At 44.1% G+C, this 144,179-nt stretch overlaps 1 protein-coding gene across 1 annotated transcript; it reads left to right on the forward strand.

Annotated features, from left to right (window-relative positions):
* Nucleotides 1–10,755: 10,755 nt before the first annotated feature.
* On the forward strand, nt 10,756–88,050 carry LOC126481721 (putative uncharacterized protein DDB_G0271606). Its single transcript, XM_050105673.1, has 3 exons — nt 10,756–11,106; nt 11,326–11,487; nt 86,419–88,050. Exons 1-3 carry the CDS (start codon nt 10,756–10,758, stop codon nt 88,048–88,050), a joined length of 2,145 nt encoding a protein of 714 aa, XP_049961630.1.
* The last annotated feature ends 56,129 nt before the right edge of the window (nt 88,051–144,179 follow it).

Raw genomic sequence — 144,179 nt, forward strand, 5'->3', positions numbered from 1 at the left:
GAAAACTGTGCACTTGTCCTTTTGTGGATGGAGCAAGAATATCTCTGATTGCTTCCAACTTTTCAGTATCCAGATGAATGCCCCCAGAAGAAATAATGCGACCCAAAAACTTCATCTTTCTCCTACCAAATTCAGATTTTTTAAAAGTTAACTGTAATTCCAGATTCAGCAAAAATACGTAATAAACTGTTGAGGATACGATTATGTTGTTCCAAAGAGACTTTTGCTATTAAAATATCGTCCACGTACGAGGTGATGAGTCGTTTTAAAAACTCAGGTAATATGGAAATTAGCCCATGAATGAATGCTGCCAAAGAAACGTTCAAACCAAAAGGAAGTTTTCGAAATTGATAACAAACGCCGAAACAAAGAAAAGCCGTATATTTTCTACATTCTGGATGAAGTTCAATTTGCCAAAAGCTCAAACTGAGATCAATAGAAGACAACACTTTTACGCCACTGAAATTTTGAAGAAGGTCTTCCAACGTTTGCGGCCTATCTGTTTCAGGAATGATTATGGTGTTTAGTTGTCTGGAATCTAATACAAGCCTGATCGATTCGTTTTTCTTCTCAACAGCATGTAATGGATTATTGTATGAGCTAACCACTGGTTCAATAATGCCCTTATCAAGCATAGATTGTATTTCCGTTCTAACACGGTCCCTATAATGTGCTGGAATTATGTATGGTCTGACGCAAAATTTTGTATGGTCATGAACACGAAATTTGTACTGAAATCCTTTAATTGTTCCTGTTTTGTGAGAAAAAACTGTGGAATGTGATTGTAAGATGGCAAAAAGATCCTGTCTATCAGTGCCATTACAGTTCTCAATTGTTCGAATTTTTTCCTGAATTAAAACATAAGTATCTAATATGTCATCAATATCATCCCTGTCAGTACTTGCAAAGTGATCATTAGTGTCAAATTCCGTCGCATGTTCCAAACTGTGATCCGACAAAAGGTAAAGCCGATTGATTTCCTCGTCATGGTTTGAAAGCCATTCTTCAAATTTCAAAGCTATTGACTTACCTTCTTTCTCTAAACTTATTGCAGCATCGTGAAAGTTCAAAATTACTTTACACTCATTCAAAAAATCTACACCAAATATAATTTCCGTCGACAACTATCGAACAGTAAGAAAATTCATAATAAATCTGTGACTTTGACAAAACAATCACAGTTAGTTCGTTGGTGTACTCTATACATTTTCCAAAACTTGCACCTTGAAATTTAATTTTACATAAAGGAATTTTGGGCAACCATTCGATTTGTTGCATTTACTGAAAGCTGTTTCACTAATTACCCAAATAGGACTGCAGGCGTCGAGTACTGGCGTAAATTTTATGTCATTTGTTGTGATGTGAATTGTTCTGTTTCATATCACGTTCCTGGAATAAAATGTCCCTTATGTCTTCCATTTTCAAATAATTGATAGTCATGGTAGCTGCGTCGTCAGCCTCGTAAATACGTTTTGTAGCTGCCTGTGGTGCGAGTCATTGACTATTATCTGTCTGTTGTTGTGCGTCGTTACTGGGATTTGGAGGTCTAATTTATACAATTTCAACTTGTCGAGAGGGCCTGTTCTATTTGAATCACGCCAGTTCTGATTAAATTCAAGCCTGTTGTCATGACTATGGCGTCTGTCGCCTTGTCGGAAATTTCTGTAGTTTCTTTCTTGTCGATTAGGCGATGGAGAATTTCTCCCGGAATCGTAATTACGAGGTGGACTGTTGCGTCTGAAATAATTTTGTCTCCCTTGATAAATATTATTATGGTACCCATATGGTCTATTTCTGCAGTTGTCTCTGTCACAGACATTACCATGTAAATGTGATCCGTTCCTGTAATTATTGTTATTCTGCCAATGGTTGTCATACGGGTGGTGTCTATTTTGGTCACGATTTGCGTTATAACGGTAGACTTGTGTACGGTTACTGTCTTTGTCGTCACGAAAATGTGATGGATGTGACCTATAATTGTTGTTGTTTTCCTGTTTTCGCATCATGCGATTGTCCGTGTCGATTGCCAGTTCTTGCAAAAGTCCCTGAAAAGCTTCAGTATCATCTTTACAACGTCCAGCCAAAATAATATGTCTTAAGTGTTCAGGCAATTTAATTAAGCAAATTCGAATAAGTTGCGAGGGGCTGTACGGATTTGACAAATACTGATTCTTGTGAAACTGTTCGAAATACTTCATCGTTATAATATTGTGTTTTACTCGATCTTGTGTAGCCTGAAACCAATATGCAGAAAGGAAGGCATGATAAAAACTCCTTCACTGTGACAGTTGCGAATAACCGATCGCATTCTTGCAGCTCGTTCATTTTCTAAACAGCCACACATAAATTCTAATCAGTGCTCTAATGACCAGTTAGGAGGAAAACAACGAGAAAATTGATCAAGCCAAGCTTGTGGATGTGTGCCATTACTAGAATTCTTGAATGTTTTAAATTTACGCGTTGTGATGAAGAGCTTATAATCAAAGTCATCGTGTCGGCGAGACGCAAATCGGCTCCTGTTACGTCGTGTCCGCGGTTCCATCTCATGACTCCTTTCAAGATCTCTGAAATACCATGTATTATTACCGTGTCTTCCGTATTTCTAAATCCCTCTTCCCGTGTCGGAGCGCGAGTATTCTCCGGAATATGTAATTCTTGTATTACCCGTGCCAACTGATCTTGTACTTCCCGTATTTCTCGTTTGTGTTGCATAATAATTTGTTTCTGATTCTGTTTACATTTCCTAATTTCCTCGCACTCCACTGTGTTAGTATAGGCTACTGGTCTAGTATCGTTCAAACCATCGTGTACCTTCGTAGATAAATTTGTTAACTGATTCGAAAGTTCGGCTACTTTTTCCGATAACGTGCTGATCTCCTCCGTGTGTATTTCTGAGCCAAGTTTTAGAGTGGCCATTTGTCTTGATCGTATCTACCGTGTCCGATTTTTTAGAAGTTGCGTAACCGTATCGGTAGATGCAACAGTCACTTTAAGCCGGTAAGGTGTCGTGATTTTCGTGTACAATGGTCTGCAGTTCTTTTATTGCTGCTCGTGAAACTGTTTGTACTGACACTTTGAGTACCATGGAAATGATCTTAATTTCTAGGAAAGAGTGATAATATGTGACAAATCTTGGTTTCTCACTTATGACCGAGAAACTAAGCCCCAATCCACGCACTGAAATGGCGCAACTTCACCGAGAGCGAAAAATCTCGAATGAGCAAATAAAAATTCAAAAGGATGGTTATTGCCTTTGCCGATATTCATCGAATGTGTATCTTTACTGGATTCCTGAAGCTCATATTACACTCATGCTCATAAATTAAGGATAATTGCAGAATGTGGTGCCACACAACGTGGCAGTACACAAAACTGTCGCTAATAGCATAGGCACATAGGGAACACACGCGACATTGATCTGGAAGTCCGCGGTATTGGTGATGAGTTGAGAAAACCGTCCCGAAACGCATGTGCTACAAAACGCCACCGTTTCCTGCGCATGTACCCCGATTTCAATATGGTATATGATCATCATGCACACGTACACAGGCCGCACAACTGGCTGGATCAGGTGGTCGAGCAGCTGCTGGGGTATAGCCTTCCATTCTTGCACCAGTGCCTGTCGGAGCTCCTGAAGTGTCGTAGGGGTTTGAAGAAGTGCAGCGATACGTCGACCGAGAGCATCCCAGGACGTGCTCGATGGGCTTTAGGTTTGGAGAACAGGCAGGCCACTCCAGTCGCCTGATATCTTCTATTTCAAGGTACTCCTCCACGATGGCAGCTCGGTGGGGCCGTGCGTTATCATCCATCAGGAGGGAGGTGGGATCCACTGCACCCCTGAAAAGGCGGACATACTGGTGCAAAATGACGTCGCGATACACCCGACCTGTTACAATTCCTCTGTCAAAGACATGCAGGGGTGTGCGTCCACCAATCGTAATCCCACCCCACACCATCGAACCACTACCTCCATACAGGTCCCTTTCAAGGACATTAAGGGGTTGGTATCTGGTTCCTGGTTCACGTCAGATGAAAACCCAGCGAGAATCGCTGTTCATTCTATACCTGGGACCACTGTTCCAATGACCATGTAATGTGTTCTTGACACCAGGCTTTACGGGCTCTCCTGTGACCAGGTGTGAGTAGAATGCACCCTGCAGGTCTCCGGGCGAATAAATCATGTCTGTTCAGTCGTCTGTAGACTGTGAGTCTACTGTTCCAGTGGCTGCGGTAAGGTCCCGAGCAAGGCTACCTGCAGTATTTCGTGGCTGTCTGCAGGCACTGATGGTGAGATATCGGTCTTCTTATGGTGTTGTATACTGTGGACGCCCCGTACTATAGCGTCTGGACACGTTTCCTGTCTGCTGGAATCGTTGCCACAATCTTGAGATCACACTTCGTGGCACACGAATGGCCCGTGCTACGACCTGGTGTGTTTCACCAGCCTCCAGTCGCCCTAGTAGTCTACCCTCATAACATCAATATGTGTTCTTTCAGCCATTTTCAACAAACAGTCACCATTAGCACGGCTGAAAACGTCTGCACACTTACTCGCTACACCGTACTCTGACATGCACCAACACACCTGTGCGTATGTGGACTGCTGCCAGCGCCACCGTGCGACGACCGCAGGTCAGATGCACCGTATGGTCATACCCCGCGGTGATTTAAGCCCGCAAACCGCCCACCAGAGCGTTGTTTCTCCATGTATCAGCATTATCCTTAATTTATGAGCATGAGTGTATTAATCAATATTACAACCTTGTGGGTCTTGCTCAGCTCTGAGAGAAAATCAGAAAAACTGACCCGAATTTTGAAAGGAAAAGTCATATTTCTGCATCAAGACAACGAACGAGGTGGCTCACGCTGCATTGTCTGTTTAGAGGTTTCTAGCGAAGTACAACATATCACTGTTAGACCACCCATCTTTTTCGCCTGACCTAGCACCATGTGACTTTTACTTATGCCCCAAGGTCAAATCCGCATTAAAAGCAACAGAATTTCAGTCCGTCGAAGCATTGAAAGAAAATGCGGCACGTATCATAAAGGAGCTCACAGAGGAAGACTTGAAGCGATGTTTTCATCCATGGAAAGTTCGCATGGAGCGTTGGAGGGATAGAGGAGGAGCGTATATAGAAGGTGACAATAGTTAAATAATTATGTACGTTTTTGAAGTAAAATGCTTCGCAGCAACAGTCCTGTTATTTTATACCCAAAACTCGTATGTTGGAAGGATAACAAGAATTAAGTTATATAAGGCAATTCTAGTTAACAATTCCATCGTTATTTTTGACTTTTCACATTTGATGTCGCAGTGAATCGTTATAGAATTTCATTTTTTGGTTTCACTTTCTGCAGTGCTGTTGTAGCAGTAGGTGTGTATTGTCCATTCTTTGAGAATTTCGCTGCGTACTTGAAATTGTCTGTTCCGAGTTCGATTGTTATGTGTTATTTTCATTAGGTGTGGACTGCTAATTCATCAACGGTTTAACAGTGTGGTATCACTTTCTGAACTAATGCAGAAATACAAGATGTAAGAAACCTATCCAGGTCAATTCTAGTTGTCGATTCGAAGATTTTTTTATTTATCGCGTTATTGTAGTAGTGCAGGGAGCGATACTATACAGTTAAATCCTTGATGAATTACCAAACCACACCTAATGAAAATCACATGATAAAAATAATATGCAATCCACAGTTAGTGAGATATCACATATGGAAATTCTAAAAGTCTGCACAGTACAAGATTACGGCAAAAACGCGAAAAATAACGAACCTTGGTTCATTATTTTCAGCACTTTTACACTAGGTGTCTGCAGTGGTTTCATATAGAATGTATTTTTGCTGCTGCTCTGTCCACTAATACGAAAAACATCAAATCTTGGAGTTGATAACTAGAATTAAGCTATATAGATCACTTCTAGTTACTAATTCAAAACTTCATTATTTTCGAGTAAATTGGTTATTTGTTGCAGAAGTACAGAGGGAAAAAGCTGTGGAAATGTTGAAACAAACCTCTGCGGACATATGTTGGAAAAACAAACAATTTGCATACCTTGGAATCAACAAATAAAATTCGACAATGCAGTCAAGTCTACCAATCCATTAAAAAGATCATTATTGTCCAAAGTAGTACAGCCATTATCTTCAAAAATGATAATATTTAAAAACATTACTGCACGTATCAAGTACGAAATGCAACAATGAAAATCTTGGAATCGGTAACTAGAATTCACATGACTCCACTACCAGCTGCAACAACCTGGAAAATGACAATCCCTAGATATCTGTACTTCATAAATAAAATAAAATCAACATGCTAATTAGATATCATTGAAAAACACCATAGCACAAGTAGTGCAAAAAAATGGAAATGGAAAAAAGGAATTCTCATAAAAAAAACTTACTGCTTATGAACTTCCAGAGTAGTGAATGATCAGGCGTACAAGACAAATAAAGAAAGACGGAAAATACTATGAGAATGTCCACGATTCAGACTATAACACGATATGCAAAAACCAAAATGATTGATGAACAAATTAAAAAAAACACTAAATACCATGCACGAAACACTTTCCGCACAAATCAATTCTACCTCCCCCCACTCAAATCGTTACATAGAAACAAAAGATGAACACAAACCAAACACAGAAACCCTCACACACAAGACACCACAACCAACACCCCTGTTACTCACATACCAAAAAAATTATGATATGACAAAAAACCTCCTCCCAAAGACACCAAAAAGTACAAACCGACATACAACAGCAACTGAATTTAAAAAAAACCTTGAAACAAAATACAAAAAGAACACAACGAAAAACCATGAATCCCACCCACACCTAATTAACAAACCACGGCTTCTACATTTCAGTGACCATTCTCATAAAGACTTGAAATGTACAGTAACCTTTAGGATTACTTTTCCTCCAATAGTATTCACCCAAATGGCCTCGAAAAGCTCAAAACCTCCTCTTTCCCCTCCAAACAACATATTTTAAAGCTCCCCAATAGCGCAGTCTGAACGTCCTAACGCAAACCGTTCAGACGTTATGACGATTTTATTTCGTGCAGTTCGGTAAGTGTCACCCAGTTTGTAGGTGTTGATGTAGAGGTCACCGAGATCTCCTGATGCTACAGTTTCTCTACGGACAACACGATACTCCCAGCCTCCTTTTATACCTGTGGGTCCGCCTCTTGTGAGAGCTGGTGGTGAATTCCGCTTTTCATAGTGGTGTCCGGGTACCTTTGATCGGACAGTGTGTGTCTATCAAGACTCATACGACGTTCCAGTATAGGGAGTCTCCTTCCTATTTACAGATTACTACGTTAGCGCCCGCTGCTTCACTCGCGTGAACTGTTTGGCCTCTAGAACTTTTGTTTTTATTAAATCGAAGTGTTATATTGTTCACAAACTGCAACACCATCTAAGCTTTCCACGCTAACTAAGACCATACAAGCAAGGTCTTTTCCGAATGCACATCTGACCAAAAGCGATTCTGGTAGCTGGAGGCCAAAGTTTTTGTTAATCACACCTTTTGCGTTCTTGTGCAAATATTTCTATAACAACTTTCATTCACCAAAAAATATCTCTTTATGGCTAACCGAGAAGTGTAACACCAATTTTCATAAATTTAGCTTTAAATTTCTTTAGTGTGACGAACTATTTTCTTAAAAATTTTCGTCCTCTATTGCACTCGCTTAGCGCCTGAATTTCGAGAAACACTGAAACATGTATTCTTTTTTTTTTAATTTCTTGCCGAGGCGTCAAATACCAGTTTTCACAGATGTAGCCTTAAAAATCTTTTAGCAGTTCTTCAGTAATTATTTATTTTTAAAGACTTTCACGCACTATTTTACCCCCTTAATGACTGAACTTCCAAAAATGCTAAAACACGTCCTTTTATTTCCTGACAAACCAAATACCAGTTTTCGTATTCTAGCTTCAGAACTCGCTTAATAGCTACATGCTTTCAAAAAGCTTTTCATCCCCTATTTCACCCACTTGGGACTGGAATTTCGGACAATCACTTCTTAAACGATACCTACAGTATAAGATCCACAGCTCATCCAAACGGAGTTGACTATCCAAAAACAATGAAACATGTATTTTTTCTTCTCTAACCGAGAAGTCAAACCCCACTTTTCAAAGAATTAGCTATAAAAATCCTTTCGCAATGAAATATTTTCGTAAAACAGTTCACTTTTATTTCATCCACTTAGGAGTTGAATTTCCAAAAACAGTGACATGTGTATGCTTTACTTCCAATAGACAAGTCAAATACAAATTTTCATAGATCCACAGTTGCACCACCATAGCGGCTGATTTTCCAAAAACAGTGAAACATGTATTTTTTCTAGCTGAAAAGCCAAATTTAATTGTTCGTAGATTTAGCTTAAAAATGCTTCATAATAAAATATTTTCGTAAAATATCTCACCCCGTATTTCATCCCCTTAGGGGTTCACTTTCCAAAAACACTGAAACACGTATTTCTTTATAATGTAACCGAAAAGTCAAAAGCAATGAAGAGCCAAAGAAACAGGTACACCTGCCTAATTAGGTGTAGGGATCTCGCGAGTACACAGAAGTGTCGCAACACGACGCGGCATGGACTCGACTAATGTCCGAAGTAGTGCTGGAGGGAACTGACTCGATGAATCCTGCAGCGCTGTCCATAAATCCGTAATAGTACGAGGGGGTGGAGATCTCTTGTGAACAGCACGTTGCAAGGCATCCCAGATATGGTTAATCATGTTCATATCTGGGGAGTTTGGTGGCCAGCGGAAGTGTTTGAACCGAGAAGAGTGGTCCTGGAGACACTCTGTGGCAATTCTGGATGTGTGGGGTGTCGCATTGTCCTGCTGGAATTGACCAAGTCCGTCGGAATGCACAATGGACGTGAATGGATGCAGGTGACCGGTCAGGATCCTTACGTACGTGTCACCTGTCAGAGTAGTATCTAGTCGTAGCAGGTGTCCCATATCACTCCAACTGCACGCGCCCCACACCATTACAGAACCTCTACCAGCTTGAACAGTCCTCTGCTGACATGCAGGTTCCATAGATTCATACGGTTTTCTCCATACCCCTACTCGTCCATCTGCTCGATACAATTTGAAACGAGACTCATCCGATCAGGCAACATGTTTCCAGTCATCAACAGTCCAATGTCGGGGCCGGCCGCTGTGGACGAGCGGATCTAGGCGCTTCAGTAGGGAACCGCGCTACTGCTACGTGTAATGGTACTTTTACTACCGCGCCTCCGCCAATACAAAGATATAATTCACGATCGCACACGCAGAAGAGCGCTGCGCCAGAGACAGATTTTTATGATTTTGTTCTTTTTTTTTACTTTTGCGTAGGTGTTTGTTTTTTAACAACTAATTGATCACTCTCTCTCTCTTGTCTTCATACGAAAGACGTGTATTTTTCGGCGCTGTGTTGAATGTGCTTTTGGGTGGAAATTAAAATTATATTACAAAGCGAGGTTGTTTCAATAGAGATTCGAGATGGTTATCACCAAATTTATAAATTGATCATGACAGTGACAACTTGAAGAAGTTTTCAACAGACGGAGAAAAGTGAAAGACGGGTCGTCCTACAAGAGAAATTAGGAGGACAGCCATGAAGACTATATTGTAATTAGTACTGCGTTTCTAACAAGATTATAAGGTAAATTTCAATTAGTTTCTGATGCTATTTCCGTACAGTCGCTTTTTGTAGTGTTGCCGACCCGGTCTGCCATGCACGATCAAATTACAGCACTATCTCAATCAATAATACGAAGTCCGCCTTATCCGTAACTGAAACCACCAAAATTCAAAACCCAATCAGATTTTCTATTTTATATTTTTCGCGGCAGAGCCCCGAAGAATAGGAAACACAACAACTGGCGACCGTGACAGGACTTGCAATCTCCAGATTTGATACAAGTGCAATTATTATAAATTTTGGACATTTTATCTAATTTTAACCACTTAATAGCATCAGAAAATGAATTTGGACTAAGTCTCATTCATTTCAATTGTAATGTTACGTGCATGAAACTTACAACAATATTGTTTTTCCTCTTATTAATTCGTGTTAATTTTCATTTTCATGCTGAGGAAATGAATCTGGTAAAAAAAAAGGAAAAGGATAACGTTCCATAAAATAATTTGCACGGACGCGAAAGAAAAATTTTGGATTGGAAACTGTATATCTGACGCTATATTTGCAACATAAGACTGAAGAACAAAAAGAAATTGGTGAGTACAGAAATTTACATTTTTTCCACTTTCAAGCAGTCATCTGTACTTGCTTTATTCCGATCCATTTATTTCGAAATTATTTTTCCAAATTGTAGTTAAAATTGATTTACTATTACTGCAAATGATAAGTGAAGAGCATATTCACAGTCATTTATTTGTGAGAGGGGAAATTTCAGTACCAGATTAATAATTCAATTTCAAATTAAAAATCATACAGAAATATCCATTTCCGTAAGAGAAATTTCAGATTTCAGCATATCATATTTAAAAAAAATTTTTTGCCATTGGAAAATTTTATTTGCAATTAATTACGAAAACCGCAAGATGGACGCTAGACGCGTAGAAACTGTTTCCGTGGACGAGCTTAGTGAAAGTGACACATTGCAAAACATGTCCGACTGTCAAATGAATATTGAACTTAATTGTGAGGATGTTCAAGACATAACTTTACCGGATCGATTAAGACAACAACCCATAAATTTAAACAGATATACAGGCAAATGGAGAGTGAGTACTACGCGACAAAACGCGACATTGACAATCAGACACGAAACATCAACCAGACACGAAAAAATGACGAAACTAAGACACAGGACTCTGACATGCTCAACCAGATTCTTAAGTTACTTGGTGACCAAAACAGAAAATTTGACACTTTAGACAAAAGATTTGACGCTTTAGACGAGAAAAACGAAAATTTAAAACGTGACATTGGGAAATTTGACACTAAATTCGATGAACTGACACGGGACATAAAACAATCGAGACAAATTGCCTACTTGACAGAAACCACCAATAGTCTTGGAAGGAAATTTACTGACTTATCAGACAAGGTTACGAGACAAGAAAAGGTATTTGTGGAATTCACTGACGAGACAAAAACTGACTTACAACGATGTAATGAGAAATTGTTAACAGTAGTTTTTAAACAACAGAAAACCAGTACCCAAGTTGGCGAATTACGACAGTCACACAATTCCGTAAAAACAAACCAAGAACACTTAGACCTGACGATTACAGACCTTTCAGACAGATTAAATGATGTAACATTGGAGCAGAAATCCTTACAGGAAAAGTTAGAAAAACTTGAAGACAGAGCAGATGTAGCATCTTTAAAGAATGACACAACTCTAGCAGAAAAACTTGTACATGAATGCAAATTATGTGATGATTATTTAGATGAGAAGTTTGAGACAATGACACAGATCATTTTAGATAAGACAAAGGAACAAGTAAAGGGAGAAACAGGTAATATTCAGAAAGAGTTACGTAAACTTAAAGAAAATGTAATACCAAGTTTGTCAGTGATACCAAAACCCATAACAGGCAACCAAAACACAAATGAGAATCCGAATAATGCTAGACCCAGCACACAGCCGAAAATAGGATTACCAATGCTACCACAAGATCAAAATTACTATCAGACATCACCACATACTATGCCCAGTTTGACACAAAATGCAGGACCCATAATACCATCGGGAGTAGCTGATGAAACATTAGTACGACATTGATACTTTCAGACATTTTCATGTGATGAGAAAGACAAAGTGCATCCGATTGTTTTCATCCGCTCTTTTGATAGTATTTTCCCGAGACATTGGTTAGAAGCCGATAAAATTCGATATGTGGGGAGTAGCAATGAAAAGACGATGTTTAACATTTGAACAGTTTGAACAAGCATTTCTTGAGGAATTCTGGTCGATCACAGAACAGCAAAGCTTAAAACGAGAAGTATACAGTCCAGAAATTTACAACCCGAAGAAAGAGACTTTACGTCAATACTTTGAACACTACCTAGACAAAACATTATATTGGACAAAACCAGCATATTTACCAGACGTAATTAGAACACTTAAAAGCCACTTACCATTTCCTTACCGTGATAAATTAATAGGAGTGTCCGAGGACAACATAAAGAATTTTTTCAGTTATGTTGATGAGATAGATGTTGTTTACAGAGATGAGATCAGGAATTTCAATCAATTGTATCCGACCCATCCAAGCAATTCGCGTACGCACAACAACAGAAATGACAGAGGCTATTGGAATCCGCCTCCGACACCACAACAAAACACTCAAAGAAATAATTCGCACTACACTGGGACAAATCCATTCAATATTAGGAGAAACAACTCGCAGCATTGGCAAGGAAACAGTAATTATTACTATAATGGTTATCAGAACAATAATTACAATCAGAACAAAAAACAGTTATACTCAAAATAACAACAACAGAAGAAGGAACCGAAATCATAGAGATCAAAAAAGAGAGGATAACAGGTACCATCCAGGATATTGTCAGAGAAACAACATACAACAACATCCAAACATGTATTGCAGGAATAACAGTAATGACGATACCAGTTACAGTCATGGGCGAAATAATGTATGGGGAAATCACAATGGACCACCGCCACGACATATGCAATACAGCAACACTCAGTTCGTACCTAACGGAACTCCCAACGCGACGCGAGGTAATGTCAACAACCAAACAGCTGATACTTGGGTGACGCGCGACAGAAGTGTAAATATTATTCAGTTGGGCAATGACCCCAACCCGCAGCAACAGCCGAATTTGCTGGAAAACGAACGACGACCGAGCTAAGCGCTCGAGTTACGGTCGATAGGGAGCAGAGCGCAACGGAACCGATGATTTGTTTTCTCCGATATGATGACAGTAAGAAAATAGAAAAAGAATTATATCAGGATGTAGATTTTAATAGTACCAGTAAAACAAAGAAGATTATTCAGGCTATAACACGAGTTATGATTGGTAGTTATGAAGTGGAAGTAGTGTTAGATACAGGAGCAGCAGCAAGTGTCATTTCAATGTCCTTATATAATGAACTCAAACAAATAATGAACATACAAATGTTGCCAGTACAGAATTGTCACATTATAAGTGCCACCGGTAACAAATCAAAGAAGGTGCAATTTCAAGCTCTAATTAACTTCACATTTTCAAATATACCACTCAATTACAGTTTTCTGGTAGTAGACAAATTAGTTATGCATTGCATATTAGGAATTGACTTTTTGAATGAATATCAAGCCATCATAGATTTAGGAAAAGGGAAACATCATTTAACCGTAAACCAACAGCAACTGACAATAGAGCTTACACAGGGTAAAAACTTAAACAGTAAACAAGGTAAGTTTGAATAGTTACATTTTGTGTATCCACCAGCAACAAACATATGTGATTTAACTTTTAATGAAGCTGTATCTCAGGGAATTAAACCTAAAGATTTATATGAGAAATGCACAGAATCTGAATATCTGACGAAGGAACAACAACTTGAATTACTTGAAGTTTTGCAGCAATTTGCTGAGGTATTTGTGGAGAAACCTGGAATTATTAGAGGCTATACTTATGAGATGGACGTTAAACCACACAAAACATACTGTAGAACATATTATAATATTCCTTGGTCAAAGAAACCCGCAGTTTTGAAAGAGATTGAAAGAATGCAAGCTTGGGGTATCATTGAATGGTCACATTCACCATACTGCAGTCCGATCCTAGCTGTTAATAAAGAGGATGGTAGTGTAAGGTTACTGCTGGACGCACGAGAAATTAACGAAGTTATAATCCCCATTAGCACACGACCTATAAATTTGGAAGAACAACTTTTAAAATTTCATAATGTACAGTATTTAACCAATATCGACCTCCGCTCATCGTTTTAGCAGGTGAACCTCCATAAAAGCAGCCGTAAATACACTGCATTTCTATGTGAGGGACGTAGCTATCAATTTTGTGTTCTACCCTTTGGTTTACGAGTGAGTGTTGGAGTATTTATTGAAACCTTAGATGCTGTTCTTGGACCACAATTGTTATCGCAAATGTTTATGTTGATGACATTGTCATTGCCACCACTACTTGGGAAGAACATGTTAATCTTTTGAAGCAACTTCTGACTAAATTTTCTGACGCAGGTGTCACTATCAATTTATCAAAAACACAATTAGGGAGGAGAGAAATCAAATCAACTGAAGGCATTTATCCAGATTCAAGAAAAATTGATGCAATTAAGAATTTCCATCCCCACAGAATTGTAAACAACTCAAAGCCTTTCATGGCCCATCTTCATTCTTCAGGAAATTTGTACCCTACCACCTTCTTAACAGTCCACATCTTCTATCTTTACTCAAAATAAATAATATTTGGAAATGGACAGAGTTCTGTCAGACAGATCGAGATGCGATTAAGAATGCTTTAGTAAATGCACCGTTGTTATGCCATCCTGACATGACGTCAGACTTTTGCCTAGTAACAGATGCAAGTTCCTATGGGCTCGGAGCATTTTTATTCCAAATTCATGTAGAAAATGAACAAACAGTCATCAAACCTATCAGCTTTGCTAGCCACACGCTCACTGAATCCGAAAAGTCATATTCAGTGACCTAGCGTGAAACACTTGCCATAGTATGGGCATTTCGCAAGTTTCGCTACTTTCTATGGGGAAAACGTACTAAGCTTTATACTGATCATCAAGCCCTTTCTCTCCTGCTATCATACAAGTTATTACATTCACGTCTTGATCGCTGGTGTGCATCACTACAAGAATATGATTTTGATATTATATACATAAAAGGAGAATCCAACATTACAGCCGATGCTCTATCTCGTTTGCCACAAGGCTTACAAGAATTTTCAGATGTGACAGAACAAACAACAGATTTCAAAATTTTACTCATCTATGACGGTACATTTGCACCTTACTACAAAAACATGTGCAGGAAGTTAGCCATATTGCAGGACAATGATCCCAGGTGGATCCAGATAAAGAATAAATTACGTGCAGGAACAGACCCACATCTTGAAAAATATTACACATTACACAAAGAAGTATTATTTCACCGACGAAACCCTGAATCACAGCATTGGTGTGTTTGCTTACCTGAAGCTCATGTTGATGATTTTATTTTATTTACACACAGAACTTGGGGACACTATGGTGTAATCAAATGTACAGATAAGATTATACAATACTGCTATTTTCCAAATTTAAGGCGAAGAGTATTGAGTAATATTAGGAAATGCATCATATGTCAGAAAGCCAAATATTCTAATCGCACAAGCATGAATGAATTGCACCCAATCATACCTAAGAGGCCATTACAGCTAATTTCTTTAGATATTGCAGGACCCTATCCACAAGCACCTGGAGGAATGAAATACATCCTTGCTGTGTTAGATGTTTTCACAAAGTATTTAAAATTATATGTTTTATGTTCAGTTTCTACCACTGCTATTACCAGACGTCTATTAACAGATTATTTTGTAAGAATAGGAAAACCTGAAGTTAGGATCACGGATAATGCAGCATATTTTACCGGTTTAAAATGGAAGACTTTTATTGAAGAACAGAATGTTAAACATATTTTAATTTCAAGATTTCACGTGGCAGGAAACCCGGTAGAAAGAACATTTCGAGAATTTGGGCAGTTTATGAGAACACACACAGACCAGAGAAGCGCAGAAAATGGGTAGAATACCTAGCACCATTTGAACAAATAGTGAACAATTTAACTCACATTTCTACTGGATACACACCAACCGAATTAATTATGGATAAAACAGAAGGAAATGAATGGGCAGACCCTCTACCTAAATTTACAGCAACAAGAAATCATGATAGTTTAGAAGAAAAGGGAAGACAAGCTTACACAGCATTATGTGACAAAGCTAAGGAAAGAAAGCTGAAATATGACAGAGGTGTCAGGAAAGCGCAAACATTTCAAGTTGATGAGTTAGTTTTACTAAGAACACATCCTAAACCCACAAAACTGAAACATTTAAACAGGAAATGGCAGGTCTTATACTCTGGACCATACCGAATTGCAAATATTCCACACCCTGGCTGTTATTCATTAGAATATCCATTAACACATAAACCCAGAGGTCTACATCCACACAGACATTTGAAAAAGTACATACAGTAAAATGTTAGCTAATGAGAAGAAGATAATTAATATGAAATACAGTTCTGATGAGCCTACACTGAAGTTATACAGATACTTACAATCTAATGAATGCCGGTAAGTCTAGAAAGCAATGTGAACCATCCAATAGCTAATTAGATATTTGGTTATAAGAGGAGTTGCTATTGAGGCATATACACCTTAGAGGAGGCAGAGAACTGGACAGAATTATTTTCTTTAGGAGGCATGTGATAATAGTAATGTTGATATGAGTGATGTGAGTGACTGAATGAGATGAGTGAATGTAATTTTAGTTTAATAAGAGGATAAATAGTAATATGGAGAAAGGTAAATGGAATATAAGATGAGAAAAGGGTATTATTATTATTATTGTTGTTGAAGTAAAAAAGTAAATGATGATGAATAAGAGGAAAATATTTATATATAATATGCTGAGGAATAAGTATGTTATTTCGTGAACAATGAATAATGGATAGGTGAGAATTTTATGAGTAATTGAGAATAAGTTGAGAGGAGAGAAACTAGATTTGAACGCTATATCACATGTACTCATGGAATACAGACTGAAAGTAGTGGAAAGAATATTATTTATTGAAAGATTGGTATGCCTGAGATAATAACTTATGTGCTGTCTTACATATTCTTATAACTAAAGGTGAAAGTATAGATTTATGTGGAAAGAATTATTTACAGCAGCCACTGTTGGAAATATACCAAAAGATTTAAATCTATAACACTTTAACACTAATCTAATGGGAACTTGTAACGAAATTTTTGGAGTTATGTAGGCTTGACACTTCAGATTGGAAGAATTATTTAAGAGAACATATTTAGCAGTCATCTAATGGCATAATTAAAGCTCATCTACTGTACTGAACTAATGCACCATTAAATAGAAAGGAGAATAAGGAGAAAACAAAACGTCAGTCCTCTGTTGCGGCTCATACTCTCATCCCTTCCTTAGAAAAATTAATACATGTTAATGAAATATTTGACATTATATAATTTGTGATTATCTGACAGTATGGAGAGACATACACACATATTTATTTATTAATAGAATTTTACAGGTACCACAAGGTAAATACAGAATGGATATACAGCATGGAACGCAGCAGCAATTATCTAAGAAGATTTATTTATTTATTAAGTAAAACATTTATTTATATTGCTTGATACTCATGAAAGGAAGGAGATGAACTACCCAAACTTTATAGGAACATGATTGACTTGAGCTAGATATATATATACACTTACCACACTGATGTACATACTTGTAGGATCCTAAGATATTTAGAGGGGCACCGCTCTTAGAAACGGTAATAGAGGGGTACCACTCTTAGAAACAGCAATAGTGGGGACACCACACTCAGAAACGGTATTAGGTATAGGAATTTTACATTATATTACGTTAACATGTATTTTGTTTATCATATTTTATTTTGTGTAGTCCTCTGTAGGAGATGACTTTACTAGTATTTATGAAGTAGTTAGCAACCATCCCATGAACCTATCCTCCTACAGAGGGCTGTCTTGAAGCTTGAAATATGTGTAAATTTTATTCCAGGAGGCAAAATGAATTTTAAGTTGAATATTCTAGCGAGTTGCCACAATTATCTTAAAATGTGTAACGAAATGGAAAGGAACAAGAAAAGGAAAGAAAGGAAAAAGAATGAGCTAACAAATAAAATAAATAATATGTATATTTCAATCTGAATGTAATGTAATTCACATGTCAGCACAATGATATCGAATGTAACGTAAAAATTTACTATATTTTTCATTTAATTCTGTATATGTACTATATGACAACACTGTAACTATCTCATGTAATGATTAATTATAAATATTTGTATATTTATGTACTTTTTACATCAAGAAATGTATTTTAAGGAGATGTTAATGAACTGCAAAGGACTTGTGCATGTAGCACATGATTCATATAAATGGAACTGAAAATGCCAAGAAGAAACCAACGTGTTGGAACACTGGTCAAGAAATAATTACGTAGTGTCAATAAGCCTTGAAGTGTATGGTGTTGTGGAAGCCGGCAGGTCTTCAGGTTGGTGTAAAAGACAAGCTCATCACCTGTCGTAGGCAGTGAGGTGTTTCCTGTGCCCTCATTGACCATTTATACCCCGGTGGACGCCACCAAAATTCGACTGCTGGAGATCACAATTTCATGTTGACACATTGAACAAACTTTGGATTTTCTTCAAGTCACACGCAAGAGATTCAGGCAGTACACACACACTCAGAAGCCGATACTACGTTTAAAGACATTGGAGCAATATAATAGAAACATTTATTGTTCGAATTAATTCCATTGTAAACACGAATCATGTGAACTGAATTCAAACGCTGTGCTAAGCAACGATAATACGCCGCAATTCAAAGACATTAATGTTACGACTCCTAAATAAGATACACACCAAAAATACTGCATACAAAGACTGATATGCAAAGACATTGTGCTCAGAAATATTGTTTGTAATATGTAAAGTTCTTATTTTCTCATATATATGTATGTATGTAAATTTTCTATACTGCCACGCTCGCTTGCGGAGTGTGTCAGTAGAGGAGGCATTGTAATGGTACTTTGACTACCGCGCCTCCGCCAATACAAAGATATAATTCACAATCGCACACGCAGAGGAGCGCTGCGCCAGCGACAGATTTTTATGATTTTGTTCTTTTTTTTTACTTTTGCGTAGGTGTTTGTTTTTTAACAACTAATTGATCACTCTCTCTCTCTTGTCTTCATACGAAAGACGTGTATTTTTCGGCGCTGTGTTGAATGTGCTTTTGGGTGGAAATTAAAATTATATTACAAAGCGAGGTTGTTTCAATAGAGATTCGAGATGGTTATCACCAAATTTATAAATTGATCATGACAGTGACAACTTGAAGAAGTTTTCAACAGACGGAGAAAAGTGAAAGACGGGTCGTCCTACAAGAGAAATTAGGAGTAGCAGCCATGAAGACTATATTGTAATTAGTACTGCGTTTCTAACAAGATTATAAGGTAAATTTCAATTAGTTTCTGATGCTATTTCCGTACAGTCGCTTTTTGTAGTGTTGCCGACCCGGTCTGCCATGCACGGTCAAATTACAGCACTATCTCAATCAATAATACGAAGTCCGCCTTATCCGTAACTGAAACCACCAAAATTCAAAACCCAATCAGATTTTCTATTTTATATTTTTCGCGGCAGAACCCCGAAGAATAGGAAACACTACATACGCTCGCAGGTTCGAATTCTGCCTCGGGCAGCGATGTGTGTGATGTCCTTAGGCTAGTTAGGTTTAATTAGTTCTAAGTTCTAGGGGACTGATGACCTCAGAAGTTAAGTCGCATAGTGCTCAGAGCCATTTGAACCATTTGAACCATAGTGCTTTGAGCCATTTGAACCATTCCAATGTCAGTGTTGACGGACCCAGGGGAGGCGTAAAGCTTTGTGTCGTGCAGTCATCAACGGTATAGGAGTCTGCCTTCTGCTCTAAAATGATGATGTTTCGTTGAACGGTTCGCACGCTGAAACTTGTTGATGGCCCAGCGCTGAAACCTGCAGCAGTTTGCGGAAGAGTTGCACTTCTGTCACGTTGAACGATTATCTTCAGTCGTCGTTGGTCCCGTTCTTGCGACATCTTTTTCCGGCCGCAGCGATGTCGGAGATTTGATGTTTCGCCGGATTCCTGACATTCACGGTAGACTCGTGAAATGGCGTACGAAAAAATCTCGACTTCGTCGCTACGTTGGAGATGCTGTGTCCCATCGCTCGTGCGCCGACTATAACACCTCGTTCAAACTTACTTAAATCTTGATAACCTGCCAGCGTAGCAGCCGTAACCGATCTAACAACTGTGCCAGACACTTGTCTTATAGGCCTATACGCGTTGCCGACCGGAGCGCTGTAATTTGCCTGTTTATATAACTCTGTATTTGAGTACACATGCCTATACGAGTTTCTTTGGCTCTTCGATGTACCAACGTTCATGGATGCAGCTTTAAAAACACTTTAGTAGTTCTGATAGTAATTATATATATTCAAAAAAATCTTTGATCCACTGTTTCACCCCCATAGGGCTAAATTTCCAAAAATGCTGGAACACATGTTTATTTCTGACCGAGAAACCAAGTACTAGTTTTGCGTAGGTATAGTTTCAAAATTGCCTTGATAGCGACATTTTTTTAAAAAAAGCCTTCATACCCCATTTCACCCTCTTAGGGTTGGAATTTCGAAAGATCTCTTTTTAAACGATGCCTACAGTGTATGATCCTCACCTTCTCCAATTTTCAAGTTTCTATCCTTAGACACGTGAGGCAATACTGACCTTACGACTTATCTTAGAAGAAAGATTAAGAAAAGGCAAACCTACATTTCTAGCATTTGTAGACTTAGAGAAAGCTTTTGACAATGTTTACTGGAATACTCTCTTTCAAATTCTAAAGGTGGCAGGGGTAAAATACAGGGAGCGAAAGGCTATTTACAATTTGTACAGAAACCAGATGGCAGTTATAAGAGTTGAGGGACATGAAAGGGAAGCAGTGGTTGGGAAGGGAGTAAGACAGGGTTGTAGCCTCTCCCCGATGTTATTCAATCTGTATATTGAGCAAGCAGTGAAGGAAACAAAAGAAAAATTCGGAGTAGGTATTAAAATCCATGGAGAAGAAATAAAAACTTTGAGGTTCACCGATGACATCGTAATTCCGTCAGAGAAGCAAAGGACTTGGAAGAGCAGTTGAATGGAATGGACAGTGTCTTGAAAGGAGGATATAAGATGAACATCAACAAAAGCAAAACAAGGATAATGGGATGTAGTCTAATTAAGTCGGGTGATGCTGAGGGAATTAGATTAGGAAATGAGGCACTTAAAGTAGTAAAGGAGTTTTGCTATTTGGGGAGCAAAATAACTGATGATGGTCGAAGTAGAGAGGATATAAAATGTAGGCTGGCAATGGCAAGGAAAGCGTTTCTGAAGAAGAGAAATTTGTTAACATCCAGTATTGATTTAAGTGTCAGGAAGTCATTTCTGAAAGTATTTGTATGGAGTGTAGCCATGTATGGAAGTGAAACATGGACGATAAATAGTTTGGACAAGAAGAGAATAGAAGCTTTCGAAATGTGGTGCTACAGAAGAATGCTGAAGATTAGATGGGTAGATCACATAACTAATGAGGAAGTATTGAATAGGATTGGGGAGAAGAGAAGTTTGTGGCACAACTTGACCAGAAGAAGGGATCGGTTGGTAGGACATGTTCTGAGGCATCAAGGGATCACCAATTTAGTATTGGAGGGCAGCGTGGAGGGTAAAAATCGTAGAGGGAGACCAAGAGATGAATACACTAAGCAGATTCAGAAGGATGTAGGTTGCAGTAGGTACTGGGAGATGAAAAAGCTTGCACAGGATAGAGTAGCATGGAGAGCTGCATCAAACCAGTCTCAGGACTGAAGACCACAACAACAACATCCTTAGCGGTTTGGGCTGGGGGATGGTGAGTCAGAGCGCGTTACCTTTCGTATATAGAGATGTGAATTACGCCAGAAGTTTTCTTTTTGTGATATCAACAACAACATGTTGTGCACGGTTTGGCTCGTCCCGGTTGGCTGAGTCGAGGCTACGTGACGCCTGTGAGTTCTGTTGGGCGGTTTACGCGTGCGGAAACGATGTCTCTGCGACACTGAAGGGCACCGTAGACAGTGTTCATCTAGGAAAGCCGGATCATTGTGTAACTTGCGATATGCTGTGACTCACACGCCTAGCACCGATTATCATCCCATGTTCAAAGGCGGTTGACTGACGCCATGATGCCACGCTGGCATGACACCTGCCTGTAAACAAACTTCCAGGACCTGTAGAGGACGTCCAGAAACATACAGTTTCCACGCCACAGCCGTTTACTAGGTAGGTATGGAGTAGGGTAGTCACGGTGGAGTGTTGTTACGTGGGACCGACTGATGTCATTTGATGTCTGTCCCAGCTCTCTGATCTGGTTCGAGGGTCATTCACGGGTCCGTTAGTGTTAGAGCAAAATGGTTGAGAACAAGTTTGCAGAATACCCCGACATGATTCTTCCGAATGGCGAAGCTCACGGTAATGGAGGGGCGGCTCGTCGCCTTTGTCAAGATCGTTCTCCACGACGTTCGAATCCACTGCAAACCCTTTTCGCCACAATTATGCAACAGCTTCGAGAAAGGGTAACTTCACCGTCAGCAGGAGCGACTGTGATGCTCCAAGGAGACGCCGCACATCCGAATTGGAAGACGCCGTGCTGCATCGTCTTGAAGCGAACCCGCCAACAAGCTCACTCAACAATTTCTTTGGCTATTAATGAGTGGAACTGTAAAACAAGTGAGGTAGTGCGTGATGCCTAATCAATCACTTGTAAAAATGCTCGCGTTACCATGTTTTCAAATATGGGTTCCAATTCAAAATGTTACCTACTCACTCCCCTCCACAAGTCCTACGAGTTTGTCTAGTACACTCACCGCGTACTCCTCAGCTAGTTACAACATTTGGACGTCATACACGAGACGTTTTCAAATGGGACAAACATTTCCCTGATTTTTGCCCGTTCACTTTAGTTTCTGACGTATTTGACCAAAGTCATGTGAATAATTTTGTTTGGTTCAGTACATTCTCCACCATTACCGTTATTAAAGTTTCTGTTAGTCTGAGGAGTCACTTGAACTTAAAAACTTGGATACGTGAGTTATACAAGCGACGCATGCCGACAGTGTAGTGCTTTTCCGTGTTGGTTTTACAAGTGCTTGACAATGACAAGCAGTCAGAATTAGCTAATCGCACGATTAAATAAAAAGAACGTTACAGCCCACTGCGGACCACGTTTACGTTTGTTATTCAGTTGAACTTGTTTGATCAACGCTTTACGGGATGAGTTTTCCCTGCACTCCTCAGTCACCATCCTTTATTTCCGAGCTCCAATATGACAATGGGGCAGCACCTATCTCTAAGTCAGGGTTCCAAATGCCTGACCTGCGCCCAAGTGTAACTTGTCTGCAAGTTTCGCTATAGCATACACTCCACTGCAAAGTTATAGATTCATCTTTACATTTGTTATTATTGCTGGTAATTCGTTTCTCCTTTCCCTCAACTGCCGTATTTTGTTGAGTACCCATAAATTTATGGAACTAATTCTGCTCAGAACGACTGACAAGAGGTTGTAAGTCTTAGAGCAGGATGGTTCTAGGTAACGTCAATTAAGTTAAAACGGCATTATCAATGATTAAAAAATAATGTTATAGTGCACAGTCAGTGACTGCATAGTAAAAAAATCAGTGCATCTAATTTAATCATGATAAAAAAGACGGGAACGCACTAACTTATACACCGAACAGCCAAAACATTACGACCAACGCCCACCGCGACACTGGGTATTGCCTGGTGGCATTGCAGGCAGCTGACGCAGTACGGAAAATACGAGGTCAAGAAATGGAAACCACAGTAAAAAGCCGAAATGTTTTATTTTCAACAGTTAGGTACACCTTCCATCTACTTCACTACATAGTCGCCGCTCCAGCTTCGAGTTTTGTCGTAGTGTTGTATCAACTTTTCAATATCCTCGTCTTACAAAGCAGCGGCCTGTGCTTTCGGCCAGTTATCTGCACTGGTCTGCAGCTCGTTGTCGGTGGAAAAATTTCGTCTTCATAGGCAGCGGTTCTTGTGAGCAGAGATGAGACTCAGGGGGAGCCAATTACGGACTGTATTGTGGGTGACCAAACACTTCTCGTCGGAAACGCTGCAGGAGCGTCTTCATTGCCCCTGCAGAGTGCGGCCGAGAACTGGCATGAAGAAGGAACTGCTCGACAGTTGTGTTACGTGGGCTGCATGACACAGGCGAAATCTCTAACTAGGCCCTCAAACTTGGCGGGAGACGCTATTCCCTGCGCATCTTTACGTGCTCACTGTTCACTCAAAACTGAAAACAGCGACGCGACACGACCGACGGGCATACTAGAGACACTGCCCAACACATCTGTGCAAAGCTCTACCGGATTTTCCCAGTGGTTTCCATTTGGCGACCGATCGGAACTTGCTTTCTGCACAACCCTCGTATGTTAGCGGAACAGAGAGGGATGGGGGCTCATGTTAGCGAAGATACGGGTTGCAAATGGGGAAATCCAATGAGATAATTGACTTTGACAAAGAGCAGATTGTTATTATGCAGAGCCCGTGTACGAGTATCTCGAAATCGGCAAAGCTGATCGAATGTTCACGTGTTACAATCGTGAGCATACAGAATGTGATAGGACAGAAAAACTACCACTAGGCCCTAAGTGGTTAGACGTGTGGTGTCACCGTAAGGCACCACACTTGCTAGGTTCTAGGCTTCAAATCGGCCGCAGTCCGTCAGTACACATCGGGCCCACGAGTCGCCACTGTCGAAGCTAGCAGACCGAGCGCCGCCACTCGGCTGGTCTTACGAGACAAGCTGGCGCACTGGCCAGTTCTACAGCCGACTTGAATAGGAAAGGTTCACTCGTTATAGCTTCAGAGATCTCCTGTGCAGAGACGCTAGTTAGCAAAGCATTCAGCGAAGCCACTAGCTACGACCTAGCCAGGCCTTACATACAGTTTATGCATTGACAATTGATCTATATGTGTGAAGCAATCAGAACTGTAAAGAAGTATTCGCAGTTCAGCCTATAACTGCACTTGTAAATATGATTGTACAAAGTCAAGATCGACGTTCACCGCTGATGCTGAATTAAAGCTAAGTATTTAATTGTATTCCTGTCTACTAACTTTCTAATCATCTAAGATGTTCCAGATACATACCGTCAAGTATAGTTAATTGATCCTCATGTCAGCCTACTTGATCAAAGCATGCAATTAATGGCCACACCTCGTGATCAGACTAAGAGTCAAATTGCGTGACTCAGCCGGGTCAACCTTTTTCCATGACGCCCATAATTCCGCCTCATACACAACAAGACGTCCACGACTCTTCACAGAAAGTGGGGTTTGAAGGCTTGTTTGGTCTGTAAAGTAGGGTGGGTGGCGATCTGTGGTATTTCTGCCGAAAGAGCACAGTCCTGGGGCAGTCACAAGTGTTTCGGAGCACACTGGTAATGGAACATTGTTGAATATTGAATACCGCAGCAGGAGACCCCTATGTGTTCCCATGTTGACCCAACGACGTCGACAATTAAGACTGCGGTGGGCACGAGACCATCGTGATTCGACCGTGGATCATTGGAGACACGTCGGCCCTTCGCGTGAATCATGTTTCTTGCTACGGCTGGTCGATGATCTTCTCCACAAACGCCGCCGTCGAGGCGAACGGCGGCTCCAAAAATGCACCGCGGCACGGGAGCCGGCTGGTGGAAGCAGTGTTGTGCTGTTGTTGTTGTTGTTGCGGTCTTCAGTCCTGAGACTGGTTTGATGCAGCTCTCCATGCTACCCTATCCTGTGCAAGTTTCTTCATCTCCCAGTATCTACTGCAACCTACATCCTTCTGAATCTGCTTAGTGTATTCATCTCTTGGTCTCCATCTACGATTTTTACCCTCCACGGTGCCCTCCAATGCTAAATTTGTGATCCCTTGATGCCTCAGAACATGTCCTACCAACCGGTCCATTCTTCTCGTCAATTTGTGCCACAAACTTCTCTTCTCCCCAATTCTATTCAATACCTCCTCATTAGTTATGTGATCTACCCATCTAATCTGCAGCATTTTTCTGTAGCGCCACATTTCGAAAGCTTCTGTTCTCTTCCTGTCCAAGCTATTTATCGTCCATGTTTCACTTCCATACATGGCTACGCTCCATACAAATACTTTCAGAAACGACTTCCTGACACTTAAATCAATACTGGATGTTAACAAATTTCTCTTCTTCAGAAACGCTTTCCTTGCCATTGCCAGTCTACATTTGATATCTTCTTTACTTCGACCATCATCAGTTATTTTCCTCCCCACATAGCAAAACTCCTTTACTACGTTAAGTGTCTCATTTCCTAATCTAATTCCCTCAGCATCACCCGACTTGTGCTACGGGAGACATTCTCCTGCGCTTGCATGGGGCCTGTGGTAGTAGCCGAAGATACACTGACAGCTGCAAACCAGCTGCATCCCTTTATGCTTGATGTCTTCCGTAACGGCGATGTTATCTTTCGGCGGTATAATTGTCCGTGTCTCAAAGCTAGAAACCTGATAGATAGTGAACTCAAGTTGATGTCTCGGCGACCAAATTCGCCTGATATAAACTGATCTGGACCGCTACTGCGTAAAAAAATCAGTGGCTCCTTATTTACGGGAACTACAAGCCTTGCGCCTAGGCATCTGATGCCACATACCTCCACAACCCTTCCCACAAACTGTCGGATGCATGATACGCAGGATCGGTGATATATTACTTGTCAAGCAGGTGGTCATAACGTTTTGGTTCTTGAGTGTGAATTCTGGCGTGCTCATATTTCGTACCAGCATCTAGTCAATACGGTAGCCGGCCGCTATCTCCGCCGCCTGGGGAAACGTATCTGTTGTGATAACAGGCGAAGCGTAATACAGAGCCGCGCCTTGTGTCCTCGCTTACTCGTGTGCAGTCGCGTCAGTTCGGTTTCCTGTAAACAAAATCACTGGACTAGCAGAACTGTGTCCCGTGTTTGAATGTCACAGATAGTCCAGTGGACGGCGATGTCTTCCGGCACAGCCGGCTCAATAGTTAAAGGCGCTGTATACAAGGAGGGAAGAGACGAGATTCATACAGCCACCCGGAAATCCAGGCTTCATTTCAGTGATTGAGACCTGCCTGCCTTTTCAGTTCGCTAAGAGGTCAAGAGATCACCAGGTGGGGTCACTTTTCTCGTCCGTCTACATCACACCTGCCGCTGTCGATTTGCTGAACGACCTAGACTGCTGCTTTCTATTATCATTATTGGTGTGACTCTTCAAGCTTTCCCTGGATTGTGTCATCAAGGAAGCAATGCATATCCGTACACCGCTAATCTCATCAACAGGGATGCGGGTTTCAACTGAGCACAGCCTGGAGCCCTGCATTGGCTGTTATTAAATCACGACGCGAAAAATCAAGGTTCTTCGATAACAGACCCGTCATAACATTGGTCTAGTACGGTCTTTGGTGAGTAACGTTTCGCCGCACTGTTAGTTATACGCAGCGTACAGCGCGCGCGCAGCAAAGACACTCTGCGATTTTCGGCTGATGGCGTTTGAGTACGGCACCATCTACAGGGTTTTTCAAAAATGACCGGTATATTTGAAACGGTAATAAAAACTAAACGAGCAGCGATAGAAATACACCGTTTGTTGCAATATGCTTGGGACAACAGTACATTTTCAGGCAGACAAACTTTCGAAATTACAGTAGTTACAATTGTCAACAACAGATGGCGCTGCGGTCTGGGAAACTCTATAGTACGATATTTTCCACATATCCACCATGCGTAGCAATAATATGGCGTAGTCTCTGAATGAAATTACCCGAAACCTTTGACAACGTGTCTGGCGGAATGGCTTCACATGCAGATGAGATGTACTGCTTCAGCTGTTCAATTGTTTCTGGATTCTGGCGGTACACCTGGTCTTTCAAGTGTCCCCACAGAAAGAAGTCACAGGGGTTCATGTCTGGCGAATAGGGAGGCCAATCCACGCCGCCTCCTGTATGTTTCGGATAGCCCAAAGCAATCACACGATCATCGAAATATTCATTCAGGAAATTAAAGACGTCGGCCGTGCGATGTGGCCTGGCACCATCTTGCATAAACCACGAGGTGTTCGCAGTGTCGTCTAAGGCAGTTTGTACCGCCACAAATTCACGAAGAATGTCCAGATAGCGTGATGCAGTAATCGTTTCGGATCTGAAAAATGGGCCAATGATTCCTTTGGAAGAAATGGCGGCCCAGACCAGTACTTTTTGAGGATGCAGGGACGATGGGACTGCAACATGGGGCTTTTCGGTTCCCCATATGCGCCAGTTCTGTTTATTGACGAAGCCGTCCAGGTAAAAATAAGCTTCGTCAGTAAACCAAATGCTGCCCACATGCATATCGCCGTCATCAATCCTGTGCACTATATCGTTAGCGAATGTCTCTCGTGCAGCAATGGTAGCGGCGCTGAGGGGTTGCCGCGTTTGAATTTTGTATGGATAGAGGTGTAAACTCTGGCGCATGAGACGATACGTGGACGTTGGCGTCATTTGGACCGCAGCTGCAACATGGCGAACGGAAACCCGAGGCCGCTGTTGGATCACCTGCTGCACTAGCTGCGGGTTGCCCTCTGTGGTTGCCGTACGCGGTCGCCCTACCTTTCCAGCACGTTCATCCGTCACGTTCCCAGTCCGTTGAAATTTTTCAAACAGATCCTTTATTGTATCGCTTTTTGGTCCTTTGGTTACATTAAACCTCCGTTGAAAACTTCGTCTTGTTGCAACAACACTGTTCTAGGCGGTGGAATTCCAACACCAGAAAAATCCTGTTCTAAGGAATAAACCATGTTGTCCACAGCACACTTGCACGTTGTGAACAGCACACGCTTACAGCAGAAAGATGACGTACAGAATGGCGCACCCACAGACTGCGTTGTCTTCTATATCTTTCACATCACTTGCAGCGCCATCTGTTGATGAAAATTGTAACCACTGTAATTTCGAAAGTTTGTCCGCCTGAAAATGTACTGTTGTCCCAAGCATATTGCAACAAACGGTGTATTTCTATCGCTGCTCGTTTAGTTTTTATTGCCGTTTCAAATATACCGGTCATTTTTGAAACACCCTGTATCTGCAAATCATTGCGATTTACGCGCCTGCGCATTCTTCACAGACGTGTTCTAGAAACGGGTCGTCGACGTGCGGATACCGTAAGTCGTACCTAGCCACCAGCAAGGTTGAACCACCTGAAGATGTCGGACAGTTGCTGCGAGGAAATATTGTGCAATTTGCACAACGTGATCCGGCGGCAGATCCGTGAAGACTATTCACATCATTATTCGTGTTTGGACCCTGAGAGACCACACAATGCGCACCATAGGATATTTTCGGACGTTTGTTTTAGCTGTCCCTCGTGCCCGTAGCACTTCTGTTTTCTCTTTGTCTCTCCGATCTTTGCCTCCCATCAGACCTGCGCCTAAAGTCGCAAAGTTTCTACCTAAAACTTTTTGTTTTGTATACCAGGTAATGTCATTCTCGCTTCCTTCACGCCTCTTTTTACTATACATACATGGTGATTCGGTGATGATGTCACAAACTTTCAGGGATGATGGAGAACGGTAAACGTATCAATTTGAGGAAAGGGGCTCTAGTTTGGAACCGACCGGGCCGAAAGTTGTATGCGAAAATCGTTCTGATACCTCTGACAGTGGAGTACATTTACCGGTACTGTTGATGCTACGACTGTAGGGTCCTATGATCTACGAGGACTTCTTCGTCTTCGATACTGTGAAACAAATCTCGTCTACCGAAAGCTACTTCGTTTACATATTTTTGGAGTAGGTAGTATGGATCAACAAAAGGAAAAAAGTCCAGTTATCATGGACTCTAAAACGCCTACCTCAAGAGCTGTGGATACTTGCTCATTAAAAGAGATGTATTTTACAATATCTAAGATGAACAAGTGCTCATAGTTCATAAGGTATGCATGTTAGAGCCCATGTTTACTAATTTGGTCCACACTACAACCTTTGAAAGTTTCCCACCCTACAATCTTAGCGACAACAGTACCGGGACACGATTCCTCTGTCAGAGGTACCGGAATGGATTTCCCTTATATTTTTCGAGTAACTCCTTTCTGGACCAGGGTGCCTTTCATCAAATTGATACATTTACTTCATTTACCCTTCTCCATTAACCCTGAAATTTGTATCATCATCGCGGAATCACTCATTTTGACTGGAGAGTCAGAAACGGCCTGAAAAGCTTGTAAGAGTGTTGCAGGAGAGGTTGTGCTGAGAAATAACTGTTAAGAAAAAAGTCCATACGTTGCACCGTTTTCGAGTTAATTAGCACTGAAGTTAGCCATGAGGCCGTTGCGAGCGCAAATTCAAACGGCCTGCCAATCATAATTAGCTGTTCAGGTAGCGTAGATGAAAGCTCTCGAGACTCTCAGCCTTTTGCTCGGGCTCGATCCTTGTTACCGTCTACTGTCCAGTTTTTGTATCGCTCTCTTGTTCGGTTTTAGGAAATCAAACAAAGAACACGTTTGGCGACACCGTCTCTGGCGGGCCGTTGAATTTGCGCACGCAACGACCTGGTTGTCTAACTTCAACATTGATTAACTCGGAAACGGTGCAACGTATCGAATTTTTTTCGTGACAGCTATTCCTCAGAATAATCTAATCCGCAATAAAAGTACAAGCTTTTCAGACTGTTTCTGACCACCCTGTACACAGGGTGTTTGTTTTAACTTGGACTAACTAAATAGCTCGAAAAATACGCACGTGCGTATGACAGCTTATATTTTCAAAGGGCACATCTATCTGTGCTGGAACTGGCTATCTCCTAACTGCCCTACACCTCATACGTGGGGGTCAACTTTTTGTTTTCAAAAGGGAGCCGATTCCATTTTTTATTGCTGATTCGCTTTCTACGCCAAAAAATACGCAACTTTACCCAAATCATTTTTTCCGTTCGTGGTAGATGGCGCTGTAATCGACAAAATTCAATTTTTCCAATTAATAACCGACTCCTTTGATTCTACATTACATTTTCGATAAAAATGTAAACTTTCTTGTTCTGAACAGTTGATATTACTGTTATAAATTTATGTCTGTAGATTTTGATTACGCAGTAACACTTTTACTTTAAGACATTTAAATGTCGGACAAATAACCTACTTTTGACGTAACGTAGTTTCTATTTCACTCGGGATTGATTTTGGTGAGTCCCTAAACCATTTGGATCCTTGATTTCTGTGAGTCCCCTCGAATCGCACCATTGGGCTGACTCATTTCGGTGTGTTCTTCCGTCCGACTGATGTAACTTTCGCGCCGATCGTAACATTGTTTCGGATAAACGTTTTGTCTTTTTTTCGTAGAACCAGAATCTGCGATAAAGAAGGGTTGAAGGTAAAAGTTGATCCCCTGTACGGGGGGGAGAGAGCTTTTTAGGACGGGAAGATGTCCCCTTTGAAAATACTAGATTTTCACGTGGAACATTTTTTCATACGATGCGTATTTTTGGAGGTGTATAGTTGTTCTAAGTTAAAACACACACACACACACACACACACACACACGCACACACACACACACACGCACACTTACATATGGGCGAAAGTAACTTTCACATAATGCCTCACTTTTATTCAGAGACAATAGTTACATCGGAATCACCGCGATTCACGATGGTCCCCTGGACATTACGAACAATGGGTCATGGTTTGTAATAGAGTGGGTGATGAGCTTCTATAAAGCGGTCGGCACACGGACCGTGCTGTCGAACGTCAACGATGAGCGTGCCGAGTTCAATGTGCTGCTGAACGCTCAGAAACGATGCGACTTTTGCATACGGTACGTGGGCCCCAACGTGGTATACGCCATCGCAAAGCACTCCAGCGGCAGTTGCGGGATGTTTCTAGCTCGTAAATCACACTGTTTACTAAACGGGCACGCGTAAAATTCCCACGTTAGCTCTATTAAAACGCACATTTCCTCCATTGTCCATATGCTAGTCACATTGTTCTATACGTAATGTACACAAATGAAAACTTCAATGTCCAAGATAAAAAGGAAAGTACCGGTGTCCAATCAACAAAGAAATAGGCTTATAAAAGTTCCATTACAAACAGTGCAATGCAAATTTACACTAGTTCTCCGCATTAGATAAACATTATTTCATCATTCCCACGTTTTCGTAAAACTCCAAGTTGATTCTTACTTGATCACTGTTTCTACCAGCTGCAGAATCTTTACAACATGTCAATTACGAAACTTAAATAAAAAGGAGCAAACTAGCTTTATACAAGTAGCGCAAGCTGTCCTGCAGATTAAGCCAATCGAACAAACTCACTCCTCAAACAAAGGTGAACTTATATTTACATAACATCAGATATTATAGCATATACTTATATTAAACTAATAATGAAGCATCAGGACCTATTAAATACGCTAATGTTAGGGAAGAAATATTTAGATAAGACGAGCCGCGAACCCCTGCCATATCACACACCATCTTGCGGACCAGTAACGCTACGCCGACGTCACGTCACTTGTAGTCTGTATTATCGCAACTCACTACACAACCCAGGTATCAAGTCACTGGCAGCCAATCCTAGCGTATTCTCACTTGCTAAAAGTTTTAATTGTAGCTATGTTACTAATTGAAATTTAATTATAACAAATTGTGCCAAGAACAATGCGTTTTTGGTGGATCCTTAGTGTGTCGTTGCCTTAAAAAGGCATACTGTCATAATACGCAAGTTACAATAATTCTTTTGCCACGAATATGATGTTTCTCATCATTTTATTGCAACGAATCGCACAGTTAACAACGAGTTTTCGAGTTATTCTCAGTTTGCTGGTGCTCAGAAACGGCATGTATACGTATAGGCTTGAACTGAATGGCCAATATGGCGCCTCACAACTCTGTGCTCAGGGGAGACGGCGTGCATGTGACGTAGGTGGCTTTGTGCCATCTCATTGGCCAACGCTCAGACGCACGCTCAGAATATGTGACATGTTAGATAATGCTCTGCATGTTCAGAAAGACTCCCGAACGTGCTATTCCACGCTACGACGTCAGAAACTCGACACGCCCAACGTTCAACGTTCCGACGCACCGTCCTTGTGCCGACGGCTTCACGTGCTCCCTTGCTGCCCACAAGGTGTTCATCCCTCCACCAGCGGCGGTAGCCGACTATTGGATCAATGGTGCATGTGGACGTCCTGCAGTAGGCTCTGCCAATGGCATCCCGCACGCGCTCGATGGGATTTAAGATGCGGAAATGGGCAGGTCAGGCCTTTCGCCGAATTTTCCTCTCGTTCCTAGAGCCCCACCACCTGCGCTATTCGCTGCGGTTGCGCATCCTCATCCGTAAAAATTTGGTCTGGGGAGAGAGCACCAGTAAAGAGAAGACCATGGAGAAGGATTACAGTCACACAGTAACGATGACCGGTAGGTGCACCGTGTTCAAAGATTTGCAGGTCGGTATGCCTATCCGACAATATGCCTCCTCACGTAATAGCACCTGTACCACCAAAACTATAACGCTGGACAATGTCGGACATATCCTCATATGGTGAGAGGTAGTAAGACGTAATGCACCCAGAAATATTGTCGAACATGATTGATCTGATGGTCCAGGTGTTATGGTGTGGGGAGGCAAAGTGTTGCATCGGCATACTTAGTGCGATGTGCTCTCAGTGCTGGTAAGGTACGTCTCTATGAACGATTGTGCCAATGTACTGTCCTGAAACCACTTCACAATAAATTAGACCAAGCCCACAAACTCTGTTTAATTATAACTCACAAATACCTTGATGAGAATGAGTGAGGACAAGCTACTCTCTCACCCATTTTTCGAAAAGGTTTTGTTACAACGTTAAGCAACTTGAGCGAGACTCTAGAAAGTTAACGGGCAGAGCAGGCGTTGATGGAGCCTGGTAGGGCGCTAAAAGCATGAGGTATTTTTATGATTCTTAGTTTGTAGAAACGGCGTGTTCGAAGTTGAAAGCAAGTGGGAGCGAGCCCACCCCTCAGTAAATCTTGCCGGACAGTCCCATAGCTGCGCAGGCAGACAGAGCACTCCCTAGTGGAGACAGGTCTCCAGCAGGACAATGCCGCTATACTTACATTGGCGCCAGCCGAAGGCTAGGCTGGGGGCGACGACTTCAGGGATGCGTCTACACAGTGGAGTCATAAACTGGGGCCGGCTGGAGTGGGCGAGCGGTTCTAGGCGCTACAGTCTGGAACCACGCGACCGCTACGGTCGCTGGTTCGAATCCTGCCTCGAGCATGGATGTGTGTGATGTCCTTAGGTTAGTTAGGTTTAAGTAGTTCTAAGTAGTTCTCAAAAATGAGATCGAAAGGAAGTGCAAAATGGCTAAGCAGGGATGGCTAGAGGACAAATGTAAGGATGTAGAGGCTTATCTCACTAGGGGTAAGATAGATACTGCCTACAGGAAAATTAAAGAGACCTTTGGAGATAAGAGAACGACTTGTATGAATATCAAGAGCTCAGATGGAAACCCAGTTCTAAGCAAAGAAGGGAAAGCAGATAGGTGGAAGGAGTATATAGAGGGTTTATACAAGGGCGATGTACTTGAGGACAATATTATGGAAATGGAAGAGGATGTAGATGAAGACGAAATGGGAGATACGATACTGCGTGAAGAGTTTGACAGAGCCTGAAAGACCTGAGTCGAAACAAGGCCCCCGGAGTAGACAACATTCCATTGGAACTACTGACGGCCTTAGGAGAGCCAGTCCTGACAAAACTCTACCATCTGGTGAGCAAGATGTATGAAACAGGCGAAATACCCTCAGACTTCAAGAAGAATATAATAATTCCAATCCCAAAGAAAGCAGGTGTTGACAGATGTGAAAATTACCGAACTATCAGTTTAATAAGTCACAGCTGCAAAATACTAACACGAATTCTTTACAGACGAATGGAAAAACTAGCAGAAGCCAACCTCGGGGAAGATCAGTTTGGATTCCGTAGAAACACTGGAACACTTGAGGCAATACTGACCCTACGACTTATATTAGAAGAAAGATTAAGGAAAGGCAAACCTACGTTTCTAGCATTTGTAGACTTAGAGAAAGCTTTTGACAATGTTGACTGGAATACTCTCTTTCAAATTCTAAAGGTGGCAGGGGTAAAATACAGGGAGCGAAAGGCTATTTACAATTTGTACAGAAACCACATGGCAGTTATAAGAGTCAAGGGGTATGAAAGGGAAGCAGTGGTTGGGAAGGGAGTAAGACAGGGTTGTAGCCTCTCCCCGATGTTGTTCAATCCGTATATTGAGCAAGCAGTAAAGGAAACAAAAGAAAAACTCGGGGTAGGTATTAAAATTCATGGAGAAGAAGTAAAAACTTTGAGGTTCGCCGATGATATTGTAATTCTGTCAGAGACAGCAAAGGGCTTGGAAGAGCAGTTGAATGGAATGGACAGTGTCTTGAAAGGAGGATATGAGATGAACATCAACAAAAGCAAAACGAAGATAATGGAATGTAGTCGAATTAAGTCGGTTGATGCTGGAGGAATTAGATTAGGAAATGAGACACTTAAAGTAGTAAAGGAGTTTTGCTATTTGGGGAGCAAAATAACTGATGATGGTCGAAGTAGGGAGAATATAAAATGTAGACTGGCAATGGCAAGGAAAGCTTTTCTGAAGAAGAAAAATTTGCTAACATCGAGTATAGATTTAAGTGTCAGGAAGTCATTTCTGAAAGCATTTGTATGGAGTGTAGCCATGTATGGAAGTGAAACATGGACGATAAATAGTTTGGACAAGAAGAGAATAGAAGCTTTCGAAATCTACATCTACATCTACATTGATACTCCGCAAGCCACCCAACGGTGTGTGGCGGAGGGCACTTTACGTGCCACTGTCATTACCTCCCTTTCCTGTTCCAGTCGCGTATGGTTCGCGGGAAGAACGACTGTCTGAAAGCCTCCGTGCGCGCTCTAATCTCTCTAATTTTACATTCGTGATCTCCTCGGGAAGTATAAGTAGGGGGAAGCAATATATTCGATACCTCATCCAGAAACGCACCCTCTCGAAACCTGGCGAGCAAGCTACACCGCGATGCAGAGCGCCTCTCTTGCAGAGTCTGCCACTTGAGTTTATTAAACATCTCCGTAACGCTATCACGGTTACCAAATAACCCAGTGACGAAACGCGCCGCTCTTCTTTGGATCTTCTCTATCTCCTCCGTCAACCCGACCTGGTACGGATCCCACACTGATGAGCAATACTCAAGTATAGGTCGAACGAGTGTTTTGTAAGCCACCTCCTTTGTTGATGGACTACATTTTCTAAGCACTCTCCCAATGAATCTCAACCTGGTACCCGCCTTACCAACAATTAGTTTTATATGATCATTCCACTTCAAATCGTTCCGTACGCATACTCCCAGATATTTTACAGAAGTAACTGCTACCAGTGTTTGTTCCGCTATCATATAATCATACAATAAAGGATCCTTCTTTCTATGTATTCGCAATACATTACATTTGTGCTACAGAAGAATGCTGAAGATTAGATGGGTAGATCACATAACTAATGAGGAAGTATTGAATAGGAGAAGAGAAGTTTGTGGCACAACTTGACCAGAAGACGGGATCGGTTGCTAGGACATGTTCTGAGGCATCAAGGGATCACCAATTTAGCATTGGAGGGCAGCGTGGAGGGTAAAAATCGTAGAGGGAGACCAAGAGATGAATACACTAAGCAGATTCAGAAGGATGTAGATTGCAGTAGGTACTGGGAGATGATGAAGCTTGCACAGGATAGAGTAGCATGGAGAGCTGCATCAAACCAGTCTCAGGACTGAAGACCACAACAACAACAACAAGTTCTAGGGGACTGATGACCTCAGAGGTTAAGTCCCATAGTGCTCAGAGACATTTTTCATAAACCGGGCATTGTGTGCAGTGCCACGCGTGATAAAAATTCACAAGTTTTCATGTTCACTGATGCTGCAAATAGGCCTGTGACCCACTTTCATCGGCCACCTCGGCCATATACGAAACTCTGGCGTCTGAGAAACGCTTAGGGATAGAATCTTCATGACACCTAGTAGCTAGGACTAACATGCTCCAAGGCACAGGCGATTTAGGAAAAGATCTTTGAGACTGTATCTGTTCGCTTGTTGCCCTAGGAAGCGACACGACTTTGGAGTGAAGGCGGTGTCGTTCATGCACTTTGCGTGAAAACGGAATTTTTTTATCTGTAGAGGTGCGAGGCACTTGGGTTCTGGACTTCGGTTTGGAAGCAACTTCTGGTCGAAGCTCTGGCATGTGTGGTTGGTACTTGGGACCTGTCCTGAGACTGACTTCACTTGCGAGTAGTTAGACTGGGGAGCCTGTGGTGAAGTTCTTACTGTACCGACAGTGTGACAAATGTCTCAGAGTACTCGTTTGCCGAGGGCACACTCATTCGTTTTTGGTTTAGCAGTCTTGATGTTTGGTATCCTTGTTCACTCTGTTATATAAGGGAGCCAAATTGGTCCTTGGTATGACCAGCGAAGGGGTGTGTCCCACACTAAAATCTACCGTGATTTCAGGGCTCTGGTAGAGATTAAATTGCGATCCGTCTGCCTGATCGCTAGACCGTGAGATTTTGCATTTCTTTGATGGCCGCGATCGCTTCACAGATGCCGCCTTCCGCCTCGCCCCCACCTCACACATCTCTCCATCTGCAAGTTACATCGCTGCATAAAGCACATAGGGCAACGTACTGCTGCTCCGGCCTTGTCAGGGCGTACAATCCCCATCGCCACTTGCTCTCAGCTGCACCAACATAAACGTCTCTAGATTTGAACAGTCAAAGTCTGCTCAGCGTTAGATTAATTCAGATTCCGTTATCCACTTTTTTTTAAGGCCGGAGTACTCGACTCACTTTTGCCACCAGGATCCTTATCCATTGTGGTCTTAAACCACCTGTAAGTTGCTTACGATATTCTATCACAATACGTTTTGCAGAAATTATGTCAGTCTTTGGTTTTGGAAAATAAATGTTGTCAGTAAAGTAGATTTTGCATACATTCTCAACCATTTTTATATAGCCCCTAAACAGGTTAACTTTCATTGTGGCGTCCCATGCCAGGTTACCTTTCATTGTGTACAACCCTGTCAGGATAACTTTCAAGAACTTTGAACACAAGTACACAAAACTCCACTGATACAGTCTCTAACTGGAAGACCGAACTGTGCCGGTTACAATAAGTCCTTCACTACCATGGGGGAGTCGAGGATGGCGTCCCAATTAATCCACTACCACTGAAGGATTGATGGTCGTGACTCCGTGTAGTCACTCTGGGATGTGTCCCCGTGGCGTGACTGGCTCTGCAGCCCTCACTTGTGGGTTACAATAGTGCGCAGATGACTACAGTGGAGTCACGTGATCGGCTGCCACTACCAGAGACAGGGAGCCCCGTTGCTGGTTGGCTTGTCTCGGCAGTGTTGTCACAGCAGTCACAGACTGGCGCCTGTGGGTGGTGTGGCAAAGTAGTTGCTCCACCAAAGGCGATCTCTGTTAGCAGCCATCAGACTGGCGCTGCTTGCTGCGTCGCCTGCGTGGGGCCAGCAATGTGGAACATGACGATGTGGGAAAGGATGTATCTTGCAGGGAAAGACGGAGTATCCACCAGCACTGAACTCTAATCTCTGAACGTGCAACGTTGTTGTGACTTTGTACTCGTTCCCCATGAGCGTCTTTGCAGAGGTGTTTTCGGTCTAGACTTCATTTTTGTGAATGACAATCCACCAGTGCAGGTGAAGGAGGTCTTGGTACTAGAGGATATTCGGCGAATGAACTGGCTTTCAGTGGCGTAGCGTGGTTGTAAAGGTTGGGGAGACTCTATATTTATTATAGGTAGACAAAATAGTACAATAAACAATAATTTAAACAAACGAAACAAAATGCATCAAATAAAACAACAACAACAACAACTACTACTACCACCACTACCGCCGCCACTAATAATAATAATAATAACTAACTTGTTCAAGAAACGATGACAAATTTGTAGAGCTCCAGCAGCAAGAGAAGAAGCACTTATATTTCCCTATATTTTCTTGTATACAAGTGCAATGCACCTGTCTTTTCTTTCCACGAATGAGTCTATAACTCAGTCTACAAAGATCTGATCACTGGATAGCTCTCCAATAGTGTGTTTTCTAATGCTAACGTACTCAAACACGACAGCCGGTTGTTGGACACTGAATTCCTTAAATAATTCTTCACTCGTTTAAGAGTACTCATGCTTCGTTCACTTCCTGCTTCAGCTGCAGGTAGGGTCAAAACCAAACGCAGGAACTTCATTGTTTCTTCATAAACAGAGTCTACATCATTATTGACAATGTACTTTAAGAGGATTCTTGGAGATGAGTGTTTTTTCACATCAGCGTATATGTTAACAGTGCATTTTCAAGTTGTTCTTGTTTGAAAAAAGGGTACTGTTCTAATAACTGAAGCAGTTTCAACTTTGGAAATTCTTTTTGATAGTTTGGGAAACACTCAAAAGTTCACAAACTGAATTTTGGGAAACTCTTGAAATCTTCTTTCCATCTGAACAATTTGCAAATCCAGTATCTCGTAAGTTAGTGCCCTGAGGGATGTCTTTTGACTGTCACAGAATGAGAAGTTGCCATTGTCCACAGCTCGTGGTCGTGCGGTAGTGTTCTCGCTTCCCGCACCCGGGTTACTGGGTTTGATTCGCGGTGGGTTATTGTGCAGCATTAGATGTAGTAAACCATTGCACGAAGTTTTGAAGAGGTTGCAGAGGTAAAAGTCCATAGTGTATACTTTCCTTATGGTCGATTTTAGTTGCCACTAGAAATTTCAAAAAATTACATTCAAACGAATAAAATTCATGAAGTAAGACACTTCGATATTGTTTTTAAATAAAGAAAATATTAAAAACCGATCAAGGTTTGAACTCAGAACCTTTCGCTTAGCAGCCAAACACTTTAACCATTACCCTAACGCAACTCATCATTTAATGACTTCACGGAGGACTTTAAAATATCACACAAAATACCGACAAACACTGTTGGTATGACTGAGTTACTCACGTTTCGTCGAAGTGCAATAGGAAATAAACAATTACCGCTGTTCTTTATTGTGAAAAAGGGGTTAGTGAGAATGATACAAACACTTTTCCTTGCTATCGCCTGAATTGGAGGCTTATTGCTTGTTTGGTTTAATTAATTAATAGAATATGAAGTAATTGGTATAAAGAATGCTCTTTCCAAACTTTCTTTAAAAGAAACATTGCTTTTGTTCAGTTACTTTATTTATGACTGAACGTTTCTAAAACTGAAGACACTCGTCCGTGCTCTGCACTGCAGTCGAGCTCTGGCAACGTCGTTCTCTGTTCATTGGCTGACTGTGTTTTGTGACGTCAGATGCGCAGAACGAACCTAAACTCGGTCGCCGTCGTAAATGACGCGCACTTTAGCAGGTGCAGCGCACCGGTCTTCGTGGAAGAGGGGAAGTGGAGGGGGCGCAGGCGCACACAGCCAGGAGACTGAGAGCAGTCGAGTCTCAAGCAGGCAGACACACCAATACTCGGGGTGCGGCGCGGGCTGCAAGACTGATGTCTTCGCACATTTAGAGCTCTTAGCAGAAAGTTATTTATATTTTTGTTATGAATTACTATTGAATCTTTTTTAAGCACGAATACAGGGGAGACTAAGTCTCAAAGTCTCCCCTCACGCTACGCCACTGCTGGCTTGCACAGTGCCCTAGCTTAAGTCCCACCCAGCATGTGTGGGTTGCGTTGGGAACACGTTCTGCAGCATGCCCACACGCACAAACGACCATCCAGCAATTGTCAGAGGAGCATCACAAATCAAGATGACTTCAGTGTAATTATTGCCTTTAAGGAAAAGTGTGATTTCTGTTTGCGTGATCATCTGTTTCTTTTATTTTCCTTCTGTACCCTATTGTAGCAATTCTGCCTATGTATGATTCAAGTTTTTTTCGAGCTACGTTAATTTGCAGTGCACATCGCGGGAAAGTTACTTTTTCCCTTAAGTTTTGCACACTAGTGTATATACATCCATTTTCGTTCCTAGATTTCATCCTTCATTAACCCTCTGGGTTGGACAACTAAGTGAAGGGTAGTCGAGGATGCGCATGTGGAGGAGTGCTGCCGATATTGGGTCGGAATGATCTGAGGCAACCAGGAGAAACCACTGTGAGAGCGATCAGATACAGATGCGAACACAGTGCCTCGAGCATTGCTCCTGCTTGTCCAACAAACGTGAGGCAGGTGCTGCTTCTCCTGTGATTTTCCGGGTGTAAGACGGCGACAAGTATACGTAGATGCAGCTTATTCTACTGAAGTATACCTGTTTAACGTCTTTTGGCGACTGTAAAGGAAAAATGCCCAGATTTATGACTTCTGCTCCACTGTCGAGATATCAGCTGTTTCACTGTGTTGGAAATATACAGACAAGAACAACAGTGTTCCACACAAGAACAAGAACAAGTAAATGAAGAGAATTTGGCGTCTCCAACAGTTGGAGAAGTAAGATCTGCCATGAAATGACTAAAGAACAACAAGGCACCTGGAACAGCCAAAATTTCAACAAAACTACACTCTCCAGTCACATTAATTTGGTCACCGACTATGTTCGGCGTCAATGTGCAACAACCACTCACATATGGCAGATGGCAGCACTAGCAGTGGAGGGTGTATAAAGCGTGTTGGAGGACGCATAACGCAGTGCAGTTGTGGTGGTAATGCAGAAATGGAACGATTTATCTGTCGTCTAAAACCGGGCATAGTCGTCAGCTTTAGGGCAAAGGATGGGAGCATTACCGAAACGACTAAGCTTGTAAACTGTTCGTGTGCTGCTGTGGCTTAAGTAGAGTTTCCGCAGGGTGAGGTGAGCGATACGCAGTGACCAATTTTCGTCCAAAGCGCTGGGCGAGATCATTCTTTTGTTCGGAAGGGAAAGCCGACAATATATGCCACCTTTCGGCCAGTCGGCGACGACAGAATCGAGGCTCACGGCCTGCAATCTTTTTCAAACGATTTTACAGAAACAATTCGGTAAAACAAATTTCATTTTTTCTTTACTTGTAGCTTTATATGTCAAGTTCATGATGATGTGCCCATCATTTCGTTAACCGTAATAGTTATTATGATATTTACGTGAAAGTAAGACACTGCGCGAAATTCTAAAAAGTTTTCAATGAAAAATGGGGGTGCTATGATTTTGCGTTTGGTGGGTATTAAATAATACGCTGCTGCCTGTTAAATTTAGCTACCATATTGAATTTTTCTTTAGACTTGAGGGATCTGTCTATCTGTCACCGATCTCGAGAAAATTGATTTAACATAGCACACTGATTTGCGATCGGACCGCGCCAGTGATAAAGCCAGAGTGCATTATCCACAACACTCCTCGCATTTCATAAACAGTTTGAGACATCGGAATGAGATTTTGGCAAATGATAGCGCGAAGAGGAGAGTATTTGGCCATATTATTACTATACAAAACTTCATTATGTACCTATTATTCCACTAACTACAGACTTTTTCGATGAAAGAATGTAATTTTTAAGGACCATCGATAGCTGGTGAAGTAAGAAATGCAATTGGTTTTGGATCAACGTAAGTGAATACATTACACGTTTATTTTGCACCGAGAATGTGCTTTTTCATAAGATACTGTCCTTACTTTTCCTCAGTTCCTCACTTAATAAACTTAATAAATCACTGTTTCAGAATTCACCTGGATTTGCGTCTGCACAGGCTTGTGAGGCGAGACTGTGTAAATTCCGCTGCGTTTTGGCGAAAGAAGCGAATTTTAACATGGCAACAAGAGAAATCTATAAGTTTTACTGGAAATTCACCACTCATGACGCTGCTCTGGAAGTTACAAATTATCAACAAGCCAGGCGAAAGTACCGGGTGATCAAAAAGTAAGTATAAATTTGAAAACTGAATAAATCACGGAATAATGTAGATAAAGAGGTACAAATTGACACACATGCTTGGAATGACATGGGGTTGTATTAGAACCAAAAAAATACAAAAGCTCAAAAAATGTTCGACAGATGGCGCTTCATCTGATCAGAATAGCAATAATTAGCATAACAAAATAAGACAAAGCAAAGATGACGTTCTTTACAGGAAATGCTCAATATATCCATCATCATTGCTCAACCATAGCTGTAGTCGAGAAATAATGTTGTGAACAACACTGAAAGCAAGTCCGGAGTTATGTTGAGGCATCGGCGTCGGATATTGTCTTTCAGCATCCCTAGAGATGTCGGTCGATCACGACACACTTGCGACTTCAGGTAACCGCAAAGCCAATAATCGCACGGACTGAGGTCTGGGGACCTGGGAGGCCAAGCATGACGAAAGTGGCGGCTGAGTACACGATCATCACGCGCGCAAGAGATCTTTCACGCGTCTAGCAATATGGGGTGATTTTTTTTGTTCTAATAAAACCCCATGTCATTCCAAGCATGTGTGTCAATTTTTACCTCTCTATCTACATTATTCCGTGGTTTATTAAGTTTTCAAATTTATGTTGACTTTTTGATCACCCAGTAAATCGCTGAATTTTCGGTGAAAGTCTTTTTAGACACTAGCCAAAGCAGAGGTGACCGATCTTTTTGAATCGTCACCATGCAAGTGTGGATGTGCAAGGGCTCCATTTGATATTTACAAACAATTTGAATGTAGGCTTCCACTTGAAATATGGCTTCCCGGCTAAGACACAAGTTGAAAATATGGTCACTATTTTTTATTTACTTAAATTTGCCATATTTCGTGACAGTACCTTTTCCGTTAGACGTTTGCAAGGCGATATTAGTCTTGGCTTCAGTTGTCTAAGTATGATTCCACAATGCATCTATGTCAGCTGCAGAAATGACGTGGTTCAACGTGTTTCTCTCATTTTGGTGTTTCAAATACAGTTTCTTCAAATGTAGTTTCTTCTTTTTAGTTAATACAAAAATAATAGTAACATAATTCAAAATTATTTATGACTGCGACCTTCACATTGTTCTTCCGTCAACACACACCAAGAGTTAGCTGCCGACTGACTATAGTCAAAGACGACTCCAACGTCAAAGATATTTTACACACTTCACAAGTTTCCACTGTTGAGCAGCTGACCGCCCAGATGAGTCAAGGAGCTACCAACAGTGCCTTCTCAACGACCGTTCAGCGAACGCTGCTGCATGTGGGCTTCCACAACAGGTGCCTATTCCGTGCACCCATGCTGACTTCTATTCATCGGCGACAAAAGCTGGAATTTGCATGCCAGTACTGCAACTGGACGTCTATTGAGTTTTATGCTCCATTGGACAGATGACCATTGGTGTGTAAGTGGGGAAACATCTGACTGCAACCAGGAAACAGTGTTATGGTCTGGGTGATGTTTTTGTGTCATTCCCTTGGTGATCTCGTCATTCGTGAAGGCTTAATGGATCTATCCTTGAGATCCAGTCCACCTCTATATACAGTTTGTTTTTCCTCGACGCGATGGTATCCTCTCAGTGTACGTGCATGGTTCGAAGAGCACCAGGATGAGTTTACTATCTCCCCCCCCCCCCCCCCCCCCCCCGGCCGCCAAACTCCCCAGATTAAAACCCAATCGAGGATCAAAATGGTTCAAATAGCTCTGAGCACTATGGGACTTATCATCTGAGGTCATCAGTCCCCTAGAATTAGTACTTAAACTAACTAACCTAAGGACATCACACAAATCCATGCCCGAGGATTCGAACCTACGACCGTAGCGGTCGCTCGGTTCCTGGCTGAAGCGCCTAGAACCGCTCGTCCACAGCGGCCGGCTCTGTGGGATCCTCAAGCGAGAAATCTAGTGCAGTTGGCTACGGCACTGTAGTCAGCGTGGCTGCACATCCCTCTCAGTGCCTTCCAGAAGCTCACTGACTCTCCTCCTGCATTTCCCGCAGTGGTCCGCACTGCAACAGGTGGTTAGTCGGGCTTTTGACAGGTGGCGACACTAATGTGGCGGAACAGTGTACTAAAATAGGTGGGGTGGTGGAGGGCACAGAAACTGGAATAGTACCACTTAAAATATTGATATTAACCTGGGAAGAACAGGAAATGCCATAACAGCTGAAGAAAGGAATTATATGCACGCTCAATAAGAAAGCAGGTCAAATGGTTCAAATGGCTCTGAGCACTATGGGACTTAACATCTGTGGTCATCAGTCCCCTAGAACTTAGAACTACTTAAACCTAACTGACCTAAGAACATCACACACATCCATGCCCGAGGCATGATTCGAACCTGCGACCGTAGCGGTCACGCGGTTCCAGACTGAAACGCCTAGAACCGCACGGCCACACCGGGCGGCAAAGCAGGTCAAACTGAGTGTGCAAATTATCGACGACAAACGCTCCTAAACTCAGGCTTTAAGGGGAGGTTTTACTATCTTTTGGTTCAAAAAATCGTTTTTTTTAATTGCATTTTTGGTTCCATAAAAGTGTTTAGAATTCACCCCTGAAACGGTTTTTCCGAATACGGAACGGAAATGTTTGTTATTCGCGGTTGAACAAAATACATACACCTGCCTGAAATCGGCCTTTTTCACGCACCAGTTTTTTTTCTTTCGGAGGACGAGTTATTGTACCGATGCTAGGGAGGAAACACACAAAATTCAAATGAAAGTTTGAAAGCATGTGTTTGGAAGTTAGCCTCCAAGCATTTGCATTCTGGTGCGAAGACTGTTGAGATTGCGGCTTTCCTGGCAGTGAGCAGCTTCGACGAAGGGTATTCTGCAATTCTGAAGACCATGACAACGATGGATGTCACCCTGGGACTCTATTCGACGCAGTTCGCCAAGCATTCGGATTCAAGCGGGCCGCGCGGGATTAGCCGAGCGGTCTCAGGCGCTGCAGTCATGGACTGTGCGGCTGGTCCCGGCGGAGGTTCGAGTCCTCCCTCTGGCATGGGTGTGTGTGTTTGTCCTCAGGATAATTTAGGTTAAGTAGTGTGTCAGCTTCGGGACTGATGACCTTAGCAGGTAAGTCCCATAAGATTTCACACACATTTGAACATTTTTGATTCAAGCGGGCGAAAACCGCTTGTCACCGGCCGTACGAGCGGCTCTGGAGCAGCGCAGGATGGCCCAGATCGAGCAGAACGGTCTGTATGAGGAAGAGGAAGGACTAGTTTATGGACCCGCAATAGCAGATTGAACGTACGTTGCATAATATCACATTTATATGTAGTCAAAACTTCAAACGCGTTTTTCACGAAATGACGTTTTTTTATTTATTTTTTAAAATCGTGCGGTATGGTAACTTCAAATCTACTGAACCGATTGGCATGATTCTTTGTTTCCGACGAAGCTAACTAAATTATCTAGGGGTTGTACCACTTTTATTCCGATCCAGCAACTATAAATATTTTTACTTGGCAGACGAAGTCGAAAGATCGATGAAAAAACCCTATTTTTTTCAAAGTAGTACCACTCAGTCTACAGGCCACAAGTGGCCCAAGGGGACCATCCGATCGCCGTGTCATCTCGAGAGGAGGATGCGGATAGGAGGGGCGTGGGGTCAGCACACCGTTCTCCGTGCCGTTATGATGGTATTCTTGACCGAAGCCGCTACTATTCGGTCGAGTAGCTCCTCAATTGGCATCACGAGGCTGAATGCACCCTGAAAAATGGCAACAGCACATGGCGTCCTGGATGGTCACCCATCCAATTGCCGCCCACGCCCGACAGCGCTTAACTTCGGTGACCTCACGGGAACCGGTGTATCCACTGCTGCAAGGCCGATGCTCTATTTTTTCAAATGGCCGCCATTTTGTTTCCTATGATCCAAATAACTTAAGCGAGGTACAACTCCTAAAGGATCTTATATACTTCGCTAACGTCAACTCAGTTTTGATTTCAGACGAGCCGGCTGACCTGTGACATACCGCACGTGGAGGTCTACATCGAAATTTTGTTTCGTTCCGACGGCACTTCTGCCTTTCCTCTTCGACATTTCCGAACGAAAAAAATTTCAGTTTGTAGAGGAAAAAATCAATAAACATTTTGACCAAATTTGACATTGATATCTATAACACATCCCGAGAAAAAAATTCTCAAAGAACATGCTTTTTTCGGGCCAAAGATAGTAAACCTCCCCTTAACGTTTTTCCTGCCCTCCTGTTTGACCTCTTCCTCGCAGTCCAGAGACAAACAGCTCCATTCGAATGTGCGGTAGATCTATTAGCACCATGAAGCAAATCTTACAAGGGCTCTGCGCCTACTCGACGTCACCGATTTCCACCAAATGTATGACACATGCAGGGCTTGGTCAGAAAATGAAGTAACGAAAGTGGGAGCTCCAGATGACCAAGCGTTTAGAAAAAATGGGACTTTTGGTGTGGGTGGGGTGATGCATGAGCAGTTTACGTTAACGTACGGGGGCGTGATGAACAGTAATTTCTCCGAATATTTTGTATTAAAATAATTAAAGTTTTTTTAAGTAAAACTAACGTTATTAACACTATACTCTTTTATTCTTTATGTCATCATACGAGGGGGGTCTAAAAGCTTCTAGCTTAACAAATAAAAACTAACAGAACTTTCATAATAACAATTTATTTTTCAATATAATACCTGTGTACGCTACTATACTTGTGGGCACGCTCAGATAACTTCTGCAAACGATTCAAACAAAAAGTCTTCGAGTTCGAGTCCCACCAAGCGTTCACAGCATCAATCACAGCATCATTATTGTCAAATCGTCGTCCTTTCTGATTTCTTTTAGGTTTGGAAAAAGAAAAAAAGTCTGACGGAGCTCGATCTGGAAAGTATGGCGGATGACGTAACGATTCGAACCCGCAGTCACGCAGAGTTTCCGGTGTTGCGAGGGCTTTGTGCGCCCGTGCGTTGTCCTGATGCAGAAGAACTCGGCGCGCCAATACTCCGCTCCCCTTTTCCTTTATCTCTTCTCTCAAACGGCGCAGGAGGGTGCAACAGGATGATGCATTGATAGTTACGCCCCTTTACAAGTCTCTTCTTAAGTTGCCAATCCTAACATTGATTTGCAGCAGCTCTCCATTCAGTGCGATTGTCGGCCAGCCTCTTCAATTCCGTGAAACTTCCGCATCCTAGGTCCTGCATTATCTGGCTTATGTACTTTCTTCTAGGTCTGCCTCTTGCCCTTTTGCCGTCCACAAGGCCTTCCGTTATAGTGTGGAGAAGACTTTCATGTCTCAGAATGTGTCCCATCCATATATCTCTCCTCTTCTTGACCGTCTTCCAAAGAACTGGAACTTCCTCCGCTCTCTGCAGGACTTCTTCATTTGTCATCCTGGCCGTCCACGGAATTTTTAACATCCTTCGCAGACACCACATTTCGAATCCTTCAATCCTTCTTCTTTCGCCCTCTCCAAGTGTCCAGGTTTCGCTGCCGTAGAGAAGCACACTCCCAACAAAGGTCTTTATTAACCGCTTCCTTAACGACAGACTTATCATATTTGATGTGAGGAGTCCTTTCCTTTTATAGAATGCAATCTTTGCCTGATTTATTCTACTTATTACATCTTTCCTACTACGACCATCTGATGTTATTCTGCTTCCCAAGTAGACAAAGTCTTGTATTTCTTTCAGCTTCTCTCCATTCAGCCTTATATTCGTAATTGCTTGATTATTTTGTTTGCTTGCAACTAAGATTTTTGTTTTTGACTTATTAATTTTCATGTTGTACCGTGTAGCAAGAGTGTTTTCCATTTCCTCCAACACTACTTGTAATTCTTCCTCATTTTCCGCTAGGACAGCAATGTCATCCGCAAAACGCAGCATATCAACTATTTTTCCCTGGATCCGGATTCCATTAGCTTGTCCTAACTTTTCTCTGACCTCGTCCATTGCTTTCTGTATGTACATATTAAAGAGGACAGGGGAGAGTGCACATCCCTGCCTCACACCCTGTTAAATTTTTGCTTGTTGTTGATGTTCCCCACATCTCACTATTGCCACCTCTTCTTTGTATATGTTCCATATCGTTCTCCTGTCCTTGTACTTAGCTCCAGTTTCCCTCAATATCTGGAATAGTTTTTTCCATTCAACCTTATCAAAGGCTTTTTCGAGGTCAATAAATGCTATGTAGGTGTCCTTTCCTTTTTCCATTCTTTTTTCTATTATGAGCCTTAGGGCCATAATGGCTTCTCGCGTACCTCTCCCTCTTCTAAAGTAATCCACCATAATTACTCCTTCTGCAACCCAAGAGACCGATGCCATCACCTTACCGGCTGATTTTTGCATCCGGAATTTTTTGGGGATGTTTCCATCGTTGTGACTTGTCTTGTCTCCGAATCAAAGTTGTGCGCCAACGTTTCGTCCATTGTCACATACCTTGCAAGAAAGCCGTCTTCATCCGTTTCAAATTGGCGGACGATTTCTTCACAACATTGCACACGCTCCCGCCTCTGATACGCGTTCAAGCCTTTCGGGACCCACCGAGATGAAACTTTCCGCATTCGCAAAGCGTCCACAACGACGTCGTGAGCACGCCCGTGGGAGATTCCAAATGCGGTTTCAATGTGCTGCGCCGTCCGCTGTGGTCGAGCGGTTCTAGGCGCTTCAGTCTAGAGTCGCGTGACCGCTACGGTCGCAGGTTCGAATCCTGCCTCGGGCATGGATGTGTGTGATGTCCTTAGGTTAGTTAGGTTTAAGTAGTTTTAAGTTCTAGGGGACTGATGACCTCAGATGTTAAGTCCCATAGTGCTCAGAGCCATTTGAACCGTTTTTTTCAATGTGCTGCAATGTTGTTCGACGATCCTGCAGTCACCGTGTCATCAGTGGCACGGTGACAGACCTTCCGCTCCTTGGCGCATCTTCCACACTCGTCCTTCCACATTTGAAGTCGGAACACCCACTTATCCACTGTTGCATAAGACGGAGTACTATCCTTAAGTGTATTCCGCATGTCCTCCGCAATTTCCTCGGGCGTCATTCCCTTCAAATGAAGATATTCGATAAAGGCACGGTTCTTGATTCTCTCGACATTTGCCATTTTCTTACACTACGATACACAACGCATCCTAGCGGCAAAACTAACGAAGCTGGAGCCGCGAAATTGGACTTGCATACCCTCAAAGGGTCAGGATAAGAGTGGGTGGTGTTTCTTGTGCGAGACATTACTGTAACCATCTCGGGCTAGAAACTTTTCGACTGCCCCTCGTATTTCCAGCCATCTGCCGCTGCCTGGCTCCAAATTGCAGCGTTTAGCACGGCAGTTTGTAACGTAAACTCTGTCGGTGCGTGAGAAACAGAGTGCTGCAATCTAGTTTCGAATTGGAATAGCTCTCCGCACACTGTCCTTCACCATGATAATGGCAGACCACACACGAGCGCTTCGAAATCCGCAACAATCCGATGCCTTGGGTTTACTGTCATCGGTCATCCTCCGTACAGCGCTCACTTGGCCCCATTCGATTTTCATCCGTTCGTAAAAGTTAAAGAACACCTTCGAGGTCTTCACTTTCATAGTGATGAAGTGGTGCAGAGGCTGGTGGCGTTGTGACTCAGTCAACAAAATCCTGTTGTTGTTGAGGTCTTCAGTTCGAAGACTGCTTTGATGCAGCTCTCCGTGCTACTGTATCCTATGCAAGACTCCATCTCCCAGTACCTACTGCAACCTACGTCCTTCTTATTCTGTTTACTGTATTTATCTCTTGATCTCCCTCTACGACCCCCTCTCCCCCACTTACCTTCAGTACTAATCTGGCTATCCCTTGATGTCTCAGAATATGTCCTATCAACCTACGAGGGTAACCCCAAAAGTAAGGTCTCCTATTTTTTATAAGTACATAGACCTGTTTATTTCTACAATGGTTTATGTTGTGTCTAGACAAGACAGCCTAGACACAATGAGAGGAAGCCGAAAGGCACGCGCTAAGCCAAAGCAGGGTGCGTGAGGTCTGAAACAGGATACGTAATGAATGCTATAAAGAAAAGTACGTAGCTTCTGGAATACTTAACTTTAATCCATCCTTTTGGTACATCTGGAGATTGTGGCGATACAAGTGAGACTCTTTAGATACATGCAATGTTACTAATGGCGCCTTGCTAGGTCGTAGCCATTGACTTAGCTGAAGGCTATTCTAACTATTGGCTCGGCTAATGAGCAATGCTTCATCCATGTAGTCGCTAGCAAAGTCGTCCGTACAACTGGGGCGAGAGCTATTCCGTATCTCGAGACCTGCCTTGTGGTGGCGCTCGGTCTGCGATCACACAGTGGCGACACGCGGGTCCGACATGTACTAATGGACCGCGGCCGATTTAAAGCTACCACCTAGCAAGTGTGGTGTCTGGCGGTGACACCACATTCCTCCCCCGCAAATCGGCGAACGGTCGTGTTATAAGGCTTCCGCCCGCCGTGGGGAGGACCCCATGTTGACGTATGCGATGGGGTGGGGAGCCTGACAACAGGCGAGGCTGTGCCACCCGCACCCGGCCATTCGGTCCGAGGGGATCTAGGAAACGCCTGAAAACCTAGTCCAGGGCGCACGTCAACATGCGGTGGATGCGCCCGTAAAGAGACAGGAGGGGCCGAAGGGTCGACCTCCATCGCGTCGGGGTACCCGACGCGCGAAGACGCCATGTGGTCCGGAGCGGGCAAGAGTTCCATGGCGGAGGACAGCTGGTCACGGGAAGCGATCGGCGGCGCGTGACCCAGGGAGGCGCCTGGCGGTTGCAGCGAAGCGTCCACTGCGGGCGGCGCCGGCTGGAGGACAGGCGGCGGCGGTGGAGGCGGCGGCGGCGGCTGCGCGTCGCCATGGGGCAAAATGGAAGGCATCGTCGGTAACACCTGGGGATGAGGCGAGCCAGCAGATGGGTTCCCAGGGCGCTGACCGGACGGCACCGTCGCTGAAAGCAGACGGGGAGCGGCAGAACCCGTGCGACGACAGAGGCGCAGCTGATTGAGATGCCGACGCACCTCACCAGAGGCCCCCAAAACCAAATACGTCGCGCGGCCGAGGCAGCGAAGAATGCGCCCTGCAAGCCAACGCCGTGAACCTCGATAGTTACGATAGAATACAACGTCGCCTGGAGCAAAAGCAGAAGTCTGCCGCTACACAGGAACCTGATGCAGCGGATGCAGCAAAGACATCAAGGTTCGATGAGGACGACCGTGGAGCAACTCAGCCGGCGAGCGACCATCTCGGGGCTGAGAGCGATACGATGACAAAAAGAGCAACAACGCGTCCTCCCGAGAATGCGACTCTTTCAACTTCAACACTTGTGACTTGAAAGTCCGGACCAATCGTTCAGCGGCACCGTTTGACTGAGGCGAAAACGGCGCGGATGTCAGATGTTGAATACCATTGGCCTGGCAGAATGACTGAAATTCTGCGGACATGAATTGTGGGCCATTGTCGGAAACAATAGTCTGCGGAAGACCTTCAATGCAAAAGATAGCAGACAACGCTTGGATGGTGGCAGTTGACATCGTGGAAGACATCCGGACAACAAAAGGAAAATTACTGAAGGCATCTACCAGAACCAACCATCGAGCATTCCAGAATGGACCAGCAAAATCGATGTGCAAACGTTGCCAAGGGGAAGTGGCTTTTGGCCATGCAAAGACTTTCCGCGGCGGTGCGGATTGTTGTTCAGCACACGCCATGCAAGAAGAACACATATTCGTAATTGCAGCATCGATTCCGAACCAAGTACAGTGCTGACGAGCAAGTTGTTTCGTTCGCACTATACCCCAATGTCCTTGGTGAAGAAGCCGTAAAACAGAGGACTGTAACGAACGTGGGACCACGACTCTGGACTGATCATTATCAGAACGCAACAACAAAACACCACGTCGAACAAAAAGTCTCTCCATGTGAGCAAAAAATCGGCGAACCAACGGATCCTCGATCCGAGACTTTGACAAAGGCCATTGCGTAGCAACAAAACGCAAAACGGTAGCAAGGACAGGGTCAGCAGCTGTGGCTGTAGCTACACGACGAAAATCAATCGGAAACGAGTCGACCACTTCATCGGTTTCCGAATCAATGAACATGCAAGCAAGTTCGGAAGAATCGAATGCTCTATCCTCAGCAACAGGCAAACGGGACAACGCATCGGCGTTTCCGTGCTTAGCAGTGGACCGATACAAGATATCGTAGCGGTACTACGAGAGGAAAATAGACCTGCGAATGAATTTCTGCGCTGTACACGGAGGTACAGGCTTGTTCGGATGAAAAAGCGACGTCAAAGGTTTGTGGTCTGTGATGATGGTAAAGTGACGACCATACAAGAAATCATGGAACTTAGTAACACCAAACACGAGAGCCAAAGCTTCTTTCTCGATCTGTGAATAATTTCTTTGCGCAGACGAGAGCAATTTGGATGCAAAGGCAATAGGGCGATCATGCGATCCATCTTTGTGCGCAAGCACAGCACCGATCCCGAAATCCGATGCATCTACCATCAACAAAAGGGGTTTCTGGGGATCGAATGGCGTAAGGCAAGTATTAGAAAGCAACGCCGATTTCAACTGGCGAAAGGCGCGTTCGCATTCCGTCGTCCAGACGAACGGAACACCTGTACGGCGTAAGCAATGAAGCGGAGCTGAAAGGGAAGAGGCATTGCGCACATTCACTCACACCTTGTGGTTCTAAATCGTTTAAAGTTCTTGCGACCGCATCACGCAATGCGTGGGGAACATTGTGCGCTCGGAAAAATTTCGGTTGCGCGTTTACTTTCAGTTCCAAATGTGCTTCATAGTTCTGAGCGCAACCTAAGCCCGGTGAAAAAATGTCTGCAAATTCTTCACACAGACGAGGAACAATGTCTGAAGGCACAGCCTGATTCACTGATAGGACCTGACTTACAATAGACAAGTTAAACAATTGAAATAAATCTAAACCAAACAAGTTCACTGCAGTAGAAGAACGAAGAATGTAAAATGACACAAGTTTTGTTTGTCCCTTGTATGTTGCAAGAAGAGTGCACTGTCCTAACACAGGGATATTCTGACCTGAATAACTATGTAACTTAACATTCGCGGCACGCAACGGAGGTTTGCCCAGTTGTTTGTACGTGTCATGATTGAGCAATGAAACTGCAGCTCCGGTATCGAGCTGGAATGGTATGACCTTGCCATTAAAGTCCAAATCTACAAAAAGTTTATTGTCCTGTCGACGACAAGAGCGACTGTCTCGTGCAATTTGAACTGATACAGGTACAGCATCACTTGCTAATTGACGTGATTTCCGGCGACGTCGACGCACACTTTTTGTGGGACGAACACAGTCACTGTTAGAGAAAGTGGCACTGGACGAAGTGGAATTAACTACATGAATGTCCATCGGCGAAGGTTCACGAGCCTGAGTATTCTTGGTTCGATTCCGGCGCGAAGCAAAGGGCCTGGAATGGTTGTGATTGTCTGATCTGAGCTTTTTCTGGCAAACACTTTGAACATGTCCTTTTTTATTACAGAAAAAGCAAATAGCTTGGCGTGACGGGCAATTTTCACGCGAATGTCTAGTAGCACACCGCGGGCATGATTTCACTGCATTTGTATGCTGGCGCGGCACACCTGGTTTAGAGCGTGGCGGCAGTTGCGTAGACGTGTGCGAGGCCAGTCGATCGTTCTGTGCAGCGCGCCCGGCGGGCCGGTTAACTTGACACACGGCTGGCGAAGTTGCAAATGATTCCTGAGCAAAGTCAAGCGTGTCTCGTCTATCCAATATGTCTATCACTTGTTGAAGGGAGGGATTAACGAGTTTCAAAATCTGTTCCCGTATGCGAACATCAGAAACGTTCTGTGCTATTGCATCACGTACCATAGTATCTGAATAAGGGAGTTCACATTCACACTCCAAAGCACAACCCCTTGTAAGGCCTTGCAGTGTTGCAACCCACTCCCTATTAGTTTGACTGGCCGTACGTTTTGTACTAAAGAAAGTATACCTTTTTGCACCTACATTAACTGTTTCCTTGAAATAGGCATCTAAAGCAGACAAAATTTCTTCGTAGGACAGAGTTGCTACGTTGCGTCGGGGAAATAATTTCACTATCACACGGTACATTTGCACCCCTACACACGACAATAAATGAGGCTGCCGCTCGTTACCTTGAATTCTGTAGGCGGCGAGATGAAATCCAAACTGGCGTGACCACTCCGTCCATGTTTCCGTAGCTGGTTCAAACGGCCTAAAAGGCGGTGCAACTGCGAGTTGCGGCTGCGGTAGCGGTGGAGCGGCGGCTGCCGCATCGTTTTGCAGTGCACGTTGACCCTGGGCGAGCTGTCCAAGGGCATCCAATAACGCCTGCGTCTGCTGATTCTGCAAGCGATAAAATTCGGACAGTACATCTGGCGAAGCCATGACACAAGTAAATGTAAGCAATTAGAAAGAACAAGACCCTTTCCGTTGACTCGTCGCCAAAAATTGTTGTGTCTAGACAAGACAGCCTAGACACAATGAGAGGAAGCCGAAAGGCACGCGCTAAGCCAAAGCAGGGTGCGTGAGGTCTGAAACAGGATACGTAATGAATGCTATAAAGAAAAGTACGTAGCTTCTGGAATACTTAACTTTAATCCATCCTTTTGGTACATCTAGAGATTGTGGCGATACAAGTGAGACTCTTTAGATACATGCAATATTACTAATGGCGCCTTGCTAGGTCGTAGCCATTGACTTAGCTGAAGGCTATTCTAACTATTGGCTCGGCTAATGAGCAATGCTTCATCCATGTAGTCGCTAGCAAAGTCGTCCGTACAACTGGGGCGAGTGCTATTCCGTATCTCGAGACCTGCCTTGTGGTGGCACTCGGTCTGCGATCACACAGTGGCGACACGCGGGTCCGACATGTACTAATGGACCGCGGCCGATTTAAAGCTACCACCTAGCAAGTGTGGTGTCTGGCGGTGACACCACAGTTTACATCAGTTTACAGCTTGAACATTTAGCTATTTTTTGACATAATCACCATATCTGTCGATGCATTTTTGTAGACGCTGTGGCAGTTTTCGTATGCCCATGTCATACCAGCTCGCCGCCATGCTGTTCAGAAAGTTATGAACCTCTTCTTTCACCTCGTCGTCGCAGCTGAATCGCTGGGTCCACAATTAACGAAGACAAGTACTGTGAGACGCTGAAAAAACTCAAACGGGCAATTCAGAACAGGAGAAGAGGAATGCTGAGCAAGGGCGTACACAACGCTCGCCCATACATCACTCGGCAAACCGTTGCTTTCCTGCAACAGTTTCAGTGGACTATAATCACCCACCCACCCTATACTCCTGACTTGGCGCCCAGTGACTATCACCTGTTCCCTAGGTTAAAACAACATTTGGCCAGAAAGCGATTCAGCTCCGACGACGAGGTGAAAGAAGAGGTTCATAACTTTCTGAACAGCATGGCGGCGAGCTGGTATGACATGGGCATACAAAAACTGCCACAGCGTCTACAAAAATGCATCGACAGAAACGATGATTATGTCGAAATATAGCTAAATGTTCAAGCAGTAAACTGATGTAAACCATTGTAGAAATAAACAGGTCTATGTACTTAAAAAAAATAGGAGAACTTACTTTTGGGATTACCCTCGTATCTACATCTACATCAGCATAGATACCCTGCAATCCGTCGTACGGTGCATGGCCGAGGGTACCCTGTACCACTACTAGTCATTGGCCCTCCTGTTCCACTTGCTTATAGAGCGAGGTAGAAACGATTGTTTATGTGCCTCCGTATAAGCCTCATTTCTCACATCTTATCTTCGCGATACTTACACACAGTGTATTTTCTCGGCAATACAGTCATTCGGCAGTCAGTTTTAAACGCCAGTTTTCTAAATTTTCTCTACAGTGTTCCGAAAGTAACGCCACCATCCCTCTAGGGATTCCCATTTGAATTGCCGAAGCATTTCTGTAACACATACGTGTGGTTCGAACCTACCGGTAACAAATATAGCATTCGATGTCCTCCTTCAATCCGACCTGGTACTGCTCCAAAACACTCGAGCAGTGCTGAAGCATAGGTCGTACCAGCGTCCTATACAGGGTGAGTCACCTAACATTACCGCTGGATATATTTCGTAAACCACATCAAATACTGACGAATCGATTCCACAGACCGAACGTGAGGAGAGGGGCTAGTGTAATTGGTTAATACAAACCATAAAAAAAATGCACGGAAGTATGTTTTTTAACACAAACCTACGTTTTTTTTAAATGGAACCCCGTTACTTTTGTTAGCACATCTGAACATATAAACAAATACGTAATCAGTGCCGTTTGTTGCATTGTAAAATGTTAATTACATCCGGAGATATTGAACTAAAGTTGACGCTTGAGTACCACTCCTCCGCTGTTCGATCGTGAGTATCGGAGAGCACCGAATTACGTAGGGATCCAAAGGGAACGGTGATGGACCTTAGGTACAGAAGAGACTGGAACAGCTCATTACGTCCACATGCTAACACCTTTTTATTGGTCTTTTTCACTGACGCACATGTACATTACCACGAGGGGTGAGGTACACGTACACACGTGGTTTCCGTTTTCAATTACGGAGTGGAATAGAGTGTGTCCCGACATGTCAGGCCAATAGATGTTCAATGTGGTGGCCATCATTTGCTGCACACAATTGCAATCTCTGGCGTAATGAATGTCGTACACGCCGCAGTACATCTGGTGTAATGTCGCTGTAGGCTGCCACAATACGTTGTTTCATATCCTCTGGGGTTGTAGGCCCATCACGGTACACATTCTCCTTTAACGTACCCCACAGAAAGAAGTCCAGAGGTGTAAGATCAGGAGAACGGGCTGGCCAATTTATGCATCCTCCACGTCCTATGAAACGCCCGTCGAACATCCTGTCAAGGGTCACCCTAGTGTTAATTGCGGAATGTGCAGGTGCACCATCATGCTGATACCACATACGTCGACGCGTTTCCAGTGGGACATTTTCGAGCAACGTTGGCAGATCATTCTGTAGAAACGCGATGTATGTTGCAGCTGTTTGGGCCCCTGCAATGAAGTGAGGACCAATGAGGTGGTCGCCAATGATTACGCACCATACATTTACAGTACACGGTCGCTGTCGCTTTACCTGTCTGAGTCAGCGAGGATTGTCCACGGACCAGTAATGCATGTTCCGTAGATTCACTGCCCCGTGGTTTGTGAAACCCGTTTCATCGGTAAACAGGTAGAACTGCCACGCATTCTCTATTAATGCCCATTGACAGAATTGCAGTCGATGATTAAAGTCGTCACCATGTAATTGCTGGTGTAGCGACACATGAAACGGGTGAAAGCGGTGACGATGCAGTATGCGCATGACACTACTTTGACTCAGTCCACCGGCTCTCGCAATATCCCGTGTACTAATGTGTGGGTTCATGGCAACAGTAGCTAACACACCAACTGCACCCGCTTCTCCTGTGACGGGCATGTTACGGACCCGTTTGCGTGCTACGACCATACCTGTTGCATACAGTTGGCGGTAGATGTTTTGCAATGTGCGGCACGTTGGATGCTCTCTGTCCGGGTACCGTTCTGCATACACCCTGCAGGCTTCAGCTGCATTTCGTCGACACTCGCCGTAGATGAGTATCATCTCCGCCTTTTCAGAGTTCGAATACACCATGGTCACAGTTCCCACAACACTACACTATCACAGACGTCTGGTAACACGGTGTACTACAGTTGGTCTGCGTGCGGAGACGAATGCAGAATAACAATAGCAGCAAGCGCAACATGCGGACACTGCGACAGCTAGACCAAACCACAACAGTGCACTACAGCCACAGTCGTAAACACGGTCGTCATCGTAAACATGTCCCTGCAGATGCTGCTCGCCGACCGTGGCCCGTGTTTGTTGCAACACGCAACTGAACGTCGGAGGTTTCAAGCGTCAACTTTAGGTTACAATATCTCCGGATGTAATTTTACAATGCAACAAACGGCACTGATTACGTATTTGTTTATATGTTCAGATGTGCTAACAAAACTAACGGGGTTCCATTTTAAAAAAACGTAGGTTTGTGTTAAAAAACATACTTCCGTGCATTTTTGTATGGTTTGTATTAAACAATTACACTAGCCCCTCTCCTCACGTTCGGTCTGTGGAATCGATTCGTCAGTATTTGATGTGGTTTAGGAAATATATCCAGCGGTAACGTTAGGTGACTCACCCTGTATACGAACTCCTTTACAGATGAACCACACTTTCCTAAAATTCTCCCTAAGCTGACCATTTGCCTTCCCTACCACAGTTCTCACATGCTCGTTACAACGTTACGTTCAGATATTGAAATGACGTGACTGTGTCAAGCAGTAGAATACCAATGCTATATCCGAATATTATAGATTTGTTTTTCCTACTTATCCGCATTAACTCACACTTTGCCACATTTAGAGCTAACTGGAAATTTTGTCTAAGCCGTCTTGTATCTTCCTACAGTTATTCAGCTTCGACACTTTACCGTAGACTACATCATCATCAGCAAACAACCGGAGATTGCTGCCCACCCTGTCCGCCAAATCATTTATGTATATACAGAACAACAGCGCTCCTACCACACTTCCCTGGGACACTCCTGACGATACCCTTGTCTCTGATGAACATTCGCCGTCGAGGACAACGTACTGGGTTCTATTATTTAAGAAGTCTTCGAGCTACTCACATATTTGTGAAATTATTCAATATGCTCATATCTTCGTTGACAGCCTGCACTGGGGCACCGTGTCAAATGCTTTAAGGAAATTTACAAATATGAATTCTGCCTGTTTTTCTTCATACATGGTTCTCAGTATACCACGTCAGAAAAGGGCAAGCTGTGTTTCGCAAAAGCGATGCGTTCTAAAACCCTCATTCGTGGACATGAGCTTCTTAGTCTCAAGAAAGTTTATCATATTGAAACTGAGAATAAAAACCGAAATGGAATTCCATCCGGACCTGACGACTTATTTGCTTTCTGATATTTCGGTTCTTTCTCTACGCCAGGGATGCTTATTGCTACATCGTCCATTTGGGAGTCTGCCAGATGGTCAAATGACGGTATGTTTGTACGATTCTCCTGCGTGAAAGATTTCGTGAACGTGAAATTTAAAAATGTCACAAATGGCTCTGAGCACAATGGGATTTAACTTCTGAGATCATCAGTCCCCTAGAACTTAGAACTACTTAAGGCTAACTAACCTAAGGACATCACACACATCGATCCCCGAGACAGGATTCGAACCTGCGACCGTCCTGGTGGCGCGGTTCCAGACTGAAGCGCCTAGAACCGCACGGCCACCCCGGCCGGCACGCTGGCTGTGCCAGCAGCCAGTGTGCTACGAGCTGATCGCAAGCTTTCACTCCCAGCATCCTCTGCAGAAAACATGCCTTAAAGTGTGCAATCTGTGCTCCGGCCGTCGAAATTTAAAACTTTGGCTTTCGTTTTGCTATCTTCAGTTACCTGTCACACCAGACTGATCAACAAGGGTCTGAATGAAACCTTAGACCGTCTTAGCGGTTTTACATAGGACCAGAATTTATCGGGTTCTCTGCCAGATCTTTCGCTAAGGTGTGACGGTAGTTGTTGTTGTTTCACCAATTCTCTTAAGTACCTCCTCATTAGTTACGTCGTCCACCCATCTAATGTTCAACATTCTTCTTTAGCACCGCATTTCGAAAGCATCTATTCTCTTTTTGTCTAAACTGTTTATCGCCCATGTTTCACATCCATACATGGTTACACTGCATACAAGTACCCTCAGAAAAGATTTCCTAATATTTAAGTCTATATTAGATGATAACGCATTTCACTTCTTCAGAAATGGTTTTCTTCCCTTTTCCAGTCTGTGTTTTCTATCCCCTCTATTTCGTCCATCATCAGTTATTTTGCTCCCCAAATACCAAAACTCATCTACTATTTTGAGTGTCTCGTTTCCTATGCTAATTCCCTTAGTATCACCTGATTTTAATTCGACTATATTCTACTATTCTTGTCTTGCTTTTGTTGATGCTCACGCACTGTGCGAATTACATTGTCCTCGTCAAACCTCTATGTTTTTATTTCTTCTCCATGAACTTTAATACCCCCTCCCAAATTTTCTTTTGTTAGTTTCACTACTTGCTCAATTTACAGATTGAATAACATCGAGGATCGACTGCAACCCCATCTCACTCCCTTCTGAACCACTGCTTCCCTTTCATGCCCCTCGACTGTTATACACTCCTGGAAATTGAAATAAGAACACCGTGAATTCATTGTCCCAGGAAGGGGAAACTTTATTGACACATTCCTGGGGTCAGATACATCACATGATCACACTGACAGAACCACAGGCACATAGACACAGGCAACAGAGCATGCACAATGTCGGCACTAGTACAGTGTATATCCACCTTTCGCAGCAATGCAGGCTGCTATTCTCCCATGGAGACGATCGTAGAGATGCTGGATGTAGTCCTGTGGAACGGCTTGCGAAGCCATTTCCACCTGTCGCCTCAGTTGGACCAGCGGTCGTGCTGGACGTGCAGACCGCGTGAGACGACGCTTCATCCAGTCCCAAACATGCTCAATGGGGGACAGATCCGGAGATCTTGCTGGCCAGGGTAATTGACTTACACCTTCTAGAGCACGTTGGGTGGCACGGGATACATGCGGACGTGCATTGTCCTGTTGGAACAGCAAGTTCCCTTGCCGGTCTAGGAATGGTAGAACGATGGGTTCGATGACGGTTTGGATGTATCGTGCACTATTCAGTGTCCCCTCGACGATCACCAGTGGTGTACGGCCAGTGTAGGAGATCGCTCCACACACCATGATGGCGGGTGTTGGCCCTGTGTGCCTTGGTCGTATGCAGTCCTGATTGTGGCGCTCACCTGCACGGCGCCAAACACGCATACGACCATCATTGGCACCAAGGCAGAAGCGACTCTCATCGCTGAAGACGACACGTCTCCATTCGTCCCTCCATTCACGCCTGTCGCGACACCACTGGAGGCAGGCTGCACGATGTTGGGGCGTGAGCGGAAGACGGCCTAACGGTGTGCGGGACCGTAGCCCAGCTTCATGGAGACGGTTGCGAATGGTCCTCGCCGATACCCCAGGAGCAACAGTGTCCCTAATTTGCTGGGAAGTGGCGGTGCGGTCCCCTATGGCACTGCATAGGATCCTACGGTCTTGGCGTGCATCCGTGCGTCGCTGCGGTCCGGTCCCAGGTCGACGGGCACGTGCACCTTCCGCCGACCACTGGCGACAACATCGATGTACTGTGGAGACCTCACGCCCCACGTGTTGAGCAATTCGGCGGTACGTCCACCCGGCCTCCCGCATGCCCACTATACGCCCTCGCTCAAAGTCCGTCAACTGCACATACGGTTCACGTCCACGCTGTCGCGGCATGCTACCAGTGTTAAAGACTACGATGGAGCTCCGTATGCCACGGCAAACTGGCTGACACTGACGGCGGCGGTGCACAAATGCTGCGCAGCTAGCGCCATTCGACGGCCAACACCGCGGTTCCTGGTGTGTCCGCTGTACCGTGCGTGTGCTCATTGCTTGTACAGCCCTCTCGCAGTGTCCGGAGCAAGTATGGTGGGTCTGACACACCGGTGTCAATGTGTTCTTTTTTCCATTTCCAGGAGTGTATTTGCCGCCTGGTTTCTGTACAAGTTGTAAATATCCTTTCGCTTCCTGTATTTTACCCCTGCTACCTTCAGAATTTCAAAGAGAGTATTCCGGTCAACATTGCCAAAAGCTTTCCCTAAGTCTACAAATACTATAAACTGAGTTTTGCATTTCCTTAATTTTTCCTATGAGATAGGTCGTAGCGTCAGGGGCGATTCGCGTGGTCTTACGTTTCTCCGAAATCGTAACTGATTTTTCCCGAGGTCGGATTCTACCAGTTATTCCAATTCTCCTGTAAACAATTCGTGTTAGTATTTTGGGCCACGATTTATTAAACTGATAGTTCGATAAAATTTTACACCTCTCAGAAACTGCTTTCTTTGCAATTGAGCTTCCTCTCCGCTTGAAGTCTGAGTGTATTTCGCCATTGTCATACATCTTGCACACCAGATGGAAGAATATTGTCATGGCTGGCTTTCCCAGAGCTATCAGTAGTTCTGGCGGAATATCGTGTATTCCTGGGCGTTGTTTCGACTTAGGTCTTTCATGACTCTGTCAAACTCCTCTCGCTGTATCGTATCTCCCATCTTATCTTCGTCTGCCTCCTTGTCCATTTTTACAACGACGGTGCCAATAAACTGATCTCTCGCTGGGAGAAATTTGTTCGTCAGCCGGGTAACTATATTGAGAAGTAAATACGTAGACATGAAGAATGAGGATGTAGGTTAATAAAGTTTGTTTCATTTAGAAAGCTTTACGAGTTTCCACGTACAAAATTCGGAGGTATCTCCTTTGCTCACGTCCTCGTAGTTTCCAGGTAGCAGTCGGGGCAGTGAAAAGAGTACAGAACTGTAATGGAAGGTCGTGGGATCGAGTCCCTATATAGAAACTTTTTTTCAATTTTTGCGTTGCTCACACTGCAAAAAAAAAAAAAAAAAATGCTCAGTATATTGTATTTATAAATATTATCATTAAAAGTATGGAAAGGCAAAGATAGATTTAGAATTATAAATAAATTTCGAGGAATGTATTGTAAGACGCACATGGGAACTCTGTATATAAAATTCTATACTTTTATTATTTTACAGCTGATGATTTACATGCACTGAGGTAATATTCATCATCAAAACAGGGGAAGCAGGGAGGTAGTAATTGTGTTGACATCTACACAAGCTATAAACGCCGCATTTTTACAAATACGTGGTTGTTTTAAAGTTTCTGTACAAAAACGAACTAGTGTTACTGTCATTAAAGCTTTTCGCTTATCGCACAGAAACCACGCGTAATGCATCATTTCGCCAAACATTGGCGAGGACTATTTGTGGTATACAATGGAATATATTTTGATGCAGTTTTTTCGGGATGTCATTTCTTTTTTTCTCTCGACGACGTAAGAGCAATTTTGAAGCATTTTGATCAAATTCTTTATATGACGATAACAACAGATGTCGCAGCGTTGCATTAGCTGTGTGCATTTTGGGGCAATCACTTTAATACTGCTCGATGGCAGTCCTTCTTTATCTCTAAAAACCTACCGTACAATTGTAGATTTGTGGATTTGTTTGTCCTCACGAGTCAATTAACTCAAAAAATGTCTTCTCTTGCACACAGAGTTTCATCAAATCAAATACAATATGTTGAGCATTGTCTCCGTTTATTTGTAGTGTGACGTAAAAACTGAAAATAGAAAAGAAGATTCCAGACTTGTACTCGATCCCACGACTCTCGGATTGCCGTTCCGTATAGTTTCCGCTGCGTCAACCGACGCCTGATTACTACGCTAATATAAACGGTTAATGCTCCGCCAGATCTGCCCCACAAATGCTATGTTTTTTTCTAAACTCTTTGCCGTCTAGAGCTCAGAGTTCTGTTACTTTCATCTCTGGACAAGCCTTGGATATGCCATAAATTTCGACGAAATCGGTTTTGACGGTTAGACGCGGACGCCTTGTTAGAACAACAGCTGAATTTGGAACTGGCACACTTCCACTATTCATTGGCTAAACAGTGGCGTCCATTCAAGACGCAAGGGAAGCACTCTGCTTATGCAGCCTAAACTGGAAACAACAGTGAGACTAACGGATCCATTGAAGTTTAAAAGCATTCCTTACAGGGGTTGAGAAATGCGGCTTTACACAACACTGGTACGTTAGTGCTGGTGATTTTTCATGATTCTCAGCAAAGTTTGTACCGTCGCACATTCTGAACGGTCTGTACGAGGGGCGTCTGGAGCTCGGAGAGACTTGGCTGCCTGCTGCCCCCAGTCACTACACTTGGGCGACAAAAGTCGTGCCATAATTCCCAATATCGTGTCGGACCTTGTTTTGGCCTGTGTAGGGTAGCATCTCGACGTGGCATGGACTCAACATTTTGCCTGCATAGCCGTCCATAATCGCGAAGTGCAGGATATTCTGCACGAACCGACCTTCTCGATTACCACCCACAAATGTTCGACGGGATTCATGTCGGGCAGTATGGATGGCCAGATAATTCGCTTCAATTGTCCTGAATGTTCTTCAAACCAATCATGAAAAATTGTGGCCCGGCGACATGTTTGGATCATTAAGTCCATGAATGGATGCTAATTGTCTTCAACTAATCGACCTTAGCAATTTACAGTCAATGATCGGTTTAATTGGACCAGAGGACGCAGTCCATTCCACGCGAGCACAGCCCACACCATGGAGCCACCACCAGCTTGCACATTGCGTTGTTAACAATTTAGAGCCGGCCGCTGTGACCGAGCGGTTCTTGGCGCTTGATTCCGGAGCCGCGCTGCTGCTACGGTCGCAGGTTCGAATCCTGCATCGGGCATGGATGTGTGTGGTGTCCTTACTGCCAGCAAGAAACCAAATGTATGGTTCCGATACGTGGATGACACGTTTGTGTTGTGGAGACATGGTAGGGAGGAACTAAGCCGGTTCCACGAACATCTGAACAGCATAAACTCAAGAATTCAGTTTACAATGGAGGAGGAGGTAGACGGCAAACTACATTTCCTCGATGTGCTTGTGTTTAGAAACGAAAATGGTAGTTTGGGCCACTCAGTGTACCGCAAACCCACGCACACGGACCGTTATTTGCACCGGGATTCGAACCACCACCCACAACAGAAGCGGGGTGTTGTCAAGACGTTAGCGGACAGAGCTAGAAATATTTGTGAACCTGAGTTGCTCGACGCTGAGATGGAACATCTCCACAATGCTCTAACGAAGAACGGATATTCGTCCGCCGAAATAAAACGTGCGTTGAGGCAGCCACGCAGAAATCATACTGACGTACAGGCTACTGCAAAATCTAAGGTTTTCCTGCCGTTTGTTAAAAATGTAACGGAAAGAATAGGGAGGATCTTGACGAAGCGGAATATTACCGTAATTTACAAGCCCACCAGGAAGATACAGGAATACCTTAGGCCTGCCAAGGACGCTCGCAAACCATTGGAAAAATCTGGAGTGTATAGGATCCCACGCAGCTGTGGTGATGTTTTGTGGGTACCACCAAAAGAACTGTTTCTAAACGTTTGGAAGAGCACAAGGGAAATTGTAGAAGAGGAGAAACGGAACGATCAGCTGTTGCGGAGCATGCTTTCCAGCCAGGGAACCACAATATTCGTTTCGAGGAGACGCAAGTACTAGCGGCCACGAGCGGATACTACGAAAGGCTCTACAGGGAGGCAATCGAAATCGCTAAACACCCAAATAATTTCAACCGAAAGGAGGAGGGCGTCAAATTAAACGGTATATGGATGCCGGTGTTAAAGAAGATGTGTACCACTCGTCTACTACTGGGTGATGGCAACGGCGATCGACGGCGACGGACAGCGGCCAATTGCACTGACGTTTTCAAAACACGTGACGTCACGCCGCGGCGCGGGGGCGCGCGGACACGGAATTTAGCGGCAGTCAGTAGCGAGCCAGTGGGTGTGTTGGACCTTCCATCGAGCTACGGACCCCCTTGAAGATGTCTCCCGCAGTCGGAGACGAAACGTTGGGAATCACCACGGAATTCATCGACCGACCACGGCATAACAGCCCGGATAATTATAATGGACATGGTGTCCTTAGGTTAGTTAGGTTTAAGTAGTTCTAAGCTCTGGGGGACTGATGACCTCAGATGTTAAGTCCCATAGTGCTTAGAGCCATTTGAACCATTTGAACAATTTGGACCCACGCCTTCGTGGAGTCTCCGTCACGCTCGGACCCTACCATCGGCTCTTACAAACTGAAATCGGGACTCATCCGACCAGGCCACGGTTTTCCAGTACTCTAGGATCCAACCGACACGGTCAGCAGCCCGGAAGAGGCGCTGTGGGCGTCGTCGTGTCAGTTGTCTGCTGCCATAGCCCATTAATGCCAAATTTCACTGCGTTGTCCTAACGGATACGTTCATCGTAGGTGACACACTGATTTCTGCGGTTTTTTCACGCAGTGTTGCATGTCTATCAGCACTGACATCTCTACGGAAACACCACTGCTCTCGGCCGTTAAGTAAAAGCCGTCGGCCACTACGTTGTCCGTGTTGAGAGTTGACGTCTGAAATTTGGTGTTCTCGGCACACTCTTGACATTGTGGGTCTCGGAATATCGAATTCCCTAGCGATTTCTGAAATGGAATGTCCCATGCGTCTAACTCCAACTACCATTCCGCGTTCTCAGTCTGTCAATTCCCGTTCTGCGGCCATAATCACGTCGGGAACCTTTCCACACGAACCACCTTGGTGCAAATGACAGCTCCGCCACTTGGTTGGTTGGTTGGTTGTTTTCGGGGAAGGAGACCAGACAGCGAGGTCATCGGTCTCATCGGATTAGGGAAGGACGGAGAAGGAAGTCGGCCGTGCCCTTTGAAAGGAACCATCCCGGCATTTGCCTGGAGCGATTTAGGGAAATCACGGAAAACCTAAATCAGGATGGCCGGACGCGGGATTGAACCATCGTCCTCCCGAATGCGAGTCCAGTGTAGCTCCGCCAGTGCCCTGCCCTTTTGTACCTTGTGTGTTAGACACTACCGACATTTGTATGCCTACATATCGCTATCCCATGACTTTCGTCATCTCAGTCTAAGACCCGCAATGTGGAGACTGCAGGCCTTGCTGTCTGCTTGGAAGGACAAAAGTCATATTTCCAGATTGCAATAAAGATCACGTACTAATTTCACAGTTTAGGGCATCCTTTCTGCGGAGGATGCTGGGACTGAAAGCTTGCGATCAGCTCGTAGCGCACTGGCTGCTTGCGTAGCCAGCCGAATGGTAACTAATGTTTGGGGCTTTCCACACAAACTTGCAAAGAAAAAAGGTTCGTTCCATAAAAACAATGGAGAACTGCCGAAAGTCAGTAACATCTTGCCACGATATTTCGGCACAAAGTCTTTTGGCCATCTTCAGGTGAGTACAGCTGTAGAAGTACTGGCGAATACGCGCTGAGCTCTGCTATTTATAGCCAGGAATTTTTACATCATATCAATTCCATACATGAAAATATTAAGTTCACTATGGAAACTGAAAAAGATGGTTGTTTGCCATTTTTAGATGTTCTGGTACGGCGCAAGAATGATGGCACACTTGGTCATTCGGTGTATAGGAAACCGACCCATACACATTTGTATCTGCAAGCTACCAGTTGCCACCATCCGGCACAAACAATGGGTGTCCTTAAAACTTTAATCCACCGAGCCCATACTATTTCTGACGTCGACAGTCTTCAAGCGGAACTGAAACACCCGCAAAAAGTATTCCTGATGAATGGCTTTTCAGCTAAGCAAGTGAACAGAGCTATGCAGTCCTACAAACGACGCAACAAGGAAGAAGAAGAGATCTTCAGTTCAACGGCTTATCTACCTTTTATTAGGAACGTCTCGTCACAGATAGGTGGAATATTGAGGAAGCATCAAGTGAGAGTCATCTTTCGTCCTCCTCCAAAAATATCATCACTGGTGGGATCCGTTAAGGATGACCTGGGCCTACGTAAATCAGGTGTCTACAAGATTCCGTGTGATTGCGGCAAGTCATATATAGGGCAGACAACAAGATCGGTGCAGGAACGTATTGTGGAACACCAGCGGCATACTCGCCTTCTCCAACCCACCAAGTCCGCAATCGTTGAACATCGCATTTCTACTGACCACTCTATGAATTACAATGACACAAAAATTGTAGCTCAAACATCAAATTTCTGGAGTTCAATTATAAATGAATCCATAGAAATAAAATTGTCAGACAACGAGACTCTTATCAATCGAGATAGCGGTTACCAGTTAAATTCCGCTTGGAATCCCGTTGTAGAGAAACTTCGTAATCAATGTAGTTATCGGTATAAAGATGAAGATCGATCTGATATCGAAATGCCAAGTTTTCACCGCGCAGGGCGCCAGGCGCAGTTGTGAACGCGCACGCTAAACAGTACATGCGCAGCGCATGCGCAATGCAGCCCCCTTTGGCTTTAAATAGCAGAGCTCAGCGCGTATTCGCCAGTAATTCTACAGCTGTACTCACCTGAAGATGGCCAAAAGACTTTGTGCCGAAATATCGTGGCAAGGTGTTACTGACTTACGGCAGTTCTCCCGTGTTTTTATGGAACAATCAGTATGCCGGGGAAAATTTCAAACATCACAAAGAAGGTTCGGTCACCTATTGCATTATCAATTCTAAGACAATCCGATGGCGCGATGACGTCAGACTGGGAAACACCAGTGCAGTACCTAGTCAGAACTCTGCAGCTGGACGGTAAGCGGATCGAAAACACAGACTACCATCAGCAACTTGGCTCTGAATGATTGAAGAAGCATGTGAATAGCTGTGTTGTGATTCCGTTTGCTCAAGAGAAAGTGAGGCCGGAAATAATCAAGTTAAAGAAGAAGAAAGCACCAGGGTCTGATAGAATTATGGGGAAAGTTGTATCAGTTAGTGGACCAAATTGTACCATCCTTAACAGTGTTACTAAACGAATGTCTTTTACATGGAAGGGAACTCAGAATCTGCAAAATCTTTATACCAAAAAGGGGGAAGAGAAAAGAATCGAAATCTTACACGCCGATTTCTTTGGTAAATGTTCCAGCCAAAGCACTGGAAAAGCTTCGGTGTCGCCGCCGCCTGAGCAACCACAGGCGTGTAGTAAGCATGAGACGCTTGCACGCGCGGTTTCAGCAAAGGGAAACTCACCGAGGATGCGATAAATCACGCAATGAATATTGTGAACACCTCAGACGGCAAGTATGATATAGGCATAATGATTGATATAGCTGACGCGTTTGATGATTTCTGTTGGCCTGCCTTGTTCAAAATACTGAAACAGACCGGCTGTCCCAGGTGTCTCTACAATAGCCTACGATATTATTGCATAGACAGGCAGATGCAATTAGAATGTCCCGGAAAGAAAATTGTAAAAAAGCATCACCGAAGGCTTCCCAGAGGGCCCTGTTTGTAGTCCAGAGTTCTGGGATGTTGGCACAGAGCCATTAGTGAACCAGCTTCAGAGCATAACAAACACTAGAGCTCACTAACTGCAGTGTCTGTCAACACAAGGGCTAAAGCAGAGCAACATGGGAGGGCACTTCTTGAAAGACAATGTAACTGCTGCATAGAAAACAAATTACCGATAGCAGCACACAAAGCACAGTCACTCGTTGACCACGATGGCACCGAAACAGAGGACGACCGAAGAAAGGCAGAAATACTGAATTCAGTGTTCCGAAACTGTTTCACTGCGGAAAATCGTAACACGGTCCCTGACTTCAGCCGTCGCACGGACGCCAAAATGGAAAATATTGAAATAAACGATATCGGAATTGAAAAACAACTGCTATCACTTAGTAGCGGAAAAGCATCCGGACCAGACGAGATACCCTTAAGATTCTACAGTGATTATGCTAAAGAACTTGCCCCCTTTCTATCAGCAATTTATCGTAGATCGCTGGAAGAACGTAAAGTACCTAGCGACTGGAAGAAAGCGCAGGTCGTTCCCATTTTCAAGAAGGGTCATAAATCAGATGCGAATAATTATAGGCCTATTTAGCTTACGTCAATCTGTTGCAGAATAATGGAACATGTTTTGTGTTCTCGTATTATGACGTTCTTAGATAATACAAATCTCCTTCATCATAACCAACATGGATTCCGCAAACAGAGATCATGTGAAACTCAGCTCGCCCTATTTGCCCAAGAAATTCACAGTGCCGTAGACACTGGCGAGCAGATTGATGCCGTATTACTGGACTTCAGGAAGGCATTTGATACGGTTCCGCACTTACGTTTAGTGAAAAAAATACGAGCTTACGGAATATCGGACCAGGTTTGTGATTGGATTCAGGATTTCCTAGAAGAAAGAACACAACATGTCATTCTTAACGGTTCAAAATCTGCAGATGTAGAGGTAATTTCGGGAGTACCGCAGGGAAGCGTGATAGGACCTTTATTGTTTACAATATACATAAATGACTTAGTTGACAACATCGGTAGCTCCGTGAGGCTATTTGCAGATGACACGGTTGTCTACAAGAAAGTAGCAACATCAGAAGACTCGTACGTACTCCAGGAGGACCTGCAGAGGATTAAAGCATGGTGCGACAGCTGGCAGCTTTCCCTAAACGTAGATAAATGTAATATAATGCGCATACATAGGGGCAGAAATCCATTCCAGTACGATTATGCCATAGGTGGTAAATCATTGGAAGCGGTAACGACCGTAAAATACTTAGGAGTTACTATCCGGAGCGATCTGAAGTGGAATGATCACATAAAACAAATAGTGGGAAAAGCAGGCGCCAGGTTGAGATTCATAGGAAGAATTCTAAGAAAATGTGACTCATCGACGAAAGAAGTAGCTTACAAAACGCTTGTTCGTCCGATTCTTGAGTATTGCTCATCAGTATGGGACCCTTACCAGGTTGGATTAATAGAAGAGATAGACATGATCCAGCGAAAAGCAGCGCGATTCGTCATGGGGACATTTAGTCAGCGCGAGAGCGTTACGGAGATGCTGAACAAGCTCCAGTGGCGGACACTTCAAGAAAGGCGTTACGCAATACGGAGAGGTTTATTATCGAAATTACGAGAGAGCACATTCCGGGAAGAGACGGGCAACATATTACTACCGCCCACATATATCTCGCGTAATGATCACAACGAAAAGATCCGAGAAATTAGAGCAAATACGGAGACTTACAAGCAATCGTTCTTCCCACGCACAATTCGTGAATGGAACAGGGAAGGGGGGATCAGATAGTGGTACAATAAGTACCCTCCGCCACACACCGTAAGGTGGCTCGCGGAGTATAGATGTAGATGTAGATGTATGTTACTAAAAGGAACGTTGTCAAGATCGAGAAACGTTAAAATCAGAAGAAATGTCCGACACGTGAAAACAAAGAAGCATATAGGTCCCTTGGTGAAAACATTGACGAAAAGCGAAACTTTCATGTACATGTGGAAATTGTGTGCCAGAGGGGCATTAAAATTCTGAGCAAAATAGCAACAACTGGTCAAAGACGTTTTAAGCTGTCAGTGCAATAAGAACCTACCGTAACTCACTCCTAATCACAATTGGAGGCTGCGTGTCTAGTATATGGGATCACAGAGACATAAAGGTAAGGATAGGACATGCTTGTATAGAACAACACCGACTGAGGCGCTGCTGCTGATGCTAGGTTTTCTACCTTTTGCCCTTGCCGTAAACAATATTGACTGAAAAGGGTGAATATTATAAGGTAAAGGAGATACTGGGCACAAAAGCCACAATGGTTAAGGAAATAAATGCATGCCTTGATACCCAAGGGACAGGCCAGAAACAGGGAGGAGAACTTAACAGTTCCTTCGTAACGTAAAAGAAAGAATCAGATTGTCGTACTGTCTTCCGTTCAAGGGAGCTGTACACTACCTGGCGGGGCATAGCCCACATCCCAGCTGCTTACTAAAAATGAGACAACACACCACAGACGTTTGTAATGTGGAGCAATCGGCACCTCGGACCACATCATCTGGGAGTGTTTCATTAGACAAGGTGTTACACACGAGGAAAGAAATGTCTTTCGTAGTAAAACAGTCTATAACATAATAACGTATTAGGAATTGTGGCATAGGCTGAAATCGCTGACAGCTGAAATACGAGGCGTGTTTTTTAAATAAGTACCGTTTTGAAATTAAAAAAGACGTGCTAAGGTATCTCACTAATTTTATTTTTACATGAAAGCCCGTACCTCAATCTACGCACTGACGTCATTACAGTCTGATTCTTCCTTGTTTACGTCGTGTACTGAGTGTTTAAGACGCTTCCGATAGTCGGGAGTCCCGCCGACTGTGAAGTACGGGCTGTTGAAGATTTCTTAGTGTTAAAGGCCTAAAAGCGATCGATATTCATCGTGAGATCTGTGCAGTTTACGGGGAAAACATTATGAGAGATGGAATGGTAAGAAAGTGGGTGAGAGCATTTAAAGATGGCCGCACAAATGTGCAAAGATGAACAACGGAGTGGGCGTCCTTCGGTCGTTAATGAAAGTTTGGTGCAGGAAGTGGACAATAAGGCGAGAGAAAACAGACGCTTTACGATTTCGTCCTTGCGGGATGACTTTCCTAATGTTTCTCGTATTGTTTTGTATGGCACTGTGACCGACCTCTTGAGTAACCGAAAATTGTGCGCACGTTGGGTACCGAAAATGTTGACGGATGTGCACAAAACCACACGCTTAGACAGTGCATTGACTTTCCGTGAGTGGTACCACAACGACGGTGATGGTTTCTTAAGCCAAATTGTTACGGGCGATGAAACATGGGTGGCCTACGTCACACCAGAATCAAAGCAACAGTCCACGGAAGTTGAGCAAGGGCATCGTTTTGCTGCAAGACAATGCCCGTCCGCATGTGGCGAATGAGACCAAAGATCTCATCACATCTTTTCGATGCGAAACTCTAGATTATCCTCCGTACAGGCCCGATGTTGCGCCCAGTGACTACCATCTGTTCCTGTTGAAGAAACACCTGGCCGGTCAGCGTCTTCAAGACAGTGGTGATGCAGTGGTTAACAAGTCAGGCGGCAGACTTCTATGAGGAGGAAATTCAGAAACTGGTACAACGTTATGACAAGTGCCTCAATATTGACGGAAATTATGTTGAAAAGTAGATTAAGATACAGGCTTTCATGTAAAAATAAAATTAGTGAGATATCTAAGCACGTCTTTTTTAATTTCAAAACGGTACTTACTTAAAAAAAAACACGCCTCCTATAAGCTTATTAACTGTAAGGCTACATGGCGGAAAGACAACCAAGAAGAGGCCGTAAACCATGACAGCGAGACTCCCATGGCAGGACATGCAGCTAACACAACAGACCGGAAGCAGACAGGGGATGAGCCTCGGGGCGGACCAGGAGGGGCTTCCCGAGACCCTGACAGCCATCTGCCGCGTCTGTACATCCTGCAGGGCACAGCGACACAGCCCCTGTGAATCCTGAGGAGTGCGTCGCTGTGCCGTGGGCTAACTATGCAGACAGACGAAGAACCTAGCCTGGTTCTGACACCGAGTACAGTAGGGCAATTAACTGTAGTGTAGTGCTGTGTAGCGCAGTGTTGTATAGTGTGTAGTCCAGAATTACAAAGTACAAAATTTGTAATGCAGAAACTGTAACACATAACAATAGACCAGTAGCCTACAGGATTCCAGATGAACATATGTGTATAGCCGGTTGGCCTAACTGTAGCCCATAAATTCTTTTTGTATTTTTGTTCCCCAAGGAAGTGTTATAGGCCCTCTATCGTTCCTGATCTATATTAACGACATAGGAGACAATCTCAGTAGCCGTCTTAGATTGTTTGCATATTATGCTGTCACTTATCGTCTTGTAAAGTCACCAGACGACCAAAACGACTTCCAAAATGATTTTGATAAGATATCTGTGTGGTGCGAAAAGTGGCAATTGACCCTGAATAAGGAAAAGTGTAAAGTTATTCACATGAGTACTAAAAGAAATCAGCTAAATTTCGATTGCGCGATAAGTCACACGAATCTGAAGGCTGTAAATTCAACTAAATACTTAGCGTTTACAATTCGAAATAACATAAATTGGAACGACCACATAGATAATATTGTGGTCAGAGCAAACCAAAGACTGCGGTTCATTGGCAGAACACTTAGAAGCTGCAACAGGTCTACTAAAGAGACTGCTTACACTACGCTTGTCCGCCCTATTCTGGAGTATTGCTGTGCGGTGTGGGATCCGCATCAGGTGGGACTGACGGATGACATCGAAAAAGTACAATGTATTATCGCGAAATAGGGGAGATAGTGTCACAGACATGATACGTGAATTGGAATGGCAATCATTAAAACAAAGGCGTTTTTCGTTGCGACGCGATCTTTTCATGAAATTTCAATCACCAGTTGTCTCCTCCGATTGCGAAAACATTCTGTTGGCACCCACCTATAGACGGAGAAAAGATCATCACGATAAAATAAGAGAAATCAGGGCTCGCACAGAAAAATTTTAAGTGCTCGTTTTTCCCGCGTGCCGTTCGAGAGTGGAACGGTAGAGAGACAGCTTGAAGGTGGTCATTTAACCCTCTGCCAGGCACCTGAATGTGAATAGCAGCGTAATCACGTACATGTAGATGCACATAGATGTAGATGTAGATATTTTATGTAGATTTTTCCCCTTAAACAACATAATGCTTAGTCATACTAACACACTTGAAATTATATTGAAATAAAGGATGCTACATTCATGCGAACTCAGTGCAAGATTTGGTCTGTTCTGGTATCTAGATAACAGATTAAAAGAAAATAGCAAATAAATAAATAACTAAATAAAATACATAAATAAACAAGGGCAATCAGCATATGGCATATAAAAGAGACGAATTCCTGTTGCTATGTCGCACAGTATTGTTACGTATCTAAGTTTGGCAACGAGAGTAAACATTTTGTAACGGCCCGAAGATAGCTGACTTTTAGCCATCAGGAAATATTTATGGTTAAAGTGTGTGATTAGCGGGCACCAGTTAACACACCAACCCTTTTAAGGACTCGAACTCTCATCTATAAAACAGCTTCACACGTTGATTACTTCACAAAAGAGTTAATTTGTTAAATATTTGCCGCTCGGCATGTAGACGATAAAAAGTTTATATAAGGTTTAAAATTATGTTTAAAGTTGTCGGGAGCCGCTAAATACCCTCATTATCAGCCATTTGATTAGCATTCACTGAGCTCAAAAAAAAAAAAAAAAAAAGGTTCAAATGGCTCTGAGCACTATGGGACTTAACATCTGAGGTCATCAGTCCCCGTAGAACTACTTAAACCTAACTAACCTAAGGACAACACACACATCCATGCCCGAGGCAGGATTCGAACCTGCGACCGTAGCGGTAGCGCTGTTACAGACTGAAGCGCCTAGAACCGCTCGGTCACATCGGCCGGCTTTCACAAAGGTCACAGGAAAGCGAGATGCACAATAGAGATGGCGGTAGTATCGCGTACACAAGGAATAAAAGGGCAGTGCATTGGCTGAGCTGTCGATTGTACGCAGGTGATCCATGTTGAATGGTTTCCGACGAGGTTATGCTCGCACGACGGTGATTGACAGACTTTGAACGCGAAATGGTGGTTGGAGCCAGACGCATGGGACATTTCATTCCGGAAATCGTTACGGAATTCGATATTCCGCGATCCACAGTGTCAACAGTGTGCGGAGAGTACCAGATTTCAGGCATTACCTCGCACCACGGACAACGCAATGGCCGACGGCCTTCACTTAACGACCGAGATCAGCGGCGTTTGCGTAGAGTTGTCAGTGCTAACAGACAAGCAACATTGCGTAAAATAACAACAGAAATCAGTGTGGGAGGTACGACGAACGTATCATATAGGACAGTGAGGGGAAATTTGGCGTTAACGGGCTACGGCAGCAGAAGACTGACACGAGTGACTTTGCTAACAGCACGACATAGCCGAAGACGACTGGGAAACCGTGGCCTGGTCAGATAAGTCCCGATTTCAGTTGGTAAGAGCTGATGGTACAGTTCGAGTGTGACGCCGACCCCACGAAGCCACGGACCCAATTTGTCAACAAGGAACTGTGCAAGCTGCTCGTGGTTCCATAGTGGTGTGGGCTGTGTTTACGTGCAATTGATTTGGTCCTGTGGTCCCACTGAACCGATCATTGACTGGCAGTTGTTATGTTCGGCTACTTGCAGACCATTCGCAGTCATTCATGGACTTCATCTTCCCAAACAACAATGGAATTTCTGTGGATGACAATGCGGCATGTCACCCGTGAACAATTGTTCGCAATAGTTTTGAAGAACACACTGGACAATTCGAGCCAATCACTTGACACCCACAGAATGATTCTCATTGAACATTTATGGGACACAATGGCAGGTCAGTTCGCGCTGAGAATCCTCCACCGGCAACACTTTCGTAACTATGAACGACTAGATAGCCAGCATGGCTCAGCGTTTTTGCAGGGGACTTCCAACGGCTTGTTGAGCCCATGTGAGGTAGAGTTGCTGCGCTGCGCTGGGCAAGAGGAGGTTCGACACGATATTAAGAGGTATCCCATGGCTTCTGTCATCTCAGTGTAAAAGAAACGAGTTCGCGTTGCTGTGGCGCACAGTATTGTTATGCAGCTAAGTTTAGCAACAAATGTAAACATTCCATATTGTCCGGCAGTCATTCGACTTTCATCAGTCAGCAAACTGTGTGATTACTAGGCACCAGTTAACACCACAACCCCAATTCCTTGAGGACTCAAACCGTTATCTATAAAACAGATTTTAATCATGTGATTTCTTTACAAATAAGTTAATGTGTTAAATATTTGTCGTTAAGCAAATAGATGTGAAAAAATGCACGTAAGATTTTATTGGGGTCGGTAAGTGCCCTCATTAGAAGACGTTTCGTTTTAACTGAGAGCTTGTTGTTCACGTATCTCAATGACTACATCATTTCTACTGAAATGTGTGTTATAAAACGACATAATTTTGCCGGTGTGTGTGGATACACTCTGCTCAATTTGTTTCGAATGGATTTAGTAGTAAAAAAGTAATAAGTTAGAACGTCATGGCTGCACGCACATTCATTAGTATATGTTCACATTCTCTGCAAAATGTGTTGTGAATAGAATTAATAGTAAAAAAGTTATAAATTAAAACGTCATGGCTGATACTGAAACTTTACTGGGTGATCGGAGAAGATGTGTGGCAGAATACCTGAAGGAAAATTTGGAAAATATTTCGAGTAGATTTCCCGAGCATGTCTTAGTTTTAGGTGGAGATTTTAATTTACCAGATATAGACTGGGAGACTCAAACGTTTATAACGGGTAGCAGGGACAAAGAATCCAATGAAATTTTTTTAAATGCAATATCTGAAAACTACCTTGAGCAGTTAAACAGAGAACCGACTTGTGGCGATAACATATTAGACCTTCTGGTGACAAACAGACCCGAACTATTTGAAACGGCTAACGCAGAACAGGGAATCAGCGATCATAAAGCGGTTACAGCATCGATGATTTCAGCCGTAAATAGAAATATTAAAAAAGGTAGGAAGATTTTTCTGTTTAGCAAAAGTGACAAAATGTAGATTTCATTGTACTTGACGGCTCAACACAAAAGTTTTGTGTCAAGTACAGATAGTGTTGAGAATCAGTGGACAAAGTTCAAAACCATCGTACAATATGCATTAGATGAGTATGTGCCAAGCAAGATCGTAAGAGATGGAAAAGAGCCACCGTGGTACAACAACCGACTTAGAAAACTGCTACGGAAGCAAACGGAACTTCACAGCAAACAAAAACATTGCCAAAGCCCTGCAGAAAAACAAAAATTACACGAAGCGAAATGTTGTGTGAGGAGGGCTATGCAAGAGGTGTTCAACGAATTCGAAAGTACAGTTCTATGTACTGACGTGGCAGAAAATCCAAAGAAATTTTGGTCTTATGTCAAAGCGGTAGGTGGATCAAAACAAAATGCCCAGACACTCTGTGACCAAAATAGTACTGAAACAGAGGATGACAGACTAAAGGCCGAAATACTAAATGTCTTTTTCCAAAGCTGTTCCACAGAGGAAGACTGCACTGTAGTTCCTTCTCTAGATTGTCGCACAGATGACAAAATGGTAGATATCGAAATAGACGACAGAGGGATAGAGAAATAATTAAAATCGCTAAAAAGAGGAAAGGCCTCTGGACCTGATGGGATACCAGTTCGATTTTACACAGAGTACGTGAAGGAACTTGCCCCCTTCTTGCAGCGGTGTAGCGTACGTAGGTCTCTAGAAGAGCGTAGTGATTCAAAAGATTGGAAAAGGGCAAAGGTCATCCCCGTTTTCAAGACGGAACGTCGAACAGATGTGCAGAACTATAGACCTATATCTCTAACGTCGATCAGTTTTAGAATTTTGGAACACGTATTATGTTCGAGTATAATGACTTTTCTGGAGACTAGAAATCTACTCTGTAGGAATAAGCATGGGTTTCGAAAAAGACGATCGTGTGAAACCCAGCTCGCGCTATTCGTCCACGAGACACAGAGGGCCATAGACACGGGGTTCCCAAGTAGATGCCGTGTTTCTTGACTTCCGCAAGGCGTTCGATACAGTTCCCCACAGTCGTTTAATGAACAAAGTAAGAGCATATGGACTATCAGACCAATTGTGTGATTGGATTGAAGAGTTCCAAGATAACAGAACGCAGCATGTCATTCTCAATGGAGAGAAGTCTTCCGAAGTAAGAGTGATTTCAGGTGTGCCGCAGGGGAGTGTTGTAGGACCGTTGCTATTCACAATATACACTCCTGGAAATGGAAAAAAGAACACATTGACACCGGTGTGTCAGACCCACCATACTTGCTCCGGACACTGCGAGAGGGCTGTACAAGCAATGATCACACGCACGGCACAGCGGACACACCAGGAACAGCGGTGTTGGCCGTCGAATGGCGCTAGCTGCGCAGCATTTGTGCACCGCCGCCGTCAGTGTCAGCCAGTTGGCCGTGGCATACGGAGCTCCATCGCAGTCTTTAACACTGGTAGCATGCCGCGACAGCGTGGACGTGAACCGTATGTGCAGTTGACGGACTTTGAGCGAGGGCGTATAGTGGGCATGCGGGAGGCCGGGTGGACGTACCGCCGAATTGCTCAACACGTGGGGCGTGAGGTCTCCACAGTACATCGATGTTGTCGCCAGTGGTCGGCGGAAGGTGCACGTGCCCGTCGACCTGGGACCGGACCGCAGCGACGCACGGATGCACGCCGAGACCGTAGGATCCTACGCAGTGCCGTGGGGGACCGCACCGCCACTTCCCAGCAAATTAGGGACACTGTTGCTCCTGGGGTATCGGCGAGGACCATTCGCAACCGTCTCCATGAAGCTGGGCTACGGTCCCGCACACCGTTAGGCCGTCTTCCGCTCACGCCCCAACATCGTGCAGCCTGCCTCCAGTGGTGTCGCGACAGGTGTGAATGGAGGGACGAATGGAGACGTGTCGTCTTCAGCGATGAGAGTCGCTTCTGCCTTGGTGCCAATGATGGTCGTATGCGTGTTTGGCGCCGTGCAGGTGAGCGCCACAATCAGGACTGCATACGACCGAGGCACACAGGGCCAACACCTGGCATCATGGTGCGGGGAGCGATCTCCTACACTGGCCGTACACCACTGGTGATCGTCGAGGGGACACTGAATAGTGCACGATACATCCAAACCGTCATCGAACCCATCGTTCTACCATTCCTAGACCGGCAAGGGAATTTGCTGTTCCAACAGGACAATGCACGTCCGCATGTATCCCGTGCCACCCAACGTGCTCTAGAAGGTGTAAGTCAACTACCCTGGCCAGCAAGATCTCCGGATCTGTCCCCCATTGAGCATGTTTGGGACTGGATGAAGCGTCGTCTCACGCGGTCTGCACGTCCAGCACGAACGCTGGTCCAACTGAGGCGCCAGGTGGAAATGGCATGGCAAGCCGTTCCACAGGACTACATCCAGCATCTCTACGATCGTCTCCCTGGGAGAATAGCAGCCTGCATTGCTGCGAAAGGTGGATATACACTGTACTAGTGCCGACATTGTGCATGCTCTGTTGCCTATGTCTATGTGCCTGTGATTCTGTCAGTGTGATCATGTGATGTATCTGACCCCAGGAATGTGTCAATAAAGTTTCCCCTTCCTGGGACAATGAATTAACGGTGTTCTTATTTCAATTTCCAGGAGTGTATATAAATGACCTTCTGGATGACATCGGAAGTTCACTGAGGCTTTTTGCGGATGATACTGTAGTATATCGAGAGGTTGTAACAATGGAAAAATTGTACTGAAATGCAGGAGGATCTGCAACGAATTGACGCATGGTGCAGGGAATGGCAATTGAATCTCAATGTAGACAAGTGTAATGTGCTGCGAATGAATAGAAATAAAGATCCTTTATCATTTAGCTGCAATATAACAGGTCAGAAACTGGAAACAGTTAATTCCATGAATTATCTCGGAGTAGGCATTAGGAGTGATTTAATGTGAAATGACTATATAAAATTAATCGTCGGTAACGCAGATGCCAGACTGAGATTCATTGGAAGAATCCTAAGGAAATGCAGTCCGAAAACAAAGGAAGTAGGTTACAGTACACTTGTTCGCCCACTGCTTGAATACTGCTCACCGGAGTGGGATCCGTACCAGATAGGGTTGATAGACGAGATAGAGAAGATCCAACGGAGAGCAGCGCTCTTCGTTACAGGATCATTTAGTAAACGCAAAAGCGTTACGGAGATGACAGATGAACTCCAGTGGAAGACTCTGCAGGAGAGAAGCTTAGTAGCTCGGTACGTGCTTTTGTTGAAGCTTCGAGAACATACCTTCACCGAGGAGTCAAGCAGTATATTCCTCCCTCCTACGTATATCTCGCGAAGAGACCATGAGGATAAAATCAGAGAGATTAGAGCCCACACAGAAGCACACCGACAATCCTTCTTTACACAGAAGCATACCGACAATCCTTCTTTCCACGAACAATAAGAGACTGGAATAAAAGGGAGAAGCGATAGAGGTACTCAAGGTACCCTCCGCCACACACCGTCAGGTGGCTTGCGGACTATGGATGTAGATGTAGTAAGCGATAAACTATCTTTCCTTTCATCATTTTGTGGGTGTGTCAGCGAGCGAAAGTGTAAAATATGTGTGTAAAGTTTGTTGCAAGTCTCGAGGTGTTCTCCTTCGGAAATACTCGATGAATGTTGTCTGTGCAATTTGTGTGTCTTGAAATACATGCCTCATGACATACACACAGTTGCTAACGGTAATACTTGACGTATCGTGTTAAACCTTTATCACAGGATTATAGCTCTTAACATGTAGTATATGACAACATTAAAAGTTTTGAATTGCGTCAATAACAATATGAATTACTGTAAGTCAAACTTTTCTTGGCCCTGGAAACTCCTAGATGGGCAACCCACTAGTGCGGAGCGTCCATTCTCTTCCGTGATCACGTGCTTGGAACATTCAATTCGCAGGCCGCTATCCGTGGATAACTTTGGCTTCGACTCTGTGGACTTTTTACGGACTCCGTTTCCGGCCGGCTGCACACTGTTTGTCTTGCGCCGAATGCACATCTGCATCCACGTCTATATCTACGTCGCACTCCGCAAGCCACCCACGGCGTGTGGAGAAGGGTTCTCCAAAAACGTCAAAACATGTTCCATTGGCGTCAACGATGTAGGCCTGTATTTATGTGTATTTGTCCTGCGGCCCTTCTTGAAAACGGGAATGACCTGCGCTTTTTTCCAGTAGCTAGATACCCTTCCTTGCTTCTGCGATCCACGATAAACTTCTGACAGCGAGCACGTTCTTTCAAATAATCTTTGTAGAACCTTATAGATATCTCATATGATTCGGATGCCTTTCCCTTACCAAGCGATTATAGTTGCTTTTCTATTCTGCCATCGGTTATCTCTACATCTGCCATGCGACGTTCATTCGATGATTGAAACGATCTTTCGAAAGACTGAATTCAGTATTTCGACCTTCCGTCTGTTATCTTCCGTTTCGCTGCCAGTATGGTCACTAAGTGAATGAACAGAGGATTTCGAACTGCTTACTGATTTTTTATTAGACCAAAACTTCTTAGGGTTTTTACTCAGATCGGTTGACAAAATTTTACTTTCAAAGTCACTGAATGCTTCTTTCATTGCTCTCCTTATGCTCATTTTCGCTTCGTTCACTTTCAGTTGTCAGCTAGGATTTGAGTTGTCTTGAATCTGTGATGCTCTATTTGTTTACGTAGCAGTTTTCTGACATGGCTACTAAACCACTGTGGGTCTTCCCCATCCCTTAACTATGTGCCCATTTTCGCTCGATAAATTGTGGGATAATTGTAGACTTCAACAATAGCGACGAGAAATTCGAAACTTGGAGTGCATCGGTAAATCAGGCAACATGGGCCCGGAATTTATGAAGCAGTTGAGAGATAGCTAGTTGGAATTATTCCATCTGTTATGACTTCAACTCATCATAATAACTATTTTTTTCTTGCTGATCTTTATCCTGTCTGTATACACTTTCTTACGTAATTTACGTGTAGTACGTACATAAATATTTAAAAATGTCATTTAGGCTGAATTTCACTTACAAGGAGTGGTCTCCAGTGGAAGGACCGAGTTTTTGAAACCATCTATACAGTTATACAGGTTAAGGTCCCAGGTATAACACCCTGCAGTCATTCTATTTTGTGCGCCCTCATTTACGAGTAATGACGAAAAAAATTTCCGGAATTTTGGGTGAGACTCAATAGCATTAAAAAAGTCGAAAAACGTCATCTGTTTGGGTGGAGTAACGACTAGATTAATAGCTTCATATTCAAGAGGTAGTGGGTACGAAATTTGTCAGGTATAATAGATTTTTTTATTTTTAAATCTTTATCGAGATGACTTTGATCATTTTATTCAGTTAGTTGATTTAAATGTAATTTTCTATTTCCATTCTTTTGTCACATCATTTTCATCGTAATATCAACTTCTTCATTTACTCAAATTTCTGTTCCTAGCATTCTTTTTCCACCTGAAATCTTTGTTAATATGTTTTTAATTAACTTTACGTTTAATCTCGATTTGATTTCTTTTGTTTTATGACCGTGTTTTTTTCGACCACATTATTGCGTTCATTATATCCATTTCTCATTTTATATGAATTTCGTTATACTTATAAACCCTTCTTTCATTTAAATCTTCATCTGCGTTATTTTGTCAATAGTGTAATGGGTATTTAGGTTATGTTTTAATTGTTTTTATCACGATTACCAAGCACAGAAATTGCACATATGGTAACGAAAAATACATTTTTCACTCCACTGCACAGTCAATATGAATAGATTAGCTGGTCTTTTGTTTTTTAACTGATAGCTCGGGATTTTCAAATAATTGAATATTACAATAGATAAATATAACTAAATACATGAAAATTCTGATTGGAAAGAGAATGGTATAAAGAAAAAATGAAACAAATGATAAAAGGTCATGTGGTGATCAAAATAATGTGACAGAATAATAGAAATGAAAAATTGCATTTAAACCAATTAACTGAACAAAAATAACGATCAAAGTCATTTCGATAAAGATTTAAAAGCAAAAAATTTACTGCACCTGACGAGATTCAAACCCATAGCTGCATGCAGGTGTAGCTACAGCCCCATCCGTTATTCCACGCAAACAGACTACGCAACACGCCTTTTTTTAAGGTTATCGAGAGTTACGCAAAATTCCGAATTTTTTTTGGTCAGTTACTAGCAAACGAGGGCCCACCAGGTTCAGTGGCTGCGAGGTGTGATGCCTTGGATCACCTTTATTTGGTTTCAAAAAGTCCATCCACCGCTGGGGACTTCTCCTAGTTAGTTCTATCGTTCCGGGTGTTATCTTTACTGTAATGATTCTTCTAACGTATGTAGTTCGCATGAAAGTGTTGCTAATGAAAAGATATGAATAATTTAATATTTTACGGCAGTAAGACTTAGAAGGTATCGTCCGAGGTAACAGGAATTTATGAGCTTTGCGACACTACTCATTATAAAGGCTGGAATTCCGACTTTTCAGTCACGTAGTTGACATTTTGGAAAACTAATTAACTTGCAAGATAATTACCGGTAAAGAAGAAGCGGTTACATTTCCCATTGCAGGTTTGCGTCTATGCTAACTGAATCACGACCTTTTCCGTTATACTTTTGTTGACCTAATTTTGATGCTCACGGTGACGTTCTTCATTAATTAAGTTATTAAATAAGATTTTTGCATAGTTTACCATAATTTTCTATGCGACACTTCTACTCCTAAACAGGGTATTCTCAATGCCGGTGCATAAAACTGTTTGATAAACTTTTCTAGATTTCTAGAGCACTACATATTTCACTAACCAAACTTTTATCAATACTTATAGTCCATCCTGAGTAGTAAAGTGCAGCCTAGAAGTTTTTCAAATGATTAGTTCCTGAAATAGAAGTTTGTTCATACGCCAGTCTTTAAATATTTGGACATCATCCAAAACAGTCAGTCCCGGTCGAGCGAGCAAACGATCAACACCTGTGCCCAGTATGCTCCCGCTAATCATCCACGCAACTGCCATGTGCTGCCCGTCCGCGAAAACAGTCGTACCGGTACCCTCAAAAACTCACTAATGTTAGTACTTAAGAATTTACAAGTGATTTCTTTGACTTAAGTTTGTGAATAGTTTGGCTGAATTGTGTTGAGATTGGTAGGAGATTGTGACCATCATTGTCACTGGGACGAGCGATTGTTGTACGTGGTCACTTTCTTTAAGGACTGAACTGAGTGTATAACTTTCTTTGGGGGCTTACTGTAAGACAGTAGGTTTTCTGTGAACAATGACGCAAATATGAACAGTGCTCTGTGCCACACTTAACATTTTGATTTGGGAACTATTTAGGGCTACTATTGGTTTTTATAAACTGTGTATAAGAAAATGTGCTTCAGTAATGCTGTAATTTATCTGAAGGATTCCACCGCAGGATTTTTGGTTATGAGTGAGATTCAACCTGGTTTGTGCGGTATTTATCTGACGAAGTTAAGAAACTAATCATCGTCTGGACAATAGGACATCACGGATAACAATTGTGTGAAAAAACTGAAATCGAAATTGCAGTGTTGTGTGCATTGTTACGCAAACACCATCTAGTATTCAAAAAATTGTCCAAATGGCTCTGAGCACTATGGGACTTAACATCGGAGGTCATCAGTCCCCTAGAATTTAGAACTACTTAAACCTAACTAACCTAAGGACATCACACATATCCATGCCCGAGGCAGGATTCGAACCTGCGACCGTAGTAGTCGCGCAGTTCCCGATTGAAGCGCCTAGAACCGCTCGGTCAACACGGCCGGCTCTAGTATTCACAAAGATTTTCAGTTTACAACCACGGATGGAATGCCACCGAGAAGACAGACGATGAACAGACTACGTAAATCAGGTCGGTAACGTTGCATTGTAACTTCTACAACACCAGGCACAACGACAGTTAGATTGGCAGTTATCTGACCTACAGAAAAAGCGCTTGTGGCTTCTACAACAGCAGGAACAACGACAGTTTGATTGGCAGCTATCTGACCTACAGCAAAAGCGCTTGTGGCTTCTACAACAGCAGGAACAACGACATTTTGATTGGCAACTATCTGGCCTACAGCAACAGCGCTTGTGGCTTCTAAAACAGCAGGAACAACGACATTTTGATTGGCAACTATCTGGCCCACAGCAACAGCGCTTGTGGCTTCTAAAACAGCAGGAACAACGACAGTTTGATTGGCAGCTATAACTGCAGGAACAACGACAGTTTGATTGGCAGCGATCTGACCAACAGCAACAGCGCTTGTGGCTTCTACAACAGCAGGAACAACGACAGTTTGATTGGCAGCTATCTGACCAACAGCAACAGCGCTTGTGGCTTCTACAACAGCAGGAACAACGACAGTTTGATTGGCAGCTATCTGACCAACAGCAACAGCGCTTGTAGCTTCTACAACAGCAGGAACAACGACAGTTTGATTGGCAGCTATCTGACCAACAGCAACAGCGATTGTGGCTTCTACAACTGCAGGAACAACGACAGTTTGATTGGCAGCTATCTGACCAACAGCAACAGCGCTTGTGGCTTCTACAACAGCAGGAACAACGACAGTTTGATTGGCAGCTATCTGACCAACAGCAACAGCGCTTGTGGCTTCTACAACAGCAGGAACAACGACAGTTTGATTGGCAGCTATCTGACCAACAGCAACAGCGCTTGTGGCTTCTACAACAGCAGGAACAACGACAGTTGATTGGCAGCTATCAGACCAACAGCAACAGCGCTTGTGGCTTCTACAACAGCACGAACAACGACAGTTTGATTGGCAGCTATCTGACCAACAGCAACAGCGCTTGTGGCTTCTACAACAGCAGGAACAAGGACAGTTTGATTGGCAGCTATCTGACCAACAGCAACAGCGCTTGTGGCTTCTACAAAAGCAGGAACAACGACAGTTTGATTGGCAGCTATCTGACCAACAGCAACAGCGCTTGTGGCTTCTACAACAGCAGGAACAACGACAGTTTGATTGGCAGCTATCTGAACAACAGCAACAGCGCTTGTGGCTTCTACAACAGCAGGAACAACGACAGTTTCATTGGCAGCTACCTGACCAACAGCAACAGCGCTTGTGGCTTCTACAACTGCAGGAACAACGACAGTTTCATTGGCAGCTATCCGACCAACAGCAACAGCGCTTGTGGCTTCTACAACAGCAGGAACAACGACAGTTTGATTGGCAGCTATCTGACCAACAGCAACAGCGCTTTTGGCTTCTACAACTGCGGGAACAACGACAGTTTGATTGGCAGCTATCTGACCAACAGCAACAGCGCTTGTGGCTTCTACAACAGCAGGAACAACGACAGTTTGATTGGCAGCTATCTGACCAACAGCAACAGCGCTTGTGGCTTCTACAACAGCAGGAACAACGACAGTTTGATTGGCAGCTATCCGACCAACAGCAACAGCGCTTGTGGCTTCTACAACAGCAGGAACAGTGACAGTTTGATTGGCAGCTATCTGACCAACAGCAACAGCGCTTGTGGCTTCTACAACAGCAGGAACAACGACAGTTTGATTGGCAGCTATCTGACCAACAGCAACAGCGCTTGTGGCTTCTACAACAGCAGGAACAACGACAGTTTGATTGGCAGCTATCTGACCAACAGCAACAGCGCTTGTGGGCAGCCATCTGACCAACAGCAACAGGGCTTGTGGCTCCTACAACAGCAGGAACAACGACAGTTTGATTGGCAGCTATCTGACCAACAGCAACAGCGCTTGTGGCTTCTACAACAGGAGGAACAACGACAGTTTGATGGGCAGCTATCTGACCAACAGCAACAGCGCTTGTGGCTTCTACAACAGCAGGAACAACGACAGTTTGATTGGCAGCTATCTGACCAACAGCAACAGCGCTTGTGGCTTCTACAACAGCAGGAACAACGACAGTTTGATTGGCAGCTATCTGACCAACAGCAACAGCGCTTGTGGCTTCTACAACAGCAGAAACAACGACAGTTTGATTGGCAGCTTTCTGACCAACAGCAACAGCGCTTGTGGGCAGCTATCTGACCAACAGCAACAGCGCTTGTGGCTTCTACAACAGCAGGAACAACGACAGTTTGATTGGCAGCCAGCTGACCAACAGCAACAGCGCTTGTGGGCAGCTATGTGACAAACAGCAACAGCGCTTGTGGCTTCTACAACAGCAGGAACAACGACAGTTTGATTGGCAGCTATCTGACCAAAAGCAACAGCGCTTGTGGCTTCTACAACAGCAGGAACAACGACAGTTTGATTGGCAGCTATCTGACCAACAGCAACACCGCTTGTGGCTTCTACGACAGCAGGAACAACGACAGTTTGATTGGCAGCTATCTGACCAACAGCAACAGCGCTTGTGGGCAACTATCTGACCAACAGCAACAGCGCTTGTGGCTTCTACAACAGCAGGAACAACGACAGTTTGATTGGCAGCTATCTGACCAACAGCAACAGCGCTTGTGGCCTCTACAACAGCAGGAACAACGACAGTTTGATTGGCAGCTATCTGACCAACAGCAACAGCGCTTGTGGCTTCTACAACAGCAGGAACAACGACAGTTTGATTGGCAGCTATCTGACCAACAGCAACAGCGCTTGTGGCTTCTACAACAGCAGGAACAACGACAGTTTGATTGGCAGCTATCTGACCAACAGCAACAGCGCTTGTGGGCAGCTATCTGACCAACAGTTACAGCGCTTGTGGCTTCTACAAAAGCAGGAACAACGACAGTTTGATTGACAGCTATCTGACCAACAGCAACAGCGCTTGTGGCTTCTACAACAGCAGGAAGAACGACAGTTTGATTGGCAGCTATCTGACCAACAGCAACTGCGCTTGTGGCTTCTACAACAGCAGGAACAACGACAGTTTGATTATCAGCTATCTGACCAACAGCAACAGCGCTTGTGGCTTCTACAACAGCACGAACAATGACAGTTTGATTGGCAGCTATCTGACCAACAGCAACAGCGCTTGTGGCTTCTACAACAGCAGGAGCAACGACAGTTTGATTGGCAGCTATCCGACCAACAGCAACAGTGCTTGTGGCTTCTACAACAGCAGGAACAATGACAGTTTGATTGGCAGCTATCTGACCAACAGCAACAGCGCTTGTGGCTTCTACAACAGCAGGAACAATGACAGTTTGATTGGCAGCTATCTGACCAACAGCAACAGCGCTTGTGGCTTCTACAACAGCAGGAACAACGACAGTTTGATTGGCAGCTATCTGACAACAGCAACAGCGCCTGTGGCTTCTACAACAGCAGGAACAACGACAGTTTGATTGGCAGCTATCTGACCAACAGCAACAGCGCTTGTGGCTTCTACAACAGCAGGAACATCGACAGTTTGATTGGCAGCTATCTGACCAACAGCAACAGCGCTTGTGGCTTCTACAACAGGAGGAACAAGGACAGTTTGATTGGCAGCTATCTGACCAACAGCAACAGCGCTTGTGGCTTCTACAACAGCAGGAACAACGACAGTTTGATTGGCAGCTACCTGACCAACAGCAACAGCGCTTGTGGCTTCTACAACTGCAGGAACAACGACAGTTTGATTGGCAGCTATCCGACCAACAGCAACAGTGCTTGTGGCTTCTACAACAGCAGGAACAACGACAGTTTGATTGGCAGCTATCCGACCAACAGCAACAGCGCTTGTGGCTTCTACAACAGCAGGAACAATGACAGTTTGATTGGCAGCTATCTGACCAACAGCAACAGCGCTTGTGGCTTCTACAACAGCAGGAACAACGACAGTTTGATTGGCAGCTATCTGACCAACAGCAACAGCGCTTGTGGCTTCTACAACAGCAGGAACAACGACAGTTTGATTGGCAGCTATCTGACCAACAGCAACAGCGCTTGTGGGCAGCTATCTGACCAACAGCAACAGGGCTTGTGGCTTCTACAACAGCAGGAACAACGACAGTTTGATTGGCAGCTATCTGACCAACAGCAACAGCGCTTGTGGCTTCTACAACAGCAGGAACAACGACAGTTTGATTGGCAGCTATCTGACCAACAGCAACAGCGCTTGTGGCTTCTACAACAGCAGGAACAACGACAGTTTGATTGGCAGCTATCAGACCAAAAGCAACAGCGCTTGTGGCTTCTACAACAGCAGGAACAACGACAGTTTGATTGGCAGCTTTCTGACCAACAGCAACAGCGCTTGTGGGCAGCTATCTGACGAACAGCAACAGCGCTTGTGGCTTCTACAACAGCAGGAACAACGACAGTTTGATTGGCAGCTATCTAACCAACAGCAACAGCGCTTGTGGCTTCTACAACAGCAGGAACAACGACAGTTTGATTGGCAGCTATCTGACCAACAGCAACAGCGCTTGTAGCTTCTACGACAGCAGGAACAATGACATTTTGATTGGCAGCTATCTGACCAACAGCAACAGCGCTTGTGGCTTCTACAACAGCAGGAACAACGACAGTTTGATTGGCAGCTATTTGACCAACAGCAACAGCGCTTGTGGGCAGCTATCTGACCAACAGTTACAGCGCTTGTGGCTTCTACAACAGCAGGAACAACGACAGTTTGATTGGCAGCTATCTGACCAACAGCAACAGCGCTTGTGGCTTCTACAACAGCAGGAACAACGACAGTTTGATTGGCAGGTATCTGACCAACAGCAACAGCGCTTGTGGCTTCTACAGCAGCAGGAACAACGACAGTTTGATTGGCAGCTATCTGACTAACAGCAACAGCGCTTGTGGCTTCTACAACAGCAGGAACGACGACAGTTTGATTGGCAGCTATCTGACCAACAGCAACAGCGCTTGTGGGCAGCTATCTGACCAACAGCAACAGCGCTTGTGGCTTCTACAACAGCAGGAACAACGACAGTTTGATTGGCAGCTATCTGACCAACAGCAACAGCGCTTGTGGCTTCTACAACAGCACGAACAACGACAGTTTGATTGGCAACTATCTGGCCTACAGCAACAGCGCTTGTGGCTTCTAAAACAGCAGGAACAACGACATTTTGATTGGCAACTATCTGGCCCACAGCAACAGCGCTTGTGGCTTCTAAAACAGCAGGAACAACGACAGTTTGATTGGCAGCTATAACTGCAGGAACAACGACAGTTTGATTGGCAGCGATCTGACCAACAGCAACAGCGCTTGTGGCTTCTACAACAGCAGGAACAACGACAGTTTGATTGGCAGCTATCTGACCAACAGCAACAGCGCTTGTGGCTTCTACAACAGCAGGAACAACGACAGTTTGATTGGCAGCTATCTGACCAACAGCAACAGCGCTTGTAGCTTCTACAACAGCAGGAACAACGACAGTTTGATTGGCAGCTATCTGACCAACAGCAACAGCGATTGTGGCTTCTACAACTGCAGGAACAACGACAGTTTGATTGGCAGCTATCTGACCAACAGCAACAGCGCTTGTGGCTTCTACAACAGCAGGAACAACGACAGTTTGATTGGCAGCTATCTGACCAACAGCAACAGCGCTTGTGGCTTCTACAACAGCAGGAACAACGACAGTTTGATTGGCAGCTATCTGACAAACAGCAACAGCGCTTGTGGCTTCTACAACAGCAGGAACAACGACAGTTGATTGGCAGCTATCAGACCAACAGCAACAGCGCTTGTGGCTTCTACAACAGCACGAACAACGACAGTTTGATTGGCAGCTATCTGACCAACAGCAACAGCGCTTGTGGCTTCTACAACAGCAGGAACAAGGACAGTTTGATTGGCAGCTATCTGACCAACAGCAACAGCGCTTGTGGCTTCTACAACAGCAGGAACAACGACAGTTTGATTGGCAGCTATCTGACCAACAGCAACAGCGCTTGTGGCTTCTACAACAGCAGGAACAACGACAGTTTGATTGGCAGCTATCTGAACAACAGCAACAGCGCTTGTGGCTTCTACAACAGCAGGAACAACGACAGTTTCATTGGCAGCTACCTGACCAACAGCAACAGCGCTTGTGGCTTCTACAACTGCAGGAACAACGACAGTTTCATTGGCAGCTATCCGACCAACAGCAACAGCGCTTGTGGCTTCTACAACAGCAGGAACAACGACAGTTTGATTGGCAGCTATCTGACCAACAGCAACAGCGCTTTTGGCTTCTACAACTGCGGGAACAACGACAGTTTGATTGGCAGCTATCTGACCAACAGCAACAGCGCTTGTGGCTTCTACAACAGCAGGAACAACGACAGTTTGATTGGCAGCTATCTGACCAACAGCAACAGCGCTTGTGGCTTCTACAACAGCAGGAACAACGACAGTTTGATTGGCAGCTATCCGACCAACAGCAACAGCGCTTGTGGCTTCTACAACAGCAGGAACAGTGACAGTTTGATTGGCAGCTATCTGACCAACAGCAACAGCGCTTGTGGCTTCTACAACAGCAGGAACAACGACAGTTTGATTGGCAGCTATCTGACCAACAGCAACAGCGCTTGTGGCTTCTACAACAGCAGGAACAACGACAGTTTGATTGGCAGCTATCTGACCAACAGCAACAGCGCTTGTGGGCAGCCATCTGACCAACAGCAACAGGGCTTGTGGCTCCTACAACAGCAGGAACAACGACAGTTTGATTGGCAGCTATCTGACCAACAGCAACAGCGCTTGTGGCTTCTACAACAGCAGGAACAACGACAGTTTGATGGGCAGCTATCTGACCAACAGCAACAGCGCTTGTGGCTTCTACAACAGCAGGAACAACGACAGTTTGATTGGCAGCTATCTGACCAACAGCAACAGCGCTTGTGGCTTCTACAACAGCAGGAACAACGACAGTTTGATTGGCAGCTATCTGACCAACAGCAACAGCGCTTGTGGCTTCTACAACAGCAGAAACAACGACAGTTTGATTGGCAGCTTTCTGACCAACAGCAACAGCGCTTGTGGGCAGCTATCTGACCAACAGCAACAGCGCTTGTGGCTTCTACAACAGCAGGAACAACGACAGTTTGATTGGCAGCCAGCTGACCAACAGCAACAGCGCTTGTGGGCAGCTATGTGACAAACAGCAACAGCGCTTGTGGCTTCTACAACAGCAGGAACAACGACAGTTTGATTGGCAGCTATCTGACCAAAAGCAACAGCGCTTGTGGCTTCTACAACAGCAGGAACAACGACAGTTTGATTGGCAGCTATCTGACCAACAGCAACACCGCTTGTGGCTTCTACGACAGCAGGAACAACGACAGTTTGATTGGCAGCTATCTGACCAACAGCAACAGCGCTTGTGGGCAGCTATCTGACCAACAGCAACAGCGCTTGTGGCTTCTACAACAGCAGGAACAACGACAGTTTGATTGGCAGCTATCTGACCAACAGCAACAGCGCTTGTGGCCTCTACAACAGCAGGAACAACGACAGTTTGATTGGCAGCTATCTGACCAACAGCAACAGCGCTTGTGGCTTCTACAACAGCAGGAACAACGACAGTTTGATTGGCAGCTATCTGACCAACAGCAACAGCGCTTGTGGCTTCTACAACAGCAGGAACAACGACAGTTTGATTGGCAGCTATCTGACCAACAGCAACAGCGCTTGTGGGCAGCTATCTGACCAACAGTTACAGCGCTTGTGGCTTCTACAAAAGCAGGAACAACGACAGTTTGATTGACAGCTATCTGACCAACAGCAACAGCGCTTGTGGCTTCTACAACAGCAGGAAGAACGACAGTTTGATTGGCAGCTATCTGACCAACAGCAACTGCGCTTGTGGCTTCTACAACAGCAGGAACAACGACAGTTTGATTATCAGCTATCTGACCAACAGCAACAGCGCTTGTGGCTTCTACAACAGCACGAACAATGACAGTTTGATTGGCAGCTATCTGACCAACAGCAACAGCGCTTGTGGCTTCTACAACAGCAGGAGCAACGACAGTTTGATTGGCAGCTATCCGACCAACAGCAACAGTGCTTGTGGCTTCTACAACAGCAGGAACAATGACAGTTTGATTGGCAGCTATCTGACCAACAGCAACAGCGCTTGTGGCTTCTACAACAGCAGGAACAATGACAGTTTGATTGGCAGCTATCTGACCAACAGCAACAGCGCTTGTGGCTTCTACAACAGCAGGAACAACGACAGTTTGATTGGCAGCTATCTGACAACAGCAACAGCGCCTGTGGCTTCTACAACAGCAGGAACAACGACAGTTTGATTGGCAGCTATCTGACCAACAGCAACAGCGCTTGTGGCTTCTACAACAGCAGGAACATCGACAGTTTGATTGGCAGCTATCTGACCAACAGCAACAGCGCTTGTGGCTTCTACAACAGGAGGAACAAGGACAGTTTGATTGGCAGCTATCTGACCAACAGCAACAGCGCTTGTGGCTTCTACAACAGCAGGAACAACGACAGTTTGATTGGCAGCTACCTGACCAACAGCAACAGCGCTTGTGGCTTCTACAACTGCAGGAACAACGACAGTTTGATTGGCAGCTATCCGACCAACAGCAACAGTGCTTGTGGCTTCTACAACAGCAGGAACAACGACAGTTTGATTGGCAGCTATCCGACCAACAGCAACAGCGCTTGTGGCTTCTACAACAGCAGGAACAATGACAGTTTGATTGGCAGCTATCTGACCAACAGCAACAGCGCTTGTGGCTTCTACAACAGCAGGAACAACGACAGTTTGATTGGCAGCTATCTGACCAACAGCAACAGCGCTTGTGGCTTCTACAACAGCAGGAACAACGACAGTTTGATTGGCAGCTATCTGACCAACAGCAACAGCGCTTGTGGGCAGCTATCTGACCAACAGCAACAGGGCTTGTGGCTTCTACAACAGCAGGAACAAGGACAGTTTGATTGGCAGCTATCTGACCAACAGCAACAGCGCTTGTGGCTTCTACAACAGCAGGAACAACGACAGTTTGATTGGCAGCTATCTGACCAACAGCAACAGCGCTTGTGGCTTCTACAACAGCAGGAACAACGACAGTTTGATTGGCAGCTATCAGACCAAAAGCAACAGCGCTTGTGGCTTCTACAACAGCAGGAACAACGACAGTTTGATTGGCAGCTTTCTGACCAACAGCAACAGCGCTTGTGGGCAGCTATCTGACGAACAGCAATAGCGCTTGTGGCTTCTACAACAGCAGGAACAACGACAGTTTGATTGGCAGCTATCTAACCAACAGCAACAGCGCTTGTGGCTTCTACAACAGCAGGAACAACGACAGTTTGATTGGCAGCTATCTGACCAACAGCAACAGCGCTTGTGGCTTCTACGACAGCAGGAACAATGACATTTTGATTGGCAGCTATCTGACCAACAGCAACAGCGCTTGTGGCTTCTACAACAGCAGGAACAACGACAGTTTGATTGGCAGCTATTTGACCAACAGCAACAGCGCTTGTGGGCAGCTATCTGACCAACAGTTATAGCGCTTGTGGCTTCTACAACAGCAGGAACAACGACAGTTTGATTGGCAGCTATCTGACCAACAGCAACAGCGCTTGTGGCTTCTACAACAGCAGGAACAACGACAGTTTGATTGGCAGGTATCTGACCAACAGCAACAGCGCTTGTGGCTTCTACAGCAGCAGGAACAACGACAGTTTGATTGGCAGCTATCTGACTAACAGCAACAGCGCTTGTGGCTTCTACAACAGCAGGAACGACGACAGTTTGATTGGCAGCTATCTGACCAACAGCAACAGCGCTTGTGGGCAGCTATCTGACCAACAGCAACAGCGCTTGTGGCTTCTACAACAGCAGGAACAACGACAGTTTGATTGGCAGCTATCTGACCAACAGCAACAGCGCTTGTGGCTTCTACAACAGCACGAACAACGACAGTTTGATTGGCAGCTATCTGACCAACCGCAACAGCGCTTGTGGCTTCTACAACAGCAGGCACAACGACAGTTTGATTGGCAGCTATCTGACCAACAGCAACAGCGCTTGTGGCTTCTACAACAGCAGGAACAACGACAGTTTGATTGGCTGCTATCTGACCAACAGCAACAGCGCTTGTGGCTTCTACAACAGCAGGAACAACGACAGTTTGATTGGCAGCTATCTGACCAACAGCAACAGCGCTTGTGGCTTCTACAACTGCAGGAACAACGACAGTTTCATTGGCAGCTATCTGACCAACAGCAACAGCGCTTGTGGCTTCTACAACAGCAGGTACAACAACAGTTTGATTGGCAGGTATCTGACCAACAGCAACAGCGCTTGTGGGCAGCTATCTGACCAACAGCAACAGCGCTTGTGGCTTCTACAACAGCAGGAACAATGACAGTTTGATTGGCAGCTCTCTGACCAACAGCAACAGCGCTTGTGGCTTCTACAACAGCAGGAACAACGACAGTTTGATTGACAGCTATCTGACCAACAGCAACAGCGCTTGTGGCTTCTACAACAGCTGGAACAACGACAGTTTGATTGGAAGCTATCTGACCAACAGCAACAGCGCTTGTGGCTTCTACAACAGCAGGAACAAGGACAGTTTGATTCGCAGCTATCTGACCAACAGCAACAGCGCTTGTGGCTTCTACAACAGCAGAAACAACGACAGTTTGATTGGCAGCTATCTGACCAACAGCAACAGCGCTTGTGGCTTCTACAACAGCAGGAACAACGACAGTTTGATTGGCAGCTATCTGACCAACAGCAACAGCGTTTGTGGCTTCTACAACTGCAGGAACAACGACAGTTTCATTGGCAACTATCCGACCAACAGCAACAGCGCTTGTGGCTTCTACAACAGGAGGAACAACGACAGTTTGATTGGCAGCTATCTGACCAACAGCAACAGCGCTTGTGGCTTCTACAACAGCAGGAACAACGATAGTTTCATTGGCAGCTATCTGACCAGTAGCAACAGCGCTTGTGGCTTCTACAACAGCAGGAACAATGACAGTTTGATTGGCAGCTATCTGACCAACAGCAACAGCGCTTGTGGCTTCTACAACAGCAGGAACAACGACAGTTTGATTGGCAGCTATCTGACCAAGAGCAACAGCGCTTGTGGGCAGCTATCTGACCAACAGCAACAGCGCTTGTGGCTTATACAACAGCAGGAACAACGACAGTTTGATTGGCAGCTATCCAACCAACAGCAACAGCGCTTGTGGCGTCCACAACAGCAGGAACAACGACAGTTTGATCGGCAGCTATCTGACCAAGAGCAACAGCGCTTGTGGCTTCTACAACTGCAGGAACAACGACAGTTTGATTGGCAAATATCTGACCTACAGCAACAGCGCTTGTGGCTTCTACAACAGCAGGAACAACGACAGTTTGATTGGCAGCTATCTGACCAACAGCAACAGCGCTTGCGGCTTCTACAACAGCAGGAACAAGGACAGTTTGATTGGCAGCTATCTGACCAACAGCAACAGCGCTTGTGGCTTCTACAGCAGCAGGAACAACGACAGTTTGATAGGCAGCTATCTGACCAACAGCAACAGCGCTTGTGGCTTCTACAACAGCAGGAACAACGACAGTTTGATTGGCAGCTATCTGACCAACAGCAACAGCGCTTGTGGCTTCTACAACAGCAGGAACAACGACAGTTTAATTGGCAGCTATCTGACCAACAGCAACAGCGCTTGTGGCTTCTACAACAGCAGGAACAACGACAGTTTGATTGGCAGCTATCTGACCAACAGCAACAGCGCTTGTGGCTTCTACAACTGCAGGAACAACGACAGTTTCATTGGCAGCTATCCGACCAACAGCAACAGCGCTTGTGGCTTCTACAACAGCAGGAACATCGACAGTTTGATTTGCAGATATCTGACCAACAGCAACAGCGCTTTTGGCTTCTACAACTGCAGGAATAACGACAGTTTGATTGGCAGCTATCTGACCAACAGCAACAGCGCTTGTGGCTTCTACAACAGCAGGAACAACGACAGTTTGATTGGCAGCTATCTGACCAACAGCAACAGCGCTTGTGGCTTCTACAACAGCAGGAACAACGACAGTTTGATTGGCAGCTATCCGACCAACAGCAATAGCGCTTGTGGCTTCTACAACTGCAGGAACTATGACAGTTTGATTGGCAGCTATCTGACCAACAGCAACAGCGCTTGTGGCTTCTACAACAGCAGGAACAACGACAGTTTGATTGGCAGCTATCTGACCAACAGCAACAGCGCTTGTGGCTTCTACAACAGCAGGAACAACGACAGTTGATTGGCAGCTATCTGACGAACAGCAACGGCGCTTGTGGGCAGCTATCTGACCAACAGCAACAGCGCTTGTGGCTTCTACAACAGCAGGAACAACGACAGTTTGATTGGCAGCTATCCGACCAACAGCAACAGCGCTTGTTACTTCTACAACAGCAGGAACAACGACCGTTTGGTTGGCAGCTATCTGACCAACAGCAACAGCGCTTGTGGCTTGTACAACTGCAGGAACAACGACAGTTTGATTGGCAGCTATCTGACCAACAGCAACAGCGCTTGTGGCTTCTACAACAGCAGGAATAACGACAGTTTGATTGGCAGCTATCTGACCAACAGCAACAGCGCTTGTGGCTTCTACAACAGCAGGAACAACGACAGTTTGATTGGCAGCTATCTGACCAACAGCAACAGCGCTTGTGGCTTCTACAACAGCAGGAACAACGACAGTTTGATTGGCAGCTATCTGACCAACAGCAACAGCGCTTGTGGCTTCTACAACAGCAGGAACAACGACAGTTTGATTGGCAGCTATCTGACCAACAGCAACAGCGCTTATGGCTTCTACAACAGCAGGAACAACGACAGTTTGATTGGCAGCTATCTGACCAACAGCAACAGCGCTTGTGGCTTCTACAACAGCAGGAACAACGACAGTTTGATTGGCAGCTATCTGACCAACAGCAACAGCGCTTGTGGCTTCTACAACAGCAGGAACAACGACAGTTTGATTGGCAGCTATCTGACCAACAGCAACAGCGCTTGTGGCTTCTACAACTGCAGGAACAACGACAGTTTCATTGGCAGCTATCCGACCAACAGCAACAGCGCTTGTGGCTTCTACAACAGCAGGAACATCGACAGTTTGATTGGCAGATATCTGACCAACAGCAACATCGCTTTTGGCTTCTACAACTGCAGGAATAACGACAGTTTGATTGGCAGCTATCTGACCAACAGCAACAGCGCTTGTGGCTTCTACAACAGCAGGAACAACGACAGTTTGATTGGCAGCTATCTGACCAACAGCAACAGCGCTTGTGGCTTCTACAACAGCAGGAACAACGACAGTTTGATTGGCAGCTATCTGACCAACAGCAACAGCGCTTGTGGCTTCTACAACAGCAGGAACAACGACAGTTTGATTGGCAGCTATCTGACCAACAGCAACAGCGCTTGTGGCTTCTACAACTGCAGGAACAACGACAGTTTCATTGGCAGCTATCCGACCAACAGCAACAGCGCTTGTGGCTTCTACAACAGCAGGAACAACGACAGTTTGATTGGCAGCTATCTGACCAACAGCAACAGCGCTTGTGGCTTCTACAACAGCAGGAACAACGACAGTTTGATTGGCAGCTATCTGACCAACAGCAACAGCGCTTGTGGCTTCTACAACTGCAGGAACAACGACAGTTTCATTGGCAGCTATCCGACCAACAGCAACAGCGCTTGTGGCTTCTACAACAGCAGGAACATCGACAGTTTGATTTGCAGATATCTGACCAACAGCAACAGCGCTTTTGGCTTCTACAACTGCAGGAATAACGACAGTTTGATTGGCAGCTATCTGACCAACAGCAACAGCGCTTGTGGCTTCTACAACAGCAGGAACAACGACAGTTTGATTGGCAGCTATCTGACCAACAGCAACAGCGCTTGTGGCTTCTACAACAGCAGGAACAACGACAGTTTGATTGGCAGCTATCCGACCAACAGCAATATCGCTTGTGGCTTCTACAACAGCAGGAACAATGACAGTTTGATTGGCAGCTATCTGACCAACAGCAACAGCGCTTGTGGCTTCTACAACAGCAGGAACAACGACAGTTTGATTGACAGCTATCTGACCAACAGCAACAGCGCTTGTGGCTTCTACAACAGCAGGAACAACGACAGTTGATTGGCAGCTATCTGACGAACAGCAACGGCGCTTGTGGGCAGCTATCTGACCAACAGCAACAGCGCTTGTGGCTTCTACAACAGCAGGAACAACGACAGTTTGATTGGCAGCTATCCGACCAACAGCAACAGCGCTTGTTACTTCTACAACAGCAGGAACAACGACCGTTTGATTGGCAGCTATCTGACCAACAGCAACAGCGCTTGTGGCTTGTACAACTGCAGGAACAACGACAGTTTGATTGGCAGCTATCTGACCAACAGCAACAGCGCTTGTGGCTTCTACAACAGCAGGAATAACGACAGTTTGATTGGCAGCTATCTGACCAACAGCAACAGCGCTTGTGGCTTCTACAACAGCAGGAACAACGACAGTTTGATTGGCAGCTATCTGACCAACAGCAACAGCGCTTGTGGCTTCTACAACAGCAGGAACAACGACAGTTTGATTGGCAGCTATCTGACCAACAGCAACAGCGCTTGTGGCTTCTACAACAGCAGGAACAACGACAGTTTGATTGGCAGCTATCTGACCAACAGCAACAGCGCTTATGGCTTCTACAACAGCAGGAACAACGACAGTTTGATTGGCAGCTATCTGACCAACAGCAACAGCGCTTGTGGCTTCTACAACAGCAGGAACAACGACAGTTTGATTGGCAGCTATCTGACCAACAGCAACAGCGCTTGTGGCTTCTACAACAGCAGGAACAACGACAGTTTGATTGGCAGCTATCTGACCAACAGCAACAGCGCTTGTGGCTTCTACAACTGCAGGAACAACGACAGTTTCATTGGCAGCTATCCGACCAACAGCAACAGCGCTTGTGGCTTCTACAACAGCAGGAACATCGACAGTTTGATTGGCAGATATCTGACCAACAGCAACAGCGCTTTTGGCTTCTACAACTGCAGGAATAACGACAGTTTGATTGGCAGCTATCTGACCAACAGCAACAGCGCTTGTGGCTTCTACAACAGCAGGAACAACGACAGTTTGATTGGCAGCTATCTGACCAACAGCAACAGCGCGTGTGGCTTCAACAACAGCAGGAACAACGACAGTTCGATTGGCAGCTATCTGACCAACAGCAACAGCGCTTGTGGCTTCTACAACAGCAGGAACAACGACAGTTTGATTGGCAGCTATCTGACCAACAGCAACAGCGCTTGTGGCTTCTACAACAGCAGGAACAACGACAGTTTGATTGGCAGCTATCTGACCAACAGCAACAGCGCTTGTGGCTTCTACAACAGCAGGAACAACGACAGTTGATTGGCAGCTATCTGACGAACAGCAACGGCGCTTGTGGGCAGCTATCTGACCAACAGCAACAGCGCTTGTGGCTTCTACAACAGCAGGAACAACGACAGTTTGATTCGCAGCTATCCGACCAACAGCAACAGCGCTTGTTACTTCTACAACAGCAGGAACAACGACCGTTTGATTGGCAGCTATCTGACCAATAGCAACAGCGCTTGTGGCTTGTACAACTGCAGGAACAACGACAGTTTGATTGGCAGCTATCTGACCAACAGCAACAGCGCTTGTGGCTTCTACAACAGCAGGAATAACGACAGTTTGATTTTCAGCTATCTGACCAACAGCAACAGCGCTTGTGGCTTCTACAACAGCAGGAACAACGACAGTTTGATTGTCAGCTATCTGACCAACAGCAACAGCGCTTGTGGCTTCTACAACAGCAGGAACAACGACAGTTTGATTGGCAGCTATCTGACCAACAGCAACAGCGCTTGTGGCTTCTACAACAGCAGGAACAACGACAGTTTGATTGGCAGCTATCTGACCAACAGCAACAGCGCTTATGGCTTCTACAACAGCAGGAACAACGACAGTTTGATTGGCAGCTATCTGACCAACAGCAACAGCGCTTGTGGCTTCTACAACAGCAGGAACAACGACAGTTTGATTGGCAGCTATCTGACTAACAGCAACAGCGCTTGTGGCTTCTACAACAGCAGGAACAACGACAGTTTGATTGGCAGCTATCTGACCAACAGCAACAGCGCTTGTGGCTTCTACAACTGCAGGAACAACGACAGTTTCATTGGCAGCTATCCGACCAACAGCAACAGCGCTTGTGGCTTCTACAACAGCAGGAACATCGACAGTTTGATTGGCAGATATCTGACCAACAGCAACAGCGCTTGTGGCTTCTACAACAGCAGGAACAACGACAGTTTGATTGGCAGCTATCTGACAAACAGCAACAGCGCTTGTGGCTTCTACAACAGCAGGAACAACGACAGTTTGATTGGCAGCTATCTGACCAACAGCAACAGCGCTTGTGGCTTCTACAACAGCAGGAACAACGACAGTTTGATTGGCAGCTATCTGACCAACAGCAACAGCGCTTGTGGCTTCTACAACTGCAGGAACAACGACAGTTTCATTGGCAGCTATCCGACCAACAGCAACAGCGCTTGTGGCTTCTACAACAGCAGGAACAACGACAGTTTGATTGGCAGCTATCTGACCAACAGCAACAGCGCTTGTGGCTTCTACAACAGCAGGAACAACGACAGTTTGATTGGCAGCTATCTGACCAACAGCAACAGCGCTTGTGGCTTCTACAACTGCAGGAACAACGACAGTTTCATTGGCAGCTATCCGACCAACAGCAACAGCGCTTGTGGCTTCTACAACAGCAGGAACATCGACAGTTTGATTTGCAGATATCTGACCAACAGCAACAGCGCTTTTGGCTTCTACAACTGCAGGAATAACGACAGTTTGATTGGCAGCTATCTGACCAACAGCAACAGCGCTTGTGGCTTCTACAACAGCAGGAACAACGACAGTTTGATTGGCAGCTATCTGACCAACAGCAACAGCGCTTGTGGCTTCTACAACAGCAGGAACAACGACAGTTTGATTGGCAGCTATCCGACCAACAGCAATAGCGCTTGTGGCTTCTACAACAGCAGGAACAATGACAGTTTGATTGGCAGCTATCTGACCAACAGCAACAGCGCTTGTGGCTTCTACAACAGCAGGAACGACGACAGTTTGATTGGCAGCTATCTGACCAACAGCAACAGCGCTTGTGGCTTCTACAACAGCAGGAACAACGACAGTTGATTGGCAGCTATCTGACGAACAGCAACGGCGCTTGTGGGCAGCTATCTGACCAACAGCAACAGCGCTTGTGGCTTCTACAACAGCAGGAACAACGACAGTTTGATTGGCAGCTATCCGACCAACAGCAACAGCGCTTGTTACTTCTACAACAGCAGGAACAACGACCGTTTGATTGGCAGCTATCTGACCAACAGCAACAGCGCTTGTGGCTTGTACAACTGCAGGAACAACGACAGTTTGATTGGCAGCTATCTGAGCAACAGCAACAGCGCTTGTGGGCGGCTAACTGACCAACAGCAACAGCGCCTGTGGCTTCTACAACAGCAGGAACAACGACAGTTTGATTGGCAGCTATCTGACCAACAGCAACAGCGCTTGTGGCTTCTACAACTGCAGGAACAACGACAGTTTGATTGGCAGCTATCTGACCAACAGCAACAGCGTTTGTGGCTTCTACAACAGCAGGAACAACGACAGTTTGATTGGCAGCTATCTGACCAACAGCAACAGCGCTTGTGGCTTCTACAACAGCAGGAACAACGACAGTTTGATTGGCAGCTATCTGACCAACAGCAACAGCGCTTATGGCTTCTACAACAGCAGTAACAACGACAGTTTGATTGGCAGCTATCTGACCAACAGCAACAGCGCTTGTGGCTTCTACAACAGCAGGAACAACGACAGTTTGATTGGCAGCTATCTGACCAACAGCAACAGCGCTTGTGGCTTCTACAACAGCAGGAACAACGACAGTTTGATTGGCAGCTATCTGACCAACAGCAACAGCGCTTGTGGCTTCTACAACTGCAGGAACAACGACAGTTTCATTGGCAGCTATCCGACCAACAGCAACAGCGCTTGTGGCTTCTACAACAGCAGGAACATCGACAGTTTGATTTGCAGATATCTGACCAACAGCAACAGCGCTTTTGGCTTCTACAACTGCAGGAATAACGACAGTTTGATTGGCAGCTATCTGACCAACAGCAACAGCGCTTGTGGCTTCTACAACAGCAGGAACAACGACAGTTTGATTGGCAGCTATCTGACCAACAGCAACAGCGCGTGTGGCTTCTACAACAGCAGGAACAACGACAGTTTGATTGGCAGCTATCTGACCAACAGCAACAGCGCTTGTGGCTTCTACAACAGCAGGAACAACGACAGTTTGATTGGCAGCTATCTGACCAACAGCAACAGCGCTTGTGGCTTCTACAACAGCAGGAACAACGACAGTTTGATTGGCAGCTATCTGACCAACAGCAACAGCGCTTGTGGCTTCTACAACAGCAGGAACAACGACAGTTGATTGGCAGCTATCTGACGAACAGCAACGGCGCTTGTGGGCAGCTATCTGACCAACAGCAACAGCGCTTGTGGCTTCTACAACAGCAGGAACAACGACAGTTTGATTGGCAGCTATCCGACCAACAGCAACAGCGCTTGCTACTTCTACAACAGCAGGAACAACGACCGTTTGATTGGCAGCTATCTTACCAACAGCAACAGCGCTTGTGGCTTGTACAACTGCAGGAACAACGACAGTTTGATTGGCAGCTATCTGACCAACAGCAACAGCGCTTGTGGCTTCTACAACAGCAGGAATAACGACAGTTTGATTGGCAGCTATCTGACCAACAGCAACAGCGCTTGTGGCTTCTACAACAGCAGGAACAACGACAGTTTGATTGGCAGCTATCTGACCAACAGCAACAGCGCTTGTGGCTTCTACAACAGCAGGAACAACGACAGTTTGATTGGCAGCTATCTGACCAACAGCAACAGCGCTTGTGGCTTCTACAACAGCAGGAACAACGACAGTTTGATTGGCAGCTATCTGACCAACAGCAACAGCGCTTATGGCTTCTACAACAGCAGGAACAACGACAGTTTGATTGGCAGCTATCTGACCAACAGCAACAGCGCTTGTGGCTTCTACAACAGCAGGAACAACGACAGTTTGATTGGCAGCTATCTGACCAACAGCAACAGCGCTTGTGGCTTCTACAACAGCAGGAACAACGACAGTTTGATTGGCAGCTATCTGACCAACAGCAACAGCGCTTGTGGCTTCTACAACTGCAGGAACAACGACAGTTTCATTGGCAGCTATCCGACCAACAGCAACAGCGCTTGTGGCTTCTACAACAGCAGGAACATCGACAGTTTGATTGGCAGATATCTGACCAACAGCAACAGCGCTTTTGGCTTCTACAACTGCAGGAATAACGACAGTTTGATTGGCAGCTATCTGACCAACAGCAACAACGCTTGTGGCTTCTACAACAGCAGGAACAACGACAGTTTGATTGGCAGCTATCTGACCAACAGCAACAGCGCTTGTGGCTTCTACAACAGCAGGAACAACGACAGTTTGATTGGCAGCTATCCGACCAACAGCAATAGCGCTTGTGGCTTCTACAACAGCAGGAACAATGACAGTTTGATTGGCAGCTATCTGACCAACAGCAACAGCGCTTGTGGCTTCTACAACAGCAGGAACAACGACAGTTTGATTGGCAGCTATCTGACCAACAGCAACAGCGCTTCTGGCTTCTACAACAGCAGGAACAACGACAGTTGATTGGCAGCTATCTGACGAACAGCAACGGCGCTTGTGGGCAGCTATCTGACCAACAGCAACAGCGCTTGTGGCTTCTACAACAGCAGGAACAACGACAGTTTGATTGGCAGCTATCCGACCAACAGCAACAGCGCTTGTTACTTCTACAACAGCAGGAACAACGACCGTTTGATTGGCAGCTATCTGACCAACAGCAACAGCGCTTGTGGCTTGTACAACTGCAGGAACAACGACAGTTTGATTGGCAGTTATCTGACCAACAGCAACAGCGCTTGTGGCTTCTACAACAGCAGGAATAACGACAGTTTGATTGGCAGCTATCTGACCAACAGCAACAGCGCTTGTGGCTTCTACAACAGCAGGAACAACGACAGTTTGATTGGCAGCTATCTGACCAACAGCAACAGCGCTTGTGGCTTCTACAACAGCAGGAACAACGACAGTTTGATTGGCAGCTATCTGACCAACAGCAACAGCGCTTGTGGCTTCTACAACAGCAGGAACAGCGACAGTTTGATTGGCAGCTATCTGACCAACAGCAACAGCGCTTGTGGGCAGCTATCTGACCAACAGCAACAGCGCTTGTGGCTTCTACAACAGCAGGAACAATGACAGTTTGATTGGCAGCTCTCTGACCAACAGCAACAGCGCTTGTGGCTTCTACAACAGCAGGAACAACGACAGTTTGATTGACAGCTATCTGACCAACAGCAACAGCGCTTGTGGCTTCTACAACAGCAGGAACAACGACAGTTAGATTGGCAGCTATCTGACCAACAGCAACAGCGCTTGTGGCTTCTACAACAGCAGGAACAAAGACAGTTTGATTCGCAGCTATCTGACCAACAGCAACAGCGCTTGTGGCTTCTACAACAGCAGAAACAACGACAGTTTGATTGGCAGCTATCTGACCAACAGCAACAGCGCTTGTGGCTTCTACAACAGCAGGAACAACGACAGTTTGATTGGCAGCTATCTGGCCAACAGCAACAGCGTTTGTGGCTTCTACAACTGCAGGAACAACGACAGGTTCATTGGCAACTATCCGACCAACAGCAACAGCGCTTGTGGCTTCTACATTAGCAGGAACAACGACAGTTTGATTGGCAGCTATCTGACCAACAGCAACAGCGCTTGTGGCTTCTACAACAGCAGGAACAACGACAGTTTCATTGGCAGCTATCTGACCAGCAGCAACAGCGCTTGTGGCTTCTACAGCAGCAGGAACAATGACAGTTTGATTGGCAGCTATCTGACCAACAGCAACAGCGCCTGTGGCTTCTACAACTGCAGGAACAACGACAGTTTGATTGGCAGCTATCTGACCAACAGCAACAGCGCTTGCGGCTTCTACAACAGCAGGAACAAGGACAGTTTGATTGGAAGCTATCTGACCAACAGCAACAGCGCTTGTGGCTTCTACAACAGCAGGAACAACGACAGTTTGATTGGCAGCTATCTGACCAACAGCAACAGCGTTTGTGGCTTCTACAACTGCAGGAACAACGACAGTTTCATTGGCAACTATCCGACCAACAGCAACAGCGCTTGGTGCTTCTACAACAGCAGGAACAACGACAGTTTGATTGGCAGCTATCTGACCAACAGCAACAGCGCTTGTGGCTTCTACAACAGCAGGAACAACGACAGTTTCATTGGCAGCTATCTGACCAGCAGCAACAGCGCTTGTGGCTTCTACAACAGCAGGAACAATGACAGTTTGATTGACAGCTATCTGACCAACAGCAACAGCGCCTGTGGCTTCTACAACTGCAGGAACAACGACAGTTTGATTGGCAGCTATCTGACCAACAGCAACAGCGCTTGTGGCTTCTACAACAGCAGGAACAAGGACAGTTTGATTCGCAGCTATCTGACCAACAGCAACAGCGCTTGTGGCTTCTACAACAGCAGGAACAACGATAGTTTGATTGGCAGCTATCCGACCAACAGCCACAGCGCTTGTGGCTTCTACGACAGCAGGAACAACGACAGTTTGATTGGCAGCTATCTGACCAACAGCAACAACGCTTTTGGCTTCTACAACTGCAGGAACAACGACAGTTTGATTGGCAGCTATCTGACCAACAGCAACAGCGCTTGTGGCTTCTACAACAGCAGGAACAACGACAGTTTGATTGGCAGCTATCCGACTAACAGCAACAGCGCTTGTGGCTTCTACAACAGCAGGAACAATGACAGTTTCATTGGCAGCTATCTGACCAACAGCAACAGCGCTTCTGGCTTCTACAACAGCAGGAACAATGACAGTTTGATTGGCAGCTATCTGACCAACAGCAACAGCGCTTGTGGCTTCTACAACAGCAGGAACAACGACAGTTTGATTGGCAGCTATCTGACGAAGAGCAACAGCGCTTGTGGGCAGCTATCTGACCAACAGCAACAGCGCTTGTGGCTTATACAACAGCAGGAACAACGACAGTTTGATTGGCAGCTATCCAACCAACAGCAACAGCGCTTGTGGCGTCTACAACAGCAGGAACAACGACAGTTTGATTGGCAGCTATCTGACCAACAGCAACAGCGCTTGTGGCTTCTACAACTGCAGGAACAACGACAGTTTGATTGGCAGCTATCTGACCAACAGCAACAGCGCTTGTGGCTTCTACAACAGCAGGAACAACGACAGTTTGATTGGCAGCTATCTGACCAACAGCAACAGCGCTTGAGGCTTCTACAACAGCAGGAACAAGGACAGTTTGATTGGCAGCTATCTGACCAACAACAACAGCGCTTGTGGCTTCTACAGCAGCAGGAACAACGACAGTTTGATAGGCAGCTATCTGACCAACAGCAACAGCGCTTGTGGCTTCTACAACAGCAGGAACAACGACAGTTTCATTGGCAGCTATCTGACCAACAGCAACAGCGCTTGTGGCTTCTACAACAGCAGGAACAACGACAGTTTGATTGGCAGCTATCTGACCAACAGCAACAGCGCTTGTGGCTTCTACAACTGCAGGAACAACGACAGTTTGATTGGCAGCTATCTGACCAACAGCAACAGCGCTTGTGGCTTCTACAACTGCAGGAACAACGACAGTTTCATTGGCAGCTATCCGACCAACAGCAACAGCGCTTGTGGCTTCTACAACAGCAGGAACATCGACAGTTTGATTGGCAGCTATCTGACCAACAGCAACAGCGCTTTTGGCTTCTACAACTGCAGGAATAACGACAGTTTGATTGGCAGCTATCTGACCAACAGCAACAGCACTTGTGGCTTCTACAACAGCAGGAACAACGACAGTTTGATTGGCAGCTATCTGACCAACAGCAACAGCGCTTGTGGCTTCTACAACAGCAGGAACAACGACAGTTTGATTGGCAGCTATCCGACCAACAGCAATAGCGCTTGTGGCTTCTACAACAGCAGGAACAATGACAGTTTGATTGGCAGCTATCTGACCAACAGCAACAGCGCTTGTGGCTTCTACAACAGCAGGAACAACGACAGTTTGATTGGCAGCTATCTGACCAACAGCAACAGCGCTTGTGGCTTCTACAACAGCAGGAACAACGACAGTTGATTGGCAGCTATCTGACCAACAGCAACGGCGCTTGTGGGCAGCTATCTGACCAACAGCAACAGCGCTTGTGCCTTCTACAACAGCAGGAACAACGACAGTTTGATTGGCAGCTATCCGACCAACAGCAACAGCGCTTGTTACTTCTACAACAGCAGGAACAACGACAGTTTGATTGGCAGCTATCTGACCAACAGCAACAGCGCTTGTGGCTTGTACAACTGCAGGAACAACGACAGTTTGATTGGCAGCTATCTGACCAACAGCAACAGCGCTTGTGGCTTCTACAACAGCAGGAACAACGACAGTTTGATTGGCAGCTATCTGACCAACAGCAACAGCGCTTGTGGCTTCTACAACAGCAGGAACAACGACAGTTTGATTGGCAGCTATCTGACCAACAGCAACAGCGCTTGTGGCTTCTACAACAGCAGGAACAACGACAGTTTGATTGGCAGCTATCTGACCAACAGCAACAGCGCTTGTGGCTTCTACAACAGCAGGAACAACGACAGTTTGATTGGCAGCTATCTGACCAACAGCAACAGCGCTTGTGGCTTCTACAACAGCAGGAACAACGACAGTTTGATTGGCAGCTATCTGACCAACAGCAACAGCGCTTGTGGCTTCTACAACAGCACGAACAACGACAGTTTGATTGGCAGCTATCTGACCAACAGCAACAGCGCTTGTGGCTTCTACAACAGCAGGAACAACGACAGTTTGATTGGCAGCTATCTGACCAACAGCAACAGCGCTTGTGGCTTCTACAACAGCAGGAACAACGACAGTTTGATTGGCAGCTATCTGACCAACAGCAACAGCGCTTGTGGCTTCTACAACAGCAGGAACAACGACAGTTTGATAGGCAGCTATCTGACCAACAGCAACAGCGCTTGTGGCTTCTACAACAGCAGGAACAACGACAGTTTGATTGGCAGCTATCTGACCAACAGCAACAGCGCTTGTGGCTTCTACAACAGCAGGAACAACGACAGTTTGAATGGCAGCTATCTAACCAACAGCAACAGCGCTTGTGGCATCTACAACTGCAGGAACAACGACAGTTTCATTGGCAGCTATCCGACCAACAGCAACAGCGCTTGTGGCTTCTACAACAGCAGGAACAACGACAGTTTGATTGGCAGCTATCCGACCAACAGCAACAGCGCTTGTGGCTTCTACAGCAGCAGGAACAACGACAGTTTGATTGGCAGCTATCTGACCAACAGCAACAGCGCTTTTGGCTTCTACAACTGCAGGAACAACGACAGTTTGATTGGCAGCTATCTGACCAACAGCAACAGCGCTTATGGCTTCTACTACAGCAGGAACAACGACAGTTTGATTGGCAGCTATCTGACCAACAGCAACAGCGCTTGTGGCTTCTACAACAGCAGGAACAACGACAGTTTGATTGGCAGCTATCTGACCAACAGCAACAGCGCTTGTGGGCGGCTAACTGACCAACAGCAACAGCGCCTGTGGCTTCTACAACAGCAGGAACAACGACAGTTTGATTGGCAGCTATCTGACCAACAGCAACAGCGCTTGTGGCTTCTACAACTGCAGGAACAACGACAGTTTGATTGGCAGCTATCTGACCAACAGCAACAGCGTTTGTGGCTTCTACAACAGCAGGAACAATGACAGTTTGATTGGCAGCTATCTGACCAACAGCAACAGCGCTTGTGGCTTCTACAACAGCAGGAACAACGACCTTTTGATTGGCAGCTATCTGACCAACAGCAACAGCGCTTGTGGCTTCTACAACAGCAGGAACAACGACAGTTTGATTGGCAGCTATCTGACCAACAGCAACAGCGCTTGTGGCTTCTACAACAGCAGGAACAACGACAGTTTGATTGGCAGCTATCTGACCAACAGCAACAGCTCTTGTGGCTTCTACAACTGCAGGAACAACGACAGTTTGATTGGCAACTATCTGACCAACAGCAACAGCGCTTGTGGCTTCTACAACAGCAGGAACAACGACAGTTTGATTGGCAGCTATCTGACCAACAGCAACAGCGCTTGTGTCTTCTACAACAGCAGGAACAACGACAGTTTGATTGGCAGCTATCTGACCAACAGCAACAGCGCTTGTGGCTTCTACAACAGCAGGAACAACGACAGTTTGATTGGCAGCTATCTGACCAACAGCAACAGCGCTTGTGGCTTCTACAACAGCAGGAACAACGACAGTTTGATTGGCAGCTATCTGACCAACAGCAACAGCGCTTGTGGCTTCTACAACAGCAGGAACAACGACAGTTTGATTGGCAGCTATCTGACCAACAGCAACAGCGCATGTGGCTTCTACAACAGCAGGAACAACGACAGTTTGATTGGCAGCTATCTGACCAACAGCAACAGCGCTTGTGGCTTGTACAACTGCAGGAACAACGACAGTTTGATTGGCAGCTATCTGACCAACAGCAACAGCGCTTGTGGCTTCTACAACAGCAGGAACAACGACAGTTTGATTGGCAGCTATCTGACCAACAGCAACAGCGCTTGTGGCTTCTACAACAGCAGGAACAACGACATTTTCATTAGCAGCTATCTGACCAACAGCAACAGCGCTTGTGGCTTCTACAACAGCAGGAACAACGACAGTTTGATTGGCAGCTATCTGACCAACAGCAACAGCGCTTGTGGCTTCTACAACAGCAGGAACAACGACAGTTTGATAGGCAGCTATCTGACCAACAGCAACAGCGCTTGTGGCTTCTACAACAGCAGGAACAACGACAGTTTGATTGGCAGCTATCTGACCAACAGCAACAGCGCTTGTGGCTTCTACAACAGCAAGAATAACGGTAGTTTCATCGGCAGCTATCTGCACTTGGCCCTGTCACAGCAGCAAACAACTGCGCGCTGTCCACCAGAAGCGAGACGCCTTCAAGAGACTCGCTGCTTCGAACGTCTTTCGACGGTGTTGACAACCAGTAAACGTATTTACGGCCCCTAAGGCATCACTTCACAGCTTACAAGATAAGCGATTCAGATCGGAAACAGTTTTTTAAGAAAATTCTCGTTAATTGTTTAGTCTCAGTTGCACATTATTAATTAGATTACATGCATCGATAACTCAGGATGATGTTCAATTTTAAACCAAATCAGAACTAAATATGTACCATCTAATATTTTACAATAAGTAGGACCAAATAGTTGCACATAAATGTAGAATTTACGTAAGTAGTTGCGCCAGAAACCGCTCTTGTCTGCTTAGAACCACATATCAGATTACTGTGTTTTGTAAGTACTTAAACATTGTACATTTAGGTACAATTCCTTTTTCTGCTTTTTGTAAAATATTAGATGGTACATATGAAGAGCTTTCTTCAATAGTGGTACAAGTCCATTACCTCCACTTTTCTGATTATGGTGCTTCTGACATTAATGATGGAAACAAACAGAAAGAAAGGTTCATCTCTAGCAAGAAGCCATATGCTTAAATATTTCTGGTATCTCAACTGCAGATTTTTCGGCGCTCATTTAACAATAGGACTCTGTATCTTAAAATGAGCAAAAATGTACCACTATTGAAATAAGCCCTTCATATTTAGCTTTGCTATGTTTTCGATCTTTAGATGATCCAGAGTGATCGAAACTTATAACCTAATTGAAAACGTGCAAATGAGACGGAACCTTAAATCAGAACTATGTTAAATATCGATAGAGTCCCTGACTTTCACGAGACTAACATGTTGACAATAGAGATCTGTGAGCTGTACCCCACGAAAAATCCTGATAGATTGTCTTTTTCTCAACTCTGTAACCTGCCGTCGGATCATTATACGTATCAACACCGAAAGACGTAGGCTAGATTGGAAATTTACCGGCGTTTTAAATGGCAGTCAGAATCCTATAAGGACTGGGTCACAGCTGTCGTTGTGCTTTTGCTTGCACAGAAGAATCATGTCGCAAATCGTATGCCGACTGCATCATTCGGGACTTGCTTCTCAAATACTATCCACAGAAGGAAGTGCGCGGCCAGGCTTTAAGGATTTGGATCCTTTAGACGAGAAACTCAGAACTGCTGAGGTTTTCGAAACGACGCGGGAAACCGAAAGCCAGTGGGAGGCTCAGCCCGTAATGTCAACCGTCTTCGCTGGTGCGTCGGTAAACACTTCCCGTGAGCACACCAGGAAAACCAAGGCGCGTCGGGACCGCTTCGGCGAACGCGCTGCTTCTCGGCGACAGCTCAACAGGCTAGGGGCACACGGACAGAGCAGCGAAACTTGAAGTGCGTCTCTGATAGTTTAGTCTCTCAGAAGTTCCTGAGAGCTTCGCCTGAACGGAATTTCAATCAGCGTTGTTTACCCTCTTACCCCCTCTGTTTCGAACAATACCCTCACTCCCACATCGGTCAGCTATCCGATTTTCGTCTGGCGTTAAAGGCCGCATTCACAGTGTGTGTCGTCGCCCACCACACGGCAGGATACGCACAATCAGGCGTTTCAGCTACAATCTTGCACTACTATTTCCTCCTTTGACGGATACAGCCAATGCAACGGGTGATCAAAAAGTCAGTATAAATTTGAAAACTGAATAAGTCACGGAATAATGTAGATAGAGAGGTACAAATTAACACACACGCTGGGAATGGCATGGGGTTTTATTAGAATCAAAAAATACAAACGTTCAAAAAATTTCCGACAGATGGCGCTTCATCTGATCAGAATAACAATAACTAGCATAAGAAAGTAAGACAAATAAGCAAAGATGATGTTCTTTACAGGAAATTCTCAATGTGTCCACCACCATTCCTCAACAATAGCTGTAGTCGAGGAATAATGTTCTGAACAGCACAGTAAAACATGTCCGGAGTTATGCTGAGGCATTGGCGTCGGATGTTGTCTTTGAGCATCCTTACAGATGTCGGTCAATCACGATACACTTGCGACTTCAGGTAACCCCAAAGCCAATAATCGCACGGACAGAGATCTGGAGACCGGGGAGGCCAAGCATGACGAAAGTGGCGGCTGAGCACATGATCATCACCAAACGACGCGCGCAAGAGATCTTTCACACATCTAGCAACATGGTTTTTTTTTAAGTTTTCAAATTTATACTGACTTTTTGATCGTTAATTCATCCGGAAACGGGTGAACATGTGAAACTGTTATTAACGCTAGAAGTGAATCGTGCCTCAGCTATGTATGTGCCCGTACCGTAGATGCAACCACAACGGAGGGGTATCTGTTAAGACGCCAGACAAACGTGTGGTTCCTGAAGAGGAGCAGCAGCCTTTTTAGTAGTTGCAGGGGCAACAGTTCGGATGATTGTAACATCAACCAAAACGGCCTTGCTGTGCTGATACTGCGATCGGATAAAAATAAAGGGGAAACTACAGCTACAATTTTTCCCGAGGACATGCAGCTCTACTGTTGAACGATGATGGCGTCCTCGTGGGTAAAATATTCTGGAGGTAAAATAGTTCCCCACCTGCAGCTCCGGGTGGAGACTACTCAGGAGGATGTGGTTATCAGGAGAAACAAAAACTGGCGTTCCACGGATTGGAGCGTGGAATTTTCGATCCCTTAATCGGGCAGACAAGTTAGAAAATTTAAAAAGGGACATGGATAGGTCGAAGTTAGATGTAGTGGGAATTAGTGAAGTTCGGGGGCAGCAAGAACAGGACTCCTTGTCAGGTGAACACACGGTCATAAAGACAAAATCGAACAGAGGTAATGTAACAGAGGTTTTAGCAATGAATAGGAAAATAGGAATACGGGTGGAGCTACTATGAACAGCGTAGTGAACGAATTGTCGTAGCGAAGATAGACAAGAAGCTCACTCCTACCACAGACGTACAAGTTTATATACCAACTATCTCCGCAGAGGCTGTAGAGGTTGAAGAAATGTATGATCAGAAAGAAAAATATCCAGACAGTTAAAGGACACGAAAATTTAATTGTGAAGCGAAACTGCAGTTTGACAGTAGCAAAAAGGAAGAGAAGGAAAAATAGTAGTGAATATGGACTCGGGGAAAGGTAGAATTTTGCACAGAGCATAATTTAATCATGAAAGAAACCTGTTTACGTGGAGACACCAGAAGCTTTCACATTGATTTCATAATGGTAATTTCTCTGCCTCGTGATGACTGGGTGTTGTGTGATGTCCTTAGGTTAGTTAGGTTTACATAGTTCTAAGTTCTAGGGGACTGATGACCATAGATGTTAAGTCCCGTAGTGCTCAGAGCCATTTGAACCATAATGGTAAGAAAGAGATTTAAGGACCAGATTTTTAATTATAATACAGTTCCAGAGGCAGATGTGGACAGGTTAAAAGCCCCAACTCATCTGCACATCTTTCATTTTTGCTGTCCATTTTTTGCGTCCCAAATTCTAATGCTCTCATATTTTCAGTCACTTTTGCTGTCCATGCTCTGGACACCTTTGAGCCAAATTTCAAACTTCTGCATCGTAATGGAAGACAGTTACGGGGTTTCGAAAATCTAACGCTCAAAATTGTGTTAAGGTGTGCATTACATCAAAACATGTAACATATTTTCTTGCTGTTGTTATAAAAATCGGCAACTGTTGTACGCCAAAAGCGAGAATGAGGCAGCTTATATTTGTGGGGGAAAGAGGGAGAGGAAACACAGTAGCAAACGCTGCCCCTCCTCCCCCAAAAACCGAATCTTGGATTCGAGTCCAGGAGACACGACTTGCAACCTACGTCAGATATCATGTTCTTGTGTTATAAAGAGAAACTCGATGGAAAATTCCATATGGAAACAAGGAGCAACTGATGAGATTGTTCCACAATAACTTCTTTTGTGATCATAAAACTCTTCTTACAAATTTGGCATCTGATGACAAGACACCTTCCGTCAGGTGGAACGAGCATGAGGAATATAAAATTTAGTGCCACGATTAACTTTGTCCGTACTTGTATTCGGAAAGATGTAATACTAAAAACCTGTACTTCCAAATAGATTCATATTTTCCACGTAGTTAATGAATCGTTTCTGGCGAAAGTCGATACAGTTACTTCAGAAATACCGCCGTCAATTTAGTTCCCTGTTGTTGTTGTTGTTGTTGTTGTTGTCTTCAGTCCTGAGACTGGTATGATGCAGCTCTCCATGTTACTCTATCCTGTGCAAGCTTCTTCATCTCCCAGTACCTACTGCAACCTACATCCTTCTGAATCTGCTTAGTGTATTCATCTCTTGGTCTCCCTCTACGATTTTTACCCTCCACGCTGCCCTCCAATACTAAATTCGTGATCCCTTGATGCCTCAGAACATGTCCTACCACCGATTCATTCTTCTAGTCAAGTTGTGCCACAAACTCCTCTTCTCCCCAATTCTATTCAATACCTCCTCATTAGTTATGTGATCTACCCATCTAATCTTCAGCATTCTTCTGTAGCACCACATTTCGAAAGCTTCTATTCTCTTCTTGTCCAAGCTATTTATCGTCCATGTTTCACTTCCATACATGGCTCACTCCATACAAATACTTTCAGAAACGACTTCCTGGCACTTAAATCTGTACTCGAAGTTAACAAATTTCTCTTCTTCAGAAACGCTTTTCTTGCCATTGCCAGTCTACATTTTACATCCTCTCTACTTCGACCATCATCAGTTATTTTGCTCCCCAAGTAGCAAAACTCCTTTACTACTTTAAGTGTCTCATTCCCTAATCTAATTCCCTCAGCATCACCCGACTTAATTCGACTACATTCCATTATCCTTGTTTTGCTTTTGTTGATGTTCATCCTATATCCTCCTTTCAAGACACTGTCCATTCCGTTCAACTGCTCTTCCAGGTCCTTTGCTGTCTCTGACAGAATTACAATGTCATCGGCGAACCTCAAAAGTTTTTATTTCTTCTCCATGGATTTTAATACCTACTCCGAATTTTTCTTTTGCTTCCTTTACTGCTTGCTCAATATACAGATTGAATAACATCGGGGAGAGGCTACAACCTTGTCTCACACCTATCATTGATCAAAAGAAATAATGCCGAGCCTGTAATAGACGTCGACCACGCCTCACGAGATACGCTGCTTCCCTTACACAAGACCTCACTAAAAACAGGCGTTCTTTAGACACGACAGAATTTGCCCTTGCACAAGGAGCGGCAGAGGCCCACTTTCCCTATGGGAGGTGGAGTGCTTTTGGAGAAGTGGTGCCAGCCACGCCGCGGACAAACCTGTTACGCGAGTTCGATCCGTGGGCCCGCAGCTGCGCAACGGGACGCCCTGCACTCATATTTGTGGCGTGTTGCTCGCGCCCAAAAATATCGTCGAGTGTCACGCAGCCTTACCTTCTCTCGATTCGAACAGGAGTGCCCAGCGATTTCCAATCTGGACTCTTACTGGAGAGGTGACACGTTTCGGTTTATATTTTAAAGGAAGACAACTACGTTTTAATCACGTCAGGTCGTTAGAGGCGGAGTACAGCTAGGACTAGAGGAGGATACTCAAGGGAGTCGCGTTGTCCTTTTCAAAGCATTTGGTTTAAGCAACGCGGACAGAGTACGTAAAATTTAAATCAGGACCGTTGGCCGGGGATATGAACTCCTCTCCTCCCAAATGTGAGTCCGTTGCCTTCACTGCTGCTTCACACCGGGCAGTGATTTTCATTGCACCCGTTCCAGGTCGATATAGATTTATCACGGTTTCCCCATAGCACTTGAAGCTGCCCGCAAGGTGACAATTTTACTATTAACCTACATTTTGTAACTCTTCAGGATTTCCAGGCGAGATCTAGACATGTGGAATAATCGGGTCTACTGCCGGATGTTTGTCTCGCTCTGGCACAATATCTCCGCCACGTAACTCGTTGTCTTCTTCAGGTGCTACCTGAGACTGGACAAGATCCTCCAGTACGGCAGTCTCAGGTAGCATCTGAAGAAGACAACGAGTTACGTGGCGGAGATATTGTGCCAGAGCAACACAAACATCCGGCAGCAGACCCGATTATTCGACAACCTACATTTTGCTACCTACTTTCAGTTAACATTGTCACGTGATTTTACAGCATGTTATTACATTGAGTGGGTATCAAATAAACACAGCTAATGACAGTAGCGAGAATAACAATACTCTGTGTGTATAAGACGTCCGCCTCTTTAGCTGAATGGTCAGCGTGGGTGACCGCCATGTGGAGGACCCGGGTTCGATTCCCGGTACTACCAGGGATTTTCCTTGATAGGAGGACTGGAGTGGGGTGCACTCAGCCTCGTGATGCCCGTTGAGGAGCTACTCAACCGCGTCGTAGCGGCTCCAGGTCTGCTTAAACCGACAATGGCCTGAAGCGCTGTGTGTTGAATCTTACCACTCCATTCCGCATCCAAATGACGCCACTGGCAGAGGATAACACGGTGGTTCATCGGTTACGATTGGCCCGTCTGTAGCCAGAACGTCGATGGCCTATACACTTCTGGGGGAAAAAAATTCAACACCTTCAAGGACGAGACTTTATCATCGTACGAGTGATGACAACAAATTCAGACCAAACGAAAGACGAATGTCACAGTAAAAGATCCAAACAATACCAATAGTACACACTGTACCCTCTCTGGCGCCAACGCAGCCCTGTTTTTCTCGCATGCAAAACATAGTAAAGGCGTCGTGTGGAATTCAGCGACAGATTGTCCCAAGCACTTTGCACCTTTTCTTGCAATTCGCCAATGATTCTTGCACGCTCTGGAGAACAAGTGCCTTCCCGCTTCATCGTATCCCAAACGTGTCCAGTTGGTGAGGATCTGATGATTTTGCTGGCCAAGGGTAGTTGTACACCACGAAAAGCACGTTGCGATGCAACAGCTTTGTGGGGATGTGAATTATCCTGCTGAAAAAGCACATCACCTTAGTGTCGAAGGAGTGGCTGTAGCACGTGTGTAACAGGTTGTGCAATACAGTGGGCACTTGTTAAGTAACAAAAGCCTAATGCCCCCTTCCAAAAAAATGGTTCAAATGGCTCTGAGCACTATGGGACTTAACATCTAAGGTCATCAGTCCCCTAGAACTTAGAACTACTTAAACCTAACTAACATAAGGAGATCACACACATCCATGCCCGAGGCAGAATTTGAACCTGCGACCGTAGCAGCAGCGCGGTTCCTGACTGAAGTGCCTAGAACCGCTCGGCCACATCGGCCGGCTCCCCCCTCCCCCCCCCCCCCCACACACACACCAAGAAGCTTGGGGTGTGGCCTGTCTGTCGTGAGTGAATGCACTCTGAAATATGCAGCTCACCAGCAATACGGCGTACACGTGTACATCGATCAGTCGCATACAGACAGAACCCGCTTTAGTCGCTGAAGAGTTCAGAGCACCATTCCATTCTCCAGGCCACCCATCACATCACCAGAGTAGCCGACAGTGTCTTGGTCGCTGGTAGTCTGGCCAGACCCCCACGTGATCTTATCCATACTGCAAGCAGATGGTTCCCAATGGGCCCTGATGACACAACCTGTGCAAAATGTTACCACATTTCTTCCCTGGATGAAGTTCGGTCGGCCACAGCTGCTCTCACAGTGTGTCGATCTTGATGTGCGCCTGTTTTGCACATACCTCGAGAACCTGTTCTACCGATTTGCAAGTGCTCCACGGGCCACTGTTGAATGTAGCGACGTACCACCGATACATTGACCCCCAACACGCGCAGCAACCCAACCATGCATTCATCCAGCTTCTCGCAGGCCGACAGTGCGACCTGTTAGAGTGGCTGAAGCTGTTCAAGATGAGTGTGTGGTCGTCAACGCGCCATGGATGTATCCCAGAATGAATGTCGGACACGCTGTTCATCTCTAAACTCAGCGCTGTTACCGCCTGCACAATGAAAACAGAAGGCGCACAGAGAGGCCTCTAGCGCGGCATCCAATCGCCGATGATGGTGAGAAATGAATCACCAACACAACAACTCCTCAGTATGCACATGTTGTGTCCTGCTGCCTTTGTACACAGACGTTGCGTTTTATATATTGTAAGGTGGCAGAATAAATGAAGGTCAGATTCGCACCTGACATGAGAGCTTTATACATCGCAACGAGAAGGTGAATGTGGCACCTAACTTAATTCGGCGGTAACGAGCAAATTTGCCTAGCAGTATGTAATGCAAAAAAGGATGACATTCAATCGACGATAATTAACACACCGTTCCCATAATGCATGTTTGAGCGGAAGGTGAAACCAGCAGCGAGAGGCGTTTTAGTTTGGAATTCAGAGGGACAAGGGCAGAGGCAAGGCCGCGATACAGGGGGTACCACAGAAACCACTTAAAGGGGTGTCCCAGGAGGAAAGTCAATGACCGACCAGATGACTCAGATGGGGAGAGCGAGTATAAGGGCCCATCTGAGGGAGGACAGGAAAGAAAACTTTTAGAAAACCGCGTTTCGGAATTCCAAATGGATACGAAACCAGACCAGTGACGCATTTTCGATCATGTGTCTAGCAAGTGGTACACACATGAGAGAGTGAACGTACGTATTTAGACGTCTGGAATGGGCACAAAACGTCCGATTGGCGGAAACGCGCTAGGAAGGAGAAAAGACCCACAGTTTCGACGCAATTTAATGGTAGGGACCATGTAACTGGTAGGGAGAGTTTCCACAAAATAAGAGGAACGCTCCTATTGGTCGAAAAAAAGCAGTGATGTGAAGAACGAAAGAACCCGGTGGGGAGACAGTTCGACTATAAGAAAGACAAGATGGAAATTTTCGAGGTCTCTTCTCTGAACTGACGTCAAGTGCAGAACAGAGCGCATACGCTCTGTATGACACAGAGGAGTAATTTGTGTGAGCACTGCGTTCACAGCGGCTGATATCCAGCTAGAAATTATCTGTAGCATCGTTTAGCTCCAACTGTGGAGAAACGAACCAGCCAATTAGTTAATTGTTCTTGCGAGAACTGAGAGGGCATTATAATATGCATGCAGCTCCTACCATGCGCGTGTATATCGCCACATTCTAAGACTAGGGATGAGTACATGTTCTCTTGCATAACGAGAAACATAGGGAAAGTTTCTGCTGGAAAATTCAGCAAAGGTGTAATTAGTTTTATAGGAATTTCAGCGGAAGAGAGCGCCCTAGCAGACCGCAGCTCATCGGAGCTTAAGTTAATTCCACGTGCAGAGGCGTAAACTTGTTGTTTCACCAGCTTGCATCCACTGTAAACTCGAGCGACCTTGGGTAATCTTTTGATAAATTTGTCACATAACTAACCATCCACCATAGACTTGATTGTAATCCTAAAAATAGTACCGTACTTTGAACTGGAATTGGACGATTTTCTTAGTACTGACCAACATCATAACGTAAGTGTAGGAACAATTTTGTAAAGAAACTTCTAGTTAAACTTTAATATTCTCATGTTTAGCATAATTTAACCTTCTGAGTGTTAATATTTGATATTGTTGTGTTTAGAATTAATTCAGCTTTTCATGTTGACGAGATGCATTATCCTGACAACTGTTTTTTGCTCTCGCATTGAAAACTGAGTAAAAGCGTGTATTTCTGTGCTAATATTGCGACATTAAACATTCATTCCAACTTACACAGTTGTCTTCAATCCTAGAATAAGTAAACCAAAAATATTGCACCTTACAATATCTCTACAAGATACTAAAGAAAGGCAACTAATAACAGGAAGATAATGAAGGAAGAGTTAGTAAACACAGCCTTCCAAAATGCCTTCAAAAAAGAATACGAAGTAAATATTTCAGAATTCGAATCAAGAACAGCTGAACCGTAGAGGTAAATATCCTTGGAGCAGTGATGCAACTTAAATCACTTAATAAAAGAAAGTCTTCTGGTCCAGACCGTCTACCAATTAGGTTCCTTTCAGGAGTATGCTGATGCAATAGCTCCGTACTTAATAATGTATACAACAGTTCGCTCGCCGAAAGATCCGTACCCAAAGACTGGAAAATTGCACAGGTCACACCAGTATTCAAAAAAGGTAGTAGGAGTAATCCACTAAATTACAGGTCCATATCATTAACGTCGATATGCAGCAGGACTTTGGAAAATATATTGTGTTCGAACATTACGAATTACATCGAAGAAAACGGTCTATTGACACACAGTCAACGTGGATTTAGAAAACATAATTCTTGTGAAACACAACTAGCTCCTTACTCGCATGAAGTGTTGAGTGCTATTGACAAGGGACTTCAATTGGATTATTTCTTGATTTCCGGAAGGCTTTTGACACTGTACCACACAAGCAACTTGTAATGAAATTGCGTGCTTATGGAGTATCGTCTGTCATGTGACTGGATTCGTGATTTCCTGTCAGAGAGTTCGCAGTTCGTAGCAACTGATGGAAAGTCATCGCGTAAGAAATAAGCGATTCCTGGCGTTCCCCAAGGTAGTGTTACAGGCCCTTTGCTGTTCCTTGTCTATGTAAACGATTCGGGAGACAATCTGAGCAGCCGTCTTAGGCTGTTTGCAGATGACGCTGTCGTTTACCCACTACTAAAGTCATCGGAAGGTCACAAACAAATTGCACAACGATCTAGAAAAGACATATGTATGGTGCGTAAACTGGCAATTGACCCCAAATAACGAAAAGTGTGTGGTCATCCACATGAGTGCTAAAAGGAAACCGTTAAATTACGGTTACACGATAAATCACTCAAATCTAAAGGCCGTAAATTCAATTAAATACCTAGGAATTTCAATTACGAACAACTTTAAATGGATGGAAGACATAGAAAAATTTTTAGGATAAGGCTAACCAAAGACTGCGTTTTGTTAGCAGGACAATTAGAAAATGTAACAGATCTACTAAGGAGACTGCCTACATTAGGCTTGTCCGTCCTCTATTAGAATACTACTGCGCGGTGTGGGACCCTTACCAGATAGGACTGACGGAGTACATCTAAAAAGTTCAAAGAAAGGCAGCACGTTTTGTATTATCATGAAATATGGTAGAGAGTGTCACAGAAATGATACAGGATTTAATGGCGTTTTTCGTTGCGGCGGAATCTTCTCACGAAATCCATTCACCAACTTTCTCCTCCGGATGCGAAAATATTTTGTTGACACCGACCAAGGAAGAAACGATCATCATGATAAAATATGGGAAATCAGAGATCGTACAGAAAGATGTAGGTGTTCGTTCTTTCCGCGTGCTATACGTCATCGGAATAATAGAGAACTGTAAAGGTGGTTCGATGAACCCTCTTCCAGACACTTAAAAGTGATTTGCAGAGTATCCATGTAGATGTAGATGTAGATCGTGGCTTGTTATTAGGGACTCCCGGTAATATCGAAATTATGATGGCTGGATCAGACTATACGTCCAGGATCTCATTAGAAAACAGTATTTCACAAATTTCGTTATTTTTATCGTGCTACAATAGGAATAGCTGCTGTTAAATTGCACTTTGATATTTCTGTCGATATAGAAGCTCTTTTCCAAACAACTTTGGCTTTGCAAATGTGCTCTTAGTCCCTATTCCCCTTCAGTTTCTGGGCAAGCCTGTTGAAACCGATACTACTGAGGAGAGGGTAGGCGCATGGCGATGTCAAAATAAGGAGTCCACAGCCTGCTGAATAGTGCCCTACTCGTGAGGAGTCTGGAGTAAGTTTTTAGACAAAAAATAGTCTATTAGCATGACATGAGTCGATCGAAAATATTACCATCTATGAAGTTACGGGATGAAAGGAGAAAAACTGGACTATGTATGTGTCACACACGTGCTGACTATGTACAGCATTCAGATCGCAAAGACAGCTGCCTTCAGTAACTACATGAGATCAGTTCCTTTCGACTTCCTTTTTCAACTGACACTGCGCCTCTCATTAGTTGGCTGTTCACAGCACCAAGCAATTCAAAATACCTCTCTGAAAAGACGACAAAACGCACAGCTATGTATGAAGTGACAGCTAGCTCACATCTGAGCATCCTAAAGTCCATCTTATGATAGATGGAGAAGATAACTCACACAACTTTTTTTCTGAACCTCATGTTCCCTTGCGTCTGTTTCATCCTCATAGATCCGATACCATGCGATACTGCTATGCTGCGATATAAACAAACAGATAACCTCCTCTCTATCTTGATAAGACATGCACATGATCACAGAGAATCTGCTGTGTGCTTTTCCGCTGAAGACTATAATACAACAGGGAGAAATTCTAGAACAAATCGCGTTTTTCCATACTAGTGTTTTGTGGTTAATGGAGTAGTTTATACTCATTTCGTGAAAAAGACGGAAAAAATGAGAAAAAAAGATTCGGATTGAAATAGAAATTGGTGTTTTAGGGTTTCGGCAGTCGCCGATGATTAATTTGAAATTTTCTCAAATTTCGAAATGGCACATTAAATTGTGGAATTTTTCATGAAAAAATTTATTCATTCGAAAAAATATATTCATAAAGATGTGGAAGGTTGTTAAATCCGAAAATATACTATATTCGCCTTAAAATAATTATGATGGACGAAAAATGGCGGAATTTTCTGGTAAAATTTCATTCGTTCGAGAAAAATAGGTTACAAAGGTTTTGTTAAATTGCAAAATAATGTTTTACTCTCTGTTTTTATAATATATTTGAAAAAGTAATATGTTGAAATAGATTGTACGATAAATGGTCAATTATTTACGGTCGCTAAAGTAAGTACACTCATCTCTTGCTTTCAAGCTAACAGAGTCCTCCGATGAATATTGGATTTGCATAAGATGCACAAGAAGATAACCGTAATTGGATAGGCTTGGATGTCAGGTAATTAGAGTTACTTGATAGTTTCAGTCTCCAATCCGATATTAACGGATCTTATGACAAAAGCGACCAGTTCAGAACATCTGACATTGTATTTTCTCTAGAAGAATTTCGCAAGTACCTTTCTAGGTGACATAAAAGTTTTCTGAGTATCGTACTGCTTAATGTAAACTTTACTGGAGAAGCCAAGGGTTCGGCCACGGTCCCAGTGACCTTCTTCTGTGTCCACTGGCGTGCTTTAACTGTGTGAAATGCTATCAAGGGTACACGTGTGGGCCTTCGGCTCCGAAAGCCCATCTCGATGAAGTTTCGTTGAATGATTCGCACGCTGACTCTTGTTGATGCCCCAGCACTGAAATCTGGAGCAATTCGAGGAAGGATTGCACTTCTGCCACGTTGAATGATTCTCTTCACTCGTCGTTGGTCCCGTTCTTGTAGCGTCTTTTTCCGGTCGCAGCGATGTGGGAGATTTAATGTTTTACCGGATTCCTGATATTGAGTCGTGAAATGGTCGTACGGGAAAATGCCCATTTCACCGCTACCTCGGAGATGCTGTGTCCCATCGCTAGTGCGCCGACTATAGCACCACGTTCAAACTCACTCAGATCTTTATAACCTGCCATTGTGGCAGCAATAACCGATCTAACAACTGCGCCGGACTCTTGTCTTATATAGACGTTGGCGATCACAGCACCGTATTCTGCCTGTGTACATATCTCTGCATTTGAATGCGCATGCCATACCAGTTTCTTTGGCGCTCCAGAGTAGTTCTCTCGTTGTCGAATGTGCACACTGCCAATCAGGCAACTATCAAAGGAAGGTCAAGAAACGCGAAATAAAGACATTAAAAAATACCTAGAAAAATATTATTACTGGCAGGCTTCCAGGGCCAGAGTTGGTTGGCATAAAATTTTTATGAGTGTTGTATCACAACGTGATGTAACAAAAACATACCAGAAAAAACCAACTTTTCGGCCACGGTTGCAGTGGACTTCTTCTGGGTCCACTGGTGTGCTTTAGCTGCGTGGAGTCGCTTAATTTTATCATTGCTGTCCACTGAGCATGACGCTATAATTTTAAAAAGTCGCTGTGATAAATGGTCACTTTAGGCGGAAGGGGCGGGAACTTGATTACACTAGGTTGCTACAGTGGAGGGATGGGGATCTGCTGTTGTCTGTTGCTTCTTGCATTGTTAGCTGTGAGTGGTGGTCACCGGCGAATGAGGCGTGGGCTCCTGTTTTCTTGCTGCTAGGGGCAGCTGCTCGCTGGTAGCGCACGCGTCAAAGCTTTGCTGCAGCGTGCAGATAGGCCGCACCAAACAACACGTACGCGAGAGCTACCGGCTGGCAGTGTGGATACACTAGTGGACTGGTAGAGGGAAATGTTGCGCAAGATGTCGCTCAACAACTACGTGAAATGTCCCGGGGAAAATGTCGCGGAACATTTTGCAGCCTACACTAGTCTGTGTTTATGGAAACGTCGCTCGAGGAGGTTGTTGCTGGTAGTGCTGCGTACATGTTTGGGGTAGATTAGCGAAACGTAAGCGTAAGAGAAGGTGCTGGATTCCACCGAATATCTAATGGATCATATGTGAATTTTACATGAATATCAACAACTGAATTTGAAATTTTGTTGCAAATGATCGGACCTTCCATAGCTAAACAGAATACAATATTACGGAAAACAGTTGGCCCTCATAGCCGACTTCCAGTTGCATTAAGATGCCTGGCGACTGGCGATTCTTATGCTTTCTTCTCGTAAATTTTCGAGTGTCAAAATAACTAATCGCTAAATTGTAAAGAACTGATAAATAAACTTACTATTTATGTCGTTGTTGTGGTCTTCAGTCCTGAGACTGGTTTGATGCAGCTCTCCATGCTACTCTATCCTGTGCAAGCTTCTTCATCTCCCAGTACCTACTGCAACCTACATCCTTCTGAATCTGCTTAGTGTATTCATCTCTTGGTCTCCCCCTACGATTTTTACCCTCCACGCTGCCCTCCAATGCTAAATTTGTGATCCCTTGATGCCTCAAAACATGTCTTACCAACCAATCCCTCCTTCTAGTCAAGTTGTGCCACAAACTTCTCTTCTCCCCAATCCTATTCAATACCTCCTCATTAGTTACGTGATCTACCCACCTTATCTTCAGCATTCTTCTGTAGCACCACATTTCGAAAGCTTCTATTCTCTTCTTGTCCAAACTGGTTATCGTCCATGTTTCACTTCCATACATGGCTACACTCCATACAAATACTTTCAGAAACGACTTCCTGACACTTAAATCTATACTCGATGTTAACAAATTTCTCTTCTTGAGAAACGCTTTCCTTGCCATTGCCAGTCTACATTTTATATCCTCTCTACTTCGACCATCATCGGTTATTTTACTCCCTAAATAGCAAAACTCCTTTACTACTTTAAGTGTCTCATTTCCTAATCTAATTCCCTCAGCATCACCCGACTTAATTAGACTACATTCCATTATACTCGTTTTGCTTTTGTTGATGTTCATCTTATATCCTCCTTTCAAGACACTGTCCATTCCGTTCAACTGCTCTTCCAAGTCCTTTGCTGTCTCTGACAGAATTACAATGTCATCGGCGAACCTCAAAGTTTTTACTTCTTCTCCATGAATTTTAATACCTACTCCGAATTTTTCTTCTGTTTCCTTTACTGCTTGCTCAATATACAGATTGAATAATATCGGGGAAAGGCTACAACCCTGTCTCACTCCTTTCACAACCACTGCTTCCCTTTCATGCCCCTCGACTCTTATAACTGCCATCTGGTTTCTGTACAAATTGTAAATAGCCTTTCACTCCTTGTATTTTACCCCTGCCACCTTCAGAATTTGAAAGAGAGTATTCCAGTTAACATTGTCAAAAGCTTTCTCTAAGTCTACAAATGCTAGAAACGTAGGTTTGGCTTTTCTTAATCTTTCTTCTAAGATAAGTCGTAAGATTAGTATTGCCTCACGTGTTCCAACATTTCTTCGGAATCCAAACTGATCTTCCCCGAGGTCCGCTTCTACCAGTTTTTCCATTCGTCTGTAAAGAATTCGCGTTAGTATTTTGCAGCTGTGACTTATTAAACTGATAGTTCGGTAATTTTCACATCTATCAGCCTGCTTTCTTTGGGATTCGAATTATTATATTCTTCTTGAAGTCTGTGGGTATTTCGCCTGTCTCATACATCTTGCTCACCAGATGGTAGAGTTTTGTCATGACTGGCTCTCCCAAGGCCATCAGTAGTTCTAATGGAATGTTGTCTACTCCCGGGGTCTTGTTTCGACTCAGGTCTTTCAGTGCTCTGTCAAACTCTTCACGCAGTATCTTATCTCCCATTTCATCTTCATCTACATCCTCTTCCATTTCCATAATATTGTCCTCTAGTACATCGCCCTTATATAAACCCTCTATATACTCCTTCCACCTTTCTGCCTTCCCTTCTTTGCTTAGAACTGGGTTGCCATCTGAGATCTTGATATTCATACAAGTGGTTCTCTTCTCTCCAAAGGTCTCTTTAATTTTCCTGTAGGCAGTATCTATCTTACCCCTAGTGAGACAAGCCTCTACATCCTTACATTTGTCCTCTAGCCATCCCTGCTTAGTCATTTTGCACTTCCTGTCGATGTCATTTTTGAGACGTTTGTATTCCTTTTTGCCTGCTTCATTTACTGCATATTTATATTTTCTCCTTTCAGCAATTAAATTCAATATTTCTTCTGTTACCCAAGGATTTCTATTAGCCCTCGTCTTTTTACCTACTTGATCGTCTGCTGCCTTCACTACTTCATCCCTCAGAACTACTCATTCTTCTTCTACTGTATTTCTTTCCCCCACTGCTGTCAATTGTTCCCTTATGTTCTCCCTGAAACTCTGTACACCCTCTGGTTCTTTCAGTTTATCCAGGTCCCATCTCCTTAAATTCCCACCTTTTTGCAGTTTCTTCAGTTTCAATCTGCAGTTCATAACCAATAGATTGTGGTCAGAATTCACATCTGCCCCTGGAAATGTCTTAAAATTTAAAACCTGGTTCCTAAATCTCTGTCTTACCATTATGTAATCTATCTGATACCTTTTAGTATCTCCAGGATTCTTCCAGGTATACAACCTTCTTTTATGATTCTTGAACCAAGTGTTAGTTACGATTAAGTTATGCTCTGTGCAAAATTCTACAAGGCGGCTTCCTCTTTCATTTCTTCCCCCCAATCCATATTCACCTACTATGTTTCCTTCTCTCCCTTTTCCTACTGACGAATTCCAGTCACCGATGACTATTAAATTTTCGTCTCCCTTCACTACCTGAATAATTTCTTTTATCTCGTCATACATTTCATCAATTTCTTCATCATCTGCAGAGCTAGTTGGCATATAAACTTGTACTACTGTAGTAGGCATGGGCTTTGTGTCTATCTTGGCCACAATAATGCGTTTACTATGCTGTTTGTAGTAGCTAACCCGCACTCCTGTTTTTTTTATTCATTATTAAACCTACTCCTGCATTACCGCTATTTGATTTTGTGTTTATAACCGTGTAATCACCTGACCAAAAGTCTTTTTCCTCCTGCCACCGAACTTCACTAATTCCCACTATATCTAACTTTAACCTATCCATTTCCCTTTTTAAATTTTCTAACCTTCCTGCCCGATTAAGGGATCTGACATTCCACGCTCCGATCCGTAGAACGCCAGTTTTCTTTCTCCTGATAACGACGTCCTCTTGAGTAGTCCCCGCCCGGAGATCCGAATGAGGGACTATTTTACCTCCGGAATATTTTACCCAAGAGGACGCCATCATCATTTAACCATACAGTAAAGCTGCATGTAAAGCTGCATGTCCTCGGGAGAAATTACGGCTGTAGTTTCCCCTTGCTTTCAGCCGTTCGCAATACCAGCACAGCAAGGCCGTTTTGGTTAATGTTACAAGGCCAGATCAGTCAATCATCCAGACTGTTGCCCCTGCAACTACTGAAAAGGCTGCTGCCCCTCTTTAGGAACCACATGTTTGTCTAGCCTCTCAACAGATACCCCTCCGTTGTGGTTGCACCTACGGTACGGCCATCTGTATCGCTGAGGCACGCAAGCCTCCCTACCAACGGCAAGGTCCATGGTTCATTTATGTATAGACTAGTAAATAAAATACATACACTGAAGCGCCCAGGTTAACTGGTATAGGCACACGTATTCGAATACAGAGATATGTAAACAGGCAGAATACGGCGCTGCTGGCGGCAACGCTTGTATAAAACAAGTGACTGGCTCAGTTAGATCGGTTACTGCTGCTAGAATGGCAGGTTATCAAGATTTAAGTGAGTTTGAGCGTAGTGTTATAGTCGGCGCACGAGCGATGGGACACAGCACGACGACTGAAGAGAATCGTTCAGCGTGACAGAAGTGAAACCCTTCCGCAAATTGCTGCAGATTTCAACGCTGGGCCATCAACAAGTGTCAGCGTGTGGCCATTCAAAGAAACATCGTTGATACGGGCTTCCGCAGCTGAAGGCATACTCGTGTACCCTTGATGACTGCACGACACAAAGCTTTACGCCTCGTCTGGGCCCATCAACACCGACATTGGACTGTTGATGACTGGAAACATGTTGCCTGGTCGGACGAGTCGCGAATTGTATCGAGCGGATGGGTATGGACAGTTATTGAGATAACCTCATGAATCCAGGAGTCTGCGTGTCAGCAGGGAACTGTTCAAGCTAGTGGAGGCTCTGTAATGGTGTGAGGCGTATGCAGTTGGGGTGATATGGGACCTCTGATACGTGTAGACACGACTCTTACAGGTGACACGTACGTAAGCATCCTGTCTGATGACCTGCATCCATTCATGTCGACTGTGTTTTCTGAGGGACTTGGGCAATTCCAGCAGGACAATGCGACACCCCATATGTCCAGAATTGCTACAGAGTGGCTCCAGGAACACTCTTCTGAGTTTAAACACTTCCACTGGCCACCAAACTTCCCACGCATGAACATTATTGAGCATATCTGTGATGCCTTCAACGTACTGTTCAGGAGAGATCTCCACCCCTCGTACTCTTATGGATTTATGGACAGGCCTGCTGGATTCGTGGTGTCACTTCCCTCCAGCACTACTTCAGACATTAGTCGAGTCCATGTCACGTCGTGTTGCGGCACTTCTGTGTGCTCGTGGGGGCTCTACACGATATCAGGGAGGTGGACCAGTTTCTTTACCTCTTCAGTGTATATTTAACTTTTCATCAAATTTCTATTTATTTAGTAGAAAGTGGAAAACTTAGATGAGTACCATATGGATGTTTGTGTACGTTAGAATTCGTGTTTGTAAACGCACTCACCTCTTTTTTCTTAAGTAAAAGATATATGTAGTGATCACCATAAATTAATCACCGTTCGACGAATCCACGTCTGCGATCATATGTTGTATAATACGCTCATCTGAATGCTCTGAACTGATATTACTGGATGCTAAACTATAGTCCTGGTTGATATGGTGCTGCGCAATCGACTGACTTTGCGCACTGAAGACAGGACTGTATTTTCCCAAATGTGCATCGATCAAAATGTTATTAGTGTAATATTTTGCCGTAACTACACTATGTCCGTCCTTTTTTTCACATAACCCTTTCCCTACAGTTTGTCCATGAACATAAAATTCATCCTGGGCCATCATTCTGCTTTTAGCAAGATGTGTAACTTCATAATCCTTCTCCAATCCATCTTAATTATGGAGGGTCTGTTTGCGAATTTGTCGAGACAATGACGATTTTCATAGCGACGTTGTGGGCCGTGGGACTTGTTGAATAGCAGACCACAATTCTTCCTGCACAGAAGAGCGAGATTCCTGAATACTGGTCTGTGATGCCAATTGAACAGTAGGGTGAGATTCCTGAACAGTAGACTAGGGTTCTTACTCAATGGCATCTTCATTTGGACGTCTAGGAATCTTATTTTGGTTTTGTGGTCTCTGAAAAAGTATAATTTAATAGATCTATATTATTATAAATCAACATCTATCTATTTAAAGATCTGCCAAAGAAAATCTTCTGACAGTGGAGCGTTTCAAGAGACTGCATTTTATAAATCTTTGGCTGACAATCAATTTGACCGGCCAGATCCAGAGGCAATACAACAAAATGGGGCAAATATGCCTTTCGTAACAGTAGGAGACAGCGCTTTGGCACTGTCAGCAAACACGATGGAGCAATGTCCCGATAATCACGACGTGTGGAGTGTATAGTGCGTTTTCCACTATCGACTATCTAGAGCTACAAGAATTGCTGAAAATGTGTTCGGAATCTTATGGGTTGTATTTCATGTATTTCGAGTTCCCACAGCCATCCACCATTCTAATGCTGAAATTGCAGTAATGGCGTGTGCGTATGTATATAATTTTTAAGGCGAAATAGTCAATCGAGAACACTGTCCACGCCACATGGAAACTTCGCTTCTGAAAATATGGATCACGATATTGTGGAAGGATCCTGTCGCAGACAAATTGGACCTGATAATATGTTGAATTTAAATAATATATTAAGACACTACCCTCCGTCTTCCACCGAGATAAAAAACAATTTCGCTTAATATTTCATGTGCGAAAAAAGAAGTGATCCGTGTCAGAATAATTTTCAGAGAAATAAATATGGTATATATAACATGATTAGTTATAGGAATAGGCAGAGTCGTTCCACATGTGTGATTAGTGCAAGTAAACTAATAAATAGAAACACTTAACTTTTTTGTTAAAGCGGGGAGAAAGGCAAAACAAACAATAACTTATTCGATATTTCAGTCACAGAATGAAAGAGGAACAAATGCGTCTTTTCATAGGATAGTTTTATCTACATTACGTGTAATACTTCTTTGGAGGGTAGGTGAAGAACCTTCTACCTATACTGATCCTGGACATGATCCAATCTATAATTAAACACTGTTGTAGGATTGTTTACGTATAATTCTGACAATAAATAATTTAAACGTTACCCACGTGTGTCTGTTGTCGCTGCTTTCAGCAAAACTTCATTGCGTCGTACGCAAAATAAGCACTGCACTTCATATCCTCTCGTCCGCTACCAGTAGCTTTTGAAAATATTATTTTCCTTTTCTCGCTGATAAATTGTGATCAGAGTGTATGCACTTTGGCTTCTTTTTTTTCTCGGTAATTTAAGGGCTTTGGCAATATCCTCCCACATGTCATTTTTCTTTTTTTTTCGATAATCGCGTTTTAAGTATCACACGGCCAACCATGAGTCTGGTAAAGCTGAATACGTAAAAACACGGTTTCGTTTCCCCACTCTGCAGGCATGCTGACAAGCGAAATTCCCCATCGCAGCCCACTCAGATTTAGTGGCAAGAGGACCCAGTGGACAGCACGTCAAAAACCGAACGTAGATCAAGCATGAAAACAGGAATGTGGTCTACTGGAATGTGAAAAAAAGGCACAATAGAAACAGCTAACGGTCCAAGGTTAGGAATGGCAATATCGGCCGATATTGAACAGCTGCGGCGTTGTGGTTGTGTGGTCACAGTGTTGGACTGTAAGCCAGATGATCCGTGTTCGTAACTGCCTCGCACCACTAAATTTTTTTTTTTCACAACATTATGAACTCTCCGTCGGGTCACTGAACTTTCTGTAGTTTCAGCAGTTGTCATACTATAGATTGGTTGTAGAATGTGAGTCATGTGGCAAGAATACGTTACCGTCGCACGTAAATGTGATGAATAGTGAGAGCAGGTGAGCTACCACATAGACGTATCACAGAATGAAACAACAAATAAACGGTTGTGCACTATGTTACAACAAAGGAATTCAAGAGTCAAAACTTCCAAAACGGAACGCAACTTCGAAAAAGTTAAAAACAGGTGTTTTGATGGAGCAGAACTGTGTGGTTGTGAAACTGTTGTGTTCTTTTGTTGCAGCTTATGTGACAAACTATTATGTTTTCATCAGTTGCTTGGCAGTGATCACACTGAGACCTAAATCGGGCCGAGCGGTTCTAGGCGCTTCAGTCTGGAACCGCGCGACCGCTGCAGTCGCAGGTTCGAATCCTGCCTCGGGCATGGATGTGTGTGATGTCCTTGGGTTAGTTAGGTTTATGTAGTTCTAAGTTCTAGGGGGGTGATGACCTCAGAAGTTAACTCCCATAGTGCTCAGAGTCTAAAGCGAGTAAGGAGGCATAACTCATCCGCTTACCAGGAGTACAAATTAGATGCGTCAGTAAGAAATTCCTCTCATATGAGACACGTATTGTCACCAAAGCCGAGTATGACACACCAGGCGTGTTTCCTGGTGAAGGATTAGGTTGATTTGTCGCCTTGTCATCAAATGTTTGCGGTTCCCATTCGAAAGCAACTCCCTTTTGACTGCTAATAGAATAACTGTGCAGAATCAACTGTCATTATAGGTCCCTACTTTCCCCTTGATGACACAAAGCTTTACGCCTCGCCTGGCTCGTCAACATCGACATTGGACTGTGTAACGTCACCGGTTTTTCTAGTTGGTAGTTGATAGATTAGTATTGGTCGGCCCTGGCTAAAAGTCGGCGAAGTCGGTAGAGCGATGATACTGTTATTAGGTAAAGGCGACGTTACAAAAAACAGTGCTGAACTGAACTCTCGACGTGTGCGTGATACTTACTTCACCAATTGTGACCAATATTACGCTACTCGTCGTAATTAACTCGTTTATATTCGATGGTTTAACAGTTGCTTTAAAAATATTAATGATAAATTCAATTTAGTTCCACCGACACCAATCTCCCCATAGTTTGGTTGTAATTTCAAATCTCTAATAAGTCGTAACATTGCGATTGCTTCCTAACATCAAAGAGTTTCTATATTTGCGCCGAGCGCTTCAGTCAAATATTATCGCAGCACGCAAAAGATCACAGTTATGTCTCTAAACAATTTTGTAATTTGGAATCACAAATGCGTAAATTGGCACGAAAGGGTGGTTTATTTCACAATAACAATCACTTCCTAACAAGGCCGTGAGGAAGAAGCTTTCCCATGTGGTGGTGGCGATGGGGGGGGGGGGGGGGGGGGAGGGAATTTATAAATTACCTGCTTTAAAACTATTGCCAAGTTCCAGAGTCCATTTGCAATTACAAATGAAGTTAATTGTCTATCACTGTTCAATGCCTAACTAGAGTTGATTTCGAGTTATCTAATTAAAAAGTTCACTTCAGTCTAATATAAGGTAGTCCTCTGTGTGAATTCTGAACGATGTTATAGTTGAAGTCAATGTTTCGTTTCACTACGTCATAGTAGACCGCAATTATCAATCCTCGAAAAACAATCTAACCGCGCTTACATATACGAGTATTCAACAATTCTGACCAGTCTCGCCTAACTCTCGTAACGTAGTGACAATGGATCAAATTTTCCTTAGCCATTACTCACGATTCTCAAAGAGTACTCACACGAAGTATTCTTTGAGATCGTTGGTTCTACTTTGCTAACTTTAATTATAATGATTTTGTGATTTACTATGATTTTGAGTTTGAGTTTGCTGAGATTCTATCTTTCTTTTGTAAGTTGATGATTTACTAAGTATAAGGTTCTTGTTTGAGTTACTGGTTATTATCCAAATAATAGTGTTAAATGGAACTTTGGTTACTTGTCCACTTTTCATGGAATTTGGAACTTGTTTTGGGGAAATTTTTGGGGTATTGGTTGCTGTTTTTTTTGCTTTCTTCATTTTTCGCCCGAGGAAGTGGCATTACAACTTTTGGTGGCTGGGAACCTGTTGCCTGGTCACAAGAATCTCGTTTAAGATTGTATCAAGCGGATGAGCGTGCACGGGCATGGAGACAACCTCATAAATCAATGGATTGTTCAAGCCAGTGGAGGCTCTCTAATAGTGTCGGGTGTTTGCAGTTGGAGTGATATGGGAGCCCTGATACTTCTAGATACGTCTCTGATAGGTGACATGTACGTAAGCATCCTTAATGATTACCTGCATCCATTCATGTCCATTGTGCATTCTGACGGACTTGGGCAATTCCAGCAGGACAGTGAGACACCAAACACGTCCAGAATGGCTACAGAATGGCTCCAGGAACACTCTTCTGAGTGTAAACACTTCCGCTGGCCAGCAAACTCCCCAGACATGAACGTTATTGAGCATATCTGGGACGCCTTCCAACGTGCTGTTCAGAAGAGATTCCCCCACCCCCCTCCCTCGACCTCTTACTGATTTATGGACAGCCCTGCAGGATGGTGTCAATTCCCTCCAGCACTACTTTATAGACACTAGTCGAGTTCTTCTGCCTCTGGCTCTTCAGTGTATGAATTAGTGCGTCATGCATACAATATCAAAGCACAATTTCGTCGTGTCCACACAGCACTGTTTAAAACCATTTACGTTTTTCACTGAGTCCTCATGACAGAACTTGCATTATAATGTGAGCACAATGACCTAAAGTTTCAACAAATCGGCCACCAGTATTACCGTCAGTGCTTCTCCCAAATCCTCTCACTTTTGGCGAACTAGCAATGACACCATGTCCCAGTATGAAGTTCTTCTTTGTAGCCTGTTTCCTTGTTTCTAAAATTACTTTACCTGCCATTTTCTCATACTGAGTCTACATCCTATGTGTAAAAGGTACTCTGTAAAGTGTATCTATGCATATAAAGTAACTAAACTGAACACAAAGTTTTCTCATCTACTGTGATTGGCATGATCTCATCAAGTTTGGAGGGCCGTCGTACAAATAGCAACGCACATTAGAGTTATAACTTGTAAAGTTGACTTAAAATTTTTGTGAATACACTGAATCTTGACTGGAGTGCAAAATTTACGAGAAGACGGTTTTCGATCCTGCCAAATAAATTTTGACAGAAATATTAACTTTCTGTTAATAGTAGTGGCAATAAGTGGGATTCTTAGCCACATATGTAATAGCTCTCTGAAGCAGGGCATTTTCCCAGATACACTGAAGTATGCCATTGTTAAACCACTGTATAAAAAAGGGGATACGTCTGATGTCAATAAATACCGCCCAATCACTCTTCTGACTGTCTTATCCAAAATTCTTGAAAAAGTAATGAATTGTAGCTTCACACCTTTGTAAAAATAAAGTTTTAACAAAATGTCAGTTTGGTTTCCAAAAGGGTTTTTCAACGGAAAATGCTATATATACTTTCACTAATGAAATATTAAATGCCCTGAGTAACCGGAAGTCACCTGTTGGGATTTTTTGTGATCTATCAAAGGCTTTTGATTGTGTATATCATGGAATACTTCTAGATAAGCTCAAGTACTGTGTTATGAATGGGACAGTGCTCAAATGGTTTAAATCGTACCTAACTGGAAGAGTGCAGAAAGTTGAAATAAGCAGTACACATAATATGCAAAAAACTGGTGATTTATCATACTGGGGAACAATCACGAATGGGGTGCCACAAGGTTCGGTCTTGGGTCCTCTGCTGTTCTTAATATATATTAATGACTTGCCATTCTATATTCACGAAGTTACAAAGCCGGTACCTTTTGTCGATGATTCAAGTATAGCTATCACACCCAATCGACAAGAATTAACTGGTGAAATTGTAAACGAAGTTTTTCAGAAAATCATTAAGTGGTTCTCTGCAAATGGGCTCTCATTAAACTTTGACGAAACACAGTGTATACAGTTCCACACAGTAAATGGAATGACACCATTAATAAATATAGACTTCGATCAGAAATCGGTAGCAAAGATAGAATATTCAAAATGTTATGCACTGATGAGGCGTTGAACTGGAAAAAACACGCTGAGGATCTGCTGAAACGTTTGAGTTCAGCTACTTATACTATTAGGGTCATTGCAAATTTTAGAGATATACATCTGAGTAAATTAGCTTACCACGCCTATTTTCATTCTCTGCTTTCGTATGGCATCATATTCTGGGGTAACTCATCATTGAGTAAAAGAGTGTTCATTGCACAAAAGCGTGTAATCAGAATAATTGCTGGAGCTCATCCAAGATCATCCTGGAGACACTTATTTAAAGAGCTAGGGATCTTCACTGTAGCCTCACAGTATATATATTCAGTTATAAAATTTGTTATTAACAATCCGAACGAATTCAGAAGTAATAGCAGTGTACATGGCTACAACACTAGGAGAAAGGATGATCTTCACTACTCAAGGTTAAATCTAATTTTGGCTCAGAAGGGGGTAAATTATGCTGCCACGAAAGTCTTTGGTCACTTACCTAATAGCATCAAATGGTTCAAATGGCTCTGAGCACTATGGGACTCAACTGCTGAGGTCATTAGTCCCCTAGAACTTAGAACTAGTTAAACCTAACTAACCTAAGGACATGACGAACATCCATGCCCGAGGCAGGATTCGAACCTGCTACCGTAGCGGTCTTGCGGTTCCAGACTGCAGCGCTTTTAACCGCACGGCCATTTCGGCCGGCAATAGCATCAAAAGTCTGACAGATAGCCATATAGCATTCAAAAGGAAATTAAAAGAATTTCTTAGTGGCAACTCCTTCTACTCATTAGATGAATTTTTGGATATAGTAAGTGGGTAATTTCCCCAACCCCCACAAAAAAATTAAAAATATTAAGTGTCATGTAATATTTTGTGTAATGTAGTATCTCATATAGACACCTTTTATTAACCTGACACGTTCCACATTATTACGAAGTGTCATATTCATGATCTATGCCAAGTACTAATCTAATCTACAAGCAGTGTTAAAAGAATACTCGTGTCTGACGTAGTCTCGACGTTAAATTTTTGTGGCCATTGATTTTAACCAGAAGAATGATCAAATCCGTAATACACAATCAACTGTAAACACTTGACATTTTCTTCAGATAATGTTGGAATTACACTGCTTTGCAGTGAAATAATCCTACTTGATATGTGGTAGAATAAAGTTTGCAACGGAACTTGTGTCATAGTCTCAATGGCACATATATCTGGCGGATAACAGCGACTTCAGCAGCCACAACTATACACTGTCACGGATAAACACAAGTACGGTATTCTATTTCTCTTTTTTCTATCTTATTTTACCTTCCAGCGCTGGAAATTTGTTAACCAGGCTAAGAAGAACGATCAGCAGCCTTTAAAGACTATTTAGTTTTAGATGGAGGTGTAGGTGCCTTGTTTTGATAACTCTAGCAGTTTCGGCGGCTGTACATGCATTTGCAGTCATACAAGTTGCAAGAGAAACTCAGTCACGCTGCTTGTTTTTAGTAAATATTCCGACCTCCGCCTCTTTGTTTTATCAGACGATTCTTTGTAATCTATCGAAAGTCAATAGGTTATGCATCTGTAGAAAGATCAGCGTCTGTACTCGCTGCAGTTGATATTATTGCACAATATCTCTGAACTTAATCAAAAATGGTATAGTCTTTTCATTCAGATCGTCATAAATAACCAGTGATATATCTTTACAGTGTAGCACTAATTACTCTGTCCCCTCTCCTGCACATATTAAGATTGATACAATTCGCGCCGTTCGACAAACCATATTTGATAAAGTCGTCTCACGCCAGTGGTGATGTATATCGATCCTACACACCACTACGCGCCACTTGTAACGTAGTCTCCACAATTCTACTTTTTTCGTAAATTGTAGTCTTTTATTACGAGTGGCTGGTAGCGCCTGCAAACTGCCTAAACTTGCTACAAACTTAAATGGCTTTCGTGGCGTCTAACTACACACTGGCAAAGAATAATAAGATGGACATTCTGAGCACTGTTTGTGCTTAAACTGAGCTTTCTTACAACTCTTAACCACGTGTAAACCCAATTTCGTCAGTTCTTAGCGGGCGAATTTTGAAAATAATTCTGTTTCTTAAACTTGAAACTGTTACGAGTTCATCTTTTAATAAATGTACTGCCTTTTAGTGCCAGATTGGAACTCACGAGATCTTTAACGACTTCTTTTTTCAACAATCACTTTATAATAATTTTCCGGGTAAAATTTGCTGTAGTCTAAAACTACGAATGTGAATTTAACCAAGCAGTTGAAAGTGTTGCACGTAGATATACTTTTCAGTCATTTCCAGTCCGACCTGTAACAGAAGTTCAACATATTTTCTCATTCAATTTTTAAACGATGGCATTCACTTTTTATGTATTGCGGTGTTTCTCTGAAATTTCAAAAGTTACTCTTGAAAATTAAGATTTTTCTAAATGTAAAAACGTTTTCCAAGGTACAGCATGGCCTTGTACTGACGAACAAACATTCATCTGAAACCTGGCAATGTTACAGTCGACAAAATCTTGTCAACGCGGAGTGTAATATTCTATGTTACACTATCACGCTATTACCAAGTAATAATCAATAAGTGGAAGCAAATCAAGCAAAAGTATTATAAAAAGTCAGTTACATGTTAAATACATTTTGAAATAGAAATTACTGGAAAGCAAAACTAGTTTCCATTCTCCAGACAGGTAAAATTGTTAAGATATTAAAGAAACTCACTTCATTTGCAAGTATTACATGTTGCGTGGTAAAAGACCTTCTTCTGTTTTAATGTACATAATGGTGCATGATTGACAGAGTACGGGTTAACTGTCAGCATATTATATAAATAGCTTTACAAAATAAAACTCTCTACTTGAGGAATTAACAATGTATTCCAAATGCTTTGATATACTATACATCACTTAAATGTGTAGAGCGCGAAAAATTTACAAGTGCTTCACAAAATACAACCTCATGTCTAGCAACAACAAAAACTGTAGAAAATGGTGGACACTGCTTATGGTGGCTCTTAGTGCCCGTTCCCTCTTGTGATTCTAAAATCAGTCACTAGACTGAAATACTTACTAAAAAGCAACGTGTCTTTCTAGATACTAATTTCCCCTGCGACCACTCAAAGGTGCGCGTCTCCACAAACGCAGCATTAGACGCAGTTGCATTTCCACTTAACAAATAAGAATTTTAAGATTAGATTCAAGCAAAGTAAATATAACGTACTTGAAACAAGAAGGTAAAATTTTTGAGAGTTAACTGTTACTGTATTAATCCGAAATCACAATCACTACAGTTTCCGTTGACGAAGGTCTGGCTTGGTACTACATCAATAATTACGAAATACGTTGGCGGAAGCTTGCCTTGTGAGAAGAAGAACAGTAGAGAATATGTTGTAAAATTACTTTCATAGTATCTTCGGGTGTCATTTAGATAGAGCAAACACATTATTGCGCCAGACGAAAGAACAGTTGACGGCACAGCGGTGGCTTCTTTGATTTACTTCTGAAGGAGGCCGAATTGATACTATAAAACATACGAAACAATAGATCACTTTCTTATAGTTTGAACAACATGAAGTATTTAACTTCGAAACAATCCATTGCCACAGGAATGTCACGTGTGTTTCGTACTGCCACTGAACATTAATTCAGCACTTGATACAGTAAAATACAATAGTCTCTTCTCTCAAAGTACATTTCACTCTAAAGTATTATGCACAGTTCTGTCTAATACAACTCTCGTACTGCTGGCTGTAGTGAGACGATGCTGTCGTCTTCGGCGATGATTGCAGACTGGGCTGAGCGGCACTCCGCAGTACAGTAGTACTGTACGGAAATTCTTGGTAGCTTGTCTACGCCGGCGTCTGTCATTCGTCATTGTGGTTCCGTCGCGAGTTATCAACCTTGACTTGGAATCTCGTTCTTTGGACGACACCACACCTGCCATATTGTCTACCTTTTGGAACCAGTCTTGAACTAAGATGGTAGGATTATTGCAGTACAATAATTTTGTCCGGAAATATCTTGCATCGATTACTACAGTTTGCGCGAGACGACTTATTGCTGCAAGCAGTGCTATATATGCGTGTAGTAGACGTACAAACTTCCCACTTCTCTTATACGAGGTGACTTACTTGAGATTCGCAGCCGATCTCTTTTGCTGGCTAGTTGGCTGCCGGAAAACTCTCTAGACTTCTTCTCCGTAGAATGATGCTAGGTACAGGAATATTTAAGCCTCGCTCTCTACTTGTGAAATAAGTAGATACGCGAACTGTACGTTTCGTCAACCAACGGTGTATTTGAACCCTATAGAGAACAAAATTCTCACTTTCCACATACATATATAACTTCCAGTAAGTCACTCGCCCCGTCCAACGTCAGAAACAAATTTAATTACCTTTATAAAACTGTTGGCTTAATAACCATAACTCCACTTCACATCAATCGTAAAATAGGTCTTGCCTCTAGCAAAGCTAGATTAAGAGTCCACAAGATTACTATTTCAACTGTTCTTCTTACACATACCAATTGTCAGTGTGTAAGACGTATGTGTTGCCGGCGATGGGCGAGGCATAGCAGAATCTCTGACCAGAGAGTAGTATGTAGTTAGTTGTTGCTTGTCGCGAGTCTGCGTCAGTCGGCAGTTGTAGTCAGTCGGCATTAGCCTTCCGTCTGTGCTAGTCTTGAGTAGTATGCAGTAGTCTTGAGTCCCTGCTAGTCGGCGCGTGCCTGCGCGTGTCGGCAGTGTGCTCTGGTCGGGACTTTGGACGATGAGTATTATTGTAGAAGGTAAAGAAGCAGCCTTGCACATATCTAGTAATGTATATCAATTGTCATTAATTTCTTTTTAAAAAAATTCCCCCAATAATAATTTTTATAATATAAACTAATTTTTTAAAGAAAAGCATTTATTTCAATTTAAAGAATATTTCCAATGCATGATCATTCCTTCCAAGAATTAAAAAAAATATATACGCCAGCATTGCACGAAGCTGTGCCGAAAAATTTCTACATAAGAGCAGATATATTTGCAGTTTTTATTGAGGTAAGAATTTTCCTTTTCTATTCAGAATACAGGGCCGAGGCGCAGCGCTGCTGTCGTCATAAAATTTACCACCTTACTGAATTTTTTTTTATTATTTCCGGGTTTAGGAATTGAATTTTGTGGTTACATGAAATGTGAATGCATTTTTTTGCACAGAGATTATAAATGGGAGCCAATTTTGTTCAGAGGTTACATTAAAATTAATTTTGTTCAGAGGTTACAATACTTTAAAAATTCATTTAATTATTATTTTTGTGCGGAGGTTACACTTGGTTTCTGGTTCATAGTTCTTGGTTTCTTATTTAAATGTTTCTGTGGGGGTTTACACTTGGTTCATATTTTAATTTAAATATTTCTGTGGGGAGGTTACAAGTGACACAATAGACACAGAGCTGCATATAGATTCCATGGTTCTTCCATACACACTCACTAACACATATATGGATTGTCCGACAGGTACTTGTCGGTGCCGTTCGACCGCTGCGTCTACTTTCTTCTCGCGATTTACTTTAAACCTGCACATACAAACATGAGACGCGCAGTGGATAGGATTCTACCATCCCAAACCCATATCTAGAATATCGCGTGTTCGAGACGGTAGAATGCAGAGTGGTTCTAGAATTTACACAGAAATTCTCGAATCACTACAACTGAAAGTGGTACACTTCGACTGATATAGCTTTGTGATTGCCAGACTGCAGTGGCCGTTGGCAGCTTTGCTAGGGTGTCGCCAGCCATGCTTGACGGGGCTCTGGGTGATCCTCCTACGGAGCAGGCAACACTGCGAGTGTGTGGCGCTCGAGAAAGATCTATCTGTGGTTAGTGGCTGGCACCTACCACTCGGCTCGCGGATACGTCAGTCACAAAGCTAATTAAATCGAAGTACAGGGTGTATCAAAAAGAATCATCCGATTTTAAAAAAATCATAACTATTATGTTATGTGAGATATGTGCGTGAACAACGTACTGTTAGAAAGACCAAACTCTCTAATTTTACATGGTTCCCGCTAGGTAGCAGCAGTTTGCGCCCACTTCAGTTCTAGTAATAATGGTGTCGGGACAACAAAAAACGTTTTTTGTTCTACGTTTCGCGCAGAGCGGGTCAGTAATAACTAGACCACAGATTTTTAGGTCATAAAAAAGTGTGTTTTAGGCACCTAAGATAGGCTCCTTCAGTAGTTCATTTAGGCTATATAAAACCTAAAATAGGCTCTAATAAAAATGATGCAGAGAAAATAAAAATAAATTAAAATACACAGTGTTGACAGTATGAACATCTTATTAGTCATTAAAACAAGGAGAATGAATATTTACAAGTTACAGAGCACAGCAATCTACAGCATTAATGTTGAACATAACTCCAAATATTTTTGAGTTCCTGCAAGATAAAGATCTCCGTAAAAAAG

This window comes from Schistocerca serialis, chromosome 5, assembly GCF_023864345.2.
Source record: "Schistocerca serialis cubense isolate TAMUIC-IGC-003099 chromosome 5, iqSchSeri2.2, whole genome shotgun sequence".
Classification (NCBI taxonomy): Eukaryota; Metazoa; Arthropoda; class Insecta; order Orthoptera; family Acrididae; genus Schistocerca; species Schistocerca serialis.

What these genes read in the sequence shown, in the direction of transcription:
- LOC126481721 (XM_050105673.1), top strand. Translation starts at nt 10,756, where the DNA reads ATGGAGAGTGAGTACTACGCGACAAAACGCGACATTGACAATCAGACA. An exon ending in AGGTTACGAGACAAGAAAAG is followed by an intron (nt 11,107 to 11,325) that starts GTATTTGTGGAA and finishes AAATCCTTACAG; the next exon opens with GAAAAGTTAGAAAAACTTGA. An exon ending in TAGATAAGACAAAGGAACAA is followed by an intron (nt 11,488 to 86,418) that starts GTAAAGGGAGAA and finishes CAGCGCTTGTAG; the next exon opens with CTTCTACAACAGCAGGAACA.